The 121896-nt window shown below is 38.2% G+C and overlaps 1 protein-coding gene and 1 non-coding gene across 2 annotated transcripts; both read left to right on the forward strand.

Moving 5' to 3' along the window:
- The first annotated feature begins 59990 nt into the window (after positions 1–59990).
- KPNA4 (karyopherin subunit alpha 4) lies at positions 59991–114423 on the forward strand. Its single transcript, XM_037526200.2, has 17 exons — positions 59991–60176; positions 84668–84712; positions 86199–86288; positions 86399–86428; positions 86530–86582; positions 89118–89213; positions 90128–90213; positions 91734–91820; positions 93793–93962; positions 94066–94110; positions 96961–97092; positions 100740–100868; positions 102230–102334; positions 105449–105520; positions 107960–108122; positions 110442–110536; positions 112427–114423. The coding sequence occupies exons 1-17, from the start codon at positions 60108–60110 to the stop codon at positions 112523–112525; spliced, it is 1566 nt and encodes a 521-aa protein (XP_037382097.1). The 5' UTR covers positions 59991–60107; the 3' UTR covers positions 112526–114423.
- On the forward strand, positions 101101–101415 carry LOC119258369 (small Cajal body-specific RNA 7). Its single transcript, XR_005128232.1, has one exon. It is a non-coding gene; the product is annotated as a small Cajal body-specific RNA 7 (non-coding RNA).
- Positions 114424–121896: the final 7473 nt, after the last annotated feature.

The raw sequence follows: 121896 nt of genomic DNA on the forward strand, positions 1-121896 counted from the left end.
GTGATGGTTCACGGGTGCTGTGATGATGGGAGAGTTATGGGGACGATACCTGAAGGGAGAAATCAAATACTGTACAAAAGTGAATAAAAATATAAGAAGGGGGAAAAAAAAAACAACACCAGAGCTCCTAACAATCAGTAACACAATAATCGGAGTGCTGGTGAGTTAAAAAAAAGTCATAGTTAAACTAAGATACAGTGGAACCATTTATATTTCTGAGACTGGGTTCAAGCAAATATCTCTCTGCCCTTAAGGACTGAATGGGATAAAAAGTAATATTAAAATAAACAATCCAAATTAAAATTATGAAATATATAGAGGACCAGTTTGAAAGATGCCCAAATGAATAAAGTCAAAGAGAGTATGTACTTCTATATCTACACTACACCAGAGACTAATCTACTATTGCTTCCTGAGTCTAACATAACAGTTTTCCTCCGAATGCCAGCAACTGGGCTCTATATTTAGCAGTCAGTTTCCCAATCCTGGAAAATCTATTCAAACATGACAGTAATGAGTGAGCAGTTTTAAAGTATCTATCTACTCTGTACATTATAATTTAATAATACTAAAGATTTGTAACCTTGAACATATTTTCCTTAACCTTCCAAGTTTAAAAATATCATTATAGCACTCTATGGACAAAGAAGACCCAATATGCAGACATGAGTGACTCATCACTAAGAGAGCTGGGATTTAGACAGTCATGCTGGGTCCCCTGTCCAGTGACAACCACATTTGGACAGCCTCACTGCTTCTTCCAAGAAATGAGTCAATTAACTGCTCCGGCAGCAGAAATATTATTTTATTGTTTTAATTTTTCCCAGTTAATTCTATAACAGCTAACCTATATCACACTAGAGCTAGCAAACAGAAATGTGACTTTATGTTTATGTTTTAGATATATGGATTCAGTACCTCAAGTATATAAATTTATTTTCAGTTATTCTGGATTTCCCAAGAAATGAGACCTTACATTAATATTTTCAAAGAGATGATTTAATTCAGAAGATTAAATAGAACTATTTAAACAAAAATCATGCTAAGTAATTTTTTTCATAATTAATTTTAAGAAAACTTTTTTTTTTTTTTTTTTGGTGGGACCCTCGCAGGTGGCTGGGGATCGAACTGGCGCTGCAGAGGCTGCGGGCAGCCTCGCAACCCAGCGCTCAACCACTGCGCCACCAGGGGAGGCCCAAGAAAACATTCTTACGAGAAAGTTCAGAGAAAAATCAATTGCAAGAGGGACTGCCAATATCTGTCAAGTAATCAATTACCTGCCTTCTGAAATTTCTGAATTATGCTTTGATAAATTGATAAATATCCCACCTATAAAATTACCAATAAATCATTCTAAAGATTATTGTTCAGATTTCATCTAATAAAGCATTCTAGTGCTTCTGTTATGAGTTTTATTTTCCTGTTTCTCAATGTACTGGATGACACAGCTACTTCTTTTTTTTTATTTATTTATGCATAAAGGAACTGCAGTGTAGGCCAGAAGTGGGGGAGGGGGGGTGGGGGTTGAGAGGATTCACCAGAGACAGAGTAGGGGACAGAACAGGCAGATCTACTGAAATACACTGCTGAGGGGAGCAGTAGGCAAGACAAGAGAGGTCTGCTTCACCATGTGGGTCACCTCCCTGGCCAGGGATCGAACTCATACTGCAGTAGCTGCAGATTGGTTCATAGTGCTGATGCTTAAACCCTTGTGCCACCAGGGAGGCCCATGACACAGCTTCTTAAATAAATTCTGCTGGCGTCTCATTTCCTTTACAGCTCTCAAGATTATTGTAAAATTACCATATGACCTAATGTAAAATTTTAAATAAAGTTGGCATTTCATTTAAAATATGATGCTGGAGAGTCTTCTTATTAACACCAAATTCAGAGCATCATGAAATCAAAGATAAAATACCAGGGTCTTATTTATTATCCATACAGCAAAGATTTACTATCTTCTCTTAATTGTATAATTTTTCATCCAAACCAAAGACACAGCTTAGTCATCAAAAAGGTTAAAAAGAGACAGAAGCTCCTCTTGGCAAGACTGAACAGTAAAATGAGTCAGAAACTATTGATTTAATAACAGGGACCTTTGGTCAGGTGGATCAGGCTAAAAGTCTACAAGAGGATATCTGTTTATAGGGAGAGCTGCACTTTCTCTCTCACACTTCTTATTTAGCATCAAGCCTTAAGTTAACACACGAAGTTAAAGGGGCAAGACAAAATGGTGAGAAGGAAGTCTATTGTACATGAAATCATTTCATGTCTCTCATTTGAAATCACTGATAAAATTAAGGATAAGAATGAAGAGCTAAAGCAGTCTCATCAATTAATTCAAGGGCAAACACTTGAAAGGTTGCTGGAAAATATAGTGAATCAATTCTGTGTATTAAATTGGGAATTCTAGATTTTTTCTTAAGGCACCTCAAATGATGTGATTCACTTGCAAAGTGAAGTGGGCTTTTTGCAACTATAGGAGCAGTGCAAATATTAAATGTTATCATTCAAGGAACAGTTTCTGTCCTAATAATCCAATACTTATTCATCTCTCCAACTGTGTCGACAGAAAGTACTGTCACTCTGGTCATGTAACTTAACATTTGTACATTTCATTTTGCTTTTATGTAAAATGTTGGTCTGGAAACTGTTGGAAGAATTTATTAGACAATAATTGTAAAAGGCTTTGCAAGCCTGATGTATTAGGTGATCAGCAATAATAATTATTACAAATAAAGTATCGTTCAAAAGAAACTTAGAGAAAAATAGAAGTACTTTGGATTCATCTGAGAGTGATTGCAACTCAGAAAGAAATTTTGGCTCAAATGGAGTGGGGTAATAGGAAGAAGCACTTCTTTACCTCATTTTAGAAAAATACATGGGAAAGAATAGAATATATAAAATTTATACCACAAATAATGACACATTCTGCTAATGCCAGTTCGATGTACATGTATATACATGTTTTAAAAAATAAGTTTAGATTTTAATTAAGACTAGATTTTAGGGCCTCCCCGGTGGCACAGAGGTTGAGCGCTGTGTTGCGAAGCTGCCCGCAGCCTCTGCAGTGCAAGTTCAATCCCCGGCTGCTCCCGGGCCACCAGAGGAGGGTCCCACATGGCGCGCAGACCTCTCCTGCCGCCCGCTGCTCCCCTCAGCAGTGTACTTCAGTCTGCCTGCTCTGCTCCCCACTCTGGCTCTGGTGAATTCTCTCACCCTCCCGCGCTTCTGACTGTATCCAGTGCTTGTATAAATAAATAAAAATAAATCTTTAAAAAAAAAAAAGACTAGATTTTAAACTTTATTTGGAAAATCACCTCCATTCATTTAGTGCTATTTGATCACATCAGGATCTGAGAACATTCAGATAAGATATGGCTATTGTAGTAAGAGGAATATCGATATTAACTAAGTCCAGTGAGATAGAGCTACACAATAGGGTGAAAGGAGCATGGACTTTGGAGTTGGACAGACATGGGTGGGAAAACTGGCTCAGCCACTTGAATGGTTGGTTTTGGATGAATTAACATTTTGAGTCTGAGTTTTCTCATCTGTTGATTAATAATAATAACCTCCCTCATAGGTCTGCTATGAGGAATAAATAAGATTCCATTTGAATAGTCCTTTATTCAGAGCTTGGTTGTCCATTAAACACTTTTAAATAATAACAATTGCATTCTGTATCTACACATGAGCCTAAATGATCCCATTTGAGAAAATCTTCTTCAGTGGTTCATTAGTACTTTGACAAATCTGAAGCAAAATCAAATCTTCCAAAATTACAAGTGCAAGAGATAACTCCTTAAGGGTCAATAATTCTTACTTTTGGGGTCTCCCTGGTGGCACAAGGGTTAAACTTTCAGCGCTATCCAAGTTATCACCAGCCACTGCAGCATGAGTTTGCTCCCTGACCAGGGAAATGGTGCTGACCCATATGGCGAAGCAGACCTCTCCAGTCTCGCCCACTGCTCCCCTCAGCAGTGTATCTCAGTAGATCCACCTGTTCTGCTCCCCAATCTGTCTTCAGTGAATCCTCTTACTCCCCACATTTCTGGACTACACCACAGTTTTTGTATGCATAAATAAATCTTTAAAAAATAATAATTCTTCCTTTCATGATAGTTTTTAAGGTTCTTTCAGTACTTCAAGAATCTCATACAGGATATCCATTTTGTGAGTTTTCTCAAAGCAAAAGTCACTTGTATGCATGTGTATCTATATATGTGTGGGTATCTACATGTACAGATAAGAGGCTACAGAGATGCATACAACTATACTAAATAAATATATATTTTTATTTTTCCATGTTGATAGGAAACCACTGACAACATGTTATTTCCTCTATTTTTCAGGATGTTAGAGATGAGAAAGCTGAGCTCTTACCCAGTCTAATAACTTCTCTTTACAGATGAGGAAACCAAGGTCAAGAGCTTGGATAACTTGTCAAAAATAACACAGTGTTAGAATTGCTAATAGAAATCAAGTGTCTTGACTACCAATCAACTCCTTTTTTAGTGCCTTTAAATAAAACATAGAAGGGAATACAATATACTGCTACTTTAAAAAATAAAAGTTCCTGGGCCTCCCTGGTGGCACAAGGGGTTAAGCACTGCACTATGAAGCAATCTGCAGCCTCTGCAGCACAAGTTCGATCCCCGGCCGGCCAGAGAGAAACCCGTATGGCACAGCAGACCTCTCCTGTCTCGCACACTGCTCCCCTTAGCAGTGTATTTCAGTCAGTCTGCTTGTTCTGTTTCCCACTCTGTCTCTGGTGAATCCTCTCACCCGCCGCATCTCTGGCCTGTACCCCAGCTCTTGTATGCATAAATAATAAATAAATCTTTAAAAAAAAATGAAAGTTCCTGGTAAGATATTTTAAAAATCTCCTCTGCAAGATGTACATGATTCTTGCAGAGGAGATGTTTAAAATATCTTACCAGGAACTTTTATGGTCTTTGTGGTCACACAGTGCTTAGCAGAGTTCTTTGGAACAGCAACTACTCAATATATTTCAAATGAATTAATAAATTTTCCTAAGGCTATAGTATGTGTGACTTTTTCCCTTTTTACAAGGGGAGGTATAGTTAAACAAAATTAGATTTGGCTATATATATATGGTTTAGAAACTACATTGTTTATGATGACATAAGCAAATGAATATGAGAAAGTTATCTGGAATTTTTAAAAATCGCCAAGCATTATTTAAAGGAAAACTGACTGTCAGCATAAATAATACAAACTAAAAGTCCCTTTTTTTTTTAAAGATTTATTGATTGATTGATTGATTTATACATACATTCATACAAGCACTGGGTACAGTCAGAAGCGCGGGAGGGTGAAAGAATTCACCAGAGCCAGAGCGGGGAGCAGAGCAGGCAGAAGGACCGAAGTACACTGCTGAGGGGAGCAGCGGGCAGCAGGAGAGGTCTGCGCGCCACGTGGGACCCTCCTCTGGTGGCCGGTGGCCGGGGAGCAGCCGGGGATCAAACCGACGCTTCAGAGGCTGTGGGCAGCTTTGCAACCCAGCGCTCAACCGCTGTGCCACTGGGGAGGCCCCAAAAGTCCCTTTTTAAAATGTGGAGACTATGTATTTGTATTTAAACAATTGCCTGAAAATTTCCTATCTATACTGAGTCTGAAACGGTGTCTCTCTGAGGTCACACATCTTGTTGAAAATCGTAAAATTAGGTAACTATCAAGACGTTGGTGTAACTGTTGTAGAGCAACCCCGATACAAAACGGGGTGCCTGACTGTGGGTCCTCACCCGCGCGCTTAAAAGGACTTATCAATGCTCTACTGCAGGCACACGTGAAAGGTTAATAAAAGGTTTATTTACAACGGAAAGGGAAATGAGGAAATGTACAGCTCTGGGAGAAAAGTGGGAGACAAAGTTTTAAATGCGTCCTACCCGATCCGCCGATCAGGAATCCCAAAATGGCGCTCTCAGTTGGCCGCCAGCCAGGAGCGGTGAAGCCAGGAGGCGAGCGATCGCGAGCCAGAGAGGGAGCAAGGCCCACGTGTTTGGTTTTTATATCCAACCTGGCTGCCCAACTCCACCCTCAGGTCCCAGCCACCCTCCCCTTGGTGGTGATGGGATTTGTCTTTCCCAATGTCCTGATGGCTTTAGTCTGGAGTGGGGGTGGAGTCCACAAAGCCTGTATGAGATTATCTCAGGACATCCTTTCCCCCTAACAATTCCCCCCTTTCACTTTTTGCCACCATTTCCATGGTGATGAAGATCAAACATATGGATTCTGGGATACAGTCTCAGATGAAAATTTTCCAGGGTTCCAGTCTGAAAGAAAACGAATTCCTCCAGGTAGTGTCCATTGTGGAAAGCAAAAGTCCTCCATTCCTGGAAAAACAGTTCATCAGTCCCAGCCGAAAGAAAACATCTGGAGGCATTAGCCAGAACAAGACAGCAGATATGTCAAAAATCACAGGAAAAAAAATCTTAAAATGGTTCAACTTATGTAAAGACAAATTCTGTCAACCTTGATCCCAAATTTTTTAAAACAGCATAGCAAAAGTTTGCAAACCAAATCTACTTTTAAACCATATTGCCTATTTTTGCATAAAATGACAGGGCAGAATAACTAAGCAGCAATTTTTAGCTGGCTCCGTTGGAATACTCCATATAGGATTCAGAGCGAACTGTTGACATCCGGTCCGTGTAGGCTTCTGGAAGAAGTTGGTCTCATCAGACTCCACCTGGGCTTTCCTCTTCTCGAGGGTACCAGGGACTTTTCATTGGCCGGGTTGTCCAGTCCTGCCAATGGAGGATTCTCAGTATGTGAAGTAGAACTTCTACCTCTCACAGAAACAAGAATGTAGCAAACTGCGCTTACACATATTACCAAAAAACCACCCAGAAGCACAGTCTGTAAAGGGATGGCTTGTAAACCACCCATGTATGTATACAATAGTAAAATCACATGCCATACACCAGGCTTCATCAAATTATTTATATTAATGAAACTGGTGGTGATATTTAATGGAAGAAGGCTGCTCAAATTCAAGGCCGGAAGGAAACTGAAAGAACTCAGGCTAGGGATGAAACTGTATAGGCTCATGGTTGAGGCCATATTTGAGTCAAAACACACCCACAAGGGCTGTACGCACAGGGAAAAAAACAGTCTTTTCAGGACTAGAGACAAATATTATACTGCTAGTCCTGCGGAACTAGTGCGCTTATGGTGACCAACGCAAGGGATGTTACTTTGGGCTGGTCAACCGCGGGTGTAACTTGGAAACCACGCTGGGCGCCAAACTGTTGTAGAGCAACCCCGATACAAAACGGGGTGCCTGACTGTGGGTCCTCACCCGCGCGCTTAAAAGGACTTATCAATGCTCTACTGCAGGCACACGTGAAAGGTTAATAAAAGGTTTATTTACAACGGAAAGGGAAATGAGGAAATGTACAGCTCTGGGAGAAAAGTGGGAGACAAAGTTTTAAATGCGTCCTACCCGATCCGCCGATCAGGAATCCCAAAATGGCGCTCTCAGTTGGCCGCCAGCCAGGAGCGGTGAAGCCAGGAGGCGAGCGATCGCGAGCCAGAGAGGGAGCAAGGCCCACGTGTTTGGTTTTTATATCCAACCTGGCTGCCCAACTCCACCCTCAGGTCCCAGCCACCCTCCCCTTGGTGGTGATGGGATTTGTCTTTCCCAATGTCCTGATGGCTTTAGTCTGGAGTGGGGGTGGAGTCCACAAAGCCTGTATGAGATTATCTCAGGACATCCTTTCCCCCTAACATAATCACGGCATAAATGACACAATTGCATACAATTATAGTCAGAGAAATTATACCTATTGATTTGCATCATGATATTATTTTTACATAGTAAAGCCATTCCAACCATTGCACTATTGCACAGCCACTAAAATTCATGTTCTTGAAGATAATGTGGCAACATGAGGGAAAGTGTTTGTTTCTAATATTTCACTAGGAAATCGGTATTCTTTGTCACCTTATTTTATAGGAAAGAATTCTGTACAGAAAACAGGCCAAAGAGAAATATCTCAAAATAAAACAGTACTATGTTTGGATGGTGAAAATATGAGCACTTCTTTCTTATCTCCAGTTCTATTACTTCTGTCACGGAAAACAAGTTTACAAATACGAAGAAAATGAGTTCCATAAAAGAAAGTATAGTGAGCATCTTTATTTGTGGCAACCCCAAATCTTCTGAAAAACAGTCCCATTTTGGTCGTCCCCCACCTTGTCAATTTTGTCTTCCCAAAGTAAATTCTAAAAGCTCATCTGTCCTCATTCCCTAGCCTCTGAGTCTAAAGTACAGTCTACAGCGTAGTTTCTGGAGCTCAGTAGCAACTATCAGAAACCACCAGAAGAACAGACAGGGTCCAGACACCCACTCTGCTGGCATAGGTAGTTCAATGTGATGATTCTGGGTAACCGTGGGAGCAATAGCTTCCCCAGAACAAGGAAATCATTTTGGCTCTGGGTGGTGGTAATTCAGCCTATGACCTTTCCCTGCAGTCTTCCCCACGATTATCTAGGTTTTCTAATCTCCCTTCATGTGTCTTTTTTCATTTAAATGACTTAGAGTTGATATTTTTTTTTCTACAGCTAAGAGTGCAAACAGATAATAAAAGGCTAACAAAACTGGAATTCAGCTAAGATGAAAGAAGGGTGAAATCATTACAGAGGTCATGCTGAACTCAAAAGCACACTGTGCTTTGAGAAAAATCATGAGAAAGACCTTTCAGCAGGTCAATGTCATGAGTGTCATTCCCTAGCAAAGAGTTTTAAGAGTTGGTGTGTAATCCTGTGATTCTCTCTTCCACTGCAGGGACTATGGAACTTATCTATCAGATGATGCTGCTACAGAATGTTGGCTTCCCTTGGTACTTGAGAGACTGTGTGGAAGAGAGTCCTCCACTGATCCAAATAAGACATGTAATCTGAGCAAGAAATAAACCTATTATGTTAGGCCACTAAGATTTAGGAGTTAACTTGGTACCATGGTGTAGCCTAACCTAGCTTGATTAATACACAATAGTATTGGAAATAGGAGGTATTTAATGCTCAAAATAAATAAATATAAAAGTCTAAAAGACTTCTATGATTAGAGAACATTTTTTTTTTTCTCAAAAAAGTAAATTAAGTGAAGAGTGGATTGAGGATTTGTTGTCATTTTACAGTAACTAAAGACATCTGGGTTTACCTGAAGTAACAACAATAAAAATGTAACATATTTTGAAAAACCCTAAATATTTAATGATCTTAAAAACAATAGACCATGCTTTTCAATTCTCGCACTACAAAAAATAGAATTTTTAACACATATATAACTCCCTGAAAATAACCCTTCAAAAAGGAGTATTTAATAATTAAAGAAAAAGCAATTCATATTTATTTTTATTGTGAAATTTTTGGTTGTTTGCAAAGAGAAATGTGAGAAAAAGGCTAACAGGATTTGTTGAAAATGTTCCTGGCAAAACTGTAGGAGCTGTGTTTGAACAGCTTCAACAGTGTCTGCCTTTTCTAAGCAGGGATCTCACAGGCCCTTTTCCTTTCAAATGTCTATTTTAGTCTGTAAAACAATAGATTTTTTTTCCTGCTCACTAGTAAATGACCTTTATTTCATAAAACCTATGTGATTCTTTCACCTGAAATAACCATGGTCAAAGCAATTTTCTGTTTGTCCATTATAACCTGCACTGTCTGTTACTGAGTGCTGCAGGAACATGCACCAGCACTGGCAGCAAGAATTATCATCACCATTCTGTGGTTCAGATGTTTCCAGTGTCCAAACACCTTAGTAAATGATCCTCTACTATGTCTTAAAGAATATAAGGGGGTGTTTGAAAGAATTGCTTTAATCTGGCTTTGTATATAGCACAGAAGACAAATAAGGGAAAATATGATTAAAGTTGGAGAGATTTTCAAAACAACCAGAGAGGAAAGGGATGCGGAGGGGTGAAATGGTAAACAGAGACAATTGTATGGTAATAGAATGGAAACTAGTCTCTTTTTAGTGATCATGATGGAGTATATAGATGTCAAACTATAATGCTATACATTTGAAACTTGTATAATGTAAAAAACCAACGTTACCTCAATAAAAATTTCTTCGTAAAAAATCAAGGCAACATAAAAAAGATTAAAAAAAAAAATAAAGTAGGAGAGATTTCTATTGGACATACAAGGAGTTCCCAGACTGCCAGAGTGAAAAACACTAGAATGGATTTTTGAGAGAAAATGCTTGGTATTTTGTCAGGTACATTATTAAGATAAAGTTTTCTAAAGGCAGAAGAAAGAATCAGACACTCCCTCATAGTCCATTCCAGTTCTGTGGTTTTATGATTGTACAACTAATATTACATCAGAATTCTCTTGGCTTCTGTTTTCACTTGTATTATTCAGCATCTCTTGCACCTGCCACGGATTGGTAGATGGTCTGTGTTCCTTCTCTGTCCCAGAAAGGGTATGTGTGAACAACTGCATGTTCTTTCTCCCTGTCTCCTCTCTGTCCCTCTGCTAGTCTCTCAGTTTCTCAATCTCTCTCTCTGTTTCTCTTTGCCTAGCTCTGTCTATGTTTCTCTCTCTCTCTCTCTCTCTCTCTCTCTCTCTCTCTCTCACACACACACACACACACACACACACACACACTGACACACCCAAGTTGGGGGAGGTGTCAAATAGTTCTTATGTGGTGCATTCCTACAACAGTTTCCAAACTATATTAATCTAGTAGAGGAAATAAGGGTCACCTTTGCCATCCTTATCAAATTAACTCCTTTCTGATTTTGTGCTTTGGTCCATGAACACAGGTTTCACTAACCAGACCTTGAAGTTCTTCCCCCATGAGTGTTCCCTTAGCAATAGGAAGTGCTCCCTTGGACCACTTGTTTCTCATCCAGGCACCCACTTCTCACCCTCACTGTGCTTTCACATAGTTCTTTTCTCCCTTCTGTGGTCCCCACCTTTCCTTTCCAGGTGTGAAACTCTTTCCCAACATTAGCAAACCATAGTCCCCCTCTGGCAAAGCTCCTCTGTACTTACAGCATGGAGGAATAGAATGGATCTTCAGGAGCAGGAAGGAAGTGGGAAGGTGGCCTGCTGGCATTATCCAGCACAGCTCAGGCTGGCTGTAAGTCTGTAAGTTCTGGGAGGAGTGAGTGAACCTGGGAAAAGATCAGAAGTTTATGGAGAAGTCAAAAGAAAGAAGATTCCCCTCCTCCAACATTCCTCAGATTTTTGTTCCCTTACCCCATTAAGCTTAACCATTAACTAGTGGTGTGGCTGCCCTCCTTGGGAGACAAGGTTAACTATGTACCTGAGCAATCCTGGCCCCATATCAAAAGGTTATTCATTCCCCCAACACCAACCGCAGCTCTTCTGGGATGCTGGTGGGCAGTGTTTTATTTTTAACTCCAGGAGGCTCTAAAATGTGTAAGAATAACATGTTAATTAAATTACTCCTAAAACCTGCATCCAATTCTAGAAATTCCTTCTCTATTCTATTTCTCTTCCCAAACTACGTTTAGCCCCAATGTCCACAATAGCTCATCAAAAGATTTGACAATGGATAAGACAGCACAAACATATTCCAATAATAGAAATGTCACCCCTTCGACATGCAGATTCCCAAATTTGAATGTTAACTGCTTTGTAATGGATTTTCCTGGGAGGAAATTAAAGTTAAAAATTAAATTCCATGCAAATTACTCCAAAGAATTTGGAGGTCAAAAGAATTAAAGTCCAAGATCATTCTCTTGTCCTTACAAATTAAGATTCCAAAGAAATTAAAATCCAAATTTCATTCTCTTTGATTTCTTACTTCTGCCTACTCTCAGCAGAAAAAGGTCTTTGCTACAAAGTAGAGTTGGGATGTCTTTGGCAGTACAACCTGGGATACGTGCTATGGAATGGATGTAAGTCCCTAAGAGTACATGCTGAATGTGTGTCCAGTATTTCCTGTGTTTAAAGGCTATAAGACTGAACAGAACACACAAAAAAATTATCACAGCTCTGTCTCTGACACTCCAAATCTAGAAAACATCTCAATCTTGTAATCACAAGTAAAATTTTGTTTCTAAAGCCCAAGGTTAATGTTGACAAAGATTCAGCCCTGCTAGAAGAGAGAAAGACCAAGAAAATGACTTGGCTTAGCATCTTGATGATGCCATGGAGTCTAGGCTAGTTATGGAAGTAACAGTTTCTAAATTTACATGAAATCATGAGCAGGGCCTCCCTAGGTGGCGCAAGCTGTTGAGCGCCGCACTGTGAAGCTGTCCGCAGCCTCTGCAGCGCCGGTTCAATCCCGGCCGGCCGGCAAGGGTCCCATCATGGCACGCAGACCTCTCCTGTCTCGCCCCCTGCTCCCCTCAGCAGTATGATTTCGGTCCTTCTGCCTGTTCTGTTCCCTACTCTGTCTCTGGTGAATCCTCTCACCCTCCTGCGCATCTGGCCTGTACCCCGGTTCTTGTATAAATAAATAAATCAATCTTTAAAAAAAAAACAAATCATGATCAGCCTCCCATCTGGTAGTTAATTTTGACACTATGTAACTACATTTGGGGAACAGAGCACTAAATGGAGGTCTCCACAGAGTCTTCTTTCTAAGAGAGTGGCGTTTAAGACATTATAATCTCAGAGAGTTAGAAATTTGCAATGGTATAAACTCAAAATTACCAGGTCCATTTAATGTGGCCCCTCTTCTCTACTTATTCATTATCTCCAGTTCTCCATTTTCCATTTGAGTTCCATGTTTCTGGCCTCCCCGTGCTGAGCTGAATGTGGGTCTCATCAACACCCCATGAGCAGGCCTTTACAGTCCTAGGCCATAGAGGGTGCTTCCATTGCTCTTACTGTATAAATGCTTGTGACTACAAAACGTGTCTAAGAAAGAATATTTGCCTAGTTGTCATATTAGAATCAGCTAAAGAATTATTCTTAGTATATTCTTGATTCGGGTTACTGTCAATGCTCCAGAACGTTTATTTCTCATGGTCTATGGGAGTCAATTCTTATCCAATAGGCTCCTTAAGTTGCTGTCTCTCCTACCCTTTGAATATTCTGGGACTTGAATAGCATTTATATTAGAGACATACTAGTAGTATGTGCCACTAGTGCTTTATTCCCTTTTGTTACCCTGTTTCTCCCAGGACTCAGTTGAATTGCTAGAAGTTTAACTTCTTACATCAGTTCCTTTCCTTTTCTAACACATGTACACTGAAATCGAGGACCTTTCTTCCTTTATTCTATCTTTGCTTTCTGACCCAGAAAATAGTTTTTCTAGCATACTTCCTTAGCACTTGATCTGCAGGGTCCCACCTTACTAAGAGATACAATAAATTCTAAGTCTACCAAAAGCTACACTGTTCAAACAAATCTTGGCCATCTTCTACCCATATTAGATAGTCCCACCTGGCAGATATTATCCCATCAAACATCCAACCTGGGCCTATATTCCATTGATTATTATTCTGTGTGGTTCCCCATTTTTATTTCTCACTTCTGTTGTGCTTTCTTTAGAATGCCAGTTTCATGAATTTCTCTGGCATGCGCCTTTAAGTCACAGGCAAAACCTGCTTGCCACCTGCATTGTCTGTCTCTGAATCTAACTCATATCACAATGATTTGAGTTTTTGGTGCTTTTATGTTCCTAGTCTTTCCATCTCAAGTAGCCCAAATTCTTTGTGACTACTTGGTTAACTACCCACCTTGAATGTCCCTTCATTGCTCTGTGGATTCCTCTTCTGCTCCTTTCAGAGGATCTCATTCCTGGATCATTCTGGGATCTGGCTTCTTGCTGGCATGGAGGATGGTTTTAGTAAGAGGTCTTACCCTTTTTATTTGTTTTCTAATTTGCCTAATCATTACTCCTGAACTAGTAAAGATATATTAAACATCTTTACCTTTTTCTAATACTCTCTTTGTGAACTAGAACAATTTGTGCCTATCAAACGTCTCCAAGAGCTCCTGTTGATCTTCCCATATGTCTAGTCTCTCCACTAAACATTCATTTTGCTTCTGTTATAGACTGAATGTGTCCTCCCAAAATCCATGTTAAATGCTAATGCCCAATGTGATAGTATTTGTAAATAGGGTCTTTGGGAGATAATGAAGTCATGAAGGTGGAGGTCTCTTGACTCTAGAATTAGTGCTCTTATAAGAGACACCCAGGTTGATCCCTTGCCTCTTCCATCATATGCAATTTAGTGAGATGTCTGTCTATGAATCAGGAAGTGGCTCTATCAGACATTGAATCTGCAAGCACTTTGATCTTAGACTTCCCAGCCTTTAGAACTGTGAGAAATAAGTTTCTGTTGTTTATAAGCCTCTCAGTCTATGGTATTTTATTGAAGCTGCCTGAATGGACTAAAAGCACTTGCTAAGCAAATTTTACTCTCTCTTCATGTAATCGTCTTGTCTTCCTTTATTTTTATTTAATTCTTTCATTCCCTTTGCTCATGTAGTCAGACTGAAACATAACTTTCAAATCACTCCAGATCTTTCTTGATTTCTAGAGGAAACTTCATTGCTGGGCATGGCTGGCTAGGCACAAACCTATGTTTTGCTCTCAACCCTGGAAAATGACATGTTACCTTTACCTTAAGAATTTCCATTTCTGGGCCTCCCCTGGTGGTGCAGTGGTTGAGCACAGGGCTGCGAAGCTGCCCGCAGCCTCTGCAGCGCCAGTTCGGTCCCCGGCCCCCGGCAAGGGTCCCACATGGTGCAACAGACCTCTCCTGCCACCCACTGCTCCCCTCAGCAGTGTATTTCATCAGTCTGCCTGTTCTGCTCCCCGCTCTGGCTCTGGTGACTTCTCTCACCCTCCCACGCTTCTGACTGTACCCAGTGCTTGTATAAATAAATAAATAAATCTTTAAAAAAAATTTCCATTCCTGTGTATGAATTTATTAATAAAAGTTGCCATCTTTTTATGAGTCAGATTTGATATTAGGATCTCAGAAATCTAAAGCCATGTCAGAATTTGTGTAACAAATCCAGAACCACTTGAAACCACATAGTTGTGCTAATTTTTGAGTCTATAGACAAGCCATGTGACACTTAGTTTTGTCCCAATATTCTCTCTTGGGCTCAAAACAATATAAGTAGAAGAAGATAATCAATATAATACTGCATACACAGAGCTGGCAAAAACAACTTAAAGCCAGAACCTTGTTCACTATCTAAGCTACCATCCCCTCTCGCCTAGATTACTGACTGCAATAGTTCCTAATTCATCTTTCTGGCACCATTCTTGCCCAATAGTGCATCTTCCACAACACTAACAGAATGGTCTTTTTAAAACTTCTATCGGGTTACAATTCAGAGAGTAAAAACACAAGTGATAGAAGATGATAAAGTTTTTGCAAATCATATACCTCATAGGGCCAAGTATCCTGAATATATCAAGAACTCTTACTCAACAATTAAAAGACTAGTAACCCAATTCAAAAATGGGCAAAGGAACTCTTACTCAACAATTGACTAGATCAAAAACGACTTGGATAAACGTTTTTCCAAAGCAGATATACAAATAGTCAGTAAGCACATGAAATGATTCTCCATGTCATTAGTCATCAGGGAAATGCAGATCAAAACCATAATAAGACACACTTCATACCCATGAGGATAGCTATAATTGTTGTAAGACAGCCCCGATATTGAATGGGTTGCCTGGCTGTAGGTCCTCACCCGCGCACTTAAAAGGGACTTATTAATACTCCACTACAGGCACACACAAAAGGTTAATAAAAGGTTTATTTACAAGGGAAAAGGAAATAAGGAAAATGTACAACTCAGGGAGAAAAATAGGGAAATAAAGTCTTTAATGCGTCCTACCCGATCCGCCGACCTGGAAACCCAAAGTCACTCTCAGAGCTGCGAGCTTGTGGAGAGCCAAAATGGGGACCCCTCCAAAGCCCACGTGTCTGCCTTTATACCAACTTGGCTGCTTAACCCCACCCTCAGGTCCCAGCTACCTTCCCTTTGGTGGTGATGGGATTTGGAGTTCCCAGTGTCTTTGGCTTTGGCCTGGGGTGGGGGTGGAGTCCACAAAGCCTGTATGGAATTAGCTTTGGGACATCCTTTTCCCCCTAACATAATCACAAAAACAGAAAATAACAAATGTTGGCAAGGATGAAGCAAAACTGTAATCTCATGCATTGCTGGTGGGAATATAAAATGGTGCAGTTACTTTGGAAAAGAATTTAAAAGTTCCTCAAAAAGTTACTAAATGTAGAGTTATCATATGACTTAGCAGTTCTACTCCTAGGTATATATCCAAAAGAAATAAAAGGATCTATCCATACAAAATGTGTACACAAATTCTCATAGCAGCATTATTCAGCCAAAATGTTAAAAAGCCCAAATGTCTTTTAACAGACTAATGAATAAGCAAAATGTTATATGTACACACAGTTGAATATTATTCTGCCATAAAAATGAAATTCTGTTACATCCTATAATATGGATGTTCTTGGAAAATTGTGCAGAGTGAAAGAAGATAACATAATACATTGTATGGTTCCATTTATATAAAATGTCCAGAATGGGCAAAACCACAGAGAACAAAAGGAGATTATTATTTGTCACAGACTGGGGTAAGAGATAAGGAGGGGAATAACTGCTAACAGATAGGGGGTTTCCTGTAAGGATGACAGAAATGTTCAGGAATTAGTGACAATAATTACACTCATTATGAAACGTTAAAATCTATGACCTGTACACTTTTAAATGGCAACATTTATGATGTGTGAATTATATTTTAATTTTCTAAAATACTTCTAAGGGAAAACACTTACATCAATTCATGATCTGGTTAAACTCTTCAGTGGTTTCCTGTGTCACTCAGAAAAAAAGGCAGTTTTATTTCCTTGCTCGTCCTTATCTCTGAAGCCTTCCTGAATTCTTCAAAGGTCCCCTCCTGCACTGTCCTAAAACTGCCTAATAACCCTAGCTTGCCCTGTCTCACTTATGTGGGCCTACAGGCCCTAAATGATATGATCCCTATCTGCCTCTCTTGTCTCATCCTCTATCACTCCATTTTCATTACATTCTAGGCTCACTCAGAGCTTTACACTTAATCTTCCTCCTGCTTAAAATATTTTTTGCCTAGGGCTTCTCAAAGCTACCTCTTTCTTCTCATGAAAGTCTCAGAACAGTGTCACCTCTTCAGAGAGGCCTCCTTCACCTTTCCCAACACTGTCTATAGTATTACCTTTTCTTCACAACCCATATCACATCTGAAATTATTCTCTGAGAACAAAGAGGCCTATCAACCATGCCTGGCACCAAGTACATGCTCTAAATATATATGTTGAATGAATGAATGCACAAACCTCACTTGTGTGCCGTGTTAATTTAGACATTTTGGTAGTGTTTGGGGTGCTGACCAAGCTACACCTGATTTGAATGAGAACTTAAGTACCCCATTCCTGGAAGCAACAAGGCCATGTGTGTAGCATGGGGGGAGGGGAAGAGGAGAGGGGAAGGTGAGAAACAGGAGGAGTGGAGAAATGTACCACATCATCACTTCCAAATTATCCAATGAAAAAATTTAAGTGTTGTGGAAACCATCACAAAACTGCTCAACTGTTATGAAACCAGCTATATAAATTTTGCAATGTAATTCATGATTCTGTTTGCTCTCTAAGAGTTGAGATGCACACACTTGATCTGAGAGTACCAGACATCAAAGGGAGCAGGGCTATGGGCCACACAGTGGGGTGTCACTGTAACTGCAGCTCAGTGCAACCTCCTGCTGCAGCTTTGTTTCTGAAAAGGACCAGTGATTAAGAGAGCCCCACAGATCACATCTGCTTTAGGACCCTGGAAGAGGGTAAGCCAGGAGACAAAGGTGGCATAACAGCTACCAAGAATGACATTTAGTAGTGACCATGGTTGTCTCAGGAATGAGGGGCTGTCAGGGTAAGGGGACCATGGGGCTTACATTCACAGACCAAGTGAGGTGTCTTCTGAAGCAGACACCCTAAGGCTTGTGTGAAGGATCTGAGGCCTGGGATATCCATTTTTTGCTAGAGAAGACTAAGCCACGGCTGTTACTTCATCGGTATGAACTAGGGATAGATGGTTACAAATACAACAGAGGGGACAGTGTTTATTTCCCCTCATTCTAATGAGGGAAATATCCCATTTTTATTCTGAAATGATCTATGAATCATATATGACATAAATTAAGTGGAAGCAACTTTATAGGGGGAGGGTAACCATCTGTCTCGTATATTTTAATGAGTTTGATGATCAGGCAAAAGAAAATGCTTACCTCCAATCTAAGCAAGGTAGATAAAGAACATAAAGATCTCATTTAGATTTATCAGTAGATTATCAAATGAGAGAAAAGGTTGTTGAGGCAAGAGCCATGAGAAAGTAAGGTGGTACAAAGAAACAAAAGACTAGTTTGGAAACAATAACCAAGATTGTGAAATGGGAAGAATAGCCCTTTTTTTTTTTTTTTAAAAGATTTATTTATTTATTTACACAAGCACTGAGTACAGTCAGAAGCGCGGGAGGGTGAGAGAATTCACCAGAGCCAGAGCAGGGAGCAGAACAGGCAGACCGACTGAAAGCACTGCTGAGGGGAGCAGCAGGCGACAGGAGAGGTCTGCGCGCCATGTGGGACCCTCGCTGGCGGCCGGGGATCGAACAGGTGCTGCAGAGGCTGCGGGCAGCTTCACAGCCCAGCGCTTAACTGCTGCACCACCAGGGGAGGCCCAAGAATAGCCCTTTAAGCTTGAAAAGATAAAGCTTTGTTTTAAATCAGTTTGAACAACTGTGTGCATGCAAAATACTGAAAGTAAGTAAAATGGTTTTTAGAAAGTTTAAATACAAGAAAGTGAGCAGAACATAATAAGGCCTAGCTTGCACATGGAGGTAATATCTAGGGATGCCTAAGATGGTGAATTATAAGAAGGAAGCTAGTGCTGGCTTGTACAGATTTGAATTTCCAGAACAGCCTGCTAGGTGGCCTCCACTATCAAGCCGACCTGCACTGTGTCACCTGACCAATCTGAAACAGGCTTTCCTTGTGTAAAACCTCAACACCCTCCCAGATCTTACTAAGCCAACCTCAGACTCTGCTTGTCCTCTGGTCCCACCTTCCTTTTCTCTAGCACACACCTCTCAGGCTGCTACTCTCCTCGTCCTGCCTCTAGGCCTTTGTCAGAGATACTACCTAGGCCTGCAATGTGTGCTGTCTCTCATCTGCCTCGTCAGATGGTATCGTGTTGTCAAGGTCAAGCTTACATTTCATTTCCACCATTACTCTTTTTAATTGCTCTTTTCCACGAACTCTTAAAATACAATTGCTCCTTTATGCTGTCAGCTATCATTCACTCCTCCTTTACCTGTTTTAGTAACAGAAACTGAAGGAAGATGAGGAGAGAAATCCACTTTAGATTTCGATTTGGAGGTGGGAGTGGGTAGAGAATGGAGGGAGCATAGCCATGTTGTCCCTTTTGTTGTAGGAAAGGAAACAGGGCCAGCTGTAGCGAGCACCACACTTTCCATGTCATTCTGGCAGTAACAGATGAAGGTTTAAGCTTAGTATCATGATGAATGAAAACTTTATCTGGGTGTTCCAGATAGCGAAAGCTTACTGTGCGAATTTTGGGGTCTCATGCTATACCTACTAAATTAAGGATGTTGGGTGGTAGGCAGTAATTTGTGTTTAGTAGCATGCTAGATGATTCTGATACATGACAATGTTAAAGGACCACTGCTGTGGATCATAAAAATTTAAAAATTATTCAACACATGAAACTAGCTCTTTTTTAATTTTTTTAAAGATTTATTTATTTATGCATACAAGAACTGGGGTATAGGCAGAGGTGTGGGGGGTAAGAGTGTTCACCAGAGACAGAGTGGGGAACAGAACAGGCAGACTAACTGAAGTACACTGCTGAAGCGAGCAGGGGGCAAGACAGGAGAGGTCTGCTGCGCTGTGTGGGTTGCTCCCTGGCTGGCTGGGGATCGAACTCATGCTGCAGTGTCTGGCGATAGCTTGATAGCTCTGTCTTTAACCCCTGAGCCACCAGGAAGGCCCCCAAACTAGCTCTTTATTACATACTTCTTGCCTTCTTAAACAGAACAGACTAAACATTAAGTGCTCCATTTTTGTGGGGTCAGAATGACCATGAGGAACATTACTCCTTGCCCAGTGCATTGTAACAAGGAGCACAGACAAAATACTTAGGTACCACACTGCCAGGGCCACAGTCCACCTGACTACCTCATTCCAGCAACTGACTGCAACTGTTGTTTGGGTTCATTTATCAAAACAATACAAAGACTGGGGCCTCCCTGGTGGTGCAAGGGGTTGAGACGCAACATCAGAGGTGTTGACGGCCACTGCAGCACAAGTTCAGTCCACGGCCCGGGAGCTGCCCACATGGTACGGCAGACCTCTCCTGACTCGCCCACTGTTCCCCGCAGCAGTGTACTTTGATCAGTCTGCCTGTTCTGTTTCCCACTCTGTCTCTGATGAATTCTCTCACCACCCCACACCTCTGGCCTGTGCCCTAGTTCTTATATGCAAGGATAGATAAATCTTAAAAAAAAAAAAAATACAAAGACTAATTGAAACTGGATCCCAGTATAAAAGAAAACATTTTACCTGCAATTCAGTTTCCTAACCATAGCCACACCTAACAACAATACTGAACTGAGCCATTCTGATGTCACAATCCACTATCTTTTTTCACTGAGGAAATGCTGAGCTTTCCTAGGCAACTCCCGAGATATTTTGGTCCTTAACTGGATTCCACTTATACGATGCAGACTTTGCTGATCCTCCTCCTACTAACACACTGTTCTTGCCACATCCCCGTTTGCCCAAGAACAACTGTTTCTTTCAAGTCATTTAAAAAACTCAGAATCTGCATCTGCAGTTGTTCAAAGTTCAAATTTTACTAAGACATCTCCAGACAACAGCTATGTGGGGTTTGGCTTTTCTTGAATTCACGGAGCTAAGCCTGTCGCCAGCTTCTAACTGCTGAGGGCGGGCACAGCTTTGTGTCTCCCTCCAACCAACCTCTCTGTGCCCGAACCATAGTGAGGCCTTCAGTGAGGTTTATAGCCAGTACAGTTCCTTTGGGAAGAAGTAGCTTTCAGAGTCCAAACTGAATTGGATTTCCTTGGATTTGCGGATAGACATGTATGATAATTGAAAATACAGTCAAAATGCCTCTCTGAGAGGTTTATCAATGTTCTCCAGAGTGTAGAAGGCACCTATTTCCCCACAGCCTCATTGGCAGAGATAGGATTTCTTTTTCCTATAGATTTCTTAGTGTTCTGTGACATCTTCACATAACCATCACCACTAGGAGAACTTAATCATCTCTCTTCAGATGCTGCACTTCCTTCTCAGATGCAGTTTTTATAATTTGATTTAAAGAGTTGAATCAGGAACTTTGAAACTACTTTTCACAAGTATAAAGTCACAGAACTTGCAACCTAACTATGCTATTTATAATGACCTCTATTCTTTTTCACTTCAAAGACTAGTCAAGAGTTTTAAAATAAGAAGGATAAGATAAATTGAAATGATGCAGTCTCTGTTTGTTTAATAGAGTTTAGTGTCTCATGGTATCTACCTCTATATTCTAAGATATCTTTTTATTCCATTCAAAGAAATATTATTTATTGCAAGTCAAGAGCCTCCCTAATCACGAAACATGGTCCCATTTCTAAGACAGCTGAAATTCAAAAGTTAATCATTAATGCAGGATATTACTAACAGGGAAAATTGGGGAGGGAGGAAAGGAAATACATAGGATACATAGGAAATACATAGGATTTTTCTGTGCTTTTTCAACTTTTCCTTAAAACTGCTCTTTAAAAATAGTCTTAATTTTTTAAGTAAAAAAAAAAAAAAGAATGGGCTATATAACAAAATCCCTTTTTTTATATTTGAGAAATAGATGCACAGAAAACATGATTCAGCCCAATTTCAGGACAACTGCTTCAGAAACGTCAGACTTACAGCCCAAACTTACATACATTGTAAAAGTTCCTGTATTAGGACACTTTAAGCTACAAAACCCAGCTCAGATAATTATAAGCAATAAAAGGGGCTGTATTGGTTTCTGTGACTTAAAAGTCTGGGGAATTCTCAACCTCAGGCAGAGATGGATTCAGGAACTCAAGCAATCTCATCACACTTTAGCTACAGCCCAACTCCATCTCAGCCTCTCCTTTGTAGCAGGTTCTTTTTCCCTGTGGTGGTTTACTGACATTTCTGGTCACGTGCTTACCTCGGTTCCTGGCAGGCAGGTTGTAGGGGCAGGGTGGCACAGAGCCGGTTCTATGATCCTGCAGACAGGTAAAGGAGGAGTCCTGGAGCCCTCGGTGGCATTCTCAGGCTTTTATTGAGCTTTACATGTAGTGCAGCAATCAGGTACACGGCAGACAGGGGTGAGGTGAGGAAGGAGAGAGGGTCAGGAGACCAGTAGGCCTCCAACCCCCTGGCAAGTCTTCCCTCTGGGCTTCTCTGGCCTTCTTTCTCCCCTTCTCTCTCCAGCTTCTTCTGCTTCTGCTTCTCCTGGCGGATATATCTCAACACTGCTGCCATCGCCCACAGAAGTAAACAATATAACTTATGACAATGTAACAAATGCTGGTGCCCACCATCAAGCATGCAATCCTAATGGTGGAAGGGCAGAAAAGTCTGAAAAATCATTTACTCTACACAGGTGGTGTGAAAGGAGCACTTAACTGAAAACCTATGGTGGGTGCTGACAAGTGGAGTGGGCTTCCCCAGAAGAACCCATAGGCTAAGCACACCAAATAAAAGATAATTATTATATCTTCCCAAGCAATTTAATTCAGAATAACATCAACATTTCCTTGCAGGACAGTACAGATCTTCATGACTAAAAAAATTATTGGAAACATTCCCTGGGTGACTCATCCAGTCTTGCTCACCTGGGCTCTGCTGTCAGTCCACTATCCCCTGTGCTGGGAATACAAAAGCATTCATTTGAACTTGCTATCTGTCTGGTTTATAGCTTTCCTGGACAGATTTGTTATTTAAAAAGAAAGGTACTTAGTGGGTGCTTTGTGCTTTTTAGTGTTATTATCTCATTTAATTCTCACAACAATGCAGATGATGAATCTAATATGGAGAAAGACTGGATACATTGATTCATGCAAAAGTGACAGAGTTGGAATATAAACCTAGGATTTATATCTTCAAATAGTATGCTCTGTCCAAGTGCACAGGGAGCAGTATTAATATTAAAAATAATTTTGATAAAAATAACTATTATTATTTATTGAGTCCATCCTATGTGCCAGGCAATTTTTCTTGCAAACATTATCTCACTAATTTGTGTGTGTGTGTGTGTGTGTGTGTGTGTGTGTGTGTGCGTGTATGACCCTTGCCGGCGGCCGGGGAATGAACTGGTGCTGCAGACCGCAGCCTCGTAGCCCAGCGCTCAACCGCTGCGCCACGAGGGGAGGCCCTACCTCACTAATCTTTACAACAGAGTACAGATGGGAAATCTGAAGCTCAAAGAAATTAAGTAATTAATCTAACTGCATAGCTAGTAAGTGGACTTAAAACCAAGTACACCTGAGAAGCCAATTACAAAAGGCTATTATATATTGTATAACTTCATTTACATAACATTCTCAAAATGACAAAATTAAAGAACTAAAGAATAGATTATGGTTGCCGGGGATTAAGGATTGTGTAACTATAAAGTGGCAGCAGGAGGGGAGTCTTTCTGGAGATGGAATAACTCTTGATTGTGGTATCTTGACTGTGGTTATGCTTACATAAATCTATACATGTGATCAAATAAATAGAATCATACAGATGCATTATGCCAATGTCAATTTTCTGGCTCTGATATTGTAGTATAATTGTATAAGATGTGACCAATGGCAGAAACAAGGTGGAACCTCTAATATGGTACCTGTTTACCATCTTTGTAACACCCTGTGAATCTGTAATTATTTCAAAATTTTTAAATTAAAAAGGTATATTTGATTCTAAAGTACAGTTCTTTCAGCTTTATTGAGATATAATGGACATAAAAGTCTATGTTCTTAATTGCTGTCCTGTATTATATGGCTTCATTATCTCGGACTGAGACCAGCAAGTAAGCAGAGTATAGCCCCTAAGACACAGAATCTGACTATACAAATTAAGGTGTTATTATCATTGAGAGTACTAATATGGAAATGTCAATTCTCTAAGAAGTTAACCTTAAATCCGTTTTGCTTCCTGCTTTCCAGTGCATAATAAATCAAGCAACTCACTTTGCTCCATATGTGTGTACTAGGCCCAGTTATGCACCTCAGCAATTTGCTTGGCCCCCATCCCACTTCTGCTGCTTGCTGCCACTATCTCATAAAAACAGCCATGGCTCCTTGGAGAAACATCTGATACCAAGAGTGAGGCAGGGCAACGCAAGTTGAAGCATCCTCTAGTGCTCAAAAAAACAAAAGGAGAGTGGATGTCAAAGAGATGTGGGATCAGTGGGAAGGAACTCCCAAAACACACCTAGGAGAATTTGAGGGCAGAAGTAATGTAGATTGGGTTATAACTCAAAGTACACAACAAATGTCCAGGAGTCCATGCTGATATATATAAGCAAATGAATGAATAAATAAGAAGAAAAGACAAATCTTCCTTCTATTAAAATTGCAAATAATTTTTATACATACTTCCTCTCCAGGAGGTGGAGCTTAAACTCTCTCCCCACCCCTTGAGTGATTTGCTTCCAAAGAACTGAGAAAAGGGAGAGAGTTCATTTACAGTGAACTCAGGTTACTTACAGTGAAGTAACCTGGCTAAAACTACCTTAACTAAATGACCAAGGTTGGGCCTCCCTGGTGGTGGAGTGGGTTGAACACAGCGCTGTGAAGCTGTCTGCAGCCTGTGCAGCGTGAGTTCAATTCCCGGCCAGCCAGGGAGATTCCCACATGGTGGGGCAAACCTCTCCTATTTCACCTGCTGCTCCCTTCAGCAGTGCTTTTAGTCCGTTCTGCTCCCCACTCTGTCTCTGGTGAATCCTCTCACCCTCCTGTGCCTCTGGCCCAGAGCTCTTGCATAAATACCCCAGCTCTTGTACAAATAAAAATAAATCGAAAAAATTTAAATGAATAAATAAATAAATGACCAAAGTTAACATAGTCAATCAAAAGTCATACTAAGAGCATATATCTCTGATTGATCAGATGAGAATGCTACTTCACTTCTGTGGTCATTTGTCCCAAAACCCATATACCAGTCTAACCAAAATAAAAAATCAAACTGGGGCCTCCCTGGTGGTGCAAGGGTTAAGACGCAACCTATGAAGTTATATGCAGCCTCTGCAACACGAGGTAGATTCCCAGCCAGCCAGGGAACAACCCACATGGCACATCAGACCTCTCCTGACTCACCCTGCTGCTCCCATCAGCAGTGTACTTAGATCAATCTGCCTGTTCTGTTCCCCATTCTGTCTCTGGTGAATCCTCTCGCCACCCACCCCCCACACACACCTCTGGCCTGTACCCCAGCTCTTGTATGCATGCGCTGTGAAGCTGTCTGCAGCCTGTGCAGCGTGGGTTCAATTCCCGGCCGGCCAGGGAGATTCCCACATGGTGGGGCAAACTGACAGCCATTTTACAAAATTCTTAATTATTTCTCCCAAATGTCAAGATCATGAAAAACAGGGAAAATCTAAAAAATTGACACAGATCAGAGGAAGCTAAGGAGACATGGTGATGAGATGTAATATGGTGTCCTGAATGAGATCCTAGAACAGTGAAAGCACAAAGCTGGGGAAATCCAAATGAAGTCTGGTGTTAATAGCAATGTACCAATGTCAGTTTCTTAGTTGTGACAAATGTACTTTGGTCTTGTAAGATGCTATCCGCAAAACTGATTGAGGGTCAGAATTGAGTTCTGTACTATCTTTGCAACTTTCTTATCACTCTAAAGCCATTCTAAAATTAAAAGCTAAAGAAGGAAAAGATTCTAACTAACCAGGTATATGTAATGTAATTAAAAGACAAAAACCAGAAAGGAGAAATACTTCATACAGATTCAACAGAAAAGGAGAAAAGATGTAGTACTTATTTTTCATATTAATTATTGTATACTTCCTTTTTAAATATATGATGGTGTCACTTAAATATTATAAATGAAGAGAAAAAGTAGAGAAGTAAAAAAGAATAAGAGGCCTGACAGGATTAATAAGAGTTCAGAGGCACTGAGCAGGCCCAGCAAGGTCGGGAGCCCACACTTGGGCTGAGCACAACCTGCTCAGCCTCTTTTCCTGTCAATACGTGTTTTGCCCAACTGTGACCCAGATGGAACCAAGCTCAGTAATTCAGAAAGAGACATTTTGATGTATGAGGGAAGCCATTAAGATCTAGAAAGGTGATATCTCCTCCAGCTACATATCCCCAGGACTATCTAGATCAAAACCTCCTTCTTGATGGAGGTAGAGCAAAGCTAACCTGTTCTTTGCCCTGCTACTGTCCAATTATCTCAGATGAAAAATATTTTAAAACATGCAAACCACGGTGTAATTTTCCCTTTCATGGATGGTGGCACTAACTCATATCTAGAAACTACTTAAAAAATAATTACTCCCACCAATAGCACTGATTTTAATAGATCCCTGCAGCTTAAGTGACTACAAATATCACTTTAGAGGAAAACATTACATAAGAATTTAAAACTTAGTTAATATTTATTTCCATGTTATAAACTGATAATCATATAAAGTTTATAATTTTGAAAACCTTAGCTGATTTTATCATCATATCAACCCAGTCACAGAATAAATATATTTTATAAATAAGAATATATTTTATATATTTTATAAATAAGAGGGTCTGAATAACTAAGTAAGTGGTTAAATGAACAGCTGGTAAGTAATTGATTGAGGTTTAGAAGTTTAGAATCCAAATTATCTGACATCAGTTCTTGACCCAATGGTGGTCACGCCCTACTCAGCCTGCCTGTTAGGTCCCTTCATAAGCTCAAAGCTTCCAGTTTGAAGGGGGTGAAGGTAGATTTTCAAACATTCTGGGGTTGGGCCTCTCATGTAGGAGGTGAGGTTACCTTGCAGTTCACACTGTCCTCATCAGGTGCTGTCAACATCAGGGATTGGCCTTTATCATAGCCAGTTTCATGAACAGCATGAATTCCCGGAATGTTGGAGGTTTCTTACATGGCATTTGATACACTTCCAATGAAGGATATGTTATTGGAGATTCTGAGATTTGCTTTAAAATAATCCAGGAGGAGGGGCCTCCCCGGTGGTGCAGCGGTTGAGCGCTGGGTTGCGAAGCTGCCCACAGCCTCTGCAGCACCAGTTCAATCCCCGGCTGCTCCCCGGCCACCAGAGGAGGGTCCCACATGGCGCGCAGACCCCCCTTGCTGCCCGCTGCTCCCCTCAGCAGTGTACCTCGGTCCCTCTGCCTGCTCTGCTCCCGCTCTGGTGAATTCTGTCATCCTCCCAAGCTTCTTTTTTTTTTTTTTTTTTTTTTAAGATTTATTTATTTATTTATACAAGCACTGGGTACAGTCAGAAGTGCGGGTGGATGAGAGGATTCACCAGAGCCAGAGCGGGGAGCAGAACAGGCAGACTGACGAAGTACACTGCTGGGGGGAGCAGCGGGCGCGGCAGGAGAGATCTGCGTGCCATGTGGGACACTCCCCGGTGGCCGGGGATCGAACCGGCGCTGCAGAGGCTGCGGGCAGTGTCGCAGCCCAGCGCTCAACTGCTGCGCCACCGGGGAGGCCCGTCACGCTTCTGACTGTACCCAGCGCTTGTATAAATAAATAAATAAATCTTAAAGGAAAAAAAAAAAACTTAGGCATCACATCGTCTTTAAATAAATAAATAAAATAATCCAGGAGGCAGCAGAGGGGAAAGAGGGTACCAATGACATAGGAATGGCCATAAATATGTAGGAACTGGTAGGTACAGATAAGAAATATGACCTTCTAACATAATGTTAAAGAGATGAGTACATAAGGCATCATTATATGATTTTTTTCTACTTTTGTATGTTTGAAAATTTATAGAATAAAAAGTTAATACATTAACAAATATATATTTTGAAGAACATAGCTAATCAGTTAGGATAGGCAGGCTCACTTTTTTAATACAGAGACCTTAAAAGACTCAAACACAATGGAAGTTTGCTTCTCTTTTTTTTCCTTTTTCTTTTTTTATTTTTTTTTAATTTTATATATTTTATTTTTCATTTTTGCACAATGTATGCATTTTCATCTTGGTTATAGTCCCCATACAGTTCCCACACCCCCCCCCTTGTTTTGATCCTACTCCCTTCTCCCCACCACCCATAGTGTGTTGGTTTATAGTTGTTTGTTGATTTTTTTTTCAAAATTTATTTATTTATTTTTTAATTTAAATTTTATTTTTATATTCCCCATACAATTACAACCCCCTTATTTTGACCCCAAGCCCTCCTTTCCCTGCCCCCCTCCCCCTATAGAGTGTCTCTGGTTCATAGTTGTTTGTTGATTTTGATATTTTCTTTCTTATACTTATTCTTTTTCCTGGTCCCTTCTTTAAGTTTTCTAGATTCCTGCTATGAGTGAGACCATCCAGTATTTTTCTTTTTCTTTCTGGCTTATTTCGCTGAGCATGATCCCTTCCAGCTCCATCCATGTTGCTGCAAATTGCATGTGTTTATCTTTTTTGAATGCTGAGTAATATTCCATGGTGTATATGTACCACATCTTCTTGATGCAGTCATCTATTTTGGGGCATTTGGGTTGTTTCCAAAGCTTAGCTATTTAAACAGTGCTGTTATAAACATAGGGGTGCAGGTGCTCTTTGGAATTGATGTTTCTGTGTCCTTTGGGTAAATACCTAGGAGTGGAATTGCTGGATCATATGGAAGCTCTATGTTTAGTAGGTCCAGAAATCTCCACATAGTTCTCCATAGTGGTTGGACCAGTTTGCACTCCCACCAACAGTGCAGGAGAGTTCCTTTTTCTCCACAACCTCGCCAACATTTGTTGTTGCTAGTTTTCTTAATATGTGCCATTCTCACTGGTGTAAGATGGTATCTCATTGTAGTTTTGATTTGCATTTCCCTGATTACAAGTGATGTTGAACATTTTTTTCATATGCATTTCCTCTTCAGAGAAGTTTCTTTTTAGCTCTTCTGCCCATTTTTGACAGGATTATTTTCTTTGTTTTTGTTGAGTCTCATCAACTCTTTGTAGATTTTTGTGATCAGTTCTTTATCATTAGTGTTGTGTACAGAAATATTCTCCCAGTCGGTGGGGTTTCTCTTTGTTTTTGTTATTGTCTCTTTTGCTGTGCAGAAGCTCTTTAATTTGATGTAGTCCCAGCTGTTTATCTTTGCCTTCACTATCACTGCTTTGGGTGATGTGTCTGTAAAGATGTCTATGGAAGTTTGCTTCTCTTAACAGATGGTTCAGGAGGAGGTTCAAGCCTGAAAGAGTAGAAGTTTTGCTCCATGAAGTCACTCAGGGACCCTGCCAGGTTCTGCCATATTCAACGCATGGCTTCCAAGGCACTCTACTTGTCACCACCCTGGCCCATAGAAAGGAAAAAGGGAGCAAGTGTACAGTCTCTTGAAAGCACAGACCAGAAGGGCATATAATACTCTGCTCCATTCCACTAGCAAAAGCACATGACACTCTTAGCTGCAAAAGAGGTCAGGCATTGTGGCTCATTGCTGACAATCATAACCTAATTATAGCTCTGTAAAGGGTTAAGATTTTATTTCATGGTCAGGGAAAACATGTAACTTGACATGTGTTCTAGAAATATTGATCCCCCCCCCACCCCGACCCCGTGGCGCAGCGGTTGAGCTCTGGGCTGCCACTGCCCCAAGACTCTGCACTGCAGGTTCCATCCCCTGCCACTGGGGGAGGGTCCCACATGGCGCGCAGACCTCTCTTGTTGAATTCTCTCACCCTCCCGTGCTTCTGACTGCACCCACTGCTTGTATAAATAAATAAATATTTAAAAAAAAAAAAAAAGAAATTGATCTGTCCTCAATGTGAAGAATGAAGTAGAGGAAAACAAGGTTGGAGGAGGAAACTGCAGTAAACTAGACTTGAGATGATGCCATCTAAAACTAAAGCAGTAGAGGGCCTCCCTGATGGTGCAAAGGGTTAAGCCTCAGCACTATCAAGCTATCAGCAGCCACTGCAGCATGAGTTAGATCCCTGGCACCAGGGAGCTAATCCACATGGAGCAGCAGACCTCTCCTGTCTCGCCCACTGCTCCCCTCAGCAGTGTATTTCAGTCAGTCTGCCTGTTCTGCTCCCCACTCTGTCTCTGGTGAATCCTCTTACCCCCTATACCTCTGGCCTACACCTCAGCTCTTCTATGCATAAATAAATAAATCTTTAAAAAAAAACTAAAGCAGTAGAGATTAATTGAGAGGTATTTGGGAAGTAGAAGTGGTAGGACTTGAATCACTGGCTAGCTAAGCAAAGAGGAGTGAAGAGTGAAGGATGACAACCAGTTTCTGACTTGAGTAATCCTGCTGACCATGATGTCATTCATCAAGAGATAATACAATGAAGAAGCAATTTGCTAGTTTGAGGGGTTTTGAGGAGATGAGAGAAGGAAGCCAATGTGTACTATTTTGTCCACCCTGGTTTAAAGTGCTTATGAGTCACTGAGTAGAAAGATTCAGAATGTAGTTGATATCTAGTAGTAATTATCCTGAATAAATAAATTTGGAAGTCAGCATTGTGTAGTTATTAATTAAAGCCACGGGTATAGAGAAAATCTAAAATCATCCCTGAATAAAATGTACAGTAAGATTAAATACAAACTTGGCATAGAGCACTGAAGACTACTCATCTTTAAATGACCTGCAGCAGAGAAAGAAGGTCCCTTAACGATTACTGAAGAGGAACAGAGGAAGATGGAAGGAAATCAGAAATATTATGAATATAGAAGTTAAAAGAAGAATTTTTTTTAATTATTAGGTGAAACTAGCTCCTTGCAGCTTAGAGGTCATCACGGAAGTTTTGGTGATCTTAGTAGGAGCACTAGTAGAGGAGGTGATGCCAAATTTCAGGGGTTGAGGACTGAATGGGAGGCAAGGTGCTTATTGTATCTGATCCATCCCTCTCTGAAAATGGGGAATTCACTTCCCTTTTCTACGGACTGCTACAGAAACAAATTAATCAGAGTCCTAGTTTTAGATACTAGTTTAATTAGAGTCCTAGTTATAGTCACTAGTTTAAGCAGAAAGGGATTTGTTACAAGATGTTTCTTAGCTTATAGGATATTTGGGAGGGCCTTAGAATCAATCTCAGTTATTGCACAGCCTTCTGGTTCAAGAGAAATACCCAACCACATCATGAGAATATTCTGGCAGCTATGTCCTTGCTGCCACCATCCGCTGCTTGATACCTATGGATCCAGGATCTGGTCACCGACACTCCACATAGCTGCAGCAGAAAAAGCAAATCCTCTTCTGTGCTTGTTAAAAGAACTATGCAGCCTTCTGCCTGCCAAGTCTGGCAAGGGTGCATCTGCCTTCAGGAAGCATTAGTAAGTGTGTGTAAGTAAGGCTTCGGAAAGCCTTCAAGTGTGTCTTGGAAATTTAATGTTTCGCTTTCCAGCTTCTGAAGCACAGGAAGGATTCTACAATGGGTTGCAAATGTATGGAGTGTGTCAGCTGGTAATATTTGCCACTGCCTATTCATTTGGCTATTCACCATCCAATTATCTTTGTCTCCACATGTAAAATTTCACACCACAAATTGCAACAAGAACATGTTCTTGACTTTCGTAATGTAGTTATTTCTTGTAGAAAGGAAGTTATATTTATTCATCATCTCCCTTTGATACACAGAATTTCATCAATAACTTCATTTTTCCTTAGGTAATGTTTCTTCCTGGTCTGGTTAAATCACAACTTGGTATTGATATCCTAAAGTCTATGGAATAAGTTGTGAAGTTGACCACAAATTAAAAGGGCAAGATAAAAAAAGAACAGAACAAGGAAGAAAATAACATAAGACCACTTACTACAGCTGGTGTTTACTTCCTTCCACCATTATGTATTCCATGCACCCTGTACTCTCAACCAAAAGCTTACATAGTTGCAATTGTTTATCTGACTAGATAACCTACATCTTTCTTCCTAAAAATTCTTTTATGATACTGACATAGATTCCTGAGGTTTTCCCTTTGACTTTTGTCACTGAGCACAGTAATAGGAGGAAAGGATATCAAAGGTTCTAAATGTGCTTCTCTCAATGCCTCCCTGGTGGCGCAGGCAGTTGAGCTTCAGCTCTGTGAAGCTGTCCTCAGCCTCTGCAGCACAGGTTCGATCCTGGGGAGATACCCACATGGTGCTGCAGACCTCTCCTGTCTCGCCTACTGCTCCCCTCAGCAGTACATTTCATCAGTCTGCCTGTTCTGTTCCCCTCTCTGTCTCTGGTGAATCCACTCACCCTCCTGCACATCTGGCCTATACCCCAGTTCTTGTATAAATAAATAAATCTTAAAAATAAATAAATAAATAAATGTGCTTCTTTCATTCCTTTTCACATAGCTGTATGTAGCAAACATTGTGCCATAGGAGTGAAGAAACATTTTATCCTGGGCCTGTCAGGGAAGGTTTCATTAACACACACACACACACACACACACGATTTTAATAGGTGATTTGAATTTTTGAGGAGAAAAAGAGAAAGTACATTTCCAACAAAGGAAACAGCAAAGGTAAAGGCATCGATATGCATGACAAATTTGGAAAAACCCAATCCAGCAAGTTAAGAATGCAATATGCATGGAAATGCTTATGGGAGCAGAATACCGAAAGGACAGTTCATGTTGCTGAGGAATGCATTGAGAAGCCACTGAAAGTGTACGAAAGGGAAGAAAGAAGTTCCACTCATGTTTAGGAAGAGGATATGTTTGGGCAATCTGAAAACATAGAAATCACAGGCTTTGAAGTTAAGCAGACATAGTTTGAATCTTGCTTTGGAATCACCAGTAGTGCTGTTTGGGGCAAGACACTTGACTTCTCTGTTTCTCGATTTCATCATGTCAGAGTTGACAAATGAAAGCACACAACACTTGCAGGGCACAAAGTAGAAGCTAATAAATTATAGGCATTTTTCTTTTTATGACACTGTGGAGGGTGTATTAGGAAGATAGAATATTGGATACAGGGGCTAACTCAGGCACTGGTAGGGAGTCCTAAGTGAGAGGACTAGATTGTAAGTGACGACTGTGGGAACAGAAAAGACAACATAAGATATGAAGATATGAGCATCTTGTGGGGGGATGCCAAAGGTCCCACAATGCTGAGGACAGCCCTCAACAACAAAGAATCACCTGGCTAAAAGTAGTGTGCAGCGTCACTGAACTGATAGAAAGAGATCAGAGCAAGCTGTATGACTTTACCTCAAAATTTTTTCATATTATGGAATATTTAAAATGTTCTTAAAATGGAATAAACAACACATACTTAGAACCAAAATTTAACAGAAATTCACCACATGGCTCTTCTGCATCAAATAGAAGGAGGTGTAGCCAGGAGTCCCAATAACCCTTGGGAAATGCCCTAACCCTCTAGGACTGAGAATCTGATAGAAGAACACTTAAATTCTCAAGTAAAAGTCCTATGTTCCTCTTTCATACAATTTGAAAATGGAAAGTATCTGAAAGTAATAATTAAATTAAAAGGAAGTCTTTTTTCCTCAGCTCATTAAGCAACATTAATGAATATCATTTAGCTGGCATATCTGGAAAAGAGACAAAAATTGCACTGTGCTATGATGAAAATTGTCAATAAATGGGATATAGCATTTCATGTGGACTTTGCTGAAATAGAATCAGATAGAACCCAATCTAGTCTTTCTAGCCCCACATAGAGCCATGATAATCTGATATTGGTGAAAGATTCAGCAAGTATGGACATGACCCAACATCTGTATACCACTGTGCACATGATTTCTCCCATAGGATGCCACAAATATAAATGATAAAAATCAAGTGACTCCTTCAGGCTTTTAGTGAATATTAACGCTTAATGAGATAAGTAGAGAAATGCAGACATGAGGAGGTCAGACAGGCTTACACACTAGCACAGGGACTGTTCCTGTAATCAGGTTGATTCAAATTCACAGCACAGCAAATTTATGACAGTCACTCCTGGGCAGGTAATACTACACATGTAAAATCTGTAAATTCCAAGGATACTTTGTACATGTATTAAATCACAGTACCTAACATGGCTCCCTTCTTTGATCCATATCTACATACCCTTTCAGATCTTATTTATTATGTATGCATATATGACAAACATTTTAATCCCAAAGGATCCAGTTGCCTCAAGAAGAATTTTATGTGGATTATTTTATGTCTGTGGTTTAACATGCTCATGAAACCATGTAAAACATTAGTCAACAGCCACATATATAGTTACTGAGCATGTGGAACATGACTAGTCTAAATTGGGATATTCTGTGAGTGTAAAAAAGCACATAGGTTGGGTCTGCCTGGTGGCTCAGGGGTTAAGACACAACCCTTGAAGCTATCCTCAGCCACTGCAGCATGAGTTTGATCCCAGGCTAAGGAGATACCCACATGGTGCAGCAGACCTCTCCTGACTCACCCGCTGTTCCCCTCAGCAGTGTACTTCAGTCAATCTGTCAGTTCTGTTCCCCACTCTGTCTCTGGTGAATCCTCTCACCGCCCACACTTCTGGCCTGTATTCCCATTCTTGTATGCATAAATAAATAAATCTTAAAAAAAAAAAAGCACATAGGATTCAAAGATTTTTTTTAATGGAAATTATCTCATTTTACTGCATTGGCTATATTAAAATTCATACATTTTTGATATTTTGGATTGAATAAAATGTATTATTAAAATCAGTCTCACCACAGGTCAAGGTCCCAGAAAAATCCAGAAATGAGTCCCAGATAAACTGGTTAATGTCATCTGCACTCCTCTGTGGCTCAGTTTATTATTAGTTGTTTTTACTTTATTATTAATAAATTAACTTATTAATGAATAGTGAAGAAATCTAGGTCGACTCCATTTCTTTTCTTACTAAATTAGATTACTTAAGGCTTAAAATCGAGATCCAAAATCACTTTTGGAAAAGTCCAACTCAGAACCTAGGACTTCTGTTTTCATTAAAATCTATTTTAAAATATTTTCTCCTTTGGCTCTATGTTAGTGCTATATTGGCTCAATGGATCCAGTTACGAGAACTTAAAAACAACTTGCTGGGCCTCCCCAGTGGCACAGCGGTTGAGCGCTGGGTTGCAAAGTTGCCCTCAGCCTCTGCAGCGCTGTTTCGATCCCCGGCTACTCCCCGGCCACCAGAGGAGGGTCCCACATGGCGTGCAGACCTTCTGACTGTACCCAGTGCTTGCATAAATAAATAAATAAATCATCAAATCCTTTAAAAAAAAAAACAAACAAAAAAGCAAAAACAAAAACAAAAAAAACTTGCTGACAAAGTCATCTTTTTTCCTAAAAGACTGTTTTCAACATTCTTTTTTAAAATTGAGATATAATTGACATATAACATTATATTAGTTTCAGGTGTACAACATAATGACTTGATAGATGTATATATTGCATAATGATAACCAAAGTAAGTGAAATTAACATCCAACACTACACATACTTAAAAATTTTGTATCTTATCATGCCAACTTTCAAGATACAATTTCTTAACAAGGTTCAAATACACAATACAATATTATTAAGCATGCTGTACATTTCAGCATTCATTTAATTTGATGTTTTGAGCAAAAAAATTCTAGGGGTTGGGAAGTTTTCCAGGATGATCTACACCATACTACATAACATCTGCACATTCTCCAATTTGCTTAATATTTCATATTTGTGATTTTCAACCAGTGTGGAATGGGCTTGAGCTGTATACTATAGTTTGGGAAACTAACCACAATAATTGAATTATCAAGTCTGCACCTATCCACCTCTAGTGCACACAGTCACACACATGCACACAGCACCAGGGGCTGCATCACAATATCTCAGACTTTATCCTTTTCCATTATAGTTCCTTCTCATAGTAAAACAATTCATCCACCAATGAACAGATTTTATCAAACTTAATTTTCTTGGGTTGTGCTAGAAAAACAACAGTCATATTCAACACACTTTTAAAAATTACACATGCTTTCTCACTTTGAGAATGATTGTTCTGAGTTTACCATTTAATAGTTCTGTTAACAGCATCTATTTCCTAAACATGATGGCAAAATTCCAATTTATAATAATATAACATGACATTACCAAAGATTGCTCTAATCAATTTTGGGTGACATTCTGCATAAGTATAATATATTCTACATAAGTATAATATATTGTGACATTTGCTGCCACTGATTCAATTCACTTTTATGGTTTTGGCTTCCAAAAAAAGTTTTATTTGCTTTTTACAAAATCATACTTAATGTAGTAAGATACCACAGTCTGGACTGAAATTGCAGGGTCTGAGATTTAAATTGTAATTCTTTCCTGAAGCCACAAAATTATAAAATAAAAATTTCATATTTTATTTAAAGTAATCACCTTTACTGAAAGCACTCAACATTTACTACTTAAAATACTCTATTTATAATATTGATGTAAGAACTATATAAAATAAAATTAAATATTAAAAATAAATAAATACTTTGTTGATATACTTTCTAATTTTTTTTCTTGAATTCTGTTGCTTCTTTTTTGAATTCTAATTTTTTTCATTTCTTACATATGTTCCTTAATTTTTTTTTTACCTTATTTTGAAAGTGCTTAGGACCTGCTTTTTGAATATGTCTCTATGGCATGCACTTATGGTCTATATGGGTGTTATTTTACTCCCTACTCTTTTTTCTTATACTAACTTTGTATGGCATCTGTCTTGATATTTTTCTGTTGCTCATTTTTATGTGAATTTAGTTTTCTTGAACTTTAAGTCGGACTTTTGGCTCCGATAGCTTTTTTTAACTTTTGGTCATTGAAAATACAGCAGCATATTTTCAGAGGCTTCCTCACTGTTTCCTTCTTACATGTCAGCCTAGACCTTCTTTTGCTTTCTTCATCATCAATGCCCTGATGAATTTTGGTTGTGCCCCCTCATACTCCTTGGTCTCAGGCCCCCATCTTGAAGTGAAAATTATGGGTCATGTTGAGGAGTTCGTGCTATTAAGCCAGCCTGGCTCCTGTAAATCTTCCTTGAGATCCTCAGTTATCTGATCACCTACCAGCAGTGTGGCCTTGCCTAAGTTGCTCTACTTCTCTGTGCCTCCACTTCCCCATCTGTAAAATGAATAAAGTAATAGGATGATGAGTTTTCATTCAAGGTTGTTAAAACATTGTTTGACACTAGGTGACTATTTTTTGGATGTTTGCTTAATAAGTAAAATATCTATAACTTCTCTTTTTTAAATCAAATTTTAGTGATCTGCCATTCATCTATGTAATTATGTAATTTGGTGAGTACAACTGCACACATCAACTTTTACACATGCTACAATTACCCTCTACTACCACTTAAACTTCTATTAAGGAAATCATTGGGAAAACGGATTAATTTAAACCATAACCATTGGTGACTTAGTTACACTCTGGTTATATAAGAGAATAAACTTAAAACATTTGGGGTAAAGAGGTATCAAACCAGCAGCTTATTCCCAAAGAGTTCAGAGAAAGAGGGAGAATGTGAAAGTGTATGTGGTAAAATATTAACATTTGAGGAAACCAAGTGAACAGTATATAGGCGTTCTTCATACTATTCTCTTACAGCTGAAATTGTTTCCAAATAAAAATAATTTTAGGGCCTCCCCTGGTGGCACAACGGTTGAGCACTGGGCTGTGAAGCTGCTCTCAACCTCTGTAGCACTGGTTCGATCCCCAGCCGCTGGCGAGGGTCCCACATGGCACGCAGACCTCTCCTGCCGCCTGCTGCTCCCCTCAGCAGTATACTTCATCAGTCTGCCTGTTCTGCTCCCTGCTCTGGCTCTGGTGAATTCTCTCACCCTCCTGCACTTCTGACTGTACCCAGTGCTTGTATAAATAAGTAAATAAATTTTTTTTTAAAAAAATTCTTTTAAGGTGGGCTACTAGGAATAGAAAGACAGTAATATTAATATCCTGGAGGTTTTCTTAGATCACTTATGACATCCCTAAATGTTACACATGGAAAACAAAAGCAAAAAAGTTGGAGGCTTATCATGCCTCAAATATTTGGTAAGTAAAGCCAGTACAAAATCACTCCTCAGAAAGGAGTTGGTGTACTAATGTTTGATATAATGAGCTATCATTTCATAATTGCAGAACAAATGATGTCCTAAAGCTAATAACTCAGGTTTAGGCCATTAGGAAGCAGGCACTATCAAAGTGGCAGAGATGAAACTGAGTCATTATGCTCGTTTACCATGTGGGACAACCATGGTGCTTGCAATCTGTGGGCGGGATTTATACTGAGATGATTAGTATAATCTTTTTGAGGAGCAATCAAGTAGTACAGTTGACCCTCCACATCTGGGCTGCATCTGTGGATTCAACCAAACACAGATGGAAAATTATGTACTATGTAGTTAGGCCCATGATGGTTACATCTGTCAGAATATGTACAGACTTTTTCTTGTAGTTATTCCCTAAATAATACAATGTAACACCTATTTACATAGTTCTTAGCTTCTTGGCCTTTTGGCTAAGATCAAGTTTACATAGCACTTCCATTGCATTGTGTATTATAAATAATCTAGATATGATTTAAAATATAAGGAAGGATGTATGTAGGTTATATGCAAACACTGCTCCATTTTATATAATGAGATTCTTGGATTTGGTATGAAAGGGGGTGGTCCTAGATTGACAGTATCCCCCATGGATACCACAGGATGACTGCACGTATCACATTTTAAATGTTCATACTCTTGACTCAGCAATTCTATTACAAGGAAATAGTGGGGCAAATAAACAAAGATGTATATTCAAGGATGCTCACTGTATCACAGTAAAGAAATGTGTCCATCATAAGGAGATTGATTAAATGCATTATAGTTTATTCATACAAAATAATATTCTTCAGCCATTATGAAGTATGAAATAAATGACAGGGAACAATATCCCCAATATATATTGAATGAAACCGGTTCCAGAATAGTATGTATTGTATCATCCCATTAATTATTTACATTTTTAAATAGAAATACTATATAGATTTTTTTAAAGATTAAAGAAGGCATGTAAAAAGAATTATGGGTAGGTAGGGAGTTAGAAAAATATATACTGTATTATTCATGGCAGACTACATAATTTGGAAGGCCCAGGCCAAAACAAAAATGTAGAGCCCCTTGCTTAAAAATTAAGAATTTCGAGATGGTAACAACAAAACATTAAGCCAAGCATGAGGGCCTTTCTAAGTGTGGTGTCCTATGCAACTATACAGGTCCATGAAGCTGGCTTTGGCTATATACTATATTGTATGCCTAGATACATGTTACACTCTACTGTACATTATACTGCAAAGTATATCTAAGATGTTTATTACATTAAGTGGTAGCATATGGATGAGTGGGTGGAAATATACATCTTATCTCTATCTTATCTCTCTGCCCCTTCCACACACACACATGCACACCTTTTTGTCATTTTGGGTATTATAATAAGGACAATACTGCGTGATAAAGTTGTGTTTAAGTTATTCCTAAAAGAAGCTAGCACATGAAGGTGTTGAGAGTAGCCATTTTCTAGTACACCACTTTGAGTCCCTTTACATTCCACAAGAGTGCCTCCAAGAGGACTGACAAGAGAGGCAATGAGGAGACACATGTGCAGCTCTTAAAAGACTTCTATTGCAAATGTAATTACCTCGAAGGAGGTTCCATGATAATAACTATCTGGACAGATAAATAACAGGTAATTTCCCCCCTCTTTTCATGTGGTAAGTACAAGTATAAGAAAAAAAAAAAATATAGAGAAATTTCCTGCCTCTAGAAATTAGATGGTTATGCTAGTCACTGTTATTGATAAATATTTTTCTACTGCTCTGAATGGTTCTATAATATTGTTGAGTTAATCAAGCAATAGTATTACTAGTCATTGATTCACTTGATCTTTCTACAAGTCAAGTATTTCCTCTAGTGCTTTTATTTATAAGTAGAAAACCTGAGATATCTAATTTGGGATCAGCATGGTAGCTTATATTCATCCATGTAGAACATCAAGGTTTGATTAGGCAATCTTAGGGCTGTAGCCAAAAAGCAAAAGAACAAGACATTCTAATACCTAATGGGATCTAAATAAGATGGCCTAACACTTACCAGTTTCTGATTCTCATTAGTTATAAGAATAGCAACCTTTAACAGAGACTAATGAGTTCTGGGACAAGCATATAGGTGAAAAGACAAGGCTATCCAGGATTCAACCAAGTTGGAAAGAGGTGACAAAAACATTAAAAGAACTGTTATAGATTTTTCTGAAGTCCATAATAAGGTAATGAGTGCTAACTAAATCTAAATGACATATTAGAAGTCATAGACCTTTGACCTCATACACCTCTGGAGAATTTGTTGAAACTGCTTAAGATTTCCAAGAGGCTTCAGGTTTTGTGTAACATAGTAATAGAATTGTAAATAGAATGGGGTAAATCCTGTGAGGTGTTGTATATTTTTTTAAACACTTTTACTACTTTTTAATTCATCTTCTAGAATTATATGTGTATACATGGTACCAAATGTCACATACAGACTCTGTTCAGCAATAGGGAAAAATAATAAACATATCAGAGTCCTACTTATAAGTGATTATCTAAGGCAGTTATATGTTTTAGGGTAACATATCTGTTTTCATTTAAGTTACTAACATCATTCATATTCAGGAGAATCAATTTTCACATTTGATTAGCACTATTACTCTTAAATTTCAAAACAAAACCCATAATCCAGGTAAAAGATATTAGACGGTGATCATTTTAACAAATGCAAAAAAGAACTCTAAATATTGAATGCATTCACCCTTTGTTCTCTCCATAGATATTACAACTACTTAAATTTTACAACTATGTCTTTTAAATGATATTATATACATACATGTATTTTAAATTAAGGGCTTTCAAATGATATCTTTTAAAGATGAAGGAGACTGAGATTCAAGAAATATTGCATCGCCCACAAATAAATATGCTGCCCTTGATTAAGTGAGAATTCAAGAACAAAATAAATGGCTGAACTGGGTGACTTTTGTGCTGTCTCCCAACTATGAGGAATCATATGAGTATGAAACAATTCTTACAGGTCTTGAACAGGGCAGAGCATAATATTGGTGGTGAAATGGAGAGGAAGTAAATGAGAGAGACACCATGAAGATACCCTATTTATTCTATACCAGTTGCCACTGATTGCACATGGAATTCAGGAAAAAAAGGTGAAGGATCAAAAACACAGTGTTTCTGGATCAAAAAAAACTATGTAGAATAACAACATTAAAAGAAATGAGAAAAGATTAACAGGTTTCTCTTTTTTCATTGTTTTGATTGTGAAGGAATCCCTCTGAAAACGGCAACTAAAAATAAAGAAGTGAAAGAAAGAAAGAAAGAAAGAAAGAAAGAAAGAAAGAAAGAAAGAAAGAAAGAAAGAAAGAAAGAAAGAAAGAAAGAAAGAAAGAAAGAAAGAAAGAAAGAAAGAAAGAAAGAAAGAAAGAAAGAAAGTTAACTCTGCCTTTCTGCTTTGTTTTTTAGTATCAGGGATGGTTCCAGATCAGTCCATATGTGACAGAATAGCCCACTCCTGACCAGACATCAGGGCGTGGTCTAGAAGGCATTTAGTAGTAGGAAACTAGGATGCCTAGCAAATGGACTAGAATTCAGAAGCACAGGAAGACCAGTTACCAGAGACATGTTTTGCCTCTCTGGGAATGACTCAAGAACTTGTACAGGCCTGAGCCTTCAAAGAGCTGGGATAGGCAGTGGCAGACAATATGTGGCAGAGAGCAAGGAACTCAGAATAGACTTCACAAGCTCAATGGAGTTGCTCTTTAAAAGAATGTCATTAAGAAAACAGCACTTGATGAAACTTAAGAGAAAAATTAGAACAAAAACACCAGAAAACACTGCATAAATCTATTCAAAAAGTAAAATAGAATTGAATCTTACTGGGCTATAAATTCTGTCCTTGAAACATTATATGGTACACTTCTTGAGTAAGGACTATATGACAATTATTTTACATCTGTACTACTTTGAAATTTTGCATGACAAATCATCTATTACAGTGATGTCTTATTATCCTTTTTTTTTAACTTTTTTTAACCTAAAAGTTGCAATCACCTTATATGATATGGTAGGTCAGATAAAGTAATTTTCAAAGTATGTTCCCAGAATCAGTACCATCAACATGGCCTGAAGTGCTTGTTAAAAATTCAAAATTTCAGATACTATCCCAGACCTACTAACTCAGAAACTCTGGGGATGAAGTCTACCAGTTTGTGTTTTAAGTCTTAGATGACTGAAGCACTCTAAAGTTTGAGATACACAGCTTTAGGTATTTCAGAACTAGAATTGGTGGGGGGGGGGGACACTCTTTTCTGTCTACTCACAGTGCAGCTCCACTCTCATTTTCCATCACCAAAGAAGTGGTAATTTTTTTCCCCACACCAAACAATTTTGTGAGGAGGTTTGAGTCACAGAACCAGTTGCCTGTACTACAACATAATTCAATTCTGACAATACCTGGGGATAATCTCGGTCCCACAACACTGTGGACCTCACTTCCTCACTTCAGATGCTAATCAAACATTCATGTTGTCACCTCTACTTTTAACCAATCAGCTTACATCAGAGGTTCACATAACCCTAGATAGGTTTCCTGGACCAATTTCAATGTGAATGTGTGTGGCAGGCTCACCACATCAACACAAAATTCTCAGACAACATCTGGGTGTTCAAAAATTCACCTCAATCCTGACATTATCTTGCAGGAGGTAGAACATTAGATTCCATAATAAAGGCCTTAATCTTCCAAGACCACCCTCCACCTTAGAAACCAGTTGCAAGACTAGGTTGTTACTTGTGCTTCTGACTGACTGGCTATAAATCAGAAACACTTGACCCCCCTCATATAGTTAAATTAATTTGCTAGAGCAATTCACAGAACTTGGGAAACCCATTGGCTCACTGGATGATTGATTGATTTTTTTTTTAAAGATTGATTGATTGATTGATTGATTGATTGATTGGTTTATACAAGCACTGGGTACAGTCAGAAGCGCGGGAGGGTGAGAGAATTCACCAGAGCCAGAGCAGGGAGCAGAGCAGGCAGAAGGACCGAAGTACACTGCTGAGGGGAGCAGCGGGCGGCAGGAGAGGTCTGTGCGCCATGCAGGACCCTCCTCCGGTGGCCGGGGAGCAGCCGGGGATCGAATCGGCACCGCAGAGGCTGCTGGCAGCTTCGCTACCCAGTACTCAACCGCTGCGCCACCGGGGAGGCCCTAGATGATTGATTTATTACAAGAATACTAAAGGATGCCTTCAATAGCCAGATAGAGAGATACACAGGGCAAGTTCCCAGACAGAGGAGCTCTGTATTGATGAAATTTGAGACCTTGCGTGGTGGGATGTCGAATCACTCTGGTTCCCCAACCCAGAAGCTCTCTGAATTCCACTTTTGTGGGATTTTATGGAGGTATCATTACGTGTGTGATTGATTGAATCATTAGCCCTTGGAAATTGGACACAATCTCCAACTCTTCACCTCTCTCTGGAAATCTGAGGGTGAGACTAAAATTTCAACCATCTAATCACATAGTCAATTCTTCTGGGGTCTGGCAACCAGACCCCATCCTTAGCTGTCTTCCAAAAGTCACCTTATTCACATAAATGAAAGACATCTTTCTCATTCTCAACACATAGGAAATTCCAAAGGTTTTGATACCTGGAAGTCAGGAACTGTGGATAAAGACCAAATATGTGTGAGAAACTTATTTTAGTCATTTTAATCACCAAGTAACTATTTTTCTAATAAATCACAATATCACAAACTCCTTCCTGGGCTTTAATTTGCTAGAGCGGCTCACAGAACTCAGGAAAACAGTTTACTCATTGGTTTAGCACTTTATTATAAAAGGATATAACTCAAGAATAGCCAAATGGAAGAGACGCATAAGATAAAGTCTAGGGACAGGGCACCAAGCCTATGTCCTCTCCATGCTCCCCACCTGTCATTCTCCCCAGCCTTCATTTTGTGATCTGAGTTGAGATTCTGTAGAGAGAGGAAAGACAGAATGTAGGGAAGGGAAGGAGGTTGCAGTGAGCCTCAGGGATACTCCTGAATGGGAAGAATGAGAAAATACCTCCACATGTCCAGCAACCCAAAAACTCTCTGACCCCTTCCTTTTCAGTTTTTTATGGAGACTTCATTAAGTAGGAATGATTGATGAAATCCTACCCAGAGATTGGAAGGGATGGAACAGAAAGTTCAAACCCTATAATCATTCAGTTTGCTCCCATCCTTAGGGGCTTTCCAAAAGTCATCATGTTAACACAAACTCAGGTGTGGTTGAAAGATCTTGGTATGTCCAACAAAGGACACCCATTTCACTCTGGAGCTATTTTTGGAGCTGAGGGGAGCTGCCCTCAAACTTTGTAATCTATTTTTTTCTTTTTTAATTATTTTACATTTATTTATTTGATTTTATATATTTTACATCATTTTTCATTTTTGCACAATGTATGCATTTTCTTTTTTTTTTAAATAAATTTTATTTTTATATTCCCCATACAATTGCAATCCCCTTATTTTGACCTCAATCCCTCCCCTCCCCGCCCTCCACCACCCATAGAGTGTCTCTGGTTCATAGTTGTTTGTTGATTTTGATTTTCACTTTCTTATAGTTATTCATTTTCCTGGTCCCTTATTTAAGTTTTCTAGGTTCCTGCTATGAGTGAGACCATCCGGTATTTTTCTTTTTCTTTCTGGCTTATTTCACTGAGCATGATCCCTTCCAGCGCCATCCATGTTGCTGCAAATTGCATGTGTTTATCTTTTTTGAATGCTGAGTAATATTCCATGGTGTATATGTACCACATCTTCTTGATCCAGTCATCTATTTTTGGGCATTTGGGTTGTTTCCAAAGCTTAGCTATTGTAAACAGTGCTGCTATAAACATAGGGGTGCAGGTGCTCTTTGGAATTGATGTTTCTGTGTCCTTTGGGTAAATACCTAGGAATGGAATTGCTGGATCATATGGAAGCTCTATATTTAGTAGGTCCAGAAATCTCCACACAGCTCTCCATAGTGGTTGGACCAGTTTGCACTCCCACCAACAGTGCAGGAGAGTTCCTTTTTCTCCACAACCTCGCCAACATTTGTTGTTGCTAGTTTTTTTAATATGTGCCATTCTCACTGGTGTAAGATGATATCTCATGGTAGTTTTAATTTGCATTTCCCTGATTACAAGTGATGTTGAACATTTTTTCATATGCCTGTTGGCCATTTGCACAATGTATGCATTTTCATCTTGGTTATAGTCCCCATACAATTCCCACCCCCTACTCCCTTCTCCCCCTTCCCCCCCCCATAGTGTGTCTCTGGTTTACAGTTGCTTGTTGATTTTGATTTTTACTTTATTATAATTAGTTTTTTTCCTGGTCCCTTATTTAGGTTTTCTAAATTCCTGCTATGAGTGAGACCATCTGGTATTTTTCTTTTTCTTTCTGGCTTATTTTGCTGAGCATGATCCCTTCCAGCTCCATCCATATCGCTGCAAATTGCATGAGTTTATCTTTTTGATAGCTGAGTAATATTCCATGGTGTATATGTACCACATCTTCTTGATCCAGTCATCTATTTTTGGGCATTTGGGTTGTTTCCAAAGCTTAGCTATTGTAAACAGTGCTGCTATAAACATAGGGGTGCAGGTGCCCTTTGGAATTAATGTTTCTGTGTCCTTTGGGTAAATACCTAGAAGTGGAATGCCTGGATCATATGGAAGCTCTGTCTTTAGCAGGTTGAGGAATCTCCACATAGCTTTCCATAGTGGTTGGACCAGTTTGCACTCCAACCAGCAGTGCGGGAGAGTTCCTTTTTCTCCACATCCTCGCCAATATTTGTTGTTGCTAGTTTTTTTAATATGTGCCATTCTCACTGGTATAAGATGGTTATCTCATTGTAGTTTTGATTTGCATTCCCCTGATTACAAGTGATGTTAAACATTTTTTCATATGCCTGTTGGCCATTTGCATTTCCTCTTTGGAGAAGTTTCTTTTTTTAATTAATTTATTTTTTTTTTAACAATATTTGCTTTGCCCCCGCCCCCTCACATTGAGTCCCCATAGAATTTCCTTCCCCAAAGCACCCATGCACCATCACCACAGTCCCCTGGAGAAGTTTCTTTTTAGTTCTTCTGCCCGTTTTTTGACTGGGTTATTTACTTTGTTTTTGTTGAGTCAGCTCTTTGTAGATTTTTGTGATCAGTCCTTTATCATTAGCAACTTTGTAATCTAAACTGCAAAGGAGGCAACATTGTTGTTTTGTCCATTCAGGCTACTATTTCAAAATACCAAATATTGGGTGATTTATAAACAACAGAAACTTATTGCTCACAGTTATGCAGTTTGGGAACTCCAAATCAGGGCAATGGCTCATTCAGTGCTTGGTGAGAACCCACTTCCTCATATACCACCTTGTCGCTGCAATTTCACATGGTAGAAGTGATGAGGGATCTCTATGGTTTCTTTTATAAGGGCATTCTTCTTATTTGTGAGGGTTCTACTCTCATGACCTAAGTACCTCCCAATAGACCACATCTCCAAAACCCATTGTTGGAAATGAGGTTTCAACATACAATTTGTGGGAAACACATTCAATTCATAGCAATGTCAACTAGACAGTGGGAGGTTTGCAGCAGTAAGGCTTGCAATCAAACTAGAACTCTAGGACCTGTTAGTTACATAAGGTCTTGAGCAAATTGCTTAGCCTCTCGGAACCTTGGGTTCCTCTGATAGAAAATGTAAATAATAATACCAACTTTGAAAGGTTACTATGAACTCTGAAGCTTTTGTAGCTACATTGTAATCAGAACTACTGGCACTGATGTCAGATTGTTAAATGCTAGCTCTTCTTACTGTGTGATCTTGGGTAAATTACTAAACCTCTGCCTGCTTTCATTTTCCCATCTGTAAAGTGAGTTACAGTATGATTGTCTCATAGGGTTATGAGGATTTAATGAGTTAATATATATCAATTGTTTACAAGACTGCTTGCTGCAGTCCAACAATTGTAATCTATTTATAATAGCAGAAATATGAATAACAATGATAATAATAAAATACTTCATGTAGCTATAACACCTAGACCTAAAATATAGGCACTCAGCATTTTGGTAACAATTATTACTGTGATTACTAAACTCTTTCTCATAAAGCAGAATTAGAATAGGTTCCAGTATACAGGCGCCCCTGATATGTTCATGTATTCTTTACGTTCTTCAGTATTCACACCCCTCTGAATAAGCTCCATGGATTGTATCAATGTCATTTTTCTAGTTTTGCTAATAGTATAGTTATATGTTTTTTAATTTTTTAAATTTATTTATTTATGCATACAAGAACGCAGTTACAGACCAGGGGTCCAGGGTGGGGGTGGGGGGTGAGAGGATTCACCAGAGCCAGAGTAGGGAACAGAACAGGCAGACTGACTGAAATACACTGCTGAGGGGAACAGTGGGCGAGACATGAGAGGTCTGCTGCGCCATTGGGTTTCTCCCTGGCCAGGGATCAAACACGTGCTGCAGTGGCTGTGGTTAGCTTCATAGATTACGTCTTAACCCATTGCGCTAACAGGGAGACCCACTATAGTTATACATAAGATGCTATCATGGTGGATGGGGCCTGAGTGAAGAAGTCCATGAGACTCTGTGTACATTTTATTTATTTATTTATTTAAAAGATTTATTTATTCATCTGTACAAGCACTGGGTACAGTCAGAAGCGCGGGAGGGTAAGAGAATTCACCAGAGCCAGAGCAGGGAACAGAACAGGCAGAAGGACCGAAGTACACTGCTGAGGGGAGCAGCGGGCAGCAGGAGAGGTCTGCGAGCCATGTGGGACCCTCGCAGGTGGCCGGGGATCAAACCGGCACTGCAGAGGCTGCGGGCAGCTTCGCAGCCCAGAGCTCAACCACTCCACCACTGGGGAGGCCCTCCGGGTACATTTTATTGGCAACTCCTGTGAAGATAGGGAAAGGGAGCTTGCCTGAAGTGAGTATTGAGGATAGATCTCTACTGCTATCTTTCTAAATACATTTTATTATTATCATTGTTATTCATATTTATAGGAATTGCCCCCAAAAATTACAAGGAGATTCCATATACCTTTTATTCAGTTCATTTCCCACTCCCCAGAATCCTTACTTTTCTTTTCAATAATTTAGACTGCTAGAAATCATGGGAGTCTAACAGCTGAGAGCCACGCCAAGCTCCAATAGGCTTACAATAGATAAGGTATGAATTTGCATACCATACATATTCGATCCATGGAATTCTAAGGGTGAGAAACATTGCAAATTTTATAACAGTCACCTTACACTGTTCCTAGCACATGGTGGCAAAACCAGAGATGTACTCTTCTTGTCCAAAGTTGTAAATCTAAATTCTTTCTCTGCTGAAATACTGGTCACATTTTGTGACCAGGTTGCATGACACCCATTCCTCTTTATTGGTTAAATAAGTCTTTGTGGGCTAACCCAAATACCTGTCCAGCTAGTCAAGACTATTGTCTTAAATGCACATATTCTCAAAGAACTAATCTGCAAGCAAATTTTTGAAAATTTGCTTAAAAGTGGGTGGCTCCTATTTGTAAGTCACTATATGTGGTTGATGCTATTAATATAAAATTTTTTCAATTGAGGGGGAACAGTGATCTTTCTAGGCTCACTGATTTCAAGTTTCTAAATATAAGCACACCCTGGAAATACTGAGGGTTGGTTCTAGACCATCAAAGTGAAGCAAATATCACAATAAAGCAAGACACATGAATTTTTTTTCTCCCAGTTCATATAAAAGCTACACCTAAACGTCAATGTAGTTTACTAAGTAAGCAATAGCAACATGTCTAATAAAATGTTTACACGTTAATGCAAAAATACTTTATTGCTAAAAATGCTAACCATCATCTGAGCCATCAGCAAGTCACAATCTTTTTGCTAGTGGAGGGTCTGGCCTAGGTGTTGATCAGGGTGGTGGTCACTGAAGGTGAGAATGACTGGACAATTTCTTGATATAAGACAATGAAGACTGCTGAATCATTTGACTTTTGATCTCTTTGCCACATGCAATGCTGTTAGATATATTTCACCCACAGTTGAACTTTTTTTTTACAAATGTTTAGTCTTTTACTTAAATATTATAAACAGACACCAAAGTTGAATGTTTTTTGAAATTGGAGTAAATTTCTCAAACCCTACCACTAAACTTATGTAATATACTAAATCCTTTAACATTTCAACAATGTTCATACCATCTTAATCAAAAGTAGACTCCATCAAAAAACTCCTCATCTGTTCAAGTTTTATGAGATTACAGAAATTCAGACATATCTTTAGGCTCCACTTCTCATTCTAGTTCTTGCTATTTCACATCTACAGTATTAATAATGGAAAAGTCTGAAATATTGACATAATTATAAAAATATGACAGACACACAAAATGAGCACGTTATTGGAAAAATGGCACTGACAGATAATACAGGCTTACCACAAACCTTCAATTTGCAAAAAACACAGTATCTGTGAAGCTCAATAAAGCCAAGTGCAATAAAACAAGGTATGCCTGTAATGTTCTCTTAACACTAGCATCTCAAAGTTCCCACTCCCCCATGTTCCTAAAATTGTTAGACCAAGGAAAATTTTTTAAAGAAACACTTACTGACACCAAGTTCTAGGGAACTCTCTGGAATCGCTAATCTTATTAACATGGTCTCCTGTGGTAATTACAAAACTTAAAAACAAGACTATATATCACTTTGTTTCCAATATTTTAGACACAATTAAAAAACATGTGAAAAAAGCTTTAAAATTTTTATTCATATTTCCTTAGTAACAACACAAATAGGTACTTGCCAACTATATTTCCCTAAGAAAATAAAGGTTACTGAACGGCCAATGATTTTTTTCACAAAAGATTCAGTCCAACTACAAACACAAATTACATTTTAATTAAGATCTAGCAATATAAAATTGCTTCTTTTTTTTTTTTTTTTTTTTATTAATTTTTTTTTTATAGAGGCATGCTTTTTATTTATGTATTTATTTGTTTGTTTGTTTGTTGCGTTTATACATGCACTGGGTACAGTCAGAAGCGCAGGAGGGTGAGAGAATTCACCAGAGCCAGAGCGGGGAGCAGAGCAGGCAGAAGGACCGAGGTACACTGCTGAGGGGAGCAGCGGGCGGCAGGAGAGGTCTGCGCGCCATGTGGGACCCTCCGCCGGTGACCGGGGAGCAGCCGGGGATCGAACCGGCGCTGCAGAGGCTGCAGGCAGCTTCGCAACCCAGCGCTCAACCGCTGCGCCACTGGGGAGGCCCTAAAATTGCTTCTTGTTTCAGCAAACACTAGAGTTCAGCTCAAGAAATTACACGTAACCCAAAGTATTCCTCAAACAGTAACAGAAATTACGAGATTCACAATCTTTCCTACAGATTATGGAGAAATTCCAAAAATCTCCAATGAGAATACGCCAAACTTTTCAAATGAAGTAATTATTGATTAAAATTCCTGTTGAAATTGAATTTGATCAATTAGAACCCAGGATAAGCCTTCATAAATCTCTGCTGCAGAACAGAGAACATTTATTTATTAGGATAATTCCTTAAAAAGGAGAATTTCATGACATATTGAAAGCAAGCACCTCCATAATATTTTAGACTTTTCCTATACCAAAATAAGAAGGTGACTTACTAAGTTACCTGCTGCTAAACAAGATTACTCATCCTATTTGAAAACAGGTCACACATATAAATTTAATAGTGGTCAGTTATAACTATATTTCACACATTGAAAACATCTCTGTAAAAGTCTGTATTGAAATGGTATTGATGGCAGCATTTTACTATATCATTACTCAAGCAAATTAAATTTCTAAAACCTTCTAACCACAGTTGAACCTACTATATTTTGCCAATTAGGTTGCCAGTTTGCATTTAGAGCTACTACTAATTCTTGGAAAAACTTCTTTACCCTTCTGATAAATTATGTATCTTCCAGCTGGGAAGAATCGGAAGTACAGACACTAAACATATAAACAGGGTGACAAACAGGTAGTGATCATTTTCAATGACAATTTTAGGCTGCTAAACAAGACTACTTAAGCATATAAGTAAGCATAATTGTTCACTGTAGTAAAGTGTGTCACAACTACTTTTAAACATGTAGGGTATTTTGCCCTGAAACCTAGGTTTGATCTACTCCCTGAATTTTAATGCTAGAGTGAGCATAATAGCAAGTTAAGAATTATTAGAAGGAACCCAGAGTACATTAGAAATAATAACAGCTCAATCCACATTTTAAATCAAGTGTTAAAGTGCTTTTTAATGGTTGGAACCTACACTCAAAAAAGTCTAGATTCAGGTCTTGCCTTTGACAAATAGTTAATGAATGCACACTGTGTGCCAAATACTATTAGGTAGGTGCCAAGTATAGTGAAGAAGAAAACAAACATGGTCCTTGACTTCAGAGTTTATTATCTAGTGAGAGCGCTAGACCTTAGGAAAACATTGGACATCTTTTTAAACCCTAAATTATAATTTGTGGTTATTTCCTGTTTATATTGTACCTCTCTCAAGTGGTTAACTATGATCACACCCTTCTTTTAGGAGTAATTTAAACAATCCCAACTTGTTTAACTTACCAGAGACAACCAGTTGTAGTTGAGGGACAGGAAGACATACAATGGTAGACAATCTTATAAGTCTTCATTAGGAGAGCTATTATGGAATTTATCCCAACACTACTAATTGTCCACACATGCATGTTGACAAGATAACTTCTAATCATAGCATGGAAGTTCATCAGTAGTTTGTTTTCTTGAATCTTGCCCATGGCAAAAATCCAAGATGGTGGAAAACAAAAACACTTATTCCTAAACTCTGAAAACACCAGTGCTCTAATGTGCAATGTTACTTCAATTAAATTATTCTTTGAGGCATAAGGATTTGTAATAAACTTCATCTTTTATATTTTAAAATGTGTACTGAATTCACACGCAAGTTGACCTTCAGTGTGAATTATTTTCAGGTACAGCTTCTGTTTGCCTAGGCAGCACGAGGAATATGAAGTATTAATGAAAGTATACAAAGTACTTAAAGTTATTCTCATTATAAACATTTAAGGTATTCTCATTTTAAAAGATTTATCTCTGTACATTTTTACAGAAAGAAAGAAATAAGGAAGGCAGGCAGGCAGGAAGGCAGGAAGGAACGAAGGATGGAAAGAGTAAGGGAAGGCATGGTCTCCCTACCTAGTCATATTTATATACCCAGCTTCTGTCCCGCCTCCCTTCAGAGCTTAGTTGCTACTACAAGTTTTCCTGCACATTGGAGGGACTTAGTTGGTATTTAAATATTTTAAAACCATTTCCTTTTGCCTTTTTTCCTGAAATATTTGAATACCTTCTTTTGTAGCTTGTGTTATTTCTGACTCTGGTAATAATGTTTCTGGTAGAGATGTAAGTCCTTGGAATTAATTTCCTTCATTAACAGTTACAATATTACATTACTATGTCAGGTGCCAAAGTCCCACCTTCCAGAAGTTAGTATTTTGCCACCAAGTGAGACAGACTGGTTAGGCAAGAAGGGTCCAGGGACACCCCCACCCCGTCTCTCCCCACCCCCGCAGCATGGAAAATGTCAGGAAAAACAAGATGTGTCAGAATAAATGGAATACAACAGGACATAGGTAAGGAGTCACAAGCCTTGATAACAAAGCGTTGACTCAGCAGCCAATGAGAAAGCAGCAACTCAGCTGTTTCAAAGCACTGCAAAGGTATAGGACAGGGAATCAGGTTCTTCAGCCCCTCCCTGGGAGTCTGTTCCTTTTTCTTTTTAATAAACTTTGCCCTGCCTTGTTGAGTGGGCCCTGTTCCTTCTGTGGTCAGCAGCACCACACCAACTCAGCTCAGGCTATATAGCACATCACCTTTGTGGTAAGGTAAGTTGGCTTTTTTTGCTCTCACATCTATCTACTTACATTAAAAAATCAAAAATCTCCATGGCACTCATCAGGCAACCTAAGAGAGTAGGACAGCTGCTACTCTCAAGTCTTGGGTGACAGGTTTCTGGGCAGAGTTAGTCTTCCATTCCCCTGTCCTCAGCCGAGAATGTTGGCTGGTCTTTTCTGCCCCTTCACCCCCTTTTTGGCTCGCTTAGCACAAGGAAGGAATTCTCTCCAGTAACTCCTGGGATTTCCTTGAGTCCTGGTGGCCAAGAATGCTGAGCCAAGAGGGTCTATCCATCTCCACATGGACCTCTATTCCTATATTCCACCTCTTCTTCCATCTTCACTCCCCTAGAGCATTTTGCCTTGTTTAGAATCTTGAGGTCCTGGCAAAGTTCATGTCGCTCATACATAGCTGAGCCTCTCTACCCATGACATTTCCCTTCTCTAGAACAATTAGAATTTTATCTAGGAACGGGGCTACATCACCTGCTCATGTGTACTGGCCATACGAGGGATCAGTATCTTTTGGCCCAACCTTTCTATGTCCATGGTCACGGCATGTCATGTCCCATGACATCCTGGTCATGGGATTCTATGTCATGAGCCTTCTGTAGAAAAGGCTTGATCTCCAGTATGCCCAGAGGATTGCCTTGTATTGTTATCAGCTAACGGCTTTGTACTCTGACGCCCTCGTTCAAAGGATACTGGTGGACAGAGTAGCTTCTCCCCAAAGTCCCTCCAGTCTCACTGCCTGGGTCACTATCTTGCCTATTGTCTTTGGACTATCTATATGCAAATTAGAAAATATGTTTACCACTCTTGGGGAAGAGCAGGTAGATGGTGGGTGTACTCTACTACTCACAGGCAACCTTGCAGACAATTTGGGACTGTGAGGCTCAGAGCTTCCCCCAAAGGGGGCGAAAAGCGCAAAGTCAGGCTAGTAATGGAGTGACTAAGTCTGTTAGGGCAAAGTTCAGGGAACTTGGTGCCTCAAGGTTCCTTTTTCTCCCCTCCCTAAAGGGATTCTTTTCCCAGGGGATTCCCTCATAGAGAAGAAGTGTTCAAAGTTCCTTCTCTTTCTTCTTCCCTTTCAGATGGGAGCTTTTTCATTAACTCAGACCCATAGCACCCCACTGTCTTGTGCCCTAAAGCATTGGAAAGAGTTTGACCCAGAGGCTTTTAGAAAGAAACAGCTTGGGCCTCCCCAGTGGCGCAGTGCATTGAACACAGCGCTGCTGTGAATCTGTCCGCAGCCTCTGCAGCACAGGTTCGATTCCCAGCCGGCCAGGGAGATTCCACATGGTGCGGCAGACCTCTCCTGTCTTGCCCACTGCTCCCCTCAGCAGTGCATTTCGGTCATCTGCCTGTTCTGCTCCCCACTCTGTTTTTGGTGAATACTCTCACCCTCCCACGCCGCTGGCCTGTACCCCAGTTCTTGTATAAAAATAAATCAATCTTAAAAAAAAAATTTTTAAAAAGACACAAAAAAAAAAGAAACAGCTTGTGTTTTACTGTCAACAAGCATGGCTGCACTATGACGTGGAGGATGGGGAGGTTTGGCCAGGAGAGGGCAGTTTAGATCACAGCACCCTCACACAGTTAGATCTGTTTTGCAGACAACAGGGCAGGGATCTGAAATCCCTTGCACCCAAATTTTCTTTGCCTTAAGTAATCGTAGGGACTTGTGCGAGGCATGCAGACTAAGGGTGCCAAATAAAGTAAAAAGACCCTAGGCTGCCCTGCATGGAGACAGTGAGTGCCACCTATCTAAGTCCACCTCAGACCATCCCTCCCCTCAACCCACTGTGATTGCATCCCAGACACAGACTCAGACAAACTGATGACAGATACCCCCCTCCCCAACTCTAACTCCAGAACAAAAGGGGCCTCCTGACCTCTACACCCTGCAGGTAGTAAAAGTTCATGTTCCTTTTTCTTTGCAAGATTTAAGGCAAATTAAGATGGACCTGGGTAAATATGCAGAAAACCCACGTCATTATATTGATAGCTTTGTAGGCCTAACTATGACATTCAAGCGAGAATGGAGACATTATGCTTCTTTTAAATCAGACACTGACATCAGAGGAAAGAGAAAGATTTCTCAGGGAGGCAGTTCAGGAAGGAGATGATTGGTATGCTGTTAATGCTGCTGGCAAACAGGGGAGGAACTTAGAAACTATCCCATAGGGGTCCAGGCAGTGCCTCTGGCTGATCCCCTTTGGGAACCAGAAGGGACATGGATTAGAGGCTATTTTATCTCATGTATCTGCAAAGACAAAGTCTCTCAATTACTCCAAATTGATGGAGATTACACAGGAAGGGACGAGAGCCCTCCTGCTTTCCAGAGGCATTGAAAAAACTGATCAATATCGATCTGGAGACAACGAAGGGCCAAACAGCTTTAAAAGACAAATTTAGGGCCTCCTGGTGACACAAGGGGTTAAATCTCAGCACTATCAAGCTATAGTCAGCCACTGCACCACCAGTTCGAGTTGGATCCCTGGCTAGGGAGCTAACCCACATGGCGCAGCAGACCTTTCCTGTCTCACCTACTGCTCCCCTCAGCAGTATATTTCAGTAGATCCACCTGTTCTGCTCCTCATTCTGTCTCTGGTGAATCCTCTCTCACACACACACCCCACACCTCTGGCCTACACCCCAGCTCTTGTATGCATAAATAAATAAAATATACCTTTAAAAAATAAATAAAAGACAATTTTATTAGTCAGTCAACCCCAGATATCAGGAGGAAGCTTCAGAAATTGGCTTTCGGCCCCAAACAAAATTTGGACAAACTCCTTGCCATGGCCACCTGTTTATTATAATAGCAATCAGGAGGAGAGGATAGGAGAGACTGACATAAGGCAGAAACCTTAGTTGTAGCCCTCAGAGTAGACCATCGGGACGCCAAGGGGAACAGATAAACAGGGACTCTGGGAACATGTTATGTTTGTGGCAAGGGTGGTCACTTCCACTGAGACTGACCTCAAGAGGTACCAAAACCCCCCTCAACCCTGTCCTCAGTGCAGAGGGGACCACTGTATGCAAGACTGCTCCCAGGGACAAAGGTCAATGGGGCCAGACTCCTCTGTGCAGGTCCAGACATGATGGGGCCCAAGGCACGCCTTGGCTCCTGTCATCCCTGTCACCTCACAGGAGTCTGGGTAACTCTCTAAGTGGAGGGCCAGGACATTAATTTTCTTCTGGACACGGGAGCCACATATTCAGTCTTGCTCCACAATCCCGGACTCCTCTTCTGTCAGACCAACACCGTAAAAGGTGTTTTCCTGGAAAACTATGACCAAATGTTTTTCACAGCCTTTGAGTTGCTGTTAGGAATCATTTGTTTTCTCATGCCTATCTCATTGTCCTGGAAAGCTCTACACCCCTATTAGATAGAGATCTACCTAATAGGTAGTTTTGGAGCGCAGGACACCGGAATCTTCCCAAGTTTTTGAAACCCTTAAAAAGGCCCTTCTTCAGGTGTATGTGCTCTCTTTTCCTCACTGCTGATTCCCTCAACTTGTTTGCCACAGAAAAACTAGGGAGGCCCTCAACTCAGGGGGTCCATGGCTCAACCAGTCCATCAAAGTTACCCCTCAGAAGTCTTGCAAAACTAACAGTGGGGATCATGGCTCTTTTTAGAAAAAGGGGATTGCTTACCTCCAATCAAGGGGAAATCAAACACACAGCAGAAATTCTCAGGCTGTTAGAAACAGTTCAAGCTCTGGAGCAGGTAGCAGTCATGCATTGTTTAGGATATCAAAAGGCGAGTAATTAAACAATCTGGTCAAAACAAAGCTGTCAAAGAGACTGCCAGGTTGGACAACATAATACCACTTGTCCTGGTACTTAATTTGTCAAAAATTAACCAACACTCCGTTCTTTTCCTTAACCCATTATACTTTGCAGAGCACCTTGTCAGAAATTCATTGCAACAAAACAGAGCCTATTGTCTTAGGCATCACTGCTCTGGTAACAGCCCTCAAGGGATTCACAGTTGGGAGTAGTTTTTAGTAAATGCTGTCTAATGTTGCACAAACAGTCTCTGACATAGCAGTTGATGCGGAAAAATCTTTAGAGACCTTAGATCCCTGGACTCCTTGACACACATGATCTTGGACAATGGTTTGGCCTTAGACTACCTTCTAGTGGAAAGTGGGGTATGTGCAACTTGTTTTTATATTAACACCTCCTCCCAAGTAGGGGAATGTACAGTGCAAATCCTTAAAAAAGTCCTTATGCAACAGGGTGGTCCCCAGGAAAGGGGGAGGTTCCCTGCCCCACCCAAGGGAGGGTGGAGCTGAGCAGGAAGAGGAGATGCTGAAGAAGAGACTGAGGAAGGAAGCAGGATGGAGCAAGGAGACTTGGAGGAGGCGCATGGAGCCTAGAGACACGTGAAGAAACTGCGCTTGTCTTTTGGTCGTGGACGGGGTGACACAGATGTGGGTGAGACCCGTGGGGAGGTGACAATGGCAGCTTTTATCTTGATGTTGATTTTGCTCTTTTCCTTCCGGGCTTGTCTGGTTGTTTGTGACCCATTTCTGTGGGTCCCCACTGGAAGATGCTTTAGACTTGTGGCAGGCTTTGGGGCCTTGTTCTGGGCCAATCCCATATGGATGGACTTTTACCCACGAGAGGACGGGTAACTTTGGGTGCTTGATTTAGAAACTAGACTCTTTGCCTTACCTGTATTGTTTCCTAGTTTTATTAAAGTTCCTTCCCATTAAAGTCTCCTATGTTTTGTGTTGATGCGGCGGATGGCAGAACCCATGTAGAATAGGCAGGTTTGCGGGGCTTGGGTTACCCCTCTCCCTGTCCTATAACACTTATGGTTATGGGAGCAGGCCCAAAGGACTTGGTTGTCTGGGACTCCATGTTTCAGGACAAGAGTAAGAACTGAGATTGTGGGCCTGGCTGCAGCCCTCTTTGAACCCATTAGTTTTATTTATTTACTTTTTTAAAGATTTATTTATTTATGCATCCAAGACCTGGGGTACAGGCCAGAGATGTGGTGAGTGCGCAGATTCACCAGAGACAGAGTGGGGCACAAAACAGGCAGACTGGCTGAAATACACTGCTGAGGGGAGCAGTGGGCTAGACAGGAGAGGTCTGCTGCGCCATGTGGGCTGCTCCCTGGCTGGCCGTGGATCGAACTCGTGCTGCAGAGGCTGCAGAGGTTACAGAGGCCACAGTTTGCTTCACAGCGCGGTGCTTAACCCCAGGGAGGCACTGAACCCATTAGTTTTAATCGTAGTGCTACATCTCCTTGTTCCATGTATATGCAGTTGCTTAATTAGTTTCTTCTTGATAGAGGCTGTCAAACTCCAAATGGTCCTGGAGATGGGCCCTCAATGAAGTTGGCCTGTTTTTCGCGGGGTTTTTCTGGGTTCAACCAGAAAAAACTCCAACTGCTTCCCCACTATGCCCCATACCAGCAGGAGGTCTCCAGAAAAGATTCCACGGGCCCCCTTCCCTAACAGCAGTTACAGGTCTTCCCAGAGAGGGGAGTGAGACAGACTGGTTAAGCAAGAAAGGCCCAGGGTTTCCCCGCCCCACCCCCTTTTATATGGTAAATGGCGGGAAAAACAAGATGTGTCAGAATAAAGGGACCTTAACAGGACGTAGGTAAGGAGTCACAAGGCTTAATAACAAAGCTTCTACTGGGCAGCCAATGAGAAAGCAGCAACTCGGCTGTATCAAAGCACCACAAAGGTCTAAGAAAGGGAATCAGACGTGGGCTCAATGGCTTCTTCAGCCCCTCCCACTCTCCTGGGAGTCTGTTCCTTTTTCTTTCTAATAAACTTTGGCTTGCCTTGCTGAGTGGGCCCCGTTCCTCCTGTGGTCACCCGCCCCACACCAACTCGGCCCGGGCTGTGGCGCTTCACAAGGAGCTTCCTTCAATATTAAAACTAGATACCCAAGCGGTGGTATCATCACAGGTCCCTCAGTGCTTCCCAGGAGCCTACCTGTTGCGGGACTTAGAGGGGTGAATCAGCTTTGTCTACTGAGTCCTTTTCCTTTTCCACCCACCGGCCCTCTCCTTTTTCCCTGGTGCCCCCCGAACGCACCCCCCCCCAACACCCTCTGGCAGTCTTGCTCCGGATCTGGCCCTCCGTCAGCCTGGACCCCGGGCCCGGCCATCAGACCGCAGGCCCGACCCTCCGGGGCTGGGTCGGGGAGTGTTCCGACCCGGCAAGGAGCTGAACGTCGCTTCCCTCAAAGAGCAGAGGGCGCATCCGAGAAGAACTGCACCTCCTAAAAACGGCTTCGACCCTGCACCCCCAACCTCGGCTGGGACCCGGAAAACCGGAGCAAGCCGCTTCCTTCTTCGGCCTCCCCAAAAGTCTTCCCCTTACTTCTGGCCTCCCCCTCTAACTGAAGCACAGGGTCTCCCCGGCCCGCCACAGCTCACCCCTCCCTTCTCCCTCTCCCCTTCTCTCCCTCGCTCCTTCCCCCTTTTACACGCCCCCGCCCCCCTCAGCGTCGGGGCCACCCTCCTCTCCCGCCTTCCGGCCCCGCCCCTTCCTCCCAGAATCGCTCTCTTCCCCTTTCCGCTCGCTCTTCCGCCCCCGCTTCTCCATCGTCCTTTCTGATTGGCCAAAAGCGCCGGAGCCCGGTCGGCCAATAGACGAGCCGGGCTGGCGACGGTGGGCGTGGCGCGGCGCCGGGCCCCAGAGCGAGGCTGCCTCCCCCTCGACCGGAGCACATTCCGCCGCCGTTGCCGCCGCCCGGCCCGCGGTGTCTTCGCCGGAGCCGCCGTCGCGCCGGGTCAGGGCGGGGGGCGGGTGGGAAAGGGCAGGCCCGACGGGGGCGCAGAAGGAAACGGGAGCGGCGGGCTAGCAACGCAGGCGGCGGCCCGGTTCCGGGAGTGTCGGCGCGGCGCCGTGGTTGGGGCGGATCCCGCGGGCCCGGGCGGGGAGGGAGTCGCCGGCCCGGCCATGGCGGACAGCGAGAAGCTGGACAACCAACGGCTCAAGAATTTCAAGAACAAAGGCCGCGACTTGGAGGTAAACCCGGGGGCGCCGGAGGGGCGGGGGCCGCGGGCCTGTGCGGTCTCCGCCGGGACGCGAGTGCGGGAGCGGGCGGAGCGCCGGCCTGACGCCTCCGCGGGCGCCGGGAAGTTGGTGCGGCGCGGCCTCCGGTGCGCGGCCGAGCGCGGCGCCGGGAAGTTGGAGCGACCCGGCCGCCGGCCCGGGCCCGCGTGCGGGAGCCGCGAGCGAAGAGTAAGTGCCCGGGCCCGTGGGGGAGCCGGCGCGGGGCCGGCGCGGCCTAGGCTGCCCGCGGAGTGGCCCCGGCGGGGCGAGGGGCGCGTTTCCTTGCCGAGGGCCGGCGCCTCCCGCCGCGGCCGCGGGTCTCGCCGGGCTCCGGCGGGCCGGGGCGGTGGGCGCCGGGGAGGGGACGGCGAGCGGTGACCCAGTGGGGCTCGAACTTCCCCAGCGTGGCCCCCGGCGCCTCTACTGAAAGGCACTTTCTCTGGTCTTCCCGACTCCCGCTTTCCCCGGCCTCCCCCGACGTCCGAACTGCAGGAGTCAACTTCTCCGTTGAAAAAACACCACCCCCGGCGCGAGAGGCCCTCCCGGGGATGCTAGCAGTGCCTTCCAGCGGCCTGGGTTTTACTCTGGACATAGCTGATTCGAGATGTGGCTCACGGGGTGTCCTCGTCCAGGCAAAGGACACCCTGTATTTCAGCCTGTTCACAGATCTCTTTACCCCCCTCCTGGGAGACCCCCAGCTGCTCTCTCACACATACAGTCCACAGGGTTGTAGAAAGCTGTCATGCTGTAGTCTACAGTATCCTTTCCTCCACCTGCTGGTGGTGGTAGTGGGGGATGGGGCGGGTTATGGAATGGTACCATCACGTTTTATTATTTTAGAGGGTGAAAAAAACCCTTCGTTGTCTTAGATACAGCTGCTTTTCAGGTTCTCAGGTTCAGCACCTATATCAGACATTTTTGATAGAAGACCTCTTTCAGCTTTAAGGGTCTAGGTAAATAGCGTTTGTCTTTATTTTAAGTAACACTTTCATCTTGCATCTGAATCAGAAGTTTAGCTTTTAAAAGAAAGCGGTCATGTAGTATTTATCCCTGTCTTCTTCTTTTTTTTTTTAAACTGAGATTTTCAAATCTCACCTATTTCTCAACTTTGAACATTGGCCTGACTGAGACAGTAATTATTTAGGGGGTTTTCCACAAAGCCCTTAGTGAATCTCTAAAGTAGCTTTATCTGTCTGCGAGAGTTTCAGAGGGACATGAAAGGGACTAAACGGACTATGAAGTAGGGCTGTGGCTGTCCTGTGACTGTTAATATGAGACATCATTGTGATCCCTTTTTTTTTAATGAAAAAAATTTAGCACCTTGGGATAATTCACATGTCATAGAACTCACCATTTAAATGTACAGCTTATGATTTGCACTGTTTACTTGTGTAGCCATATGATGGAAAAAATATACTAATGTGAACGTTTAGAATGAGGGGGGTAAATCATGAATCGCAAAACTTAGTAACAGAATTGCCACAAGGTTACAAAAAAAAAAGGCAATTGGGTGTTTGACAAATCCTTCTCATCCTTTTCCCACCTACATTTCTGGCTGCTTCCTTTTTAAACAGCTTCATTGAGATGTAATTCACATATCATACAGTTCACCCATTTTAACTGACTTTTGTTATTTTCACACAGTTTTGCAACCAACACCACTGTCTTAGAACATTTTCATCACCCTAAAAAGAAACCCAAATTCATTAGCAGTCACTTTCTATTTCCCAATTACATTCTGTCTCCAGATTTTCTATTCTGAACTTTTCATAAAAATGAAGTTTTATAATATATCATCTTTAGACTGGCTTCTTTCAGGTAGCATGTTTCTAATGTTCACACATGATCTTACAAGAACGTATCGGTACTTTGTTCCTCTTTACGGCTGAATAATAATTCAACATATACTACATTTTTTGCTTATCCTTTTTCAGTTGGTGGACATTTGCCTGTTGCCACTTTTTAGTTATTATGCATAATGCTGCTGTGAACATTCAAATACACATTTTTGTGAGAGCCTATGTTTTCATTTATTTTTGTTTATATACCTAGCATTGGAATTACTGGGTCACATGGTAATTTATATGCAACCTTTTGTGGAATTTCAGAATTGTCTTCCTGAGAGATCCTATTTCTTTAAATTGATGTTTCCCTTACTGCATATCTCTTACTACTTCAGTCAAAATAAGATTACATGCTGACACTTTGTTAGTAATTATTATGGTATGTGATTTTTTAAAAGATTTGTTTTTTGGCAGTTTGGTTTTTAGGAGAAATTCACGGTGCCTTGAGATCCTCTGAATAACCCTGTATGTAGATTAGGAGCATTTTCAGTTTTCCATCTGAGGAAATGACATGACTGAAAGAAAGTCATAATTTCTCATTATTACTCAAAAGTCATGTATGCATGTAATGAGATAGGAACATCTTGTATTTTCCTTACAGAACAATAGAATGGCCTCATTGGTGTATCTATTAATTATATGTATATGTCTATGCCTACTTCCTGTAAATGTGGCTATGTTGTGCTACAAGAAATTCTAGGAAAATACTGCTTTTTGGCTTATGTCTTATGATGACATCTGTTTCATTGGGAGGTCTTTGGAAAGAAGTATGAACCAGTGCTGTCTAACAAATTTTATTTATAAAAATGCCATTGAAACGTGTACTCACTGTAAAGAAAATTAATGAGATATTTATATTATTCTATACTAACTCTTCAAAATCCTGTTTGTATTTTACACTTTTGGCATATCTGAATTTTGGACTAGCAACAATAGCCTCATGGGACTGGTGGGTACCTTATTGGACAGCACACACACAAGATAGCATTTAGAGTGAGATAATTGTAGCATTTTCTGGCTTGATCTATCATGCATTCAAAATGATGAGTGTAAAGTCCTAGAATTTCGTTTAATCTATAATTTGGTGACCTTGGGAGAATCAGTTAGCTTTATGGTTTTTTCATCTATAAAATTAGGGGCACTTGATGCCTGCTTCAAAAGTATTGGGAAGATTAATAGGTTAATGTTAGGAAGAGGTCTGGCAGACTTTGAGCATTTTACCACTCAACTTTTCTGTTTGAGGGAGATAAGGGGATTTAACATACTTCTCTGCAATTGATTCTCTTGAATTGAATCTTTGTTTTTTCTCTGTGCATCTGTAACTAAAGGTAACATTGAATTTACAATTAATTGGGAAGGTTTTTAATACAGAGGTATATAGTTGCTTACTGAAGGGCAATTTCAAATAGGGAATTAGTGACCTTTCTAAAGTAATAATTTCTAAGTATTGAAGTTGAAACTGATTCATAGCTTTCAATGTGATACTCATTCCTAAAATTTTACCATTCTGACTTCTCCAAAATGTGGTTATGCTGACTTCTTGAAAGACAAAAGCATCAAAGAAGCAAATGTCAGTATCCATTTAAAATAACTTACAGGAACTGTCAGATGATATTCAGGGCTTGGATTCTTGCATGAGAGGATCACCATTATTAGTTTGAGATTAGTAACACATAGAAGGTACATAAAATACAAGGCATGAACAGCAGTGACCAAACTTCAAATAAAAAAATAATTCTTCAGAATAAAACAAATTAAGCTCATCTAGGTTGTTTTTACAAAAGTGGGGGAATTCTCTTAACAGACTTTCTAATAAACTTGGATAGTTTTCGTAGACGTTCTGAGAATATCCAGGTTAAATAGGGCTAAGTTTTGTTAGAAAAGTATCTTAAAAAACAAAAGTTTATGGAAAAAACATACACTAAATATTAAAATACTACATAAATGGAAACTAGTGATCATCCACACAACATAAAATATGAAGTCAACTTTAACAGAAAAATAGTTGCTCGGTAAGCAAGTGTTTAACAAATTGATCAGCTGTTTTGTTGTTGTTTAGAAATAACCTTGGTGATTTGTTAAACTGAAAAGCATTGTTAAGCTATTAAGTCTTGTTAACTTTTAGACACTGACCTCTCTCATCATGAATCTTGGAACATATTTACTGTACTTAAAATAACTACTGTCTAATTTTTCAATTAATAGTCCAAGCATGTGACAATATGAAATATCTGATAGAAATGTGGTTGGGTATTAAAGAATTGTTTTTGTGCTTCCTGCCAGCTTTTCTGGCTTATAGGACAACCAGTTAAAGAATTGCTTCATTGATAATTTTCTTAGAGATATTAAAATGTCTGTGTTTTTGTAACTGTGTGTCAGATGAGGATACATGTTAACTTAGAAAAAGTTGTAGGAATGATTTAGCTTTAAAAGAATGAAAGTACTTCAGAAAATAGTGTAGGCAGTTCTTAAACTTTGATCCCTAATATCTGATATTGTCCATAGATCCTTAAAATATTTTTAAGTGTTTTTTTTTTTTTTTTTTTTTTTTTTTTTTTGAGCAATAGTCATGTACTTGAGGCCTGTAATAATGAAATGAGAGCTTGTCATCAAATCTAACCTTGAATGATGATTTTGGTACTCACTGATTTAGCTTTAGAACAAAGGAGGGAAGTATGCTTGAACTAACTTTGAGCATCTGCCATATATGCTATTAGTTGTAATTTCATTTCTCTCAATCATATAATCAGGAACTATTTTTATACAAGAAAAATCTTTCAAGTTAAGTCACTTGATAGCATAACATGCAAAGGACTGATTTTAACTCACTTTTGTCAAAGTAGTTTGTACTTTTTATGTTACACCATATTACTTTTCTTTAATTTCTCTCAGCCATAGTACAGATCTTAATGTTGATGAAAAGGTAATATATAAAAGCACCTAGCGTAGTCCATGGTTTATAAGTATACAGTGTTTACTTTTTTATTCCATGGAGATTTTTGGAAATTGTGCATCACTTGTGGACTTTGAGCTCTGGATATAATTCATTCACTGTATTTTCCATTTAATTTTAGTAAAAGACAGGACCAAGGGAGTTGCTCTTTTTTAAAAAAAAAAAAAGATTTATTTATTTATGCTTACAAGAACTGGGGTACAGGCCAGAGGTGCAGGGGGTGAGAGGGTTCACCAGAGACAATGTGGGGAACAGAACAGGTAGATCTGCGGAAATAAACTGCTTAGGGGGGAGCAGTGGGCTACACAGGAGATGTCCACTGCGCTATGTGGGTAGCTCCCTGGCCAGCTGGGGATCACACTCATGCTGCAGAGGCTGCAGATAGCTTCACTGTGCTGTGCTTTAACCCCTTGTGCCACCAGGGAGGCCCCGGAAATCTCCTTTTTTATACATCAGTGTGAAAACAGTCTTTATGCTGGTACCTACTAAATAAGGATAATACAGGGCCTCCCTGGTGGCTCAGGGGGTTAAGGCTCAGCACTGTGAAGCTATCCCAGCCACTGTAGCATGAGTTCGATCCCCAGCTAGGGAACTAACCCCACAAGGCCCTGCAGACCTCTCCTGTCTGGCCTGCTGCTCCCCTCAGCAGTGTATTTCAGTCAGTCTGCCTGTGCTGATCCCCACTCTGTCTCTGGTGAATCCTCTCACCTCTCCCCCACACCTCTGGCCTACACCCCAGCTCTTGTGTGAATAAATAAATAAAAATAATCTTTAAAAAAAAAGTAAGGATGGTACAGATGTGCTTGTTAAGGCTGTCCCCCCCCGAAATTTTCAAAGCTTTGAGGCTCAAGACCCATTTTATTGTTAAGGACCTGCAAAGAGTTTTGTTTATGGATCTCTATTATAAATATTTTTCATTTTATAAGTTAAAACTAAGATTTTTAACAAATACTAGCTTACATAAAAATAATTGTTACTTGATATAAAGAAATTTCTAATGAAAACTAAGAATGAGCATGTTTCACATTTTTTCAGGTATATTTAATGTTTGATTCATGAGAGGAGCTGGATTCTTATATCTATTTCTGAATTCACATCGTCATGGATAGACAGTTGAAAGGGGGATGTTTTAATAGCCTTTTCAGATAATTGTGGAAATTGTTCTTTGATTCCATACCATAACTCCAGAAATGATAGGGTGGAATCTGAAGCCACTTCAGTGAACGTTTCTTACTGTTGTTAAATTAAAATCCATTGGTCTATCTCGCATTTGGAATGTGTCTTTTACCTTTACCTAATTTTGTAACATCATGTATTGATCATTTAGAAACTGTTAACTTCACTGAGTTATGCAGGTCTTCCAAGTGCTGACACATTTTATTATACTCAGGAAAAAAATCACAATTATCATTTTGTCTCTACATAGTTCATTAAAAAAAAATCTTAAATACTGGGAATCTTTCATGCTCACTTGTGGTCGGTACAAGTTTTCCAAAGTTCTTATTTTCATTGAAAGCTCAAATTTTATCATTAACAACAAATACTGTAAGTTATTTTCCATGAAGCCATAAGCTCACTTTGCTTTTTTTTTTTTTTTTTTTTTTTTTTTTTGTGAAAACATCTGCCAGACACTGGCAATAACCATAATTTGTCTGTCAGTCATCCTTTCAAATAAAAATGATGTTCCATGAAAAAAGTGGTTTCTTCAGTTCTCAACTCAATCACACAAATACTTTTTCCTTGAGACAGGAAAAAGTATGAAAGTACTTCAGAATGGCTACTAATATAGCTTGGAGACATTGCTTTTAAAGCACCAGCCTTTATTTATTTATTTATTTATCGAGGTACATTGGTTTACATCATTTGTGTTTAGAAGTAAAGGCTCTCACCCTTCATGTGTTGTTACTATACCACACCTATCACCAAAGCACCCACAGTCCATCTAAAGCAATTGCAGTTTTACTACATTGTGTTATAGTGTAAATGTTAACATAATTTTAAAAGTATGAAAAAAATATTATGAAGATAATATTTCAGTGTGGACCCTCTGAACAATTCTCTGTCTTCATAGGAGCCCATTGACAACTCATTATCTTTGTTTTTGGTTGTCGGTTGCTTCTGTTACAGGTTACTGTCACTTTTTATTAATAAAGGTTCTTAAAAGACTTTAGGATAGCACCATTAAAGAACATGGACTGTGGAGTCACTGACACCTGGATTTGAGCCTTGGTTTTTATCAAATACTTAAATACTTGACAGTACCAAGCATATGAAGAGTAAATGGAGGCCTTTTTATTTCTGCCAGTTTGCTTCATCAAACATTACATTTAAATAACCCTATGTTCCCTATCAGAGTGGCATTTTGTTTGCAGTTCCTTTTGTATCGCTGTGCGCCATAGTCCAGCGCACATCACATGAATTGGGAAAAGCATTCTTTTCCCTTTATTACCATCTGAGTATAAAAGCCTACTTTATCCTGCATACATCAACCAAATTGTCACAAGGCTACAAATTTCTCCCTACATTTCTATAGTTCCATCTTGTAACTAACTTAGTAAATACTTTGTGTAGACTGTAAAAGTTTCTTCACAGGAATGTAGATTTAACCATAAAATAGCTCTAATTCACACTATTACCTGTAATGAAAAAAAATTTAAGGTCAATAGGCATTTGCTGGTAATGCTTACTTAAAATGCTAAACTTTTTTTTTTTTAATAGAGGCACGTTTTTATTTATTTTTATTTGTTTGTTTTGTTTATATATGCACTGGGTACAGTCAGAAGCGCGGGAGGGTGAGAGAACTCACCAGAGCCAGAGTGGGGAGCAGAGCAGGCAGAAAGACTGAAGTACACTGCTGAGGGGAGCAGCGGGCAGCAGGAGAGGTCTCCATGCCATGCGGGACCCTCCTCCGGTGGCCGGGGAGCAGCCGGGGATCGAACCGGCGCTGCAGAGGCCGCGGGCAGCTTCGCAACCCAGCGCTCAACCGCTGCGCCACCGGGGAGGCCCTAAAATGCTAAACTTTTAAAAATAAAGCTTTAAGGTCTTTTCTATTGCTGTTTACAGTTTGAACAAAGTTTGGTTAACTCTCACTTTTATCCTAAATTTTATAGTAAAATTAGTGTAGATTATACTTTCATTGTTGCATTTTGGCAAATCTGAAATTTCATAGATTTTTATGAATAAAAATCAGAGTCCTTAGATAATGTGGTGTTTCATAATCTGATGATAGACCCTTTTTTAATATTAGAAAGCAAATGATGTTTCCAGTTTTGTTTTTTTTTGTTTTTTGTTTTTTTAAGATTTATATATGCATACAAGAACTGGGATACAGGCCAGAGGTGTGTGGGGGGTGAGAGGATTCACCAGAGACAGAGTGGGGAACAGAACAGGCAGATAGACTGAAGTACACTGCTGAGGGGAGCAGCGGGTGAGTCAGGAGAGGTCTGCTGCACTATGTGGGTTGCCCTCTGGCCGGTTGGGGATCGAACTCTTGCTGCAGGCTGCAGATAGCTTCATAGGTTGAATCTTAACCCCTTGTGCCTCCAGGCAGGCCCTGTTTCCAGTTCTTTAATGAAAACTTTAATTGCCCATTATCTACTCTTAATACTTGTCTTAGTTTTAGTAGCACATCTTTGTGGTTCCTTAATGTAGGTAATACATAGATTTATTTAGTTATACTAGTTATAGTCTGAAAACCCTACAAGTACTCTCTACTTGGTTGTATTAAATGATCCTGTCTGTTTTATTATGCATAATATTCACCCTGGTCCTCGTTAGCAACACTTGCAGCTGTTAGTGGTTTTTTCTAAACCACTAAACTATAAGTGACTATAGTCAAATAATTGTTAATATTTTGGTAACTCATTTTTAAATGATTTTCAAATAATTAAAATCTTGATTTTTTTTTTTTTTTTAAGATTGATTTATTTGTACAAGCACTGGGTACAGTCAGAAGCGCGGGAGAGTGAGAGAATTCACCAGAGACAGAGCGGGGAGCAGGGCAGGCAGAAAGAACGAAGTACACTGCTGAGGGGAGCAGCGGGTGGCAGGAGAGGTCTGCGCGCCATGTAGGACCCTCCTCCGGTGGCCGGGGAGCAGCTGGGAATCGAACCAGCACTGCAGAGGCTGCGGGCAGCTTTGCAACCCAGTGCTCTACCTCTGCGCCACCAGGGAGGCCCGAAATCTTGATTCTTAATAAATATGGCACCCTGTATTTTCTGACTCTCTGTAGAATAGTGCTTTAAAGTTACCCTAAGTTCTTTTCCCATAATGTTAGTACTGAAAGGTCTAATAATTTTAGGCTGAAAGAGCTGATTTTTATATTATGTTGAACAGAGTCTCAACTAAAATTGGTTTAAGCATAGTTGGGGAGTCTGGCTCTCATATAAACCATTGAGTCCAGGGTAGCAGCTGGCATAAATTATGAGCGTTCTAGTAAAAATCTAGGGAGGTCTCTGATGGATCAAGATTAGATTGCATGCTTATACCTGAATTAATCATTGTAGTCAGAGGAATATGGTTTTATGATTGGCTTGCCACAGGGTCATGTGCCACATGTCCCACCACTTGTTGCAGTTGGGAAGGAGTTTCAGTACCTCCACTTAAACCACAGGTTTGCCCCAAGAATGAGGGGTGGTCTCTTAGCATAAGAAGAAATGAAGAAAAAAGCCTATTGAAGACAAGTTAGAAAGCACTACATTCAGTACAGATGTGGACTGGTTCCTTAATTTCCATTTGAATGTTAATGTGGAAAAGTATGTTGCATTTTAAGTATATTTGTAGAATTGAGTTCATTGTTGGTCGGTTATTTTCTCAAATTATTAAGTGTTCATATTTTTTCTCATAGTCTTGAATAACTTCCCAGTTCTCTTGTTTGCCAGACTTACAATAGTAACAGTAGTGTCTTTAAATGATGAAAACGCTTAACTCAGACTAATAAGCAAATATATATATGGCGGATGTCATTAGTCACTAGGGAAATTCAGATGGAAAACAATGAGATACCACCTCATACCTACTGTGATGACTCTAAAGAAAATGACAACTGTTAGTGAGAAGGTGGATAAAGTAGGGCTCTCATATGTGACTGATGGGAATGTAAAATGGTACAGCCACTTTGGAGCTCAGTTCTTCAAAAAGTTAAACAGTTACATGTAACCCAGCAATTCCACTCCTTAGGTATTAATCCAAGAGAATTGGGAATAAATGTCTGCAAAGAAACTTGCACATAACCATTCACAGCAGCACTAGCCATAACAGGCAAAACATGGAAACAACCCGTATGTCCTTCAGCTGATAAACAAAATGCAGTATATACGTACAATGGAAAATTGTTTTTCACAGAAAGGAATTAATTACTACTACATGCTGTATGGCATGCATGAACCTTGAAAACATTATGCCTCCTGAAAGCCAGTTAAAAATAGATTACATATTCTATAGTTCCATCTAGATGAAATGCCTGGATAGGTAAATCCATTGAGATAGGAAGTAGATTCAGTAGTTGCCAGGACCAGAGGCAGGGGAAGGGGATGACTCCTAGTAAGTATGGGACTCTTCGTGGTCAAGAAAAGTAAAGGAAACGATCTGGAATTAGATGGTGGTGATTGATGTACACTTTATGAATGTGCTAAAAATCTCCAAATTGTAAACTTAATTTTTTTAAAGATTTATTTTTTATTTATTTATACAAGAACCAGGGTACAGTCAGAAACATGGGAGGGTGAGAGAATTCACCAGAGCCAGAGCGGGAAACAACAGGCAGACGACAAAATATACTGCTGAGGGGAGCAGTGGGCACAGCAGGAGAGGTCTACGCGCCATGTGGGACCCTTGCCAGTGGCCAGGGATCGAACCGGTGCTGCAGAGGCTGCGGGCAGCTTCACAGCCCAGCGCTCAACCGCTGTGCCACCAGGGAAGGCCGCAAATTGTAAACTTTAAATGGGTGGATTGTCTGGTATGTTAATAATCTCAGTAGAGCTATTAGGTTAAAAAGACAGAAAAAAAAAAACCCAAGCTTAACTAAGAGTAAATGGAGACTGACAACTTTGCACTACATATGGGTCGCAGGTGAATTCTTATTTTTTTTAAAGATTTATTTATTTATGCATACAAGAGCTGGGGTACAGGCCAGAGATGCGGGGGTGGGGTGGGGGTGCCGTAGAGGCTGTGGATTGCTTCATGATGCATTGTTTAACCCCTTGGGCCACCAGCAAGGCCCACAGGTGAATCCTTGACAGCTCTTTTTCATTGTCTGCTGTCCTGTATTGAATTCCTTTGTTCAGCAAATATTTATTCATCTTCTGTGTTCAAGGTTCTGTTGTAAACAAAAAAGGAAAGAGCAATGATGACTAACACAGACTAAGTTACTGTTCTCATGGAGTTTATATTCCATCGTATAAGGATCTCTCAGAACCCTGCTCTAAGTATATCCTGTGCAAATACTCAATAACTGTGAACTAGTGTTGTAGTTGGTTCCTTAATTTTCTTTCCTAAACTCAAATTTACAATAAATTATATACTTCAAGTTTGAAGGGAAAGGTATCCTAAAACGTTTTGTGTCTAGTAACTCTTACCTTGACATTTAGGGAAAAACTTGATTTTTAGAATTACAAGACCTAGAATTACAGTCCCTTAGCTATACACATTTAGAAAAGCTTAATAATAAAATTTTTAGTCTCAGTATCTGTAAAGTATTACTAAGTACTTGTTTTAATTAAGTCTTTAAGAATGTAAGAATAGGGGCCTCCTTGGTGGCGCAAGGGGTTAAGTGTTAGCGCTGTGAAGTTATCCGCAGCCACTGCAGCATGAGTTTGATCCCACGCCAGGGAGCAACCCACAAGGTACAGCAGACCTCTCCTGACTTGCCCGCTGCTCCCCTCAGTAGTGTATTTCAGTCAGTCTCCCTGTGCTGTTCCCCACTCTGTCTCTGGTGAATCCTCTCACCACCACCACCACCCCCCGCTCTTCTGGCTTGTACCCCAGTTCTTGTATGCATAAATAAATCAGTCTTTAAAAAAAAAAGAATGTAAGAAATAACCCTAATTCAGATTAGGTCAGATAATGTGGTGGTATTAGGAAAGTTAAGGAACCAATTCTTAGATTTTCCAAGGTACTTAAGAAGGACTGTCTTGGTGGTAGGAATTTAGGAGGAATCTTCCCTTTATTGCTCTGCCAGCTGCTAACTCAGTCACTAAGCTTTATTTTTTAGATACTGATTGTCTTAGTCTTTGTGTAATTTTATGTTAAAGAGCTAATAAGCTCTGCCAAAGCTGAAGCAGATTGTTATAACTGAATCATGTGCCTTCCCCCACACCCCCCCCATCAAGTGAGCTGTGATGTGAGGAAGGGAAAGGGGTGTCACATGATAACATCCTTTACTGCTTTTGCAGCAGCATCCCTGGAAACAAGTTTCTCATAGAAAAGGTTGTAAAGTACATTATTTAGTTAATGTCACGCCTTCCTTTTTTTCTGTTAACTTTTTACTACTCACTGTTGAAATGTGGGGCAGATCATTATGACCTCATTATCTCATCTCTGCAGTGGTTGCCTTTATTTCTACTATTGTTTTTCTCCAGTTCATATAATAACCAGCATAGTTCTTTTAAAAAATAAATTAGGGCCTCACTGGTAGCACAAGGGGCTGAGCACTGCACTATGAAGCAGTCCGCGGCCTCTGCAGCATGAGTTCGATCCCTGGCCAGGGAGAAACCCTCATGGCAGGGCAGACCTCTCCTGCCTTACCGGCTGCTCCGCTCAGCAGTGTATTTCAGTCACTCTGCCTGTTCTGTTCCCCACTCTGTCTCTGTTGAATCCTCTCACCCCCCACACCTGTGGTCTGTACCCCAGTTCTTGTACCCATAAATAAATAAAAATCTTTAAAAAATAAAAAATAAAAAATAAATTAGATCATATCTCTCCTCTACTTCAGTAACTTCTCAATTCATTTAGCTTCCAAACTTCTTACTAAGACCTTCAAGACTTAACCATATCTGGTTCCTGTCTTTATCTTGTACCTCTCTCACTTTTTAAAATCTTTCTTAGTATCCTGTCATTCATCTTTTAATTCCTCTAATTCTGACACATTAATTGTTCACTCTTCTTCAGGCCTTTCACACATGTTGCTCTACTGTCAGAATATCTTCCCCAACCCATTCATCACCTTTCCTTCACCTGCCTGGTTATTTCTCATACTTCAAATTTCTAATATTTCTATCTCTGAGCAGGCTAACTGAAAGTTAAAACCCCCTTCTTTATTTTCCTTAAAAGCATTGATTATAATTTGTTAGTGTATTTAATCAGTGTTAACTTCTCCCATCAGACTATAAGCTCCCTGACAGTGTGGACCACGTCTAGTTTGTGCACCACTGTATTCTAATTGTCATCACCAAGTCTGGCTCAGATACATGACACTTAAGTAATTTGAGGGAATTAAATATAACTTAAAAGAAAAATTAAATTTTTTTTTTCTCTGAAATGGTACTGTCCTTGTCTTTGTAACTATTTTTTAGAAAAATGAAACAACCTTCCATAATCGTAACTACTATTAATTTTGGGGGTACTTTTTAATAATTTTTTTATTTAGGTAATACTGGTTTTACAGCATTGTACCTGATTCAGAAATACAGACTTCTACCTCCCCAGTTACATGAAACTACACCACACTTACCACCAAGGTACTCATAGACAACCACCACCATAGTCCATTGATGCTCCCTTCCTCTTTTTATCTTCTCTGGTAGCCTCAGATTTTTAGTCAGATTTTTCTAGGGTTTTTTGATTTGGTTTTTGCAATATTTGCCTTTCTCTGCCTGACTTATTTCACTTAGCATCATCCCCTTCAGTTTCATCCATGTTTTTGCAAACAGCAAGAGTTCCCTTTTTTAAAAAAAAAAAAAAATTTTATTTATTATTTATACAAGCACTGGGTACAGTCAGAAGCGCAGGAGGGTGAGAGAGTTCGCCAGAGCAGGGAACAGAACAGGCAGACTGACGAAATACACTGCTGAGGGGAGCAATATGCGGGGCAAGAGAGGTCTGCGCGCCATGTGGGACCCTCGCCGGCAGCCGAGGATCAAACCAGCGCTGCAGAGACTGCGGGCAGCTTGGCAGCCCAGCGCTCAACCGCTGTGCTACGGGGGAGGCCCAAGAGTTCATCCTTGTTTGTTTGATTTTTTTCATTTGAGTAGTAAATATTGTGTAAATATGCCATATCTTGTAACCCATTCATCAGTACTTGGGGCAGATAGGTTGTTCACAAAACTTGACTATTATAAATATGGCTGCAGTGAACACAGAGGTGCATATAGCCTTTCAAAGTAGTATCTTTGCATTCTTTGGGTAGATACCTACGAGTGGAATTGCTGAATCATATTGTAGGTCTATTTTTAATAAGGATTTCTCCTTTTCCGTGCACATATTTTTGAACTTATTTTGGGTTCTCATAGTAAAATACAGCAGAGTTTCTTACTCCTGGTGCTATTGATATTTTAGGCCAGATAATTCTTTGTAGTGGGGAACCGTGTGTTTCACAGGATCCCTTACCCTCCTCTGCTCATTAGATCTCAGTAGCACACTCTTACCTAATTGTAACTATCAAAATTATTTCCACAAATTTCCAAATGTTCCCCATGACAGAACCATCCCAGATGAGAACCACTGGAAAGCAAATCAATAAACTTTCAGAACATAATTGCTATATTAACTTTTTCAACTCAGAAACCTTTAATGGATTCCTGTTTTTTAATCCAGGGTCAAACTGCCTTAATAATAAGTTGTCTTTCAGTTTTTCAGTCTAGTTTAGCAGATATTTGAGTATTTTCTGCATAAATGTGCTAGTGAAAGGGCAAACACTAAAATGTGTGACAGGATATTATCTTTTTAGTTTATAATTTTACCTTCCACTTAACTTCATCTCAGACTCGTCTCCTTCAGACTTGGGAGCCTACCTGTCCCTTAACATTCAGTTCTACTTTTCTGTTTTTGCTAATAGTGAATCTCTACTGTAAACGCCTTTCAGTCTTTCCTTTACCTTGCCATTTTTTAATTTGTATTTCTAGGTTAAATGTAAGCTTCCAAGCCTCAGTTAAGTTTTCCTTTGTCATACCGATTCATGTCTGTCATTTCTTTATTGAACTATTAGTTACTTTTATTATTCACATTTTGGTGTTCCTTCATATAAGATAAATTTCATGCTTGTCGTGTGTTTTGTAGAGAAGAAAGTATTGCTAAAGGATATGTATGACTTAATACACCCACAAATCAGACAGCCTAGATGAAAGAGGTGAATTCCTAGAAACATATAACTTACTAAGACAGTATCATCAAGAAATCAAAAATCTGTTGGATCTGTAATTGGTAAGGAGATTGAATCAATACTTAAATACATCAGGGCCTCCCCTGATGGCGCAGCGGTTGAGCGCTGGGCTGCGAGGCTGCCCGCAGCCTCTGCAGCGCCGGTTTGTTCCCCGGCCACCGGCAAGGGTCCCACCAAAAAAAAAACAAACAAAAAAAAACTGCCTTACAAAGAAAAATCCAGAATCAGATGGTTTCACTTAAAGAATCAACACCAATCCCCCTCATAATTTTTCAAAACAACAACAAGCTGAAGACAAAGGAACACTTCCCAACTCTGTGAAGCCAACATCACCTGGTATTAAAGACATTGTATAAAAACTACAGCTCAATATCTCTACAGAAATTCTCAACAAACTGTAGCAAACTGAATTCAGGAGCATATAAATAAAGAGGGTTGTATACCATGAACAAGACAAAAAGCACATGATTCTCTTGATGTAGAAAAAGCTTTTGACAGAATTCAGCACCCTTATGTGATTAAAAAAAAAAAGGAAACTACCTCAATGCAATAGGCATCATATTTTAAAAGTTCCAGCAGACATCATACTCAGAGGTGAACAACTGAAAGTTTTTCCTGTAAGATCAGAACAAGGACACACATGCTTGCTTTCATCAGGTCTGTTCAGTGTAGCACCGCAAGTCTTAGACACATCAGGCAAGAAAAAGAAATGAAAAGCATTCAAATTAGAAGTAAAATTATCTGTTTACAGGTAGCTTGTAGAAAATCTTAAAGAAAACCTTTTATGTAGAAAACCTTGAAGATTCCAACCAAAAAAAGAAAATTCAAGACAATAAATGGTTCTCCAAAGTTGCAGATTATAAAATTAGCAAATGATAACATGAAACAACCTGAGAAGGAAATTGAAAAACATAAAAACAGCCATTTACAATATTTAGGAATAAGCCTAACCAACATTGTAAAGGGTTTTTACACTGAAAACTGCAAAACATTGCTGGAAGAAATTTTAAAAGACCCAAATAAATTATAAGACATTTATGTTCATGGGTCAGAAGAATAGTTAAATGTTAATATTACCCGCAGAGATTGATAATGAGTTTTCTATCAAAACCCTAGTGGTTTGATTTGTAGAAATAGAAAAATCCATCCTAAACTTCATATGGAATCTAAATAGACCCCCAAATAGCCAAAGTAATCTTGAAAAAGAAGGTCTCACACTGATTTCAAAGCTTGTCGCAAAGCTACTGTAGTCAAAATAGTGTGCTATGAGGGTAAAGTAAGACAGACCAAAGGAAGTAGAATAGAGAACTCAAAAATAAACTCTTGCATATATGGTCAAGTGACTTGACAAGGATACCAAGACCATCCAGTAGGGAGAGTCAATCTTTCAACAAACAACACTGAGAAATTTGATATCCACCAGCAAGAGAATGAAGCTGGATCTTTTTCTTACATAATACACAGAAATTAACTCAAATGCATAAAGGACTTAAATGTAATAAGACCTAAAGCAGTAAAACTCTCAGGAGAAAACAAGACAAAAGACATTTGTGAGACATTGGATTTGACAGTGATTTTTTGGAAATGACACCCAAAACATAGGTAAGGAAAAAAAATAGGTGAATTGGATTACATCAAACTTTTCAAACTTCTTTGCATCACAATCAAAAAAGATAAACTCAGCAACATGGATGGAGCTGAAGGGAACATGCTCAGCAAAATAAACCAGAAAGAAGAAGAAAAATACCGGATGGTCTCACTCATAGCAGAAATTTAGAAAACCTAAATAAGGGACCAGGAAAAAGACTATAATAAAGTAAAAATCAAAATCATCAGACAACTATAAACCAGAGAGACACACTAGGGGGGTGTGGGGGGAGCAGGATCAAAACAAGGAGGGGGTGGGAATTGTATGGGGACTATAACCAAGATGAAAATGCATCCATCCATTGCGCAAAAATGATGTGAAAAATATATAAAATAAAATTAAATAAAAAACTTTGCATCAAAGGACATAATCAGTGTAGTGAAATGGCACCAATGAAATGGGAGAAAATATTTGTAAATCTAAAAAGTAGTTAACATCCAGAATATATAAAGAACTTGTGCAACTCAACAGTAATTAACCACAACAAAAGTGTCATACTTTGAAATAGGCAAAGAATTTAAATACACATTTCTCTGAAGAACATATACAAAAGGCTAACAAGCAGATGAAAAGTTGCCCAGCATCACTAACAAGGATATTTGTATCGAAACCATCACAAGATACCACTTCACACCCATTAGGATGAATACTTAAAAAAATACACGTAGAGGGCCTCCCCGGTGGCACAGCGGTTGAGCGCTGGGTTACAAAGCTGCCCGCAGCCTCTGCAGCGCTGGTTCGATCCCCGGCTGCTCCCCGGCCACCGGAGGAGGGTCCCACATGGCGAGCAGAACTCTCCTGCCACCCGCTGCTCCCCTCAGCAGTGTACTTCGGTCCTTCTGCCTGCTCTGCTCCCCGCTCTGGCTCTGGTGAATTCTCTCACCCTCCCCGCGCTTCTGACTGTACCCAGTGCTTGTATAAACAAACAAATCTTTAAAAAAAAAAAAATACACGTAGAAAATAAAAAGTTGATGAAGATGTGGAGAAATTGGAACACTGGAGATTGATTATGATCAATCTTCAATATATATCCAGAATCCACATTTTATGATCTCCACTGCTTTCATTCTAGGGCAGACTATTGTCTTATGTCCAAACTATTACCTTTTACTTATGTTCCCAACACAGCAGCTGGAATGATTCTGTTATATCAGAGTGCATCTCCTTTGTTCAAAACCTTTGCATTTAAGAATAAATGCTGAAAATCCTTACAGTGGCCATCCATATCCCACTCTCCTTTATTCATTGCATGTCACCTACCCTGGACTAATTGCTTTCCTTTGTCTCTCATTTCTCTCCCTTTTTTTTACTTGTTAATCCCTCTATCTCGAATACTTTCTGCCAGATGTCCACAAACTTGCTCACTTACCATCTTAAGGTCTTTACTTAAAAATATCCCCTTCTCGGCTTTATATTTTTCTCTGTAATATTTGTAACTGTCTAACACACTTTATATTTTAGCTGTACTTATTGTGTCTCCCCACACTAAAGTGTAAGTTCATGAAAAAAGGGATTTTTGTCCTTTTGTTCCCTGTATCCTTAGCACTGAGAACAACTTGTTTTCATCTGCTGGTAGTCAGTAAACATTTGTTGGGTGAATGAATGACTTCGAGGTAGATGTGCATATCAGTTTCATAGGTGAGCATAACTAGAGTTGTGCTTTTTAAATGATGCTTTTAGTAATCAATAATTACCTTTTAATGAAGTTTTTTCTCGCCAATGTTGAACATAAATTCTGTGAATATAAGTTCACAAAGAAAAAGCTTTGAGAATATTTTGAAAATAAATACTGAGGGGAAAGGAAAAGCAGTTTATTTGAAAGCTATGTAACAAAAATAAACATAAGATGAAAAAATAGAGTGATATCATATAGAGAACATTGGACTGGGGCCAGGGAATCTATCTTGCTATTCTTAGGTAAGTTACCGGACCTCAGTTCCTTTCTCTATCAAATGAGATTGAAATAATTTCGGTTCTTTCTGGTTACAAAATTGTGATAATATTTGTGTAAATTTTTCCATAAAAAAACTATGAATTTGAATTATGTTCATAAAAAAATCCCTTAATCACTTGCTGTTCATATTTAATTTAAATCTGATACTGCTTTGTAAATGGAAAGAAATATTTTTTTTTCTTCTGAGAATATACCAGATAAACAGAGAAATCAGATTTCTTCAGCAGCTTGGGTTCTGTTGACTTCTTAGTTTGGCTGAATCTCATTTCATTTCATGTTTTCCCCAGTTTTTCTCCGTGTCTTTCTGTGTGTTGAGTTTTTTGTTCGACCTGTCATTCAGTCAGTTCCTGAAGTTTTATTTCTAATAATGAAGTACTCAAAATACTTGAAAAGTAATGATTTTTTTTTAAAGATTTATGTATGCATACAAGAGCTGGGGTACAGGCCAGAGGCATGGGAGGGTGAGAGGATTCACCATAGACAGAGTGGAGAGCAGAACAGGCAAACTGACTGAAATACACTGCTGAGGGGAGCAGCAGGCGCAACAGGAGAAGTCTGCTGCGCCATGTGGGTTGCTCCCTGGCTGGCCTGGGATGGAACTCTGCTGCAGAGGCTGCGGATTGCTTCTTAGTGCGGTGCTTAACCCCTTGCGCCATCAGGGAGGCCCAGTAATGATTATTCTTGCTAGCATTTGATCAATCCCTTGTACATTAATTCTTTTAAGGGAATGTAGTTCCTTCCCCTTTGCTCATATTATAACATTCTCTATAAGTTGTCTTGATCACTTTCAATATGTGATTCCAAAAGTTACCCTTGCATTGCTTCCTGTTTGTTATGTATAGGAGTTATAGGTACCTCACCAAATCTGTGCACATTTCTTTTTTTTTTTTTAAAGATTTATTTATACAAGAACTGGGGTACAAGCCAAAGATGTGGGGGGTGAGGATTCACCAGAGACAGTGGGGAGCAAAACAGGCAGATTGACTGAAATACACTTTTGAGGGGAGCAGCGGCCTAGACTGGAGAGGTCTGCTGTGCCATGTGGCTACCTTGCTCCCTGGCCTGCCAGAGATGGAACCTTGTGCTGCAGAGATTGCTGACAGCTTCACAATGTTGTGCTTAGCCCCTTGCATCACCAGGGAGTTCCTATGCTCATTTTTTTTTGTTTGTTTGTTTGTTTGTTTTCTTAACCTATTTTTTCCCCCCTCCAAACACCACCTCACCACCACCACTACACACACATAGTATTTATTTGGTAATTATCTTCACTAACGAAATTAACTATTACAAGTTAAATAATTCCATCTCTTTTTCTTCATTGCAGCATAAAGTGAGAAAGTTCAAATAACCCTTCAATGTTTACAATTTTGATTCTTAGCATAGAAATTTTTGCTATGGATAGTAATTTGTACAAATAATTAAATATTTTGTGTCATTGTTTTTTAAAGTTAATAAATTTGATATAATTTTTGAGGGTTAAAAGGTCTTAGAAATCTGTTAAATCCCCTCACTTTTACAGATGAGGAAATTCATGCCCCTAAATGTGTTAACTTGCTACATATAAGGCTATTGTATGAATCATAAGTAGAGCTGGGACTGTAAAGTTGGTATAACTATATGATAGTAACTCATTGGGAGGAGACATACTTGTATGCATGTGTTTTCTCATCTCATGTGGCTGTTTTACAAGATAGGTGAATATAGAAAGTCTGCAAAATCAACATTTCCCTCTTCTACTTAACTTTATTTTCCAAACAAATATGTATGACTTTTAAAATTTAGTATATTTTGCTATTTGCATTTTAAGTATACAGAGTGTAACTCTACTGTAACCCCCGATCTTGGGATTAGCAGCTGTTAAAAGCTTGTTACAATTTTTGTGATTTTAAGAAATTATATACTAGTTAAGTTTCAGTGCTTATAATTTAGATGTGGCTCCTTTTAAAGTATGGCCTCAAGATTAGAATTATTCCTTAAAACTGATCAAATAACCTGCCCCAAGGTTAAATGTGGTCTCACACTCTGAATTTAATTTGAAATTTCTTTTTACTTATACTAAATCTGCATTAATCTTTACTGGCTAGAGAGGTAAGAACTTGATTTGATTAAGACTTTTCCTCACTGGTAGTACGAATTAGAACTTTGCTACTACTATTAAAAGACAGTATCTCCTCAAGTAAATTCAGTGTGAATTAGCTTTTAATAATAAGTACTTAAAACTTTCATTGTCATAAATGTGAACTTGGATTTTGTTATTTATGTGCAATTTTAAACATACATACCATTTGGCAAAGGCATGAAATAAGTACCACAGTGGCTGCTACTGGAGAGATTTGCAAGCATAAGTGAAAGGAGGAAGAAATAGAAAAGAAATATGTGAATTATTGAATAATACAGTATAACCCTGTTATGGGGGAGGATATGTATGACTGTTGTGTATGTAGCTTGTTTAAAAATTGCTTTATTGAGAATGTATCTTGCATAAAACTCACCCATTTTAACTGTACAACCCAGTGATTTTTAGTAAATTTTCAGAGCTATCATTCATACCACAATCCACAAAAGATCTCCTGCCTAATTAATTTAAATTTTTTAATTCTATTTGTTGTACTATTACCAAAGTATTAACATTCCTAGGGTATGAATGATGGTTTGGGTGCAATAAAATCAAAGTATTATATTCGCTATCCTTTGTATGAATGACTAACTTCAGAAAAAATTTTCTTTAAATATCTTTCTCTAGTGAGATTAATCGAATCCTTACTCATCTAAACCTAACTTTTTACTCAAGAAAATTTTATACGTTCAAATTTCATACAATATATTAGCGTTACAATCATAAATTAAGTTTGTAAAGTTTTAAAGAAAAGTTACACATTAGTAAAAGTAAATTGAAATCAGCATAAATTAAGTGATCACTGATTCAAAATTAAATAGTCATTAATTGGAAAGAAAGTACTGAGCCCTACATCCCATTAGAGCAGAGAAAGTATTTAATCTCTAAAACCACACACCGTGATGGATACATAGTAATTATTTGTTAAATAAAATAACTGCATTCCCTTTAGCTAGAAAGAGCATTCTGTGTTCTGTAAGATTTTATTTGAATTTTTTGATAATATTTTTTCCCTTTTTGCCTGAATTTAGAAATTTTTAACTGTTGCAAACGATACTTATAAAATTTCTGGGTGATCTGCCTCAACTCTGCCCTCAGCTCAGTCCCCTTTCTTCTTCTCCAGACACCCCTCAGCCCCCAACCCCCTTTTACAGCCTTTGTCCTTTTAGATAGCTCATTGTCCTATAAATAAGCCTTTGGCCAGTTTGGCAGCCTTTTGGAATTCTAATTGACAGCTTACTGCATCAGAGTAAGTCATGTGAATTTACAACTATTACATATGCAAGTAGTACATAAAAACCCTGATTTTTAAGATAAGGAAAGACTTAGAAAAGAAGCCTTACATTCCCCTTTCATGGGACCCCAGAGAAATAAAAACCTTGATTCGGAGATGGAGTTGTTACTTCAAAATATCTAAATATCTATAACTACTTTTAAGGCATTTGCTTTTTACAATAAAAACATGGTAAATACTGCCACACTGGGGCATAGGCTGTCTTTGTACTAATTAATTCCACATTCTCTTGAAGCTGATAACTTTTTCTCAAGAGAAGAAAATTCTTGCTTTCTTGCTCTGTGACAAAAATTTTCAAATCTTTGGACCTCCCCGGTGGCGCAGCGGTTGAGCGCTGAGTTGCGAAGCTGCCCGCAGCCTCTGCAGTGCCAGTTCGATCCCCAGCTGCTCCCCGGCCACCGGAGGAGGGTCCCACATGGTGCGCGGACCTCTCCTGCCACCCGCTGCTCCCCTCAGCAGTGTACTTAGGTCCTTCTGCCTGTTCTGCTCCCCGCTCTGGCTCGGTGAATTCTCTCACCCTCCCATGCTTCTGACTGTACCCAGTGCTTGTATAAATTAAAAAAATAAAAAATAAATAAATAAGCTGGGATAACCAAAAGAGTGGCATCTTTACAGACAAAAAAAAAATATGTTTCTATCAGCATAAAAGGGACTGGCTTATCTTGAGATTTATTATGTAAGCCTCGTAATAACCATAAAGTACAAATCTAGAGTAAATTGACAAAAACATAAAGGAAAAAGTGAGCATAATTAATGGGAAACTGCCAATTTATAAAGGTAGGCAAAAAGAAGAACAAAGAAAAGGGATACAAAACACCTAAGGTGAATGACAAAATGGAAGCAGCAGGTCCTCATATATCAATAATCATTGATATAGGTACAATAAATTTAGCTTAGTGGTTTATTGGCTTTGTATGAGATTCTCTGAATAATCCTGGCTGTCTCACTACTAGCTGTGTGACCTTGGCCAACTAATTTAATTTTTTAAGCTTCAGTTTCCCTCTTTGTAAAAAAAAGAAATTCTGTTTCTTCTTATTTTCTAAGACTCAGTATTAAACGATAAAGAATGTTGAAATTCTTCATTGTAATAATTGGTCGATTATTTTTTATCTATTTTGCCACCTAATTAGTATTTCTAAATTGAGTCTTGATTTTAAAATTCATATCTGTACCAAAACTCATCAGATTGCAGAATTTTACTTCAAGATAAGGTAAATTGGTCAAAAATTGAAGTAAAGATTTCTGCACATATGAGATTAGCCAATGCATTTGGGAAGGAATAATACTTATTCTTTGTTATTCCTTATATAGAAGATTTATGTTATGAAGGTGGGACACAAAAGGCAAATAAGATTTTTTTTTAAAAAAAAGATTTGTATGTATCCAAGAGCTGGGGTACAGGCCAGAGATGCGGGGGTGAGAGGATTCACCAGAGACAGAGTGGGGAGCAGAACAGGCAGACTGACTGAACTACATTGCTGAGGGGAGCAGTGGGCGAGTCAGGAGAGGTCTGCTGTGCCATGTGGGTTGCTCCCTGGCCAGCCGGGGATCTAACTTATGCTACAGAGGCCACGGGTTGCTTCATAGTGCATTGCTTAACCCCCTGTGCCACCAGGGAGGCCCGCAAATAAGATTATATATAGTAGAATGTGATGAATGGTATGGCGGAAACTAATATTGAGAAGTAGAATAAAAGGTATCCAGATGGAGAGTTGCTAGATGGTGAGGAAAAGGAATAATCTCACCATGGGGGTGATATTTGAAAGGCTCAAAGAGGATGAAAGTAAGCCCTGCAGATGTGAAGGCAGAGCATTAAAATTTGAGGAAATAGCAGAAGTAGAGGTCATTATAGCTCACATACTGCCATGTACACTTTACATATATTAACCTATTTAAATCTTAGTAATCCATGAAAGAGGTATTCATTGTACTCATAGGTGAGGGAACTTAGGCATGAGAAAGCTAGTAAGCAGTATGGCTGAAAACTGAATGAATCTATTGATAATTTCACAAATATTCAATATTTGAGAATATAAATGCAAGACAAAGAAAATCATCTAAATATTATCTTTACTGTGAATAAATTATGACTTACTGTACATCTATGTAATTAGAAGAAAAGTTTAGTGAATATACATCAAAATGTTTTCTTTAGATGATTAATTTCTTTGGGGCTTTATATTCTACGTGGGTTTTGAAGAAAAATTTTTATTGTCATTTTACACATTTACATAACTTTGGCAGTATATCTTTATACCTTCGTATGTATACATTCTTCACTCATCTGGATGATTATATTTGAGATGATTTTTTAAAATATTTCTGTTTAATTTCTTGTAGACTATGAGAAGACAACGAAATGAAGTTGTGGTTGAATTAAGAAAGGTAAGTCTGATTGATATTAGGTACCTCCCAGCATGACTCTAACATAACAGCATATATAGAAAATATCAAATGTAGGGCCTCCCCAGTGGCGCAGCGGTTGAGCGCTGGGTTGCGAAGCTGCCTGCGGCCTCTGCGCCGCCGGTTCTATCCCCGCTGCTCCCCGGGCACCGGAGGAGGGTCCCACATGGCGCGCAGACCTCTCCTGCCGCCCGCTGCTCCCCTCAGCAGCGTACTTCAGTCCTTCTGCCTGCTCTGCTCCCCGCTCTGGCTCTGGTGAATTCTCTCACCCTCCCGCGCTTCTGACTGTACCCAGTGCATGTATAAACAAAACAAACAAACAGACAAATAAATAAATAAATAAAACATGCCTCCTCTATTAAAAAAAAAAAAAGAAAATATCAAATGTATATTAAATCAAGTGCTTAGTATTTTTTTGGAAAACCAAAAGATTTTTTTATTTTATATATGAAATATATATAATTATATATTATACATAATTTTAGTTGCATATATAATATATAAATATTAACTATATTATATATTGAATACATATTAAAATATCATATATATATAAAAAAACATCATTCTTCCTTTTTGTACAATGTATGCTTTCAGGTGTAGTCCCCATATAATTCTCACAATTCACCCTTGCACCATCACCATAGTCTCTTATGCTCGTCCCTCCCTGTTTTGATCCCCCTCCTTCCCTCTCCCCTGCAGTGTCTCTGACTTATAGTTGCCTGTTAATTTTGGTTTTTAACTTATTATTACTTTGAAAACTGAAAGATTTTGATTATAGTTAAAAAGTTATTGAAGTTGGCAAGATGCAACTTGTCCAATATCCAAAAAATAGACACAAACAAGTTAAGAGATTTTTAATGTGATTTTTAATGATTTATGTAAGTGTTGGTCATTAGGTATACAGTTATACTAAATAATTAACTATTTAAAGGTAGTAGTTATGCCCTGAAAAGAATGTGTTACTTATAAATTTCACCAACTTTTCTCATAATAAAGTAGATTATAGTTGGGAATATATATACACTATATAGTATATATATAGTATTATATATGTAGTATATATATTTTTTTATTTGTCTCAGTCATTGTAAGTGAAATTCAGGTAGCCCTTGATTTTTGTGAGACATTGTTGATTTTTGTCTGATTTTGAATTGCCCAACTTTTGCTTTGATTTTGTTTTTAGGTGATAAAGAAGCTCCCAGATGATGTATAAAATGGTTTTGTACTTTTAAATAAATATGTATGTCTGGTACTGGCTTGAACTATACACTGCCTTTTATAATCAGATTTTTATATGTTTCAATTTTTTTGTGTGTAGCAGCTCCAAATTTCTGTATTGAAGTTGTACTTCTAAAAGATACCTTATATTTCAGTTTGTACATAGAGGACTGCCTGACCTTTGTATAGGTATTTAGTTCTTTTTATTTAACTGAAGTTCCTTTTCTGATTTTTTTTTTTTTTAAAGAATAAAAGAGATGAACATCTCTTAAAGAGAAGGAATGTACCACATGAAGATATCTGTGAAGACTCTGATATAGATGGTGATTATAGGGTGGTAAGTTTTTGTTATTCTGGTAACTTAAAATTATCAGTGAAAGATTTTATATAAATACAGAATTTTAAGGTGTCTTTTAAAGTTAACTTTTTCTTTAACTCTTTTCCCAGCAAAATACCTCTCTAGAAGCTATTGTTCAAGTAAGTTGAGTTCCCTCCCCCCCATCTTTATTGTTATTTTTTTGGACTTAGTAACTCATTATTGTGTGTCTACATCTTTTTTTTTTTCTTTCTCCCAATAGAATGCTTCAAGTGATAACCAAGGAATTCAATTAAGTGCAGTTCAAGCTGCTAGGTAAGTTAAATTTAGAGGATATATTTAAATGTAATAACTTAGACAAGGGTTCTGTTTTGTGTTTACCATTATATGGTAGTCCTGTCACGCCTACCTGAATTTGATGAAAAAGAACAGTCATAGATCAACTGAATTTATTTAAAAAATTATCCTCTGACTTAGATATTAAATTGGCAGCAATTTCCTAAACTTGCAAATATGCTGAAACATTATTGTGCATTATACATACAGAGGCTAGGGAAAAGCTGATGTAACACGTTGCTGCCATAGGCTAATAGGAAACATTATTTATAAAGCTTTACCTTTTATAGATAAGTATGTTTATTAAAAAGTCAGATTCCTTAGGTCTTGCCTAGGTAACTATAATTTTTTCCACAGTCACACACTGAGCAAATAGTAAATCAAGTTACAAGTTTTCTACAGCCATGTACAGGCCAGTAGACATTAAGAATTAGAACTACAAAGATTGCCAGTCTCTTTCCAAATAGGAATACTAAGTTATTTTGCATACTTCTGTTACAAAATCTAAACACTCATATTTTAAAGGATGAAGCAGAAAAACTTATACTAAGACTTTTGTGTTAATAGTTGGGAAAGACGTGACTGTATCATAGTACAACATAGTGGGTTGCTTTGTTTATGAATAAAAGAATAATGCCCTGTGATGTGGTTATCAGTAGGGAAGACACTAAAGCAAGAAATTTATCCTGTTATAGAATTCCAAAGTGAAAAAGATTTCACACACCCATCCAATCTCTCATTTAATGCATGAATCCCTTTTTATGTGTTGAACTTTTCCTAACTTGTGTATATTTAATTTAAATAACTTAGAATGATTAAGAAGTGATAAATTATGTTCATCATTGTCAGATTTGAATATTTGATAGTTTTGGAGCAGCTCTTGTCACATGAGTTCTGCAAGATAATTAAACTCCTAAGGCAGGAGTTTTCCATATATAGTCTGTGGATCCATAGGTGATCCAGAGACAACTTGGGGGAAGGAAGGTTTTATACAATATCAAACCTGTTTTCACAATACTAAATCGAAACCCATGCCTTTTTGTTGCTGTTAACATTTGTATTCCAAAAGCAGTTGTGGGTAAAGTTGCTGACACCTTAGCATAAATTAAGACAGTAAAACCAAACTGATTTTGTAATTTTATATTTTGTAAATATTTATGTACTATTATGTACTTGGGGGGGTAATTTTCTCAATGAAGTGGTAAATTTTATCTTTTATTAAGACTCAATTCTGGATTATTTCCTACTTTACTAAGAATCTTGCCATGTGTAGAAAATGCTGTGGAAAAGCATGTGGTATAATTCTTACTCTTGCTTCAAACCTAATTCAAGAAGGCAAAATTACAAAAATGGTGATAGTCATTTATATAAGATATTTAGTTGTTTTTATTTAGCTGTTGCAAAGTTATATTGTGTAAATATTCTTGAAATTTAAAGAGAGATTTATAAAAAACATAGACTTTGACTAGAGTTTAAGTAAACTAAAAAGAGAGGGCATTCAACACTGTGGATGGGAGAGGGTTAGGAAAAAAGAGGGCATTCTAAATGGGAATAGGGTATAAAGACTTAAAAATGAGATTGAAATGGTTGAACAGACAACTGACATGCTTGTTCTTCAGTTAGAGAGAATTAGTTAAGATGAAGACAACTTTTGGAGTGGTTCAGAACTTGGTCAGGTAGTTTACATTGATGGGGAGTAATTAAGCAGCCATTATATGGTTTATGTTGGGGGATGATTTGATTAAGCTCTTTAAACATTGCCTTTAACGCAAGGGATTCAAATGGGTAAAGATTTGTGTTAGTCCTCATTGAGGACCTATCAGCCTATCTACAGCCAGCCTACCACATATGTAAATTGTTTTACCATCTTAAATTGTTTTACCATCTTAAAATCCATGAAAGCAAGATTGTGTCTGTCCGTTCATCTCAACATCTACTATTTTCCTACATGCTGTGCTTGTACCATTTCACGTTAGTTGTTGAGATGGGAATGTTAACTGAGCTTTTATGACCTTTGATTTGATGTGAAGAAAAGGATGAAAAATTAGATACTGGTATCAGCAACCTACTTGCTTTTTTTCCCTTGACTTTGTTGTTACCTAGGATATTTTGGGATATTTTGGTGACATCTTAATTCCTTTCTTAGCAAGGTAAAAGCCATGTTGAAGGAGTCTGCTCACTTTTTTCTCTGACCTCAAATTAAGTCCAAAGGTAACACATACAAAACATTTAGTTGTCTTTCTGTAAGTCATATTTGGAGCTTCATTGAAGGAATAATATTACTGTACTAGTAAAGTGGTTCATACCTACCTTTTTTCTAATTATTAATAATTAAGTTTATAAATAAATATTTTCATAATAAAGAAAAGATAGCATTATATAAAATTTAAAAGTAACTTTTACAGTCCTGGTGCCAAATGCTCAGATTTATAGTAATCTGTGTATCAAATAAAAATTTGAATTTAATGATACGTCATTTTCACGAGGGTTATATAATACATATCTCTCTTCTAGGAAGCTTTTGTCCAGTGATCGAAATCCACCAATTGATGACTTAATAAAATCTGGAATATTGCCTATTTTAGTTCATTGTCTTGAAAGAGATGACAAGTAAGTACATCTAAAAAAATATTTTGGGATGTATCATTTGCAGAAGTCAAGATTTTTCTGGTAGTTTGGTCTTTAAAGAAAAAAGAAATGGCCTACAAAATGGAGTTGAGAAGCCAAAGTGAAAAACAATGCAAGATGTGTTTATATCAAAAGGTAAAGGCGAGTGAGGAATTGAGAGTGATGTATTTCACTTTGAAAATTGCTGAAAGTACTTTGCCACATAGGTAACTGAAAAGGATATTTGGGTAGTAGTGTCCAGATATCTTAATAAAGAATTTTTTTTTTTTTTTTTTTTTTTAAAGATTTATTTATTTATTTATACAAGCACTGGGTACAGTCAGAAGCGCGGGAAAGTGAGAGAATTCACCAGAGCCAGAGCAGGGAACAGAACAGGTAGACTGATGAAATACACTGCTGAGGGGAGCAGCAGGCGCAGCAGGAGAGGTCTGCATGCCATGTGGGACCCTCGCCAGTGACCAGGAATCGAACTGGTGCTGCAGAGGCTGCGGGCAGCTTTGCAGCCCAGCGCTCAATCGCTGCACCACCAAGGGAGGCCCCTTAATAAAGAATTCTTACTAAAAATAAAAATACCTTTTCAGTGGTTCACAGGTACTATGGTAGTGGGAGAATTATGGGGATTACTAAAGGGAGAAATTAAATATTGTATAAAAATGAACAATGTAAAAAACTTAAAAATAACTTAATAAAAATATATAATATAAATACCTAGGCGAGGTCATGTTTTTAATACCAAAGAAATATTTTAAATAGTCATTGGAAGTTTTCAGACAGGTTAGAGCCATACGTTTTGAAACAAAGTAATTACTTTTAAAATGTTAGAGGAGAGGACTGGTTGGTAGATATTTGGGCTAGTGTAAAAATCCCTACTGTTTAAAATTATTTGTTTTTTGTAGTCCTTCTTTACAGTTTGAAGCTGCGTGGGCTTTGACAAACATTGCATCTGGAACCTCTGAACAAACGCAAGCAGTAGTTCAGTCCAGTAAGTTGGTTATTTACAGACAAAAATTGTGGTTTTTTTTTTTTTTTAAGGTAGTAAGAAAAGTGATTTCCCAAAATAAAAAAAAAAAAAACTACCACCTGTATTATAAAGTAATAGCTATCTACTAGCATATAGGGTAGATGACATGGACCAACTTAAGTTTGTTGCTTTAATCATTTTGTTCTGTTAACTGACATTTTCTGTTTCCAGCGATTCTTTGATTCCTTTTTAAATCTGAGATTTCTTAAATATAGTAGCAGATTATATTATTGCTACACTTTATAGTCCATCATAGAAATAAAGGTGTTTTTCCCCCCCATTGCTGTCCTGCCTCACATGATTTCCATCATCGTTTTAGCAAATTCTTTTATAAGGTAGTCCTATTGAAATTATTGCTTGATTGACATTTTTGTCATTGTTATTATAATAGGATTGTTTTTCTTTTACCTTCTAAGAACTATCAGTGGGAAATTATTACTGTAAATAATAACCTTAGTATATTATTTTCATGAATATTATTTAATTCTTCTACGAAACAAATTAGTGATTTTAAAGAGAGTACTTCATAAAATCCTCTTCAAGTGTGTAAGCAGTTTAGTTGTCTAAGCTTGTTAATTTAGCACTAATTTCTACATGAATTTGAAAGGAAACCAAAAAAAGAAATGAAAAGTTACCTTTATAAGTATTTTATTATATAGATACTTAAGTTGTAATGTTAGTTATCTTAAGTCTTAATATAACTGGTTTAATGCTGGGCTCAGGTAGTTTTGTTTTTGGTTTTTTTGGTTTTGTATACTTATGACTTAGTAAATTTTATGATCTCAAGACAATGTCTTAATCCTTCAGCTTTTTCCTTTCTGTTTCATGTGCTCATTAAAGATTAGAAAGATATCTAGAATTATTTTAACCCTGCTAGTCTGTCATAATTAATCAAACATAATAAATGAATTAGTTTTTATTATAAGTGGGCATGATTAATGTACAGGTATTTAAACAAAATTTTTCAGAGTAATATCAGAAAGAAGAAAGGAAATAAAATTGTTTGCTCAGTGCAGTGTTGTTCTGTTGGATATAGACCTTTCTCTGTGTTTCCTATTCTTGTTGTTAAGCAACAGAATCACTTTCTGGTTCAGAAGATCTCGTATGCCACAGGGTCACTGACCTATGTAAAGACCCATGTGATTTATTTTTTTTTTCATTTCTGTATTCAAAAATTAAACTATTTTTTTTCAACCTCGAAGTTAACAACCTATAAGGAATTAGTCTTCAAATTGGAATTAAGTCCAGATTTAATTGTGAATAAAGTTTTACCAATTTAACTTGACATTTATCTGTTTGATAAAATTATCACTTTGATGGTGACTAAGTCTCCTGGGCAAAAATTTTCCATTACTGTTATTCTACTGAAAATCACCCAATGACAACATTTTGATTTCTTTAGAGGTTTAGTGTCTTTAGCCTTACCTAAATTGAGTTGTAAAATTGGCATAGAACACTAAAATTTACATTTTCATCCTCAGATGCTGTGCCACTCTTTCTGAGACTTCTCCATTCACCCCATCAAAATGTCTGTGAGCAAGCAGTATGGGCACTGGGAAATATCATAGGTTTGTATAAAACCAGTGCAAGAATTGTAGATATCATATATTTTGTAATAAAAATGACTACTGGTAGTTGGAAAGGAACAGTTGGCCTTTTTCAGTAATATTTTTTTAAATAACTTACAGAAATTCTGTTTAAGAATAAAATCATAGTAATAGAGGGCCTCCCCTGGTGGCACAGCGGTTGAGCGCTGGGCTGCGAGGCTGCCCGCAGCCTCTACAGCGCCGGTTCGTTCCCGGCCGCCTGCGAGGGTCCCACCCAAAAAAAAAAAAAAAAAGAATAAAATCATAGTAATAGAATGTTCATTTTTTTAATATTGCCAACTCAATTATTTGAAAAATTATAAAATATGTAGAAGATTAAGATCTTTTGTTTCCTATTATATTGGGGTCTGTTTTATTCCTCAAGTCTCTTCAGTGTTACAGAAAGTAATAAGAAAAAGGAGGCAGCAAAAACTTAACAATTTTTCTCCACAATGGCATTTCTGGCAAGAGCCTCAATTAAAACATTTTATATCTCAGGAATTTTAGTACATTATCACATAATGTTACAGTTATGAAGTCATGATCATATGGGAGGTTAGTTATAATGTGTAGACAATTTCATTAAGTGTTGTACATCATTACATAACTTTTTGCTTATAAATAATTTAAGAATAAAGACAATTCTAATATTTCAAGGCTTTGTTTTTTTAAACTAGAGCCTGACTTTAGCCAAACTCAAAAATTCAAAAAACTCTCCTCCAGTAGAAAAATGGAAAAAATCTGGGGCCTGCACTTTATTGTCTCCCTTGATACTGAAATGTATGTTTTGCCACAGATTCTTTTTCTTGCATGTACATAATCAGTATTACTTTATTATACCTTTTTTTTTTTTAAGATTTATTAATTTATGCATACAAGACCTGGGATGTAGGCCAGAGGTGCGGGGTGGGTGGGCAGGGGAGTGAGAGAATTCACCGGAGACAGTAGGGATCAGAACAGGCAGATTGAAATACAGTGCTGAGGGGAGCATCAGGCGAGACAGGAAAGGTCTGCTGCACCATGTGGGTTAGCTCCCTGGCAGTGGGGATTGAACTCATGCTGCAGTGGCTGCAGATAGGTTCGTGGTGCTGAGACTTAACCCCTTGCACCATCAGGGAGGCCCTACACCTTCTTTTTATTACCCTTTTGGAGAATGATATGGAAGGCAAGGGATGGCTAGTGTCCCACAATATTGACTTTTCAAAAGGAAGTGTTACCAGCATCTTGACTTTAAATTCAACGACAATGCAGAATTAATTAGAATACATTAATGATTAAAAAAGAGCAAGTACTTTATCTTTGAATACTGTAGTACAAGGAAAAGTGTTTTCACCATAGAATATAGTATTTAATGTTTGTACTGGAAATTGCAGTTACACTCTAGATACAGAAATTGATAGTTTTCTAGGAGAGATTCTTAAACTTCAGCATATTATCGGAATCTTACGAAAACAGGGAATCCTGTACCTACAGAGTTTCTGTTTTAGTAGATCTAGGCTAGCGCCCAAAAATCACTGGGAACCATTGTTGTAGGTGACCGCCACTTCTTGTTTTTGAATGTAGTTTCCTAAGTGTATAGAGTAATTTATAGTTGATACTCTTGATCCTCTGATATTGGATTATCAGAATAAAGTCTACAAAACAGTTGTTTGCTTACAAAGTATTTTAAAGAACTCTTAGGCTTCCAGAGTTTAGATAGCATAAAAACATTTCATAAATGAATAGCTTATAAAGTGCACATTATCCACACCTGAATGTTGAATAATGCGCCCCAAAAAAATCATCTTTGTACCCTTATATGTTCCTTCTCTTTGCTTAGAGACCTAAAATGGTGAAACTATTATATAAAATTAAATTGTTTAAAATACAGGAACAGAATATTGAACCCAGTACTTTGTTTTCTGCATTGCTTATTATTAGCATGTTTGACTGAATAAATTAATCCTTCTTACAGGTGATGGGCCACAGTGTAGAGATTATGTTATAAGTCTCGGAGTCGTGAAACCTTTACTTTCTTTCATAAGTCCATCTATTCCTATTACTTTCTTACGAAATGTCACTTGGGTAATGGTCAACTTATGTCGTCACAAAGACCCACCACCCCCAATGGAAACCATCCAGGAGGTAAACAAGTATTTTGTACTTTTTTAAAAAATTATAAAGTAGATACCATATATGCATGTTTTTATCTGTATATGTTTTCAAATCTTTATATTTCTCTTTTCAGATTCTTCCAGCTCTTTGTGTTTTAATTCATCACACAGATGTAAATGTGAGTAAATGTTACTGGTACATCATTTATTTTTATATATGTGTGTATGTCTGGGGCTGTACCTGTGACATAGGGGAAGAAAAATGTTAAACTGAACTTCATGTTACTTTAACAAACTTATCCTTTTTAAGAGCTGTAATATATTGTTTGATATTTTTATATTTTCTGTTTTACCTGTATCACAAAATATCAAATCAGTGAAGAAATGAAGCCTGTTATTTTGGCCTGGAATAATGTACATGCATAATGTGCATGCATATACATAAGTGTTGTAAAAACTCAACATTAGCAGTTTTTCAAGTTGCCTCTTAGTGATCTTTCTCACTAAGATTATGTATTAGAAGCTCATTTGACAAATGGGCCAAAGAGAGCATAGATACCTAGTGGTGGTATTGTTTTTTGAAAGTTAAAAAGAGAAATATTTGTTGCTTTATGGGTTTGTATTAGTTTATATATATTAAACTGTGAACATCAGTTGCTCTTGAATTACATTTTCATTTCTCTGTCATTTTTATGATGATTTTGGTAGTACTTCACTTAGTATAAAGATAACTCCTAATTATCCAAATGGTGAGAAATAAAAGCAGTGCAGACTAGATTTTCAGCGTAATAAATACATCTTGCTCATTCTGCTATCACAGATGGCAAAGGAAAAAGCAACTCCAGAAGTATCACGGAGGTGGAAAACTGCTGTTTCTAAAAGCCATACTGACCTCTCCACTGTGTTAGAAAAGCTAGGACTATAATAGGTAAAGGAAATCACGTGAATAAAATGCATAGTAACAGTCAAGAATTCGTGTGGGTGCTTAAAAACAGTTTGGTGTGATAACCAGTGTTTGATAAACTGTTTCATTCCTATATAGTTTCAAGGGCAATGCCTTTTTGCCAGGATCTCTCTAAAGCAAATAGAACAAATTAAAGTTAGGATTTTGTTATATCAAGCAGTGACATGATGTACACAATTCATTAGGTGAACATATTTGCTCTAAAGATACATTTTTAAGCTCCAGATTATCTAGGATTAAAAAAAATCATGTAAGCAGTTTTTGGTTTGGGCTCCTTACAACCAAACTTTTTGATCTAATTATAAAAACTATAAAAAAAAATTTCAAATTATAAAAAAAATTTCCAAGAAATACTAATCTGAAAGTTTACACCTGTAGGAACACCAGATACCGGTTGATCTTATTCAAGGATATGATACTCTTCATTTCATGTATTCATCCCAGTCCTGTTAAGATTGACTCCACTTTTCTTTCTTTTGAATTTCTCAAACCAGTTTGCATTTGTTCTTTTTTAGTAGCATGTTTACTAAGTAATGTTTTATACTGAAGACAAAATCTCCTTAGGTTAACACTTAGCAAGTTCTTAAGTCAGACCATCAAAAATAAATTAAAAATAAAACTGTTTCCACACACCATTAGTAAACCAGTGAAACAACACTTTGGTTATAATTAGTAAATGTATGGAATATAAAATTTGTCTGGTATATACAAGTATATATAAGCGCTAGTCAGACTTTAAATTATGAATTTGATGTGATTGTTGATGACACATGTAGTATTGGACCTTTTTAAAAGTGAATCTGGGTTTTACATAAAGCCATGCCCACGTATTTTGCCTATGTCCACAAATTTGACATATGCTGGTACTCCAGAAAAGTTACATTTGTAAGTTGAAATTTAATTGTTTTCTTTCATTTGATGTGTTTTTACATTAAAAATACTCACCAGGCAGTCTTAAATTTCTGAAAGAAACAATGAATGTTCTGTTTTCTCCCTTTAGAAACTTCTTAGGTATTTTAAAGACAGCAATAGTTTAGACTTTTTAAAGTTTCAAACTTCTCTGGCTTATATTTTACCAAAGTTCATATTCTAGAAAAATCCTGGAAGTAAAACTCCAGACATAATTACTGTTCCTTTGTCTTACCAATAATTGTTATTTATGCAGTAACTTAACAGTTGTTTGTCATATTTCCATTTGGCTATATCTTCTAGTTAGGAGTTAATATACAAAAAAAGATCAAACACAATGACCGGCTATGTTTAAAAATAGTCATTTGAAACAGATTATTTTTTGGTATAAATTAATTACAAAGGTCTCTTTTTCTCTCTTTTTGGCAAATTGTTTAGGCAACTAGTGTGAAGTATGTATTTTTTATCTCACTAGAACATGTTTTCTGATTCTAGATCTCAGGGGTTTGACATATGGTTGCTTTTTAAGTCTTGATCTGTAGCTGTGGGAGAGTGCCAATATTTGCAAAGTTGCCTCCAGTTTTATAAGGCAAAGCAAACTGGTTGGGAAAGATGGAACAGTTATAATCCTACCAATGGACTATTGGCTTTAGACATACCTACATGGAACAGATGATATTAGGAAACAATTCAAATATATCCATTTAGCCCAGGTGTTTTGAGCCAACTGTGTATGTTGGATACATACAGCCTTTCCACCTATTATATGTACATTTACCACAATGTCCTTGAACCTATTACTCTTCAGTCTGAGCACATGAGAAAGAGAATTTCTGTTTCTCCTATTTCATGTATTACGTAGTATATTTGTACCTTAGTTAATTAAGATGGACTACTAATCTTATGATTGGGGTCATAATTAACCTAACTATCCTAAAAGATGTATCTAAAAGATGCATGTACTTGATACAGACATTGACAGATGATGGTTTTTAGTAGTGAAGTTCAGTAGTGAAGTTCAAAATTCCAGTGCATTGAAGTGAGAGAAGAAAAGAAGAAAGAAGGTAGAGTAATCATAGGTTAGTCCATATGGTGAAGAATTAATTAAAATGAGAAAATATTAAAAGACTATTTGAATTTTTATTTTATTCACTAGATATTGGTAGACACAGTCTGGGCCCTCTCTTACCTTACTGATGCTGGCAATGAACAGATACAGATGGTAATAGACTCTGGAATAGTCCCTCATTTGGTTCCTCTGCTCAGCCACCAGGAAGTTAAAGTTCAGGTGAGTTTGTTGTTGATAAAAACCTAAGTTTTTTTACCACTAATTATTTTAAGCATGACACTTGAAAATGCGCAACTCAATACCCTTAGTTTAAGGGTATTTTTACCCAATAACCCTAACAGTATGTCTGTGATGAAAAGAATGGCGTGTCATAGCGTCATTCTAAATGTGGAGAAAATGAGGTAAGATTACTACAGTTAAGCAAGAACTACCTTCACTTCCCCAGAAACCAGGTCAGCTCCTTGTAAACTATTTCTAAAATAGACCAGAGCAATTCATACAGCAACTTAATGGCATCTGAAGTAAGTATTGATGCTTATGCTTTTCCTATTTTGCTTGTTTTTCTTCTTCCATTCTTTAATTCCTCCCACCCCACCCCTCAGCTGTTTGTTTTTACTCTTCTCCACTGCACCTGGCAAGTTTAGGTAATGCTTAGCTTCACTAGCATTAGGAACACAAGGCTTTTTTTTTTTTTTTTTAAATGAAATACATAGCTTAGGGGCTTCCTAATTGTTTCTTTTTCAATTATTTAAAATCTTTTGTAAATTCTTTTCTTATTTTAAATTCTTCCACATAAATATTTTCCCCAAAGAATATGCATCTCTAGAACCAAAAAGAGAAGGTGAGATATTTACACAGATACAGGTTGTAACTGTCATACTATGGTGATAAAGGGAAATGGAGCAAGCTCTTCCTACCCTTCTGAAGTAAATAATATGCTTTAATCTTAAAATAATTTAGTCTTATAAAATACAACAATAGCATAATAGCAACTGTTAATGTAATTATTTTTCAACCCTGAATGGACTTCAGAATCCACTGTGGTGGATAAGGAGAAAACAGTTTTTTAATTTCCTTTGCTCAGCCATTAGAAAGTCTGTTTCAGTAAATCTGGGATATTTTCTAGGAACCTGGGCTTTAAAAAGCTCTTCAGGTGATACCTATGTACAGTCTGAATGGAAACAGTTGGCTTAAAATTTTAACCACTTTGAGGAAAGAGTGAACACTAGCTAAATTCAGAAAGAAGTGATTAATAAAATAGCTGTCAAGGGTATGTGTGTCTAATTTAAAATATTCTTACTAGATATTTATCATTGTTTCATTTCTTAAATGTGGGGCTTATGGGGGTCTCCCTGGAGGCTCAAGGGGTTAAGATGCAGCACTATGAAGCTGTCCGCAGCCACTGTAGCACAAGTTCAATCCCCGGCCAGGGAAGTGACCCACATGGCACAGCAGACCTCTCCTGTCTCACCTGCTGCTCCTCTCAGCAGTGTATTTCAGTCTGTCTGCCTGTTCTGATTCCCACTCTGTCTGGTGAATCCTCTCACCTACCGCATCTCTGGCCTCCACCCCAGCTCTTGTATGCATACGTAAATAAATCTTTTTTTTTTAAAAAGTGGTGCTTATGTCTTATAGGTTTTTTGTTTCTTTGTTTTCAGAATGCATCTTCAGTTTTAATATTGGACTTCACTGAGTCCAATATTAGACTTTTATTTCTTTAGCCAGTTCTAAAGGAAAGTTAATTTTCTGTATTTCTTCCAATAACTCATATTTTTAAAAATCTTTTTCAACTTTCACACCATAATTTGGCCATATAGGTTCCCCCTAAACCCACTTACGCCCCACAAATTATTTGACACAAATCTCGGATACCATATAATTTCATCCAGTTTGCATCTCTAAACAATAAAGACTTTTTTTTAACATAACCATAATACCATTAGAATACTTAAAAAAAATTAATGGTTAAAGACCAGTTAATATCCCAATTTTACTGATAGCTTTATATTTTCTTCACAGTTTGACTAAATCAGTACTTAAACAAGGTGGACACATTGTATTTGGTAGCTATGTCTTTAGGTTTCTGTTATTCTACAACTTCTTTTTCCCTTTAAATTTATTTGTTAAAGGAGTTAGGTCACTACAGAAACATTTTTGAAAGAAATTAAGACCTCCCCTGTGGCGCAGTGGTGGAGCGCTAGGTTGCGAAGCTTCCCGCAGCCTCTGCAGCACCTGTTTGATCCCCGGCCACCGGGTGAGGGTCCTACATGGCGCACAGACTTCTCCTGCTGCCCGCTGCTACCCTCAGCAGTGTACTTCGTCAGTCTGGCTGCTCTGCTCTCCGCTCTGACTATGTGAATTCTCTCACCCTCCTGCACTTCTGACTGTACCCAGTGCTTGTGTAAATAAATAAATCTTTTTTTTTAAAGAAAAAAAAAGGAAATTAAGACCTAAATAAATGGAAAGACACTCTGCCGGTCAGGAGAGAGTATTTGCAAATCATGTATCCAAAAAAGGGGTTCCTATCCAAAATACACAAATAACTCTTAAAAATTCAACAATAAAAAGATAACTAATTCAAAATATAGGAATACTCAAGTACAGTTATTCAGAGGAAACAAACACACAAAATGGTGAACTTAATTAAGGTATTAAGGAAATGCTATTCAAACGGCAATTGAAATACCACTTACCACCCACCAGAATGACATAATCAAAAAGTCAGTAATAACAAGTGTTGACAAGAATGTAGAGAAATAATTTTCATACACTTTTGGTGGGCATATAAAATGGTGTCATCTCCTTAAAAAGCTTGACAGTGCCTCAAAACGTTATACATAGAATGATCATGTGACCCAGCAATTCCACTCCAAAGTATGTACCCAATAGAACTGAAAATAAATTCACACACAGATTTGTACACAGATGTCCATGGCAATAACATTTATAATAGCTGAGAAGTGAAAACAGTCGAAATAATCTCTCAGCTAATGAATGGTTGGATAAAATGTGGTATATCTGTATAGTAGAATGTTATTTCGCCACGAAAAGGAATGAAATGTTAATTCCAGGTGCAACATGGTTGGACCTTGAAATCATTATGTTGAGTGAAAGAAGCCAGACACAAAAGCCATCTACTGTTTGATCCAATTATATGAAACCAATTATATGAAATGTGCAGAGTAGGAAAATAGAGATGAGCATAGTGTTTGCCAGGGGCCTGGGAGTTAGGATTATGCAAAGGGGTGCAGATAATTCTTTTTTGGGTTCATGAAAATGTTCTTCAATTATATGTTAGTAATATAATTATATGCTAGTGATATGATTCGTACCCTTTGAAAGGGTGAATTTTATGGTAAGTAAATTATCTCTAAAAAATTTTAGAGGTGTGAACCTGACCCTAAAATATATATAGTGCTATAAACCAATGTTACCTTAATAATCATAATTTAAAAACAAACAAACAAAAATCCTGAGTGGTTCAGTAAAAGGAAAAACTCACCAAGAGTTATTTTTTAACTTGGTGGTGAAATATGTTAAATAGGCTTCTGATTTTCTTCCTAAAGACATTTTTTTCCTTAAATTAATGAAACGCTAAATCTAAAATTTAAAGTACTGTCTTTTCCACTAACTGTTAATGTAAAATTAACCTTTTTCACTTGGGTATCTTCAGTAATATAAGGCTCCCTCTGAACTGAGGTTGTATTGTCCTTTCACTCCTTTGTCCTTAAATCAGTATCTGACACATCTTGCTCAAAGGATAGGTTGGCATGAATGAGTGAACCTTATAACTCCTTAACACACCTTTGTGGTAATAAGGAATATTTCACATAGAACAACATCTCATTAAATTTTTTTTGTTGCAGACTGCGGCACTTCGAGCTGTGGGCAACATTGTTACTGGAACTGATGAGCAAACACAAGTAGTTTTGAATTGTGATGCTCTTTCACACTTCCCAGCACTTCTGACACATCCCAAAGAGAAAATTAATAAAGTAAGTATTTTAAAATACTGTTTAATAACTAGCATATGAAAATATGCTATTTAAATTTATCAGCAGTTTTTTAATTTGTAAAATTTAGGGACTCAGAAGTGTCTGTGAATGATTATTAATATAAACTCTCATTTAGATATCAAGAAAAAGTGAAATATTCTATAACATGAACTGGTGAATATTTTCCATATATAAAACAAGCCAGCTGTATGAAATGTGAATTTGGCTCTCTTGGAAATGATGAAATAGAGATAATTGGGTGCTGAATGTTGTATGATTGGAAATTTTTAATATGTAAGTTAAGTTTAATATTTTAAAGGGTGTGTGTGTGTGTGCGCTTGTGTGTGTGCATGTTCGTGAAGGCTATGGAAAGGGGGCACTGACTGGTGATGCTGATATTGGAGTGCATCTGAGGCTGTTGTAGAAACACATAAGTTGTCAATACAACATTGCCGATGATTATACCTTAAGAACAGCTCACCTAAGTAGCCTAGCACCCTAAAATCTCTAACAGGTTCATAATAAATGGTCCTGTGATCTGATCCAAAAGAGCCTATTACACACTAACTAGTATTAGTTGTTAGTGGAGTATAACTTTTTTTACCAGTTTTTTAGTAGAGGAAATGTTCTCCTTTAGTAAATTGGTACATGTAATAAATTTCTTAGTTTGATAAGTCATAATAATATCTACTTAGAATGGTAGGTATTTCATCTTGCTTCATATAAACTGTGTTTTATTTTCTACAAAACTTGTAAAACACCTGGGACTACCTTTGTCTTGGTAGAAGTAGTGTGGTTGTGGTGTAAAGGGGTAGCATGAAAAGATCGTTAAAGTAGACCAATAAAGGAATCAAATAACTGGTTTCACTTTAGCTCTTGAGAGAAAGGATGCAGTGAATGACAAGTACAAATAAGCGAACTACATGCAACCCAGTATTTCATGTTTCATGACTCCATTGTCATGGATAATTAAGATTGATCTACTTTGGCTAGGACTCTTGATGAGAAAAGAGAGTAAAGCACTATTTTGTGAGGGAGGTGCTAAATATCACTTACAATAGTTTTAGGATTTGTATTTCAGTTCATTGATCCCTTATTTGTTCAGCCAAGCTTCTTTGGAGCTTATGTTTGAGAAAACTGCTTTCCACAATTCTTTGGAAGGGTTATTAGTTCATTATGATTTGGATTAGGGCCAAAGAAAATGTGGAAAGGGAATGAAGGAGTTAAGAGTTCTAAAGCTTTTATTTTGGAGCTCATTCCACAATAAAGCCATTTGGATATTGTAGTAAATGTGTGTTCTTAGTTCAGATGCAGATTTTATTTTTAAAAATGAGAAATGTTGAAGAGACTTTGTTCTACAGGAAGCAGTGTGGTTCCTCTCCAACATCACAGCAGGAAATCAGCAGCAGGTTCAGGCAGTAATTGACGCCAATCTTGTACCAATGATAATACACCTTTTGGATAAGGTAAGATGATTATCTTGTGTATCTCTAAGTAAGAGGAAGGGGATTTAAACGCAACAGATGATGTGAATATATATTTTTCTGTTTGTTTAGGTAGGGCTTATAAAGAAACATGAATACTATAATAAAGTATGGTTAATATTAAATCTTCTCAGTAGATTTTATATGTAAGTAGCATTTCATTTTGCAAACCACTGACCCTTCTGTGTCACTCTTTTTCCAAAATTACTATTATCATGGGATTTATTAAAAATTAATATTAATACTACTAATTCAAAATGCTATATATTGTACTATACACTTCACATATGTTACCTCATTTACTACTCTAATTTTTATGAGATTAAGAATTCTTCCCATGTGGCAGATGAAGAAACTAAGGTATTGGCAAGTTGCCCAACACCAAACAGCAAGTTTTATGTATTCTATCTGATTGAAAGCTGTGTCAACTCTAATGCTGTGTCAAACATTACACTAATGTTTGAGGAAAAGATAATTTAAAATGTCACAATCCAACGTAAGGTATTTCTGAACATGGATTTGTAATTAAAGAGAAGCTATTGTGTCTTTTCCTCCATGTTTCCTATAAACTAATAGATCCGCTTTTTAGGCAAGAATACTTAAGGCACTGCTGTACTTGCTAATCATGCACAATAGGAGACACTGTCACTACATCTAGTAATACTAAGATTGATGAATGAACCTATTCCAACTGAATAGGCAGTGTCCATCAGTCTTTCACCTAATGGTTTTTAGGCAGTCATTGATTCATGGCTTAGATCCCTCATATTTCTAGGAACTGCAAAATGGCAACTTTCTGATTTTGTGTTTCATTCTTAATGTATTACTCTTGATTCTTCTAATAAAGAGTTTTTTCTTGGCTATTGGTTTACTGTGAAATATATTTCCTAGAGAAAAGGCAAGATAAAGTCTTGATTTTTATTTTTAAAATAAAATGGTTCCCTAGCAACCTCAAAAGGAGACCAAGGGCAGTTTTTATTGTCATAGGAAAATTACAGATTTTTATTTATATTTTATAAATTTTAGTTCTTTATGGTGGTTAATTCTTTCTGACTCACATTGTCACTTACTAGTGGGAACTACTTAAAGTTGGTGTCTAATCTTTTTTACATCACTGTAGTTAACTTTGAGCGCTTCCTACCTTTTGGATATTACATGAGTCCCTGGCTTTCCTTGAATTTTCTGACCTAGAGCTGGAATTACTTTTTCCTCAGGGAACCCTGCCTCCTTTTTTGTAGTGGGTGTTCTTTAAGTCATGGTTCAGGTTTTAAAGATGATCATTGCTATAAGGCCATCTTTGTTTCCAGGCCTGAATGAACAAAATAGGTGAGAATGTATTTTATTTTAGAAAGTAAAAAATATATTGTAATCTCATGAATGTGAGCATTCCTAAGAAACATCAAAAAGGAAGCTATCAGGGCCTCCCCGGTGGTGCAGCGGTTGAGCGCTGGGTTGCGAAACTGCCCGCAGCCTCTGCAGCACCGGTTCGATCCCCGGCTGCTCCCCGGCCACCAGAGGAGGGTCCCGCATGGCATGGAGACCTCTCCTGCCGCCCGCTGCTCCCCTCAGCAGTGTACTTCAGTCCTTCTGCCTGCTCTGCTCCCCGCTCTGGCTCTGGTGAATTCTCTCACCCTCCCGTGCTTCTGACTATATACCCAGTGCTTGTATAAGTAAATAAATAAATAAATAAATCTTTAAAAAAAAAAAAGGAAGCTCTCAGTCATTACTGGGTATTTAGGATAACTGTTTTTATTGTGTCTTTGATATTTTCATCCTTTTTTCTCTTGTGCTAAAAATGTTTAAACATGGACTAAATTATGTGCTTTATGTGTTGAGATATTATAATTTAAAATTATCAAAATAATAAGACCACATTGCCACTCACTTTTTAATTTGGGGGAGTTACTTTAGTTTTTTATTTTAATTCTGGTTTAGGTTATATAAAACATTTATATGGTTTCCAAGTGAAAAATACATACATTGTTTTCAAGCTAAATACACCAAGTCTACTTCCATTTTCATCCATTCCTCCCTATTCTCTCTCTTCCTTTATGGGAAGCTATCATTTTATTAGTTTTGGGTTTATACTTTCATTGCTTCTTCTTTAAATATAAGCAACTGCCTATTTTCACTCATTTTTACACAGAGGGTGGCCTGCTATATATTCTTGCACTGCCTTTTAAAAAGTTTTATATATTTCTTTTTTCATGGAGATCACTCCCATATAATAACACTATGTAAAAAGCATCCTTATTCCTTTCGTTTATCCTTTTGTAGCGTCACAGTACTCCACTATATGGATGTACTGTAATATAGTCAATTAATTTGTTATTTTGTGATCTTAAGATGTTTCTAGTATTTTACTTAAAAGACTATGGATGTTTTCCATGCCTTTATCAGATTACATTTATGATTACTAGCTCTAATAATAGTCATATGTGTAAATTTTTACTATCTAATGCTCACCCCCTCTATAAGAATTGTGCCATTTTGCCTTCTTATCAGCTTCACCATCAAATATTTGTATTTTATCTGATAAATAACAACAGCTATCCTGTTGCACTTTGAATTTTTATTCCTCTTATTTTGTTGTTGTTTTTTTTCCTTAATACATCATAGGCATTCGTCCAAGTTGATTTGCCATCTTAATATTTAACAGTTGCTTATTTATTTTTAGATTAACTGTATTACATCATTTATTCCCCTGTTGAGAATCTTGGTTGCTTTTACTTTTTGATTGTTAAGTACTGCTGTGAGTTGAGAAATTATGCAGAAAGATACATAATATTACTTTATTTTCTTGGTAAATTTTCAAAGGTGAGATTACTAAATGATAAGGCTTTTTATCAGTTGTATTTGAAAGGCAGTGTGTAAGAATGATATCTTTATAACAGTCTCACTGATGGTGAACATTATCATCTTTTAAACTTTGCTGTGTGTTTAAGGGATACTTTATTTTAACTTCACATATGTAAAAATTATGTATGTATGTAGAAGAGCTAGAAGGTAGCCTGGGAAAATAAGAGTTGAAAATTTTCAAAATATTTTTCCAGTTTAAACTTGATTGCAATTTTTGACTTTGCTCTACTTTCACAGGGGGATTTTGGCACTCAGAAAGAAGCTGCTTGGGCCATAAGTAACTTAACAATTAGTGGAAGGAAAGATCAAGTAAGTTTAGCTCTTACTTATTTCTGAAAACTGGTAAAATAAGTTGGATTTATATTTCAGTAAATCATCATTTAAAGTAATAGCAGGCGGGTGTCCCTAGTGGCGCAGGGGCTAAAGACACTACTGTGAAGCTCTCGCCAGCCACTGCAGCACGAGTTCGATTCCCCTGCCAGCCAGGGATCAACTCTCATGGTGTGGCAAACCTTTCCTGCCTCTCCGCTGCTCCCCTCAGCAGTGTATTTCAGTAGATCTGCCTGTTCCCCATTCTGTCTCTGGTGAGTCCTCTCACACCACTGGCCTGTACCCCAGTTCTTATATGCATCAATAAATAAATCTTCAAAAAATAAAATAATAGCAAAAGAGGTGTTTTGTGACTTAACTACAGAAAAAGAAAGCAAACAAACGATAAGAACAAAAATTTACCAGCTGCAAACCAAACAAGGAACTTAACTCAACCAGAAGGGTTGAGACGGGGAACCGAAGTGAAAAATTTGATGTGTCCAGGGTATAAAATTCAAAGTGACTCTCACTCTCAAAGTTATATGGGTGACATAGCTTAACATTGTACCAACTACAAAAAGAAAGTAAGTTTTAAGATTCCCAGATATGTTTCACAGATAGGTGGAAAGGGTAAATTTGGAGCTGATAAACTACTAATTGTCACAAATAAACTAGGGTTTGGTGTGAGCTAAGGAATACAGTTAAATATGGGTACAGAGCAGAATATAAAAATAATGCATGGAAATAGCAGCCTAACTAACAAAATATATAAATGATTGAAAAATACTTTGAAAATATACTGGAACAAATAGAATAGTGAATTGACAAGTTGGCAGGTATTATATAAAAGTACAAAATGTTTACGGCAAAGAGCCATTGGATGCCCTCACATTGAGTAATTATAGTTTAAAAAAATATATGCAGACTCTTCACTGATTTCATAATTTCTTAATCTTAACGGAAAAAAAAAATTATTACAGTATTGTTTAACTTTGTATAATAGATGATTTCTATGCTTGTGTGTAGTCCCCGTAAGTCTCCCACCACTTCACCCATGAACCATCACCACAGTCCCTTGGTGTGGTTTTTGACCCATCTACCTGCTGTCTGCCTCAGATCTATAGTTTTCCTGCAAGTTTTGTATCTCTTTTTTTTTTTAACCCTTTGTTCAGATTCCCTGTATTCCTCCTATAAGTGAGAACATCCACTCTTTTCCTTTTACCTTCTGATTTATTTCACTGAATTCCATCCATCTGCAAATGGCATGAGTTTATCTTTTTTCAATTGCTGAATAGTATTTTATTATATATATGTACCACATCATCTTGATTCAGTTATCTGCTTTTGGGCATTTAGGTTGTTCCCGTATCTTAGTGCTTAGTTCCCACATCTTAAGTAGTGCTGCAATAAACATAGGCATGCAAGTTTCCTTTTGAATTAATGTTTTGTATCCTTTGGGTAGATTCCTAGGAGTGGAGTCTCTGGGTCATGTGGTAGCTGCAGTTTTAGTAATTTGAGGAACCCCACACAGCTTGCCATGGTGGTGGGACAAGTTTGCATTCCCATCAGCAAAGTAAGAGGGTTCCCTTTTTGGAGGAAAGATCTTTGAAGAAACTACTCCTTTTGGCAAAGAATATTTTATATAAAGTTGAGTAATTCATTTCATTTTTTCCCCCCAAGTTCTAAAAAAAGTATACTTACTACATTAAAAAGAACAGGTTAAACCTTAATTTTTTTTTTTTTTAATAAAGATTTATTTTTTTTTTTTTGGGCCTCCCCTGGTGGCGCAGTGGTTGAGCGCTGGGCTGCGAAGCTGCCCACAGCCTCTGCTGCACCGGTTCGATCCCCGGCCACCAGCTAGGGTCCATATGGCACGCAGACCTCTCCTGTTGCGCCCGCTGCTCCCCTCAGCAGTGTATTTCGTCATTCTGCCTGTTCTGTTCCCTGCTCTGGCTCTGGTGAATCCTCTCACCCTCCCACGCTTCTGACTGTACCCAGTGCTTATATAAATAAATAAATCTTTTTTTAAAAAAGATTTATTTATCCATACAAGAACTGGGGTGGAGGCCAGAGGTGCAAGGGTGAAATGATTCACCAGAGATAGAGTGGGGAGCAGAACAGGTAGATCTACTGAAACACACTACTGAGGGAACCAGAGGGTGAGACAGGAGAGGTCTGCTGTATCATGTGGGTCTGCTCCCTGGTCTGGGATTGAACTCATGCCGAAATGGCTGGTGATAGCTTGATAGCGCTAAGACTTGAACCCCTGTGCCACCAAGGAGGCCCTAAACTAATACAGTCTTAACTTTAAACATGTGAGAGATAAAATCATATTTTCATACTTAGAATTTCAAAATCATAATTTTCTCAGTGAGAGAAATATAGTACATAAATAAAGTTCACTAATGTTTATTTTATCATCATGCTTTTATTCTTCAGGTGGCTTACCTAATCCAACAAAATGTTATCCCACCTTTTTGCAATTTGCTGACAGTAAAAGATGCACAAGTTGTGCAGGTAGTACTTGATGGACTAAGTAATATATTAAAAATGGCTGAAGACGAGGCAGAAACCATAGCCAATCTTATAGAAGAACGTGGAGGTAAGTTTATTGTAAACTGTTATTCCAAATTTTAATGTTCTTTTGGTAACTATTTTTATTTTCTGACTAATATAGCACTTCTGTATTTTTCTGTCTTAGATAATCAAGTAACAGAATAAAGTAAATTCTATGTTCTATATGTACAGTCCTGCTCAGCTACTTGCATATTCTTAGGTAACTGACTTGCTGCCATATATTGAACAGGCACTGTGCTAAGGTACTGGAAAGACAGTGGTAAACACCACACAGTCCTTGCTCTCAAGGCATGTAGTCTAGTCATGGAGATAAATATGAACTGATTTAATGTGCTAATTACCCTAATAGAAATGTACAACAAAATGAAATACCTAATCCATCCTGGAAGAAGCAGGAAGTGACACCTGAGCTGGATTTTGAGAGATGAATAAGGATTAATAAAGTAAAAAGGGATGAAAGGTGTTCCAGGCAGAGATAACACCATGAGCAAAGTCTGAGGTGAGAAATAGCATTCAGCAAATTATAAGTAGTTCAGTGTTGCTGAATCTCAAAGTATGGGGTAGAAACTGCCCATATGTGAGACTGGAGACATAGCCAATAAGCAGTCTTACAAACTTTTTGACATAGCAGATATTTATACTTTGGGGCAGTGGTTCCCAAATCTGGTTGAATACCAAAGCCCAGAGACACCTGGAGTGTCTCTACATCTTAGCTTTCAACTCAGAATTAACATGAAGCAGAACATGGAAGTCTCAAATTGGGGTATCAACCTGGATGAGCTTAACATTAAAAGTAAAGGTATTTCTGATAGAAATTAAGAATTAAATGAAAGGAGGGTTATAACTATAGGAATAGGGGAATCTACATTTGCAATATAGTGGAGGGTTCAGCAGCTTGAAAATTACTGAGAAATAGTATTTTTTAAAGTTACTTAAGTAACAATGAAAATAACGCATAACTACTAAGTTAGTAATAAGAAATGGGAAATAACGTTAGGGAACTAATTAATTAGGACATGAATACCAGAAAAACTAAAAACAGGCATAGTTAAAAATTTTTCACTATCTTTTTTCTTATGTAAACATTTTAATTATTAAAAATTACTTTTATATATTGAAGTTAAAATACAGATGTTGCATATTACCCACCTCAGTGAAGGTGAGGCTCCAGAATCTGTATTTTATAAGTTTCCCAATAGATTATGCTGTAGGGTATGATAAGCCATTGGAAGATTTTTGCCTAAGGATGGATGTGTTTTAATGGAATGTGGATATAAGTGGGACTAGATTGTGCAGACAGAAGACAGGAAATCAATTAGGAAAGTGTATAAAAGTCCAGCCATGGAAAATGAAGTCAGGGATTTTGATGAGATTCAAGAAATGGATGAACTTTGAGGTTCTGAGATTTGATTGTGGAGTTTTAAGGGAAAGGCTCTTCCTTACTCTGACATTTCAAGTTGAGTATCACCAAGTAGAATATAGTAGAATGCTCAGTTTGATGAGGGAAAGGCAATAACAAATTGCTTTAGACATTTTGAGTTTTAGGTGCCTGCGAAATGTCCTGGCAGAATTATTGTTCAGGCATTTATAAAACTATAGATTTGCAAATCCTCAGCCCTGTGTGTAGTAGCTAACTTTTTAAATGAAAAGACCCCAGAAGGAAGGCGTGTAGAGTAAGAAACAAGTCCCAAAACAACTTTCTCCACTTTAGGAATAGGTAAAGGAAAAACACTCTTGAATGGGAAATTTCACTGTACTTTAGAGATTTAAAATGAACTATTCCCATAAAACAAGACAAGACTCACTTTGTGTATCAACAAGTTCGTGTGTTCTTTTTTAGTGTTTCTACTTTCATAATTTCATTAATGTTCACAGGGTAAATTGTGTTTATCCCCTGAAATTCTGTCGTTGATCTTGATCTTTTTCCATTCATATTAAATAATTCTTAATAATTAAGATTAATTCTTAATCTTAATTTTTTTTTAATGTATGCTCACTAGAAAATCTTTAGACACTGGAAATAGAAAAAAAAATCTTTCACTTTTAACAAACAAAAGCAATTTTACATGTTACTACTCCTTATAAACATTGGTTATATGGTATTCTACTTAATAGATAACCTCATTGCTTACCTAAAAAATTACATGCAATTAAATAGGTGGTTAACTTTTTGAAATACATCTTTGTGCATAAAATCTTTTTTTATAATGCACCTTTAGAATAGATTCTCAAAACTATAGATCTGCAATATAAAAATTGGGTTATGTGATACCAAGTTTATTGTAATTTTTTTGTCACTACTTCTAAATATTATCATTGTTTTGCTTCATAAAATTTCTTGCAGGACTGGAGAAAATTGAACAACTTCAAAATCATGAAAATGAAGACATCTACAAATTGGCCTATGAGATCATTGATCAGTTCTTCTCTTCAGATGATGTATTTAATAATTTTATAGTTTCCTTAGTTTTATGTGTAAACATAAAAGTCTGCATGAAATAATAGTAAGCTAGGAAGAACATCCGCGTATATGTTTTTTTTTTAAATAGAATTAAAATAGGTATATGACAATAATGTTACTGTTGCAGGAACAAAAATAATATTTTAGGTCCTGTAGGGCATTAAAAACTAGTAATTTCTTTATCTGTGATGATCAAAGAAAATCAGGATTTATTTTATTTATTTTTTTTTTACACTGACAAGTCAGGCTTTATTTTCACTTGCTATCTCTGTAGTTCTCATATTTTTATAATAGCCTAATATGTTTATAGACAAAGTAATCATACTTGTATATCCTTAGTAAGTCCCGTATGGCAGTAATTACTTAATCCATGATTGAATGTATTGTCACTGTTGTTTTTGATTGGTGACCAAAAGCAAACATGAAGATAGATAAAATAAAAACAAGTCATCAAGAAAGATAAATTAGGGCCTCCCCGGTGGCGCAGCGGTAGAGCGCTGGGTTGCGAAGCTGCCCGCGGCCTCTGCGGTGCCGGTTCAATCCCCGGCTGCTCCCCGGCCACCGGAGGAGGGTCCCACATGGCGCGCAGACCTCTCCTGCCGCCTGCTGCTCCCCTCAGCAGTGTACTTCGGTCCTTCTGCCTGCTCTGTCCCTCGCTCTGGCTCTGGTGAATTCTCTCACCCTCCCGCGCTTCTGACTGTACCCAGTGCATGTATAAACAAAAAACAAACAAGCAAACAAATAAATAAAGAAAAACATGCCTCTAAAAAAAAAAAAAAAAGAAAGATAAATTACTATATAATATATAGTACATAAAAGTATCTTCAGTTTGTCAATATGTGATGGTTGAAATTAAAGTACTAATTTACTCTTAGTATTGCCTCTTTGGAAAAGTAAATCTAAAATTCAAGTAATCATTCCTTAGAAAATTACAATGATTAGGTATAGTCACAAGTGGATTTCTTGAATGATTTTCTAAGCTTAAAAGAATAAGTCTTACCACCACAGACTTTTCAACACTATCAAAGAAGACTGGAATGTTATTAAACAGTTTTGTTAAGCAAGTATGTAATCTGACAAAGATAAAATTAGAAAATTATAGATGTTTTACTTACAGATGATCACACTAAAGTTCTATTTTGAATATAAATGCCAGTTTTAAATAAATCAAAAATAAAACCCAGAAAAAGCATACTCTTTCAAAGTTAGCTATAAGCACATGAGATTTTTGGGTATCCTAACTTGCATTAGGAGTATACACAGGACTTAGGATTTCTAATACCAGTACCTTAGCATGCAGCTCGGTTTTCACTATCTTAACATTGTGCTAATTATCATTCAGATGATGTGGTGTATTCCTCAGAATGACACTGTAGGTTTGTAATTTTGTGGTGTTTCCAAAAATACTTTTAAATATAAAGTGCATATAACATTTTATTTTATTATGTTGCTATTTTAAGCCCAAATGTGACTTCTAATTGTTATTTTAAAAAATAACCAAAGTTACATTTAGCCTGTAAAAGTGCTGGCAGAATTTTTTTAAATGACATAACTATATATATTTGCCAAGGTATAAGGCAAATTATAGTGAGTGTACTCTCAGTTTGAGATGTAGGACCATCTCCAGTTTGTTAGTTATGTTTGATTCTTTTAGAAAAGATCCATTTTGCATATTCTCTTAAGTTTTCTCCCATTCTGGTGACCCTTAAGAAAAAAGCCTTGCAGCTCCTTAAAGGGATAGTAAGATAATGTTGGTATTTGTCATCTGTCATTTGTCACATGCTTTTTTCAAGAAAAATGGGAATATTACTGTAGTGCTGTTTATGCACTTGAAAATTAATCATCGCTTTGTTTCTTTTTTCCCTTAGATTGATGAAGATCCTAGCCTTGTTCCAGAGGCAATACAAGGTGGAACATTTGGTTTCAATTCATCTGCCAATGTACCAACAGAAGGGTTCCAGTTTTAGAAAGATGTTGTGGAAGTTAGGTACAATGCAGCACTGAGATACATATATATATATACATATATATAAAAAGGTTTGATCCATCAAGCTTGGCTCATGGGATCTGCTGCTGCATTAAATCGGGAAAGAAAATGTGAAGATTTCATTTGGAATCCAGAAAATGCCCAAATGAGGTCAAGATGGCGAGTGGGTGCGAGTGAGAATGAGTGGCAATATGTAACGAAAACTTTACATGAATGCTTATTTAGGTTGTTCAAAGGAAAAAGGGCTACAGGTCACAGATCTTCAGTGCCTGAGAATGAACATTGACTTACTCTATACCAATTGAGGGGGAAATGCAGTACTGTCATCTTCAAGCCTTGTAAGCATAAAAGAGAATAGGATGCCCATATATAAGTCAAAGGAAAGTGAGCCCAGGCCTTGCTACGAAGCAGTGTGTGAATGGACGATGCTGAATGAATGTCTGGCTCAGTGATGGAGAGCCAGGTACATCTTCCAAATCTAGGGCTCTTCACCCATGAAGTAGACTCCTAGCCCTGGAGTGACTGTGTACGAGAGTGTGGTTGTGGTGCTGTATGTGAACGCATGCAAGCTTGATTTGCCTTCAGGGGGCTGATAACAAACTTAGTAAATCATCAAAATGAGATCATAAGTGTTAATGTACACTGGACATGAAAACAAAGACCGGTTTAGCAGCAGACATTGGTTTACTCTGCAGCCTGTGTTTTCTATTTCCCCTCTTCCCTTTTGCCACCCCTTTCCTTTTTTCTTTTCTTTTTTTTTTTTTTCTTTTTTCTTTTTTTAGTTTTTATTTAGCTAGTATGGCTTTTTAGTTGCTTCTCAAGTCAGAAAACTTTTCAGGAAGGTTTCCCTGTGCATTTGCACCAGATGAATGTTTGATGCTATGAAAAGCTTTCCATATCATCAAAACTAATTTGTGTAGATTTTTGCATGAAAAAAATCATAAATTTCCCTCAAAATAGACTGTGTTGCAGTAACACAAGTTGCCATAATAGTATAAAACAGTAAAATGTGCTTTAAAAAGCCATCCTTTTCATTTTCAGAGATAACATAAAGACCTTTGCATGAGGTAAATCTACAGCATAGTTCATTTTTAGATTTTGTTGAGTCCTGTAAAGAAGAAGAAGAAAAAAGTTTCAGTTGTGGTAGAATACCGTGCTGTGTTTAAATGTTACTTGTTTTCAAACTTTGTTTTCTATGAAAATGATATGGAAACTTCTAAAATGGAATTTGGTGCATATGTACTGCTGAATAAAGACCGATGAAGAGGTTTGAGTAGATGTACAAATCAAGTAATGGTTTGAACACCTTTAATAATATGCCTAATCTGTTCAATTGTTTTAGAATCTTTTTATCTTAGATGTAGGCAGCCATGAACAATCTATTTTGAGCCACTTTAGGGAGAAAACTTTGTATTTTTAAAACTTGCATAAAAGTTATGCAAGTGGTTTTTATAAATTGGAATAATACCTCAGTTTTGAGGTTATGCACACTAAATTAAATGTGACATAAATTAATTTGTACAAAAAAGAACTCTTTATAAGGTGGCTCATTGTAGGAAATCCTGTGCCTTCCCCTTTGAGCACAAGTGTTGCATGAACAACAGTTTGCTATAAGAAACATACCAGATTAGCCACCATTAGCATCTATATCTACTTTGTGTTTAAAAATCAACTGGTAATTCTGAAACACTGTAGAATGGATAAAAATTATTTTGTGATCATAACTCTTTGTTGAACTAGAGTATTTTTGCAGCATTCCTTGTCATCAGAAACATGGTTAAAGTTTAAAACTAGAAGCAGCAGAAAACTAGCTTGTAAAATTTATCCAAGTAGAGTGCAGGCTAGGCTGTCTTGGGGAAATAAACATTAAAACTTAAAGCAATGTTTTACATGGGATGTGTGTGTGTGCTGTGTGGATTTTTTACACTCATGTAAAAGAATATAACGCAGTGGCTTGTATTAGCTTGTCTTCAGCTTTTGACCTAAGAACCAACATAACAAGATACTTCTTCAGTTGTGTAATTTCAATATAGATGTATTAATATTCTAAGCCACTGGATTTATTCAGGTAACACCCTATCTATGCTGCTGTTTTCTCCCTGTCCAAACCAAGGTTTTGATCTTCCTCCAATTTTCCAGCAAAATGAACTGAGAAAGACAACTTGAGTTTAAACTAAGTATTACTATAACTTCAACATGGTTCCACGTGAAAGACTACATAGTTTTTACAGAAAACTTAATTGCCAGAAGGAACAAAACAGTACTTGTACAATTCATGTTTCTTAGTAAACCAAACTCTGGTTCAAAGCCAGTGAGCTTATGGTATATCAAATGATTTGATACTGTGGATCATATTAACATGAATGGTCTAGCTGATGGTCTGAATATTTTCTACCTATGGTCTCATAAAGGACAGTGATTTCCTAATAGAATCCTAGGAAGAACTTTTCAGCACACTTAACAATTCACCACCGTTAACTAATTTAAACAACTTAATTGAAGCTGTGTGAGTAGCCCTAGTCTTAAAATACCTTTAAAGACATTTGTTTCCTTCCTAATTTTCAAAGACTTAAGTCATTGTGAATCATGATGGAATTAATACTTCCCACATTTTACTGAACCAAACTCAGAGCATTCCTATAATTAGAACTATCAACTAATCATTTAAAATAATTTAGGCTGACCTCCATGAATATAATTAATAGATTTTTCATTTCTTTAAAGATATAATTCATTATAAAATCACTGAGTTTATTGTAAATTTATAGGACGTCCCTTCTTGATTCTGCTCTGCCTCATTTCCCTTAAGAAGAAAGTTTGACTTAGAGAAGTGATATATTTTCTGTTACTGTATAACATTACCACAAATTTATGATAACATTTGATTCATGTATCAGGAGTTCAGATTCAACTTCGCAAGATCCTGTCTAGCACCCTCAGGATTTCACAAAATCAGGATTTTCGGAGCCTCATCTGCAGTTTTGGGTCCTCTTAACATACTCAAATGACAGAATCCACTTCCTTGCAGCTGTACACTTCACGACTGATTGCTTCTTAAAGACCTGCAGGAAAATCCTGGAAGGCCCTAAACCTTTTAAAGGGCTCACCTAAGTCAGACCAACATAGGATAATCTCCTTTTTGATTATCTCAAAGCCAAACTGATCCATAATACTTCAAAAATCCCTCCTTTGCACTATACTGTATCCTAGTCATAGATGATATCCATCATATTCATAGATGCTATCTGCACTTGAGGGAAGGGGGTTATAAAGGGTATAAAATTGAGCAGGGAATTTTAGGAGCTGTCTTAAAGTTGAGTGCTATTTACCCTAGGGAGATATCAGTATTTACATCTGAGCAATTTGGAAGTGCTCCCCTAATAGTGCAAATTTATTGAATCAAGGTTACCTGTGAGAGACTAATGAAAGCTTTGGACCAAGTTCTCTCCAAGATATAGATTTTGGGGGGCGGGGGAAAGGGGCTTATAAGTGCATGAATCTCGGAATGCAAACAAGTCTGTCCTAACACTTTATGTGATAAGAGTTGCCAAAAGGTGATTTACTCAAGTTCAGGGCAGCTATGAGGTGCCAGATAAGCCCCAGGTTTCAGCCCCCATACCATTTGAAGCTGAACTTAAAATTTTAAAAATTCATTTATTTGAGCTAATGCAGAAAAATTAACACATTTTCCTACCCGTGTTTGCAAAAATGATTTAGAGAAGCTTGAGTTTTTATATTTCTGAGTACTAAATATTGTAGATACCAAGATGGTGAACAGGTCAATTTAGATGTGTCAAAAGCAGTTATCTACCAGTTAACTCCAGAGATTTAGTTGATTATCTCTAAATATGTTAAGTTAGGATCCATTGTTGACTGTTTTGGAGGACAGGATATTTGAGGATTTTTAAAATCTTTCTTATTTTTCTCGTGGCAAAATTCATTAAATGTCAGCCAATAATATAAGGGGGGTCTTTTCCCAGACATTTGTTCACCAATATTCCCAAACATTGTACTAGCAAATCCAGAACTAAAGATATTTTGAACATTTAAAGGAGAAAATAACTTTTTTTTAAAAAACAAAAAAGTATGCTACATGCTTTTTAGTAAGTATGATAATAAAAATTGTGCATAGATATCTTTAAAGTCAAGATGCACATTGTTGGTCTTGTAATACAAATTCCTAAATTAAAGGAACATGTAAAGCAATGATTTGTAAAGTTTTATTTTGGTGTGATCAGAAGCAACTGTGGACTGTCATGCTGCATATTAACTAGCACATCAACAGTTGACAGGGAGGTAGAGTAGCTATCTTTTCCTTAAGACAATCTAATAATACCATTATTGTTGAATGTTTCTTCTAAATTCAGGTGCTTTAGGTAACCAGTTTGAGTCGGGATATCCATGTCAAGCTGTGGCGTTTATAAACTTGATAGCTGCTACTTTATGTAGAAGAGCAACTGAGTATGAAGAAAAGTAAATCTTGCCCTACAGATTTTTATGATCTACCTCTTACCAAAAGACTGCGCAACTCTCTCATCTTTGCTTATATTTTTGCCCCAATTTCTGCCTTCACAAATTTTGTATCTTGCAGCTCTAAATTTGCTGCTTACTCCAGGTTCTTAGCTTTTCCAGACTCAGTTCTTCCAGTTTTATTGTTCACAAACTAATCTTTCCACTTTTCTTTTTCCCTTACTCTTCAAATATGACTCCTACCTTCCTTATCTTACCTCTGATTTGTATAACTGCTGAATTTCTTGTTACACTCTGCCCAAGAGTTCCTCATCTGTTTATACATTTATTTTGCAACAGCTGTATAAGAATATCTATTAATTCGCTAGATCCCTAAGCTTTTTATGTTTTTTTTCAGTCTTGTTACCTGCAATCTAGGTGTTTCATTCAGTGTCCTGCTTTGTGAACCGTCTTTACCCCATCCTTGTAACCTTTTTCCTCTGTAGGTATTTATGACTTTTCTGAATAGATTTTTCTTGAAAAAAAATTTTGGGGGCTTGTGTGGTTGAGAAGGAATCAACATAGCCTTACTCTGGCCTGCTGTATAACTACTCATGTTTTTTTAGGGTTGTCCACTGTTCAACTCATTAATGTAAAACTTACCTATTACTTATTTGAGTACCTTCTACCTCCAGCCATTTCCCTTTGCATCTGACAGTGTGCTCCCTCCATAAACAGTTGTATTTTGTCTCAGATCTAGTGGTTCCCAGTGCAGTCTTCAAGGTGCACCATTAATGCAACTGTGTAACTGGTACCAAGAAACTAGTTTTTTCCTTTTTTCCCTGTAGTTTAGGGTGGTGCCTAAAGAGTAACTTTGTTCCAACCTATCAACTAGTCTATCAGAGGTGCTAAAAGAGTACTGAGAAGTTTCTTTTTCCTATTTTCTCTGTCCTCATAGTTCTCATCTTGCATTTCTCCTACAAACAGTTAAGGAAAGATAGGGGAAGCAATTAGGAAGTGTCTTTTTTGCATCCTGGTTTTCTCATCTTCACTCTTTGTACCTTGACTCTCCCAGGTAGACAGATATATCCATTACTATTACCTTTGCTATTTCATTAACTCACATTTTGCAGTGTGTTTTACATGTAGTCATTTTCAGTCTGAGTGTCCAGTCATTGCTCTGTCACGTCTGCATTTCTCCATCTTTCTTTACACTAGATTGTAAGCTCCTTAAGGGCAAGGTCGTCGTGTAAGTGAAGCTGTGTAAACTCCGTGAAGGTGCCATAAGTTCTATGGGCACTCAATAAATATTTGTGATGAGAATGATGCAGTTTCTCCGATGAATTGATTGTAGTAACTTCTAAAAGTCTCCCTTTGCCTTGGGATTTTTAAATTTGCTGAAGTTTAGAATGCTTCATGTAAGAAGGAAATCTACTTTCCTTGCCAGGTGAATGTTCTGTTCTTCATTTCCTTTTCTTCACTTTTCATATTTTACCCAATGTCAGATCTGGATACCTGGCACACATAGGATTTTGAAATGGACCCTTAAGTGTTTTTAAAATACCAATTGTACATATTATGAAGACCCTAATACTTAATGCTGCTGATAACAATTTTTAAAATGTCATTTATTGAAATAACTGCATCATAATTGTAGGTGTTTTTACAAAGAGTACCCAAACCATAGACGTAGTTGGTATTTTAGCTGAGCAATCTATAGTATGAAATTTTTTTAAAAAGATTTATTTACAGAACCAAGAGCTGGGGTACAGGCCAGAGGTAAGGGGGGGGGTTTGAGAGGATTCACCAGAGACAGAGCAGGGAACAGAACAGGCAGATTGAAGTACACTGCTGAGGGGAGCAGCGGGTGAGTCAGGAGAGGTCTGCTGCGCCATGTGGGTTGCTGTCTGGCTGGCCAGGGATTGAACTCGTGCTGCAGAGGCTGCAGGTAGCATCACAGGCTGCGTCAACCCCTTGTGCCACCAAGGAGGCCAGTATGAAATTATTAAAATACATTTTTTGCTATTAGTAGAGTTAACTGATTTACATAATTTCATAAAGTCAAGCCTTCTCCCTGCATATTATGCAAATTTTTAGTTGCTAGAAAAATTAGGAGCAAGCACAACAACACTTTTTATATAGCCCCAATATAAACAGTTCCTCCATCACTATGGTGCTTACCGATTCTTTCGCTGTTGCAGATGCCTCAGGTGCAAATTTATACAGTGGCCCATTTGATAGATTATCTGGCTTCAAATTGTAATTCTGATATTCAACTCATGTGAGGTCCTGTAAAATTATTTTATCTCGATGCTGTTTCTTCATCTGAAAAAAAAAATGAAACCTACCTCAGTAATTTTATGATTTAAGTGAGTTAATTCATGCAAAGCACCTGTAATTATGGGTAAATAAGTACAACTAGGGGAAAGACTAATTTTTTGCTGCAAATAAAAGCAGAGGCTTTACTCAGTTTTACATTTAACAAATAGCTGAGAACCCACATTGGACTACAGGAGCTAGGGAGACAAAGTCGATTAAAATGTAACACTTGCTCTCAATTTAAGTTATTGGGAGAGAGACCATCATGAATGGATAAATGAAGTGGTCAGTATAGTGAAAGATAGTCAAGGATACCTTAGATAGACCCCAGTGTTTGGGAACTGCGTCAGACATTTGATGGATGCCACAAAAATATTAGCATTTACTATCTGCACTAAAGGGGGAATTAAGTGAATGGTGTGCAACAAAGAATGATAAAAGCAAATAATGGACATTTACATAAATAGGCAGTAATAAAACATTTCAAAAATAATGAACATACACATTCTGAAGTTAAAAAGAAGGAGAAGAGAAAGTACTAGACACAGGCCAGCACACAGGGAGAACACGTGAAAATGAGGCAGCGATTTGAGTGCTGTTTCTCCAGGCTGAGGTATGTCAAGAATTGCCCACAACCACCAGAAGCCAGGAGAGAGGCAGGAACAGATCCTCCCTCACAGCCTTAGTCTGCTCTCAGACATCTAGCCTCCAGAACTGCGAGATGATAAACTATTGTTTAAAGCATCACAGTGTATATTCCCCATACAATTGCACCCCCCCTTAATTTGACCCTGGTCCTTCATCTCCCCTCCCCTTGCCCCCACCCCCCCGCCCCGTAGTGTCTGTCTGGTTTATGGTTGCTTGTTGATTTTGATTTTAATGATGTAAAAATTATATAAAATAAAATATTAAAAAAGATAGTCATAAAGCATCACAGTGTAAATGCTTTGTTATAGCAGTCATAGCGAACACAAGCACTTAAACATGTGAAAATATATTTAGTATTACCCCAGTAATAACGAAAGTAAAACTGCAAGAAGCCATTTGTGGTCTATTGGATTGTTAAAAATCACAAGTTTGGCTATAAAGATGTTGTAATTGGTGTGGAAAAAGTGTGTTCACACTCTGTAGTTTGAAGTACAAACTAGTACAAACTCAGTGCAGTAGAATATACAAAATCGAATTATAAATACATGTACATGTGAAGTACACAAGTGGCACAAATACTAAAAAATTTAAGGAAGACCTTGTATATTGATAGAAAGTTTTCAAAATAATAGACTGAAAAGTCAAAATATAACTGCATAGTATTCAATTGTGTGTTAAATATACATGAAAGTATACAACATTTGCATAAATTTAAAATATCTCTGAAAGAATATACTCAAGAAACTAACATTGCATTCTCTAGAGAGGATGTAGGTTGTTGTTTAAGATTTAATTTATGCATACAAGAACTAGGGTACAGACCAGAGGGTGAGGGGTGTGAAGGTGAGAGGATTCACAAGAGACAGCATGGGGAGCAGAACAGGCAGATGTACTGAAATACACTGCTGAGGGGAGCTGTGGGTGAGTCAGGAGAGGTCTGCTGCACCATGTGGGTAGCTCCCTGGCTGGGAATGGAACTTATGCAGCAGTACCTAGCAGTAGCTTGATAACACTGAGACTTTAAGCCCTGCACTACCCCGGGAGGCCCGACTTGGGTTTTTTAAGGATTAGGTTGGAAAGAGACTTTAATCACGTTTTAAAATACATTTTTGAAATGTATATAATACATAATTTCTACATAAAGTTTCACTTTTTTCTGCCACAAGGTGGCAGTGTTAATAACTTTATGGAAGAATGCAGTACCTTTTTTTTCTTACATTGTTCATTTTTGTACAATACTTGATTTCTCCCCTTGAGTGTAACCACCGTAACTCTCCCAACACCACACCATCCGTGAGCCATCACCACAGTCCCTTGTGCTCTTCCCTCCCCAGTTTTGACCCCTCTCCCTCCCCCTCTCCCTCCCCTGCTGTAGGCCTCAGATCTATGGTCTGCCTACAAATTTTGTCTTTTTTTGCTGACCCTTTGTTCAGTTTTCCTATATTTTACCTATAAGTGAAACCATCTGATTTTTTTTTCTTCTGGTGACTCAGCCCCTCACCTACTCTCATTTAATAAGTATTTATTCCTCGTTGTTCTACATAGTCATATTCATTTCAACAGGTTCACATATGGGATAGAGAAGTGCCTGTGTTCTGTCACCACATTGAGCCACAATCCTTTGGTGATGACTCTTAGTTCTGCCTTTTTGTTGTTACCCCAGATTGTGTGTGTATTTTGAACAATAGTTTACACTATAATACATATTCACTGGATAAGATTTGAAAACATGGACAAATTAAAAATATCTGTATTCCTGCAAACTGAAATAATTACTGTTAGCATTAAGGTATATTTTATTTTCAGTCTTTTCAATATGCATATGATATATTTTAAAAAACAATTTTGATATTACACCATGTACAAGTTTATATCCTGTTCTTTTCACATATCATGAACAATTTCTCAAGTTACAAAATTATCTTCTACAACATT

The sequence above is a fragment of the Talpa occidentalis genome, unplaced genomic scaffold (genome assembly GCF_014898055.3).
Source record: "Talpa occidentalis isolate TD23 unplaced genomic scaffold, MPIMG_talOcc4v2.1 talOcc4.4, whole genome shotgun sequence".
Taxonomy (NCBI): domain Eukaryota; kingdom Metazoa; phylum Chordata; class Mammalia; order Eulipotyphla; family Talpidae; genus Talpa; species Talpa occidentalis.

What these genes read in the sequence shown, in the direction of transcription:
- KPNA4 (XM_037526200.2), top strand. Translation starts at nt 60,108, where the DNA reads ATGGCGGACAGCGAGAAGCTGGACAACCAACGGCTCAAGAATTTCAAG. An exon ending in TAGATGGTGATTATAGGGTG is followed by an intron (nt 86,289 to 86,398) that starts GTAAGTTTTTGT and finishes CTCTTTTCCCAG; the next exon opens with CAAAATACCTCTCTAGAAGC. An exon ending in TTCATCACACAGATGTAAAT is followed by an intron (nt 94,111 to 96,960) that starts GTGAGTAAATGT and finishes TTTATTCACTAG; the next exon opens with ATATTGGTAGACACAGTCTG.